General features: G+C 57.2%; 5 protein-coding genes, 1 long non-coding RNA gene and 1 other non-coding gene across 9 annotated transcripts; 5 read left to right on the plus strand and 2 right to left on the minus strand.

Moving 5' to 3' along the window:
- The first annotated feature begins 6,504 nt into the window (after window positions 1-6,504).
- Window positions 6,505-16,993, plus strand: LOC138101566 (small ribosomal subunit protein uS4-like). Its single transcript, XM_068999341.1, is given in 7 exon segments — window positions 6,505-6,575; window positions 7,137-7,238; window positions 7,342-7,464; window positions 12,902-13,088; window positions 14,799-14,937; window positions 14,939-15,018; window positions 16,933-16,993. Coding segments are annotated over 5 exon segments (588 nt in total). The 5' UTR covers window positions 6,505-6,575; window positions 7,137-7,141; the 3' UTR covers window positions 14,981-15,018; window positions 16,933-16,993.
- On the plus strand, window positions 16,768-16,855 carry LOC138101572 (small nucleolar RNA SNORD88). The gene has a single exon (XR_011147197.1). It is a non-coding gene; the product is annotated as a small nucleolar RNA SNORD88 (small nucleolar RNA).
- A 360-nt stretch (window positions 16,994-17,353) lies between the features above and the next one.
- LOC138101570 (DNA polymerase delta catalytic subunit-like) lies at window positions 17,354-63,630 on the plus strand. The gene is made up of 27 exons (XM_068999347.1): window positions 17,354-17,394; window positions 17,890-18,095; window positions 19,013-19,120; window positions 20,039-20,176; window positions 21,710-21,841; window positions 23,112-23,280; window positions 24,425-24,490; window positions 24,579-24,724; window positions 28,121-28,287; window positions 31,040-31,144; window positions 32,494-32,634; window positions 33,870-33,980; window positions 38,318-38,509; window positions 41,015-41,103; window positions 43,042-43,158; window positions 44,775-44,888; window positions 46,025-46,172; window positions 46,873-46,947; window positions 48,221-48,358; window positions 49,464-49,639; window positions 52,024-52,176; window positions 55,587-55,689; window positions 57,357-57,489; window positions 59,398-59,511; window positions 60,571-60,623; window positions 61,520-61,617; window positions 63,366-63,630. The coding sequence occupies exons 2-27, from the start codon at window positions 17,894-17,896 to the stop codon at window positions 63,460-63,462; spliced, it is 3,285 nt and encodes a 1,094-aa protein (XP_068855448.1). The 5' UTR covers window positions 17,354-17,394; window positions 17,890-17,893; the 3' UTR covers window positions 63,463-63,630.
- A 379-nt stretch (window positions 63,631-64,009) lies between these two features.
- On the plus strand, window positions 64,010-85,778 carry LOC138101567 (protein arginine N-methyltransferase 1-like). Of its 2 annotated transcripts, XM_068999343.1 has the most exons (11): window positions 64,010-64,054; window positions 66,115-66,168; window positions 68,071-68,190; window positions 70,817-70,972; window positions 71,414-71,477; window positions 71,960-72,102; window positions 72,777-72,864; window positions 73,874-73,989; window positions 76,370-76,520; window positions 81,118-81,239; window positions 84,856-85,778. In XM_068999343.1, exons 1-11 carry the CDS (start codon window positions 64,025-64,027, stop codon window positions 84,937-84,939), a joined length of 1,128 nt encoding a protein of 375 aa, XP_068855444.1. In that variant the 5' UTR covers window positions 64,010-64,024; the 3' UTR covers window positions 84,940-85,778. The 2 variants fall into 2 exon arrangements, with proteins under 2 accessions (XP_068855444.1, XP_068855443.1); XM_068999342.1 differs by lacking the exon at window positions 64,010-64,054 and having other exon boundaries at window positions 66,143-66,168; window positions 68,058-68,190.
- A 1,330-nt stretch (window positions 85,779-87,108) lies between these two features.
- Window positions 87,109-98,434, plus strand: LOC138101568 (sulfotransferase 2B1-like). Its single transcript, XM_068999345.1, has 8 exons — window positions 87,109-87,129; window positions 88,497-88,659; window positions 89,967-90,175; window positions 91,929-92,055; window positions 93,194-93,288; window positions 94,937-95,117; window positions 96,672-96,791; window positions 98,334-98,434. The coding sequence occupies exons 2-8, from the start codon at window positions 88,527-88,529 to the stop codon at window positions 98,432-98,434; spliced, it is 966 nt and encodes a 321-aa protein (XP_068855446.1). The 5' UTR covers window positions 87,109-87,129; window positions 88,497-88,526.
- Window positions 98,435-102,616: 4,182 nt separating this feature from the next.
- On the minus strand, window positions 102,617-113,762 carry LOC138101569 (mediator of RNA polymerase II transcription subunit 25-like; the record flags this gene model as incomplete). The annotated part of the gene is given in 9 exon segments (XM_068999346.1): window positions 102,617-102,855; window positions 103,874-103,931; window positions 103,933-104,071; window positions 105,325-105,530; window positions 109,381-109,569; window positions 111,056-111,163; window positions 112,095-112,152; window positions 112,485-112,570; window positions 113,745-113,762. Coding segments are annotated over 9 exon segments (972 nt in total), but the record flags the coding sequence as incomplete, so codon positions are not given.
- On the minus strand, window positions 106,730-108,526 carry LOC138101571 (uncharacterized). Of its 2 annotated transcripts, none has more exons than XR_011147195.1 (3): window positions 108,319-108,526; window positions 107,622-107,712; window positions 106,730-106,792 (listed from the first exon to the last, which is right to left on the minus strand). It is a non-coding gene; the product is annotated as an uncharacterized lncRNA (long non-coding RNA). The 2 variants fall into 2 exon arrangements; XR_011147196.1 differs by lacking the exon at window positions 108,319-108,526 and adding an exon at window positions 107,982-108,042.
- Window positions 113,763-114,394: the final 632 nt, after the last annotated feature.

Consider the following 114,394-nt stretch of genomic DNA (forward strand, 5'->3'; position numbering starts at 1 on the left):
GGGGAATTTAGGGAATTTTTGGAGGATTGGGGGTGAAATTCCCGGAATCCTTGTCCCCCTCGGGGTTCCCGAACTCCTGCGGGCGAAATTCGGGAAGATCGGGAATTTTGGGGAATTTTTGGGAATTTTGGGAAATTTTTCGGATTTTTTCTGAATTTTTGGGGAATTTTTTGAGGCCTTTTTGGGGGGATTTTTGGAGGATTTGGGGTGAAATCCCCGGAATCCTCATCCCCCTCGGGGTTCTCGAATTCCTGCGGGAGAAATTCGGGAATTTTGGGGATTTTTCCAGAAGTTTTGGGAATTTTGGGGAATTTTGAGGAATTTTGGGGAGTTTTTGAGAGTTTTTTGGGAGTTTTTTGGAATTTTTTGTGATTTTTTTTTTTTGGATTTTTGGGGAGGATTTTGGGGTGGATTTGGGGTTTTTTGGGTGATTTCTGCAGGGTTTTTTTGGGGTGGATCTGGGGGTTTTTGGGGGATTTTGGTTTTTTTTTGGGGGGGGATCCGAGGTTTTTTGGGGGTTTTTTTGGGGTGAATCCGGGGTTTTTTGGGGTGGTTTTTGGGGTGGATCCAGGGTTGTTTTTGGGGTTTTTGGGGTTGTTTTTTGGGTGAATCCGGGGTTTTGGGGGTGGTGTTTGGGGTGGATCCGGGGATTTTCTGGGGCTGTTTTTGGGGTGGATCCAGGGTTTTTTGGGGGTGGTTTTTGGGGTGGATCCGGGGCTGTTTTTGGGTTGTTTTGGGGGTTGTTTTCGGGGTGGTTTTGGGGGTGTTTTTGGGGTGGTTTTTGGGGTGAATCCGGGGTTGGTTTTGGGGTGGGTTTTGGGGTTGTTTTTGGGGTGAGTCCAGGGTTTTTGGGGTGAATCCAGGGGGTTTTGGGGGTTGTTTTTGGGGGTGGTTTTAGGGGTGGTTTTTGGGGTGAATCCAGGGTTTTTGGGGGTTGTTTATGGGGAGGATCTGGCGTTTTTTGGGGGGGATTTTTGGGGTGGTTTTTGGGGTGAATCCAGGGGTTTTGGGGTTGTTTTTGGGGTTGTTTTTGGGGTGAATCCAGGGGTTTTGGGGTAGTTTTTGGGGTGTTTTTTGGGGGTGGTTTTCGGGGTTGTTTTTGGGGTGAATCCAGGGGTTTTGGGGTAGTTTTGGGGGTGGTTTTTGGGGGGGATTTTTGGGGTGAATCCAGGGGTTTTTGGCGTGGTTTTTGGGGTTGTTTTTGGGGGTTGTTTTTGGGGTGAATCCAGGGGTTTTGGGGGTTGTTTTTGGGGTGAATCCAGGGGTTTTGGGGGTGGTTTTTGGGGGGATTTTTGGGGTTGTTTTTGGGGTGAGTCTGGGGGTTTTTGGGGTGGTTTTTGGGGTTGTTTTTGGGGTGAATCCAGGGGTTTCGGGGTGGTTTTCGGGGTTGTTTTTGGGGTGAATCCAGGGGTTTTGGGGGTGGTTTTTGGGGGGGATTTTTGGGGTTGTTTTTGGGGTGAATCCAGGGGTTTTTGGCGTGGTTTTTGGGGTTGTTTTTGGGGTGAATCCAGGGGTTTTGGGGTGGTTTCGGGGTGGTTTTTGGGGTTGTTTTTGGGGTGAATCCAGGGGTTTTGGGGGTTGTTTTTGGGGTGAATCCAGGGGGTTTGGGGGTGGTTTTTGGGGGGATTTTTGGGGTTGTTTTTGGGGTGAGTCCGGGGGTTTTTGGGGTGGTTTTCGGGGTTGTTTTTGGGGTGAATCCAGGGGTTTTGGGGGTGGTTTTTGGGGGGATTTTTGGGGTTGTTTTTGGGGTGAGTCTGGGGGTTTTTGGGGTGGTTTTTGGGGTTGTTTTTGGGGTGAATCCAGGGGTTTTGGGGGTTGTTTTTGGGGTGAATCCAGGGGTTTTGGGGGTGGTTTTTGGGGGGATTTTTGGGGTTGTTTTTGGGGTGAGTCTGGGGGTTTTTGGGGTGGTTTTTGGGGTTGTTTTTGGGGTGAATCCAGGGGTTTCGGGGTGGTTTTCGGGGTTGTTTTTGGGGTGAATCCAGGGGTTTTGGGGGTGGTTTTTGGGGGGATTTTTTGGGTTGTTTTTGGGGTGAGTCTGGGGGTTTTTGGGGTGGTTTTCGGGGTTGTTTTTGGGGTGAATCCAGGGGTTTTTGGGGTGGTTTTGGGGGGGATTTTTGGGGTTGTTTTTGGGGTGAATTCAGGGGTTTTCGGGGTGGTTTCGGGGTGTTTTTGGGGCCGCACCTTGAAGCCCAGGTGGCCGCGCTTGCAGCACAGGCAGGTGAGGAGGAGGAGGACGAAGGCCACGAGCCCCGAGCACGAGAGCAGCAGCGCGGCCCAGGGCGGGGGCGGCCCCCGGCCCGCGGGAGCGGCGCCTGCGGAAACGGGCGGGGAAAACGGCGATTTTGGGCAAAAACGGGGCCGGAACGGGGCCGGAACGGGGGGGGGGGGGGGAAATGGGGGGATGGACACGGGGGTGGACACGGGGGGGATGGACACGGGGATGGACGGACGGACGGACATGGGGATGGACAGACGGACATGGGGATGGACACGGGGGTGGACACGGGGATGGACGGACGGACGGACACGGGGTGGATGGACAGACACGGGGATGGACAGACGGACATGGGGATGGACAGACGGACATGGGGATGGACACGGGGGTGGACACGGGGGTGGACGGACGGGCATGGGGATCGATGGACGGACATGGGGGATGGACAGACGGACACGGGGCTGGATGGACAGATGGACACGGGGATGGACACAGGTGGACACGGGGGTGGACACAGGGATGGATGGACGGACGGACGTGGGGATGGATGGACGGACACGGGGATGGACACAGGGATGGATGGACAGATGGACACGGGGATAAAGGGACAGCTGGACAGACGGACACGGGCTGGACACGGGGCTGGACGGACAGATGGACACGGGGCTGGACATGGGGATGGACACGGGGATGGACGGATGGACATGGGGATGGATGGACGGACGGACACGGGGCTGGAGACGGGGGTGGACAGACGGACACGGGGATGGACGGACGGACACGGGGATAAAGGGACAGCCGGACAGACGGACACGGGCTGGACACGGGGCTGGACGGACAGACGGACACGGGGATGGACGGACGGACACGGGGATAAAGGGACAGCCGGACAGACGGACACGGGCTGGACACGGGGCTGGACGGACAGACGGACACGGGGATGGACAGACAGACACAGGGATGGACACGGGGCTGGACACGGGGCTGGATGGACAGACGGACACGGGGATGGATGGATGGACGGAAGGACAGACACGGGGCTGGCTGGATAAAGGGACGGACACAGGGACGGACAGACGGACAGAGGGCTGGAGGGACGGACGGACACGGGGATGGACACGGGGATGGACACGGGGCTGGACGGACAGACGGACACGGGGATGGACGCTGGGATGGACACGGGGATGGAGGGACAGACGGACATGGGGATGGACATGGAGATGGATGGACGGACGGACACGGGGAGGGACAGACGGACACGGGGATGGACACGGGGATGGATGGACAGACGGACACGGGGACAGACAGACGGACAGAGGAATAAAATGACCAATGGCCTGAATGATCAATAACCGATAACTGATAACTGATAATCAATAACTGATAACTGATACCCGATAAATGATAACTGATAACCGGTAACTGATAATTGATAATCAATAATTGATAACCGATAACTGATAACCAATAATCAAAAACCCATAACTGATAATCAATAACCGATAACTGATCATTGATAATCAATAACTGATAACTGATAACAGATAACCGATGTCTGATAACTAATAATCAATAGCTGATAAATGATAACAAATAACTGATAACTGATAACTGATAACCAATAAATGATAACTGGTAACCAATAATGGATAACCAATAAATGTTAACTGATAGCTGATAACTGATAACCGATAACTAATAACTGATAACTGATAACCGATAATTGATAACCGATAACGGATAACCAATAAATGATAACCGATAACCGATAATGGATAACCAATAAATGATAACTGATAACAGCAGATAACTGATAACTGATACCAGATAACTGATAATCGGTAACCAATAACTGATAACAGATAACTGATAACTGATAGCTGATAACTGATAGCAGATCACTAACAACCAATAACTGATAACTGATGCCTTAATGCCGGTAACTGATAACCAATAACTGATAACCAATACCACTAACCAGTAACAGATAACCAGGAACCGATAACCGATAACAGACAAGTGATAAGCGACAGCTGATAATTGATAACAGATAACCGATAACAGACGAGTGATAACTGACAACTGATAATCGATAACAGATAACTGATAACCAGTGACAGACAGCCAATGACCGATAAGAGATAACCGAGAGCAGATAACGAAAAACCGATAACAGATAACCAATAGGAGATAACCGATAACCAATACCCGATAACTGATAACCAATAGGAGACACCCGATAACCGATAACAGATAACTGATAGGAGATAACCGATAGGAGATAACCGATAACTGATAACAGCTACCGATACTCGATGCCAGACAGCCAATACCCGATAACCGATAACAGATAACCGATAACCAATAGGAGATAACCGATAACCAATAACCGATAACAGATAACTGATAACCGATAGGAGATAACCGATAACAGATAATCGATAACCGATAGGAGATAACTGATAACAGATAACAGATAACAGATAACAGATAACCGATAACAGATAACCGATAACCGATAGGAGATAACCGATAACAGATAACCGATAACCGATAGGAGATAACCGATACCCGATAACAGATAACTGATAACCGATAACCGATAGGAGATAACTGATAACCGATAACCGATAACAGATAACCGAAAACAGATAACTGATAACCGATAGGAGATAACCGAAAACAGATAACCGATAACCGATAGGAGATACCCGATAAGCGATAACCGATAACCGATAGGAGATAACCGATACCCGATAAGCGATAACCGATAGGAGATAACGCCCGGACATCCGGACCCCCGTCCGTCCGTCCGTCCGTCCGCACTCACCGCGGGCCGGGGGCGCCCCCAGCGCTCCGGGGGGTCCCAGCGAGGCCATGGCCGCCAGCAGCAGCGGGGGGAGGGGCGGCAGCGGGGGGAGGGGCAGCGGGGGGAGGGGCAGCGGGGGGAGGGGCGGCCCCGCCCTCCTCATCCCCACCCCGGACCCCTCCTCGGGTTATTTTTTTGGGAGGGGGGGGGGAGGGGTCAGTGAGGACCCCCCGGGGGGGGAGGGGAGGGTGGGGAGGGGGGGGGGAGGGGAGGGATGGGGCATGGTGGGGGGAGGGGGGGAAAGGGGGGGGAAAATGGGGAGAAAAAGGAGGAAAAATGGAGAAAAAAGGGGGGGGATTGAAGGGGGGGAAGGAGGAAAAAATAGGGAGAAAAGGGAAATTTAAGAGGGGGAAATGAGGAGAAAAAAGGGAATTTGAGGGAGAAAGAGGAGGGGAAAGGGAGAATTTAAGGAGGGGAAAAGGAGGAAAAATGGGGGAAAAAAGGAGGAAAAAAGGGGAATTTAAGGAGGGGAAAATGGGGAAAGAAGGGAATTTACGGGGGGATTTCGGGGGGGGGCGAAGGGGAATTTAAAGGAGGGGAAATGGGGGAAAAAAAGGGGAAAACGAAGAAAAAAGAGAGGAAACCCGGGGATTTCGGGGGGGGGGATTTAAGGGGGGGACAAAGAGGGGGGGTTGAAAAAAGGGGCGGGGGTCGCGCGGGGGGGGCGACAAAAGGTGGGGGGGGGGGTCCCGGGGGGGTCCCCGGGTGCGGAGGCGGCCGAGGCGCCGCTGTCGCGACCGATCGGGACCGACGGCGACCCCCCCCCACCCTCCCGGACCCCCCCCGAGCCCCTCCAAATGGTCCCGCCCAGCCCGGAGCCGGCGCTGATTGGCGGAGGCGGCTGTCAATCAACGGGAGAAGGGGCGGGGCGGGGCGATGCAGGAGGTTGTCATGGCAACGGGGGACGGGGATGGGGATGGGGGATTTTGGGGGGATTTTGGGGGAGTTCGAGGTGGATTTTGGGGGGATTAGGGGGGATTCTTGGGGGTATTGGGGACATTGGGGACACTGAGGGGACAATGGGGAGATTGACGGAATTTCGAGGGACATGGGGGGATTTTGGGGGAATTTGGAGGGATTTGGGGGAGTTTTGGGGGGTATTGGGGACACTGGGGGACATGGTGGGGGGTACACGGAGCCGACCCCTCCGCGCGCCTCCGCCACACGCGGGACACTTGGGGACACCCCTGGACAGGTGCGCGACGCTGCAGGGTCCCCCAATGTCCCCGAAATGTCCCCAAAGTCCCCAAAAAGTCCCCAAAAGCCCCCCCAATGTCCCCCCGCTCTGGTCGGAGGACCCCGCGCTGCCCCCCTCCCTCAGGGAAAGATGGCGGCGCCCTGCGCGGCCGCTCCTCATCTCTATGGTTCCCCCGCCGCGCGTTCCCATTGGCTGGCGGGGCGCGAGTGGGCGTGGCCTCCCCTTCTGGTATATATAAACCCGCGCTGGCTGCTGCCGCCCTTTTCCGCGCTCGCGACCGCGGCGGAGCTGAGGTGAGGCCGCACCCGCCGGTACCGGGGGGTCCTTCCGGGCGTCCCCTCCCAGGTCCCGGAGCCCTCCCGGAGCCCTCCGGGGCCTCCCCGGGCCGGGCCGGGAGCTGCGGCAGCGCCTTCGGGCTGGTCCGAGGCCTTGGCGAGGCTGCGGGGCCTGCGCGGGGCCCTGAGGGCGCAGGCGCGGCGCGGGCACCCCCTGGCGGGCGGCGAGGACGCGCATGCGCGGAGCGCGGCGGGCGCCACACGTGGTGGGGGAGCGCCGCATTTTTGGGGAAATTTGGGATTCCGGAAGCGCCTCTGGCGGCATTTGGGGTCTCTGAGGTATCGGGGGCTCGCTGGTGGCATGGGGGTGGCGCTCCGGTCGAGCCTGAGGGCGGCCCGTGTCGCGACATGACCCGCGGGGGTGACAGGCGACAGCTCGGGGAGGGGGCAGGGCTGATTTAGGGCTGATTTTGGGGCGATTTTGGAGGGATTTGGGGGGTCCCAGCCGCTCTGGGTGGGGGCGGGTGCGTGTCAAACAACTCCGAGCGGGACCTCATATCGCGATACGCCCCGTTCTAGTCGCGATGCCGGTCGCCCGGAGCTGGGTGTGCCGCAAGACCTACGTGACCCCTCGGCGCCCCTTCGAGAAGTCGCGACTCGACCAGGAGCTGAAACTGATCGGTAAAATTGGACAGAACAACCCCAAATCGCTCGCTGTCGGGGTGGGGGGGGGTTGGAGGCTGCGGAATTCCCGGTTTTTTCCCGAATTCCCGGTTTTTTTTAGGGGAATACGGGCTCCGGAACAAGCGCGAGGTGTGGAGGGTGAAGTTCACGCTGGCCAAGATCCGCAAGGCCGCCCGGGAGCTGCTCACGCTCGACGAGAAGGACCCGCGGCGCCTCTTCGAGGGTGCGTTTTGGGGCGGAAAATCCCCTTTTCCGTCCCGCTTTCCCTTCCCGGCTTCGTTCCCGAGTTGTCCTTTTATTCCCTTTTTTTTTTGGGGTGTTTTTTTCTGGATTTTTAAAAGATTTTTTCTGTGATTTATTCCGGGTTTTTTTTCGTGGTTTTTGGGGCTTTTTTGTGCTGCTTTTGTTTTGCCTTTTCTCGTTTTCCTTCCACCTTTTATTCCCGAGTTTTCTGGTTCTTTTCCACATTTTTTCCCCGTTTTTCCCCCTTTTTTTTCCTCCTTCCCCCCTTCTTTTTCCCCCCTTCTTTTTCCCCCCTTCTTTTTCCCCCCTTCTTTTTCCCCCCTTCTTTTTCCCCCCTTCTTCTTCCCCCCTTCTTCCCCCCCTTTTTCCCCCCTTTTTCCCCCCTTTTTTCCCCCTTTTTTCCCCTTTTCCCCCCTTTTTCCCCATCTCCCCCTGCCCAGGATGCTCCCACTCTCCCTGATCCACCCCGTTCCCATTCCCTGATCCATCCCAATTCCCGCTGCTCCATCCCCGTTCCCTTTCCCAGTTCCTGCTGATCCATCCCGTTTTTCCTGTTCCCTTTCCCAATTCCTGTTGTTCCATCCCCGTTCCTGCTCCATCCCAGTTCCCACTGCTCCATCCCCATCCCCGTTCCCTTTCCCAATTCCTGCTGATCCCATTCCCTGATCCATCCCAATTCCTTCTGACCCGTCCCCATTCCCTGCTCCATCCCACACTCAGGATCCATCCCAATTCCCGCTGCTCCATCCCCATCCCCGTTCCCTTTCCCCATCCCCTGATCCATCCCAATTCCTGCTGATCCCATTCCCTGATCCATCCCAATTCCTGCTGATCCCATTCCCATTCCCTGATCCATCCCAATTCCTGCTGATCCCATCCCCTGATCCATCCCAATTCCTGCTGATCCCATTCCCTGATCCATCCCAATTCCTGCTGATCCCATTCCCATTCCCTGATCCATCCCAATTCCTGCTGACCCATCCCCTTTTTCCAGTTCCCTTTCCCAATTCCCTCTGACCGATCCCATTCCCTGATCCATCCCAATTCCTGCTGATCCCATTCCCATTCCCTGATCCATCCCAATTCCTGCTGATCCCATCCCCTTTTTCCCGTTCCCTTTCCCAATTCCTGCTGATCCCATTCCCTGCTCCATCCCAGTTCCCGCTGCTCCCTCCCCATCCCCTTTCCCAGTTCCCGCTGACCCCGTTCTCATTCCCTTTCCCAGGCTTATCCTGATTCCCGCTGATCCGTTCCTGTTCCTAATTCCCACTGATCCCAATCCCTTTCCTAATTCTCACTGGTCCCATTCCCTCTGACCCCGTTTCCAGTGACCGATCCCATCCCACTCCCATTCCCTCTGACCCCGTTTCCAGTGACCGATCCCATCCCACTCCCATTCCCTCTGACCCCGTTCCCATTCCCTGTGACTGATCCCAATCCCATTCCCTCTGACCCCGTTCCCATTCCCTGTGACTGATCCCAGTCCCATTCCCTCTGACCCCGTTCCCATTCCCGCTGCCCTCTGATCCCATTCCCAGTGACCGATCCCATCCCATTCCTGATTCCCCCCGACCCCGTTCCCAGTGACCAATCCCATTCCCATTCCCTCTGACCCCATTCCCATTCCCTCTGATCCCAATCCCATTTCTTCTGACCCCGTTCCCATTCCCAGTGACCCATCCCATTCCCAGTGACCCCTCCCACCCCATTCCCATTCCCAGTGACGATCCCAATCCCATTCCGGGCGCAGGGAACGCTCTCCTGCGGCGCCTGGTGCGCATCGGGGTCCTGGACGAGGGCGTTCCCAGTGACCCATCCCAGCCCATTCCCAGTGACCCATCCCACCCCATTCCCAGTGACCGTTCTCATTCCCAGTGACCCATCCCATCCCCAGTGACCCATTCCCAGTGACCCCATTCCCATTCCCAGTGACCCATCCCACCCCATTCCCAGTGACCCATCCCCCCCCATTCCCATTCCCAGTGACCCCATTCCCATTCCCAGTGACCGTTCCCATTCCCAGTGACCGTTCCCATTCCCAGTGACCCCATTCCCATTCCCAGTGACCATTCCCATTCCCAGTGACGATCCCAATCCCATTCCGGGCACAGGGAACGCTCTCCTGCGGCGCCTGGTGCGCATCGGGGTCCTGGACGAGGGCGTTCCCAGTGACCCATCCCAGCCCATTCCCAGTGACCCATCCCATTCCCAGTGACCCCATTCCCATTCCCAGTGACGATCCCAATCCCATTCTGGGCACAGGGAACGCTCTCCTGCGGCGCCTGGTGCGCATCGGGGTCCTGGACGAGGGCGTTCCCAGTGACCCATCCCACCCCATTCCCAGTGACCCATCCCATTCCCAGTGACCCATCCCACCCCATTCCCATTCCCAGTGCCCGTTCCCATTCCCAGTGACCGTTCCCAATCCCATTCCCGGCGCAGGGAACGCTCTCCTGCGGCGCCTGGTGCGCATCGGGGTCCTGGACGAGGGCGTTCCCAGTGACCCCATTCCCATTCCCAGTGACCGTTCCCATTCCCAGTGACCATTCCCATTCCCAGTGACCGTTCCCAATCCCATTCCCGGCGCAGGGAACGCTCTCCTGCGGCGCCTGGTGCGCATCGGGGTCCTGGACGAGGGCGTTCCCAGTGACCCACCCCATTCCCAGTGACCCATCCCCCCCCATTCCCATTCCCAGTGACCCCATTCCCATTCCCAGTGACCATTCCCATTCCCAGTGACCCATCCCAATCCCATTCCGGGCGCAGGGAACGCTCTCCTGCGGCGCCTGGTGCGCATCGGGGTCCTGGACGAGGGCGTTCCCAGTGACCCATCCCACCCCATTCCCAGTGACCCACCCCATTCCCAGTGACCCATCCCACCCCATTCCCATTCCCAGTGACCCATCCCATTCCCAGTGACCCCTCCCACCCCATTCCCATTCCCAGTGACCGTTCCCAATCCCATTCCGGGCGCAGGGAACGCTCTCCTGCGGCGCCTGGTGCGCATCGGGGTCCTGGATGAGGGCGTTCCCAGTGACCCACCCCATTCCCAGTGACCCATCCCTTCCCATTCCCAGTGACCCCATTCCCATTCCCAGTGACCGTTCCCATTCCCAGTGACCATTCCCATTCCCAGTGACCGTTCCCAATCCCATTCTGGGCACAGGGAACGCTCTCCTGCGGCGCCTGGTGCGCATCGGGGTCCTGGACGAGGGCGTTCCCAGTGACCCATCCCATTCCCAGTGACCCACCCCATTCCCAGTGACCCATCCCATTCCCAGTGCCCGTTCCCATTCCCAGTGACGATCCCAATCCCATTCCCGGCACAGGGAACGCTCTCCTGCGGCGCCTGGTGCGCATCGGGGTCCTGGACGAGGGCGTTCCCAGTGACCCACCCCATTCCCAGTGACCCACCCCATTCCCAGTGACCCACCCCATTCCCAGTGACCGTTCCCATTCCCAGTGACCCATCCCATTCCCAGTGACCCATCCCATTCCCAGTGACCCCATTCCCATTCCCAGTGACCCCATTCCCATTCCCAGTGACCCATCCCAATCCCATTCCCGGCGCAGGGAACGCTCTCCTGCGGTGCCTGGTGCGCATCGGGGTCCTGGACGAGGGCGTTCCCAGTGACCCCATTCCCATTCCCAGTGACCGTTCCCATTCCCAGTGACCATTCCCATTCCCAGTGACCGTTCCCAATCCCATTCCCGGCGCAGGGAACGCTCTCCTGCGGCGCCTGGTGCGCATCGGGGTCCTGGACGAGGGCGTTCCCAGTGACCCACCCCATTCCCAGTGACCTCATTCCCATTCCCAGTGACCGTTCCCATTCCCAGTGACCGTTCCCATTCCCAGTGACGATCCCAATCCCATTCCCGGCGCAGGGAACGCTCTCCTGCGGCGCCTGGTGCGCATCGGGGTCCTGGACGAGGGCGTTCCCAGTGACCCATCCCATTCCCAGTGACCCACCCCATTCCCAGTGACCCCATTCCCATTCCCAGTGACCCCATTCCCATTCCCAGTGACCGTTCCCATTCCCAGTGACGATCCCAATCCCATTCCCGGCGCAGGGAACGCTCTCCTGCGGCGCCTGGTGCGCATCGGGGTCCTGGACGAGGGCGTTCCCAGTGACCCATCCCACCCCATTCCCAGTGACCCATCCCATTCCCAGTGACCCATCCCACCCCATTCCCAGTGACCCACCCCATTCCCAGTGACCCCATTCCCATTCCCAGTGACCGTTCCCATTCCCAGTGACGATCCCAATCCCATTCCCGGCGCAGGGAACGCTCTCCTGCGGCGCCTGGTGCGCATCGGGGTCCTGGACGAGGGCGTTCCCAGTGACCCATCCCATCCCCAGTGACCCCATTCCCATCCCCAGTGACCGTTCCCATTCCCAGTGACCCCATTCCCATTCCCAGTGACCATTCCCATTCCCAGTGACCCATCCCAATCCCATTCCCGGCGCAGGGAACGCTCTCCTGCGGCGCCTGGTGCGCATCGGGGTCCTGGACGAGGGCGTTCCCAGTGACCCACCCCATTCCCAGTGACCCATCCCATTCCCAGTGACCCCATTCCCATCCCCAGTGACCGTTCCCATTCCCAGTGACCCCATTCCCATTCCCAGTGACCGTTCCCATTCCCAGTGACCGTTCCCAATCCCATTCCCGGCGCAGGGAACGCTCTCCTGCGGCGCCTGGTGCGCATCGGGGTCCTGGACGAGGGCGTTCCCAGTGACCCACCCCATTCCCAGTGACCCATCCCACCCCATTCCCAGTGACCCATCCCCCCCCATTCCCATTCCCAGTGACCCCATTCCCATTCCCAGTGACCGTTCCCATTCCCAGTGACGATCCCAATCCCATTCCGGGCACAGGGAACGCTCTCCTGCGGCGCCTGGTGCGCATCGGGGTCCTGGACGAGGGCGTTCCCAGTGACCCATCCCAGCCCATTCCCAGTGACCCACCCCATTCCCAGTGACCCATCCCACCCCATTCCCAGTGACCGTTCTCATTCCCAGTGACCCATCCCATCCCCAGTGACCCATTCCCAGTGACCCCATTCCCATTCCCAGTGACCCATCCCACCCCATTCCCAGTGACCCATCCCCCCCCATTCCCAGTGACCCCATTCCCATTCCCAGTGACCGTTCCCATTCCCAGTGACCGTTCCCATTCCCAGTGACCGTTCCCATTCCCAGTGACCCATTCCCATTCCCAGTGACCGTTCCCAATCCCATTCCTGGCACAGGGAACGCTCTCCTGCGGCGCCTGGTGCGCATCGGGGTCCTGGACGAGGGCGTTCCCAGTGACCCACCCCATTCCCAGTGACCCACCCCATTCCCAGTGACCCCATTCCCATTCCCAGTGACCATTCCCATTCCCAGTGACCCATCCCAATCCCATTCCCGGCGCAGGGAACGCTCTCCTGCGGCGCCTGGTGCGCATCGGGGTCCTGGACGAGGGCAAGATGAAGCTCGATTACATCCTGGGGCTGAAGATCGAGGATTTCCTCGAGCGCCGCCTGCAGACCCAGGTCTTCAAGCTGGGCCTGGCCAAGTCCATCCACCACGCCCGGGTGCTCATCCGGCAGCGCCACATCCGGTGGGTGCCCCCCCAAATCCCGGGAATTCCGGCCGGGAATGCCCCGAAAGCGCCCGGCCCGGCCGCGCCCCCCCCCCCCCCCGCGGCGGCAGCCGCACCCCGACGCCGGGCGGTGCTGCGGGGCGAAAACCCCAAATTTCAGGGCATTTCGGGGCATTTCGGGGCATTTCAGAGGGGTTGGGGTGTTTGCATCCCTGAATGCTGAGGGTGATTCCCAGGTTTTGGGGGGTTTTCCCAAATTTTTTGCTGTTTTCTCAGGAATTTTCGCTGGGGTTTTTTCAAAACTCAGGAGGTGAGTTTTCGGTGTTTTATCCCAAATTTTGGGCTTCTTTTCCCAAATTTTTATGGGGAATCAGCAAGGGAGACTCCCCCTGGATAAATGTGGGATTGTTTGTTTTGGGAGTGTTTGCCTCCCAAAATTCCAGGGCTGATTCCCAAATTTTGGGGGTTTTCCCACGGATTTTCGCTGGGGTTTTTCAGAGCTCGGGAGCTAAATTTTTGGAGGTTTTTCCCAATATCTGGGGTTTTTTCCCAAATTTTTATGGGGAATCGACAAGGGAGACCCTTCTGGATGAATTTGGGGTGGGTTGGGGCGTTTGCATCCCCAAATTCCAGGGCTGATTCCCAAATTTTGGGATTTTTCCCACGGTTTTAGCCTTTTTCTCATGGATTTTTACTGGGGTTTTTCAGAGCTCAAGAAATGAATTTTTGGTGTTTTATCCCAAATTTTGGGGGTTTTGCCTCAAGTTTTTATGGGGAATCAGAGGGGGAGACTCCCCTGGATGAATTTGGGGTGGTTTGGGGTGTTTGCATCCCAAAATTCCGGACCTGATTCCCCAATTTTGGGGTTTTTCTCAGAAATGTTCACTGGGTTTTTTCAAAACTCAGGAGGTGAATTTTTGGAGGTTTTTATCCCAAATTTTGGGCTTCTTTTCCCAAGTTTTTATGAGGAATCAGCAGGAGAGACTTTTAGGGTGAGTTGGGGCGTTTGCATCCCCAAATTCCAGGGCTGGTTCCCAAATTTTGGGGTTTTTCCCACAGTTTTTGCTGTTTTCTCATAAATTTTTGCAGGGGTTTTTCAGAGCTCGGGAGCTGAATTTTTGGAGGTTTTTATCCCAAATTTTGGGGGTTTTGCCCCAAGTTTTTATGGGGAATCAGAGGGGGAGACTCCCCTGGATGAATTTGGGGTGGTTTGGGGGATTTGCATCCCCAAATTTTGGTCCTAATCCATCAAATTTTGCTGTTTCCCCCATAATTCCTGTCGAGATTCTCCAAGGCCCTGCTCCAGTTTTGGGGGTTTTATCCCAAATTTGGGGTTTTTCCCAAATTGTTTTGGGGAATCGCTTGGGGAGACCCTGTGGGAATTTGGGATGGTTTGGGGCACTTGAATCCCAAAGTTTTACCCCAAAAATGGGATTTGGGGTCCCCCAAAAACGCCACATTTGGGGATTTTTGCACCTAAAAAACCCAAATTTTGGGATTCTGACTCGGGAATTTTTTTGGGATGCCCCAAAATTTTGGGATCCTCCTTTCACAGACCATTCCCAGACCTTTTTCCCCAAATAAATCCCCGTTTTCCCCGCCCCCAAACCCCCCAAAACCCAGGAATTTCCAGCCCCGAAAGCGCCGATTTGGGGATTTTTGCCCCTAAAACCCCCAAATTTTGGAGTTTTAACCCCGGATTTTTTTTTGGGAATCCCCAAATTCCAGGGTGAGGAAGCAGGTGGTGAACATCCCGTCGTTCATCGTGCGCCTGGACTCGCAGAAACACATCGACTTCTCGCTGCGCTCCCCCTACGGCGGGGGCAGGCCCGGCCGGGTCAAGAGGAAAAACGCCAAGAAGGGGCAGGGGGGGGGCGGGGGCGGGAGGGGAGGACGAGGAGGAGGATTGAGCCCAAAAAACCCCAAATCCCGGATTTGCCCGAATTTGGTGAGTTTTGGCAGGAAATCCGGGGCTTTCGGGGAGAAACTGCGGGGTTTTGGTTGGCGTTGAAGGGGTTAAAAGTGGGGTTGGTGGTGGTTTTGAGGGGATTTTGGGGGGTTTAGAGGGGATTTTGGGGGGGTTTAGAGGGTTAAAATGGGATTTTAGGGGGTTTAAAGGGGATTTGGGGGGTTTCGAGGGGATTTTGGGGGGTTTAGAGGGGATTTTGGGGGTTTTAAGGGTTAAAATGGGATTTTGGGGGGTTTAAAGGGGATTTTGGGGGGTTTCAAGGGTTAAAATGGGATTTTGGGGGGGTTTAAAGGGTTCAAATGGGAATTTGGGGGGTTTTAAAGGGGATTTTGGGGGGTTTCAAGGGGATTTTCAGTGGTTTCAAGGGGGTTTTGGGGGGGTTTAAAGGAGATTTTCGGGGGTTTAAAGGGTTAAAATGGGATTTTTGGGAGGTTTCAAGGGTTAGAATGGGATTGGGGGGGCTTTAAAGGTGATTTTTGGGGGCTTTAGAGGGGATATTGGGGGGTTTAAGGGCGATTTTTGGGGTTTTCCAGGAGATTTTGGGGGGTTTCAGGGGTTAAAATGCATTTTGGGGGGGGTTTAAAGGGGATTTTGGGATGTTTCAAGGGTTAATATGGGATTTGGGGGGGATAAAGGGTTAAAATGGGATTTGGGGGGGTTTCAAGGGGATTTTGGGGGGTTTCATGGGTTAAAATGGGATTTTGGGGGGTTGAAAGGATTTAGGGAAGATTTTGGGGGAGTTCTAGGAGAATTTGGGGGGATTTTGGGACTTCTAGGGGAGGTAAAGGGGTTAAATTGGGGGTTTGAGGGGTTAAAATGGGATTGGGGGGGGTTAAAGGGGATTTAGGGGAGGTTTTGGGGGATTTCAGGAGTTTTAGGAGATTTGGGGGGGATTTTGGGACTTCTAGAGGAGTTAAAGGGTTTAAGTTGGGGTTTTGGGGGGTTTAAAGGGGATTTTCGAGGGGTTTCAAGGGGATTTTGGGGGGCTTAAAGGATTTAGGGAAGATTTTGGGGAAGGTTTAGGAGAATTTGGGGGGATTTTGGGAAGGTTTTGGGGGAGTTAAAGGGGTTAAGTTGGGGCTTTGGGGGGGTTTAAGGGGGTTAAAAGTGGGATTTTGGGGGTTTAAAGGGGATTTGGGGGGGTGTTGGGCGGTTTTGGGGGAGTTCAGGAAGATTTTTTGGGAAATTCGGGGATTTTGGTTGGGGTTGAAGGGGTTAAAAGGGGATTTGGGGGATTTTGGGGGGGTTAAAGGGTTAAAATGGGGTTTTAAAGGATTTTGGGAGGTTTGAAGGGAATTTGAGGGGATTCAGGAAGATTTTGGGGTAAATTGAAGGGGTTTTTTGGGGGTTAAAGTGGGAATTTGGGGGTTGAAGTGGGAATTTGGGGGAGTTTTAGGAGAATTTTGGGGGAGTTAAAGGGGTTAAAATTTGATTTTGGGAAGATTTGGGGGGATTTGGGGGAGTTTTAGGAGAATTTGGGGTGAATTGAGAGGATTTTGGGGGAGTTTGAGGAGAACTTTGGGGGCAGTTCGAGGGAATTTTGGGGCACTTTAAGGGGATTTTAGGGGGATTTTGAAGGGATTTGGGACAATTTTGGGGGCTTTGATATCCCAGAACCCCCCCAAAAATTAAACCCCGTCCCCCAAGGTGATTTTTGGGGCGATTCAGAGGCGCTTTGGGGTATCCAGGAATGGGATTTGGGGAAATTTTGGGAATTTTTTTGGGGGGGGCCCCCCATGATGGCAGCACTGGGCTCTGACCCCCCCTGAGGATTCCTGTGCCCCTCCCCCCGCCTGGGGGGGGGTCTGAGGGGGCCCCCGAGGGAAAATTTCGGAATTTTTGGCTGGAATTTGGGGGGTTCCCTTTAACCCCTCCCCGTTTTTCTCTCTCCAGGTGACGCCGCCCGAATTTGGGGTCGGGGGGGTCCCGGCAATAAAAATTTGGCTTCAAAAAAGTCTCGGGGGTTTTTTTTTGGGGGGGGGGATTTTGGGATATTCAGGGATTTTTATCCTGGATTTTGGATGGGTTTGTTATGGGATGGGGGAGGTCACGCTCAATATGGCGGCGCCCATACGATAGCACTTCCGGTTGGATCAAAGATGGCCGCTCCCGCTCGCCGGGACTTCCGTTCTGCCCTTCTCAATATGGCCGCGGCCATAACTTCCCCTCTGCCCTTTCAATATGGCGGCGGCAGTAACTTCCGGTTTTCCCTTCTCAATATGGCGGCGGCCGCTGGGAGGCGGGATCGGAGCCGGAAGCGCAGTGTCACGTGGCTCCAGATCAACCAATCGCCGCGCACTTCCGGGGTGTGTCCGCCATTGGCGGGAGATCCTCCGCGGGGTACGGGCGGCTGGGGTGAGTTCGTGAGGGGAAATTTGGGCAATATTGGGGTTTTTTTGGGAGTTTGGGGTTTTTTCGGGCTCTTGGCGAGCTTTAGAAGCGTCTCGGGGGGTCTCCGCGGAGTTTTGGGGGGATTTGGGGGGTCCTGAGGCCGGGGGCGGCGGCGCGGGAGCCGTGAGGGGACGAGAGGGGGAGGGGCGGGCTCTGAGGGGTCTTTGGGGTCCCTGAGGGAACTTTGGGGTCTCCGCGGATTTTGGGGCTCCCAGAGGGTTGGGGGGGGGGTGGCCCTGAGGGGTTTTGGGGGTCCCTGGGGGTCTTTAGGGGTCCCCATGCTTGGGGGGGGTTCCCTGGGGAGGCTCCCCGGTGTTTCGGGGGTTCTGGGGGGGGTCTTTGAGGGGTCCCTGAGGGGATTTGGGGCTCCCCAGGATTTGGGGTGCCCCCGGTGTGGGGGAGGGGTCCCAGCATTGCGACCCCCGCACCCCAAAATTCCCAACTTTCATCCCCCTTCAGTCCCATGGAGGCTCCGAAGCGCCCGGGGACCCCCGGGGGTCCCTCTGGGGGCCCCAAAAAATTCCGGGGGGGCCCTGGAGGGGGTCCCAGAGCCCCGTCCCAGTTCGAGGAGGAGCTGGCGCAACTGGGAGAACTGGAGGAGCTGGAGGAGGAGCTGGAGATGGGGGGGGAGGGGCCCCCCCCGGACCCCGAGAGCCAACCCAGCGGTGAGGGGGGGGTTGGGGGGGGTTTGAGGGGGTTTGGGGGGGATGAAGGGGGTTTGGGGGATTTTTGGGGGAGATTAAGGGGGTTTGAGGGGATTTTGGGGGGGATTAAGGGGGTTTGGGGGAATTTTGGGGGAGATTAAGGGGGTTTGAGGAGGACTTGGGGGGTGTTGAGGGGTTTGGGGGGAGATTAAGTGGCTTTGGGGGGTTTGGGGGGGATTTGAGGGATTCTGGGGGGATTAAGAGGGTTTGGGGGGGTTTGGGGAGGATTTGGGGGGGATGAAGGGGATTTGAGGCGATTTGGGGGGGATTGAGGGGGTTTAGGGAGGATTTGGGGGAGTTTTGGGGGAAGTTGAGGGGTTTGGGGGAGGATTAAGGGATTTTGGGGGGTTTAAGGGGGTTTGGGGAGGGTTTGCAGAGAATTTCGGGGGGGGTTGGGGGGATTTTGGGAGCATTAAATGAGTTTGGGGGAATTTGGGGGGGATTGAGGGGGTTTGGGGGGTTTGAGGAGGATTTGGGGGTGTTTGAGGGGTTTTTGGGGGGTTTTAGGGCAGTTTTGGGGCTCTTTGGGGTGATTTTGGGTAACCTGGGGGTGTTTTGGGGTATCTGGGATGGTTTTTGGGGATGCTTTGGGGTAACTTTGGGGTACCTGGGGTGATTTTAGGGATATTTTGGGGTACCTGGGGTGATTTGGGGGTACCTGGGGTGGTTCTGGGGACATTTTGGGGCACCTGGGGTGATTTTGGAGACGTTTTGGGGTACCTGGGGTGACTTTGGGGACATTTTGGGGCACCTGGGGTGATTTTGGGGTACCTGGGGATATTTTGGGGTACTTGGGTTGACTTTGGGGACATTGTGGGGTACTAGGGGTGATTTTGGGGATACTTTGGGGTCACTTTTTGGGTGCTCTCGCCCCCCAGGAAGTTTCTTTGTGGGAGAGGTGCCCCCCAAGTGGCGCCGGCCGGCCCCTCCCCCACAGCCCCCCGAGACCCTGCAGTTCCTGCAGCTGGACATCGACCACTACGTGGGTCAGGCACCCCAAAAACCCCCCAGAACCACCCCAAAAACCCCCCTGGCACCCCCCAAAACCCCCCCAAAAAACCCCAAAATCCTGGGAGGCAAAAAAACCCCCAGAAACCCCAAAAATTCCCCCCTCCCGGATCCCAAAAATCCCTCCCAAAACCCCCCTGGAACCCCAAAAATTGCCCCAAAATCCCCCCAACTCCCCCCAAATCCCCCCAAAATCTCCCAAAATCCCCCCAAAATCCCCCCAAATCCTTCCCAGGATTCCCCAAATCCCCCTAAATCTCCCAAATCCCCCCAACATCCCCCCCAAACCCCCCTAACTCCCCCCAAATCCCCCCAAAATCCCCCCAAATCCCCTCTAAATCTCCCAAATCCCCGCAAACCCCCCAAAATTCCCCCAATCCCCCCCAAATTCCCCCTAAATCTCCCAAATCCCCCCAAACTTCCCAAAATCCCCCCAAATCCCTCCTAAGTCTCCCAAAATCCCCCCAACCCCCCCCCCTAAATCTCCCAAATCCCCCCTAAATCTCCCCAAATCCCCCCCAAACCCCCCCAAATCCCCCAAACCCCCCCTTAAATCTCCCAAAATCCCCCCAGAACCCCCCCAAACCCCCCAGGATTCCCCAAATCCCCCCTAAATCTCCCAAAATTCCCCCAAAATCCCCCCAAACCCTCCAGGATTCCCCAAATCCCCCCTAAATCTCCCCAAATCCTCCCCAAATCCCCCCAAATCTCCCCTAAATCTCCCAAAATCCTCCCCAAATCCCCCCCAAACCCCCCCAGGATTCCCCAAATCCCCCCAAATCTCCCCTAAATCTCCCAAAATTCCCCCCAAATCCCCCCCAAACCCTCCCAGGATTCCCCAAACCCTCCCAGGATTCCCCAAATCCCCCCAACCCCCCCCAATCCCTGTTTTTTAGGGCTCCCTCCCGAGGGGTTCCCGGGGTGGCCCCACCCCTCCCCCATCCTGCGGATGTTCGGGGTGACCCGCGAGGGGCTCAGCGTCTGCGTCCACCTGCACGGCTTCAGCCCCTACTTCTACGTGCTGGCACCGCCAGGTGGGACCCCAAAACCCCCCAGAATCACCCCAAAAGCACCCCAAAAACCCCGGCCCCAAAAACCCCCAAATTCCCCAAAAAAAACCCCGAAATCCTGCTCGAAACGGCTCAAAAATCCCCAAAATTGCCCTCAAAATGCCTTCAAAACGCCTCTGAGATCCCAAAATTTCCCCCCTTGGAAACCCCAAATCCCCCCAAAATCACCCTAAAATCACCCCAAAATCCCTGACCCCAAAAACCCCCAAATTCCCCCCAAAAAAAACCCCAAAATCCTGCTCGAAACGGCTCAAAAATCCCCAAAATCGTTCTCAAACTGCCTTCAAAACGCCTCTGAGATCCCAAAATTTCCCCCCCTGGAAACCCCAAATCCCCCCAAAATCACCCCAAAAACCCCGGCCCCAAAAACCCCCAAATTCCCCAAAAAAACCCCCGAAATCCTGCTCGAAACGGCTCAAAAATCCCCAAAATCGTTCTCAAACTGCCTTCAAGACATCTCTGGCATCCCAAAATTCCCTCCCCTGGAAACCCCAAATCCCCCCAAAATCACCCTAAAATCACCCCAAAATCCCCAACCCCCAAAAAAAACCCCGAAATCCTGCTTGAAACGGCTCAAAAATCCCCAAAATCGTTCTCAAACTGCCTTCAAGGCGTCTCTGACATCCCAAAATTCCCTCCCCTGGAAACCCCAAATCCCCCCAAAATCACCCTAAAATCACCCCAAAATCCCTGACCCCAAAAAGCCCCAAATTCCCCAAAAAACCCCAAAATCCCACTTGAAACGGCTCAAAAATCCCCAAAATCGCTCTCAAAGCGTCCCCAAAATTCCTCTGAGATCTCAAAATTCCCCCCCTGGAAACACCAAATCCTCCCAAAATCACCCTAAAATCACCCCAAAATCCCTGACCCCAAAAACCCCCAAATTCCCCAAAAAACCCCAAAATCCTGCTCGAAACGGCTCAAAAATCCCCAAAATCGCTCTTAAAATGCCTTCAAAACCCCCCAAAAATGGGAAAATCCCACCCCAAATTCCCCCTGAAATCCCCCCAAAAACCCCAAGCTTCCCCCAAAAAACCCCAAACTTCCCCCCAAAAACCCCAGCCCCCTCCCCCCATCCCGACCCCCCGAATTTGGGGGATTTTGGGGGAATTTGGGATTTCAGGGGGGAATTTTTGGGATTTTGGGCCATTTTAAGGGATTTGGGAGGGATTTTGGGGTGGATTTTGAGGTGGATTTGTTGGGATTTTTGGGGTGGATTTTGGAGTGGATTTGTTGGGATTTTTGGGGTGGATTTGATTTTGGGGTGGATTTTGGGGTGGATTTGTTGGGATTTGGGGTGGATTTGGGACATTTTGGGGTGGATTTGTTGGGATTTTTGGGGTGGATTTGTTGGCATTTTGGGGTAGATTTGGGGGATTTTGAGGGATTTGTTGGGATTTTGGGCTCTGGGCTGGGGGGGAATCCCCCCCAAACCCCACAGCCCCCTCCCCCCATCCCGACCCCCCGAATTTGGGGCGTTTTTGGGGTTTTTGGCAGGAGCGGCCCCGGAGCACCTGGAGGCGCTGGAGCGGGAGCTGGAGGCGGCGCTCAGGAGGGAGCCCCGGGCGGGCAACCCCAAATCCGGGCCCCCCAAAAACGTCCTGGGGCTGCAGCTGGTGCAGAAGCAGAGTGAGGAACCCCCCACCCCCCCAAAAAAATTTGGGATCCCAAAATTATCCCAGGAATTTGTCCCGGGATAGCGAAAAAAGCGGCGAAAATTGGTCCAAAATGGCCCCAAAACGGCTCGAAAATGGGCTCGAAAATGGGCTCGAAAATGGCCCCAAAATGGCCTCAAAAATGGCTCAAAAAAGGCCCCAAAATGGCTCAAAATTGGCCCTAAAAATGGGTCAAAAATGGCCCCAAAAATGGCTCAAAAATGGCCCAAAAAATGCCCCCAAAGTGGCTCAAAAATGGCCCCAAAATGGTTCAAAAATGGCTCAAAAATGACCCAAAAATGGCCCCAAAACCGCTCAAAATTGGCCCCCAAAATGGCCCCAAAATGGCTCAAAAATGGCCCAAAAAATGGCCCCGATGTGGCTCAAAAATGGCCTTGAAAATGGCCCCAAAATGGTTCAAAAAAGGCCCAAAAATGGCTCAAAAATGACCCAAAAATGGCTCAAAAAGAGCCCCAAAATGGCCTTAAAAATGGCTCAGAAATGGCCCCAAAATGGCTCAAAAAAGCCCCAAAGATGGCTCAAAAATGGCCCCAAAATCTCCAATTTTGAGGTCAAAACTCCTTTTGGGATCCCAAAAATCGTGGATTTTGGGGGGATTTTTTGGGAATTGTTTGGGGTGATTTTGGTGGATTTTTTGGGGCATTTCTGGAGGGTTTTTGGGGTAATTTTTGGGGTGATTTTGGTTGATTTTTAGGAGGTTTTGGGGCTGCTTTGGGGGTGATTTTTGGATGATTTTTGCGGTGATTTTGGTGGATTTTTGGGGCATTTCTGGAGGATTTTGGGGTAATTTTGGGACGATTTTTGGGGTGGCTTTGGGGCCATTTTTGGGGCATTTTTAGAGGGTTTTGGGGTCGGTTTTGAGTTGGTTTTTTGGGGCATTTTGGGGGCATTTTGGGGGCATTTTTAGAGGATTTTGGGGGTGGTTTTGAGTTGCTTTTTTGGGGCATTTCTGGTGGATTTTGGAGGCATTTTTGGGTTGGTTCTGGGGTATTTTTAGGGGCTTTTGGGGCTGCCTTTGGGATATTTTTGGGGGATTTTTTGGTGCATTTTGTGCTGGTTTGGGGGATATTTTTGGGGTCTTTCCGGGCAGTTTTGGAGCGTTTTCAACACCGTTTTTGGGGTGGTTTTGGTGCATTTTCGCCGGGTTTTTTTAGGGAATTTCACTTTTTTGGGGTTTTTTTTTTTGGGGTGACCTTCTCCCCCTTTCCCCTCTCCCCCCCCAGGTATTTTGGGGTTCCACGGGGGTGCCCAGGTGCCCTTTGTGCGGGTTGGGGTCTCCCTGCCCCGCCTGGTGCCCCCCGCCCGGCGCCTCCTGGAGCGGGGGCTGCGCTGGGGGGGGCTGGGGGTGCACCCGGCCCCCCCCTTCGAGGCCAACATCGACTTCGAGATCAGGTAACCTCCCCAAAAAACCCAAAATCCCCAAATCTGACCCCCCCCCAAAAAAACCCCAAAAAATTCCGCCCCAGAACACCCAAAATCGGAGTTTTTCACAGCGAACCTGACCCAAAAATCGGAGTTTTTCGCAGCAAACTTGACCCCAAAAGCCCCAAAATCGGAGTTTTTTTGTGGCAAACCTGACCCCAAAAACCCCAAAATCGGAGTTTTTTGGTGGCAAACCTGGCCCCAAACCCCAAATCCGACCCCCCACCCCAAAAAAATCTGGTCCTCCCCAAAAATTCCACCCCAAAACTTCCTAATTCCGCCCAAAAGTCCCCAAATTCTGCCCCAAAAACCTCCAAATTCTGCCCCGAAAACCTCCAAATTCCACCCAAAACCCCCCAATTTCCACCCCAAAACCCCCAAATTTTGCCCCAAAAACCCCGAAATTGGAGTTTTCCACCTCAAATCTGACCCGAAATACCCCAAATCTGACCCCAAACACCCCAAATTTTACCCCCAGCCCCTTTTTGCCCTTTCCAAGGCCTCCAAAATCCCCCCAAATCCCCCAAATTTCCCCCTCCCAGCCCCATTTTACCCCCCCAAAACCCCCAAGTTTTTCTCCTGCCCCCCACAAACTTCACCCCCCACCCCAAATTTCCCCCCCAAATCCCCCAAAATTCCCCAAAGCCCCTAAATTCCTCCCCAAACCCCCATATTTCCCCCTCCCAGCCCCACTTGACCCCCCAAAATTCCCCCAAAATCCCCCCTAAACCCCCAAGTTCCCCCCCTAAACCCCCAAATTTCCCCCTCCCAGCCCCATTTTACCCCCCCAAAACCCCCAAATTTTTCTCCTGCCCCCCCAAACTTCACCCCCACCCCAAATTTTCCCCCCAAACCCCCAAAATTCCCTGAATTCTTCCCCAAACCCCCAAATTCCCCCCTCCCAGCCCCATTTGACCCCCAAAATTTCCCCCAAAACCCCCTAATTTCCCCCCTTAAACCCCCGAATTTCCCCCTCCCAGCCCCATTTTACCCCCCCAGAACCCCCAAATTTTTCTCCTGACCCCCCAAACTTCACCCCCCACCCCGAATTTCCCCCCCAAATCCCCCAAAATTCCCCAAATCCCCCCCAAATCCCCCCAAATTCCCCCCACAGGTTCATGGCCGACTCGGGCCTGGTCGGCTGCTGCTGGGTGGAGCTGCCCCCGGGGGGGTTCCGCTGGCGGGGGGACCCCAAAACCCCCCCGGGGACCCCCCAACCCCCCCCCCGGGGACCCCCAAATCCCCCCCGGGGACCCCCAAAAGCCCCCCCGGGACCCCCCCAAGGCCACCCTGTGCCAGCTGGAGGCCGACGCCGACTGGGGGGGGCTGCGGGGCCACCCCCCCGAGGGGCCCTGGCTGGGGCTGCCCCCCCTGAGGGTGCTGAGCTTCGACATCGAGTGCGCCGGCAGGAAGGGTACTGGGAGCACTGGGAGCCACTGGGAGGGACTGGGAGGGGACTGGGAGCGAGTTTGGGGGGGGTTTGGGTGGGATTTGGGGGCACTGGGAGCACTGGGGGGCACTGGGAGCTGGGGCTGCCCCCCCTGAGGGTGCTGAGCTTCGACATCGAGTGCGCCGGCAGGAAGGGTACTGGGAGCACTGGGAGGGACTGGGAGCGAGTTTGGGAGGGAGTTTGGGGGCACTGGGAGGGCACTGGGAGCACTGGGGGACACTGGGAGCACTGGGAGGGACTGGGAGGGGACTGGGAGAGAGTTTGGGGGCACTGGGAGGGACTGGGAGCACTGGGGGACACTGGGAGCACTGGGGGGCACTGGGAGCTGGGGCTGCCCCCCCTGAGGGTGCTGAGCTTCGACATCGAGTGCGCCGGCAGGAAGGGTACTGGGAGCACTGGGAGCCACTGGGAGGGACTGGGAGGGCACTGGGAGCGAGTTTGGGGGGGGTTTGGGTGGGATTTGGGGGCACTGGGAGCACTGGGGGACACTGGGAGCTGGGGCTGCCCCCCCTGAGGGTGCTGAGCTTCGACATCGAGTGCGCCGGCAGGAAGGGTACTGGGAGCACTGGGAGCACTGGGAGGGACTGGGAGGGGACTGGGAGCGAGTTTGGGGGCACTGGGAGGGACTGGGAGCACTGGGGGACACTGGGAGCACTGGGGGGCACTGGGAGCTGGGGCTGCCCCCCCTGAGGGTGCTGAGCTTCGACATCGAGTGCGCCGGCAGGAAGGGTACTGGGAGCCACTGGGAGGGACTGGGAGCAGGATTGGGGGTACTGAGAGGGAGTTTGGGGGCACTGGGAGGGCACTGGGAGCACTGGGGGGCACTGGGAGCTGGGGCTGCCCCCCCTGAGGGTGCTGAGCTTCGACATCGAGTGCACCGGCAGGAAGGGTACTGGGAGCCACTGGGAGGGACTGGGAGCAGGATTGGGGGTACTGAGAGGGAGTTTGGGGGCACTGGGAGGGCACTGGGAGCACTGGGGGGCACTGGGAGCTGGGGCTGCCCCCCCTGAGGGTGCTGAGCTTCGACATCGAGTGCGCCGGCAGGAAGGGTACTGGGAGCACTGGGAGGGACTGGGAGGGGACTGGGAGGGAACTGGGAGGGAGTTTGGGGGGGGTTTGGGTGGGATTTGGGGGCACTGGGAGCACTGGGGGACACTGGGAGCTGGGGCTGCCCCCCCTGAGGGTGCTGAGCTTCGACATCGAGTGCGCCGGCAGGAAGGGTACTGGGAGCACTGGGAGCCACTGGGAGGGACTGGGAGGGAGTTTGGGGGCACTGGGAGGGACTGGGGGCACTGGGAGCTGGGGCTGCCCCCCCCTGAGGGTGCTGAGCTTCGACATCGAGTGTGCCGGCAGGAAGGGTACTGGGAGCACTGGGAGGGACTGGGAGGGGACTGGGAGCACTGGGAGGGAGTTTGGGGGGGATTTGGAGGCACTGGGAGGGGACTGGGAGCACTGGGAGGGACTGGGAGGGAACTCTGGGAGGGAACTGGGAGCACTGGGAGTGGACTGGGAGCACTGGGAGGGACTGGGAGGGAGTTTGGGGGGGAATTGGGGGCGCTGGGAGCCGCTGGGGGCGTCTCAGGGGCGGAATTTGGGCGGATTTGGGGCACTTTTGGGGCAGTTTTGGGACATTTCGGGGCAGTTTTGGGGTTTTTTGGGGGTGCATTTGTTCGGTTTTTGGGGTCCTGGGCTCGATTTTGGGTGTCTTTGGCTCAATTTTGGGTTTTTTAACCCAATAGCGCAAGTCTCAGTGGGGTCTCTTGAGCTGCAGTTGCACTTTTGGGTCACCAGGAGGCGCCGCAGGGGCGGAATTTGGGTGGATTTGGGGGCTTTTGGGGCATTTCGGGGGGGTTTTGGGGGTTTTCGGGGTGGATTTTGGGGTTTTTTGGGGTGATTTTTCCGATTCTGGGACCCCCAGGGGTGTTCCCGGAGCCGCAGCAGGACCCGGTGATCGCCATCGCGGCCGTGGCGCTGCACCGGGGGCGCCGCAGGGGCGGAATTTGGGCAGTTTTGGGGCATTTCAGGGCGGTTTTGGGGCATTTCGGGGCGGTTTTGGGGCATTTCGGGGTGGTTTTGGGGTTATTTTGTGGGGGCATTTTTCGGTTTTTGGGGTCCTGGGCTCAATTTTGGGTTTTTTAACCCAGTAGTGCAGATCTCAGTGGGGTCTCTTGAGCTGCAGTTGCACTTTTGGGTCACCAGGAGGCGCCGCAGGGGCGGAATTTGGGCGGATTTGGGGCATTTCGGGGTGGATTTGGGGCATTTCGGGGCGGTTTTGGGGCATTTCGGGGTGGATTTGGGGGTTTTCGGGGTGGATTTTGGGGTTTTTTGGGGTGATTTTTCCGATTCTGGGGCTCCCAGGGGTGTTCCCGGAGCCGCAGCAGGACCCGGTGATCGCCATCGCGGCCGTGGCGCTGCACCGGGGGCACCGCAGGGGCGGAATTTGGGCGGATTTGGGGCATTTCGGGGTGGATTTTGGGGTTTTCGGGGTGGATTTTGGGGTTTTTTGGGGTGATTTTTCCGATTCTGGGGCCCCCAGGGGTGTTCCCGGAGCCGCAGCAGGACCCGGTGATCGCCATCGCGGCCGTGGCGCTGCACCGGGGGCGCCGCAGGGGCGGAATTTGGGCGGATTTGGGGCATTTCAGGGCGGTTTTGGGGCATTTCGGGGCGGTTTTGGGGCATTTCAGGGCGGTTTTGGGGCATTTCGGGGCGGTTTTGGGGTTATTTTGTGGGGGCATTTTTCGGTTTTTGGGGTCCTGGGCTCAATTTTGGGTTTTTTAACCCAGTAGTGCAGATCTCAGTGGGGTCTCTTGAGCTGCAGTTGCACTTTTGGGTCACCAGGGGGCGCCGCAGGGGCGGAATTTGGGCGGTTTTGGGGCATTTCGGGGGGGTTTTGGGGCATTTCGGGGTGGTTTTGGGGGTTTTCGGGGTGGATTTTGGGGTTTTTTGGGGTGATTTTTCCGATTCTGGGGCCCCCAGGGGTGTTCCCGGAGCCGCAGCAGGACCCGGTGATCGCCATCGCGGCCGTGGCGCTGCGCCAGGGGGCGCCGCAGGGGCGGAATTTGGGCGGATTTGGGGCATTTCGGGGTGGATTTGGGGCATTTCGGGGCGGTTTTGGGGGTTTTTGGGGGGGCATTTGTTTGGATTTTGGGGTCCTGGGCTCGATTTTGGGTGTCTTTGGCTCAATTTTGGGTTTTTTAACTCAGAGGGGTCTCTTGAGCTGCAGTTGCACTTTTGGGTCACCAGGAGGCGCCGCAGGGGCGGAATTTGGGCGGATTTGGGGCATTTCGGGGTGGATTTGGGGGTTTTCGGGGTGGATTTTGGGGTTTTTTGGGGTGATTTTTCCGATTCTGGGGCTCCCAGGGGTGTTCCCGGAGCCGCAGCAGGACCCGGTGATCGCCATCGCGGCCGTGGCGCTGCGCCAGGGCGCCCGGGAGCCCTTCCTGCGCGTGGTGTTCTCGCTGCTGCCCTGCGCCCCCCTGAGAGGAGCCACGGTCAGGAGCTTCGACACCGAGAGGGAGCTGCTGCAGGTGCGCTTTGGGGCCAAAAACAGGGATTTTGGGGCTTTGAGAGGGCTGGGGAGGGGTTTGGGGAGGTTTTGGGGGGATTTTGCGGCGGTTTGGGGCAGTTTTTGAGGGGTTTTGGGGCGGTTTTTGGGGTCTCGGGGGAGGCAGCATCAGGGGTTTTGACACCGAGAGGGAGCTGCTGCAGGTGGGGTTTTGGGGCCAAAAACGGGGATTTTGGGGGTTTGAGAGGGCTGGGGAGGGGTTTGAGGGGTTTTGGGGAGGTTTTGGGGTGGTTTGGGGGGTTTTGGGGAGGTTTTGGGGCAGTTTTTGAGGGGGTTTGGGGTGGTTTTTGGGGTCTCGGGGGAGGCAGCGTCAGGAGCTTCGACACTGAGAGGGAGCTGCTGTAGGTGGGGGTTTGGGGCCAAAAACGGGGATTTTGGGGGTTTTGGGGGGTCTGAGAGCGCTGGGGTGGGGTTTTGGGGGGGTTTTGGGGCAGTTTTTGAGGGGTTTTGGGGCAGTTTTTGGGGTCTCGGGGGAGGCAGCGTCAGCAGCTTCGACACCGAGAGGGAGCTGCTGCAGGTGCGGTTTGGGGCCAAAAACGGGGATTTTGGGGTTTTTTGGGGCTGGGGAGGGGTTTGGGGAGGTTTTGGGGGGATTTTGCGGCGGTTTGGGGCAGTTTTTGAGGGGTTTTGGGACAGTTTTTGGGGTCTCGGGGGAGGCAGCATCAGGGGTTTTGACACCGAGAGGGAGCTGCTGCAGGTGGGGGTTTGGGGCCAAAAACGGGGATTTTGGGGGTTTGAGATGGCTGGGGAGGGGTTTGGGGGGTTTTGGGGAGGTTTGGGGCAGTTTTTGAAGGGTTTGGGGCAGTTTTTGGGGTCTCGGGGGAGGCACCATCAGGGGCTTCGACACTGAGAGGGAGCTGCTGTAGGTGGGGTTTTGGGGCCAAAAATTGGGATTTTGGGGGTTTTTTGGGGCTGGGGAGGGGGTTGGGGGGTTTTGGGGGGTTTTGGGGCCGTTTGGGGCGGTTTTTGAGGGGGTTTGGGGCAGTTTTTGGGGGGATTTTGGGGCAGCTTTTGGGGTCTCGGGGGAGGCACCGTCAGCAGCTTCGACACCGAGAGGGAGCTGCTGCAGGTGGGGGTTTGGGACCAAAAACGGGGATTTTGGGGAATTCTGGGGGTTTTGGGTATTGGGGAGGGGTCCTAGTGGGGTTTTGGGGGATTTGGGGAAGTTTGGGTGTGGTTTGGGGGGAGCGAGCGAGGCCGGCAGCAGCTGAGGGGCAAAACTTGAGGAAAAATCTTGGGAATTTGGGAAATTTGGGGAATTTGGGGTATCCGGGGTATGGGGGAGGGGTCCCAGAGGAGGTTTGAGGCTCCCAGGTGAATTTTGGGGGGCTCCCCAGGTGAATTTTGGAGGGGTCCAGGTGAGTTTTGGGGTGAGTTTTTGAGGCTCCCAGGTGTTTTTAGGGCTCCCTGGGTGAATTTTGGGGCTCCCTGTGTGAATTTGGGGCTCCCTGGATGAATTTTGGGGCTCTCCAGGTGAATTTTGGGGCTCCCTGGGTGAGTTTTGGGACCTCCAGGTGAATTTTGGGGCTCTCCAGGTGAATTTTGGGGCTCCCTGGGTGAATTTGGGGCTCCCTGGATGAATTTTGGGGCTCCCAGGTGAATTTTGGGGCTCCCTGTGTGAATTTTGGGGCTCCCTGTGTGAATTTGGGGCTCCCTGGATGAATTTTGGGGCTCTCCAGGTGAATTTTGGGGCTCCCTGGGTGAGTTTTGGGACCTCCAGGTGAATTTTGGGGCTCCCTGGGTGAATTTTGGGGCTCCCTGTGTGAATTTGGGGCTCCCTGGATGAATTTTGGGGCTCTCCAGGTGAATTTTGGGGCTCCCTGGGTGAGTTTTGGGACCTCCAGGTGAATTTTGGGGCTCTCCAGGCGAATTTTGGGGCTCCCTGTGTGAATTTGGGGCTCCCTGGATGAATTTTGGGGCTCTCCAGGTGAATTTTGGGGCTCCCTGGGTGAGTTTTGGGACCTCCAGGTGAATTTTGGGGCTCTCCAGGTGAATTTTGGGGCTCCCTGGGTGAATTTGGGGCTCCCTGGGTGAATTTTGGGGCTCTCCAGGTGAATTTTGGGGCTCCCTGGGTGAATTTGGGGCTCCCTGGATGAATTTTGGGACCCCCAGGTGAATTTTGGGGCTCCCTGTGTGAATTTGGGGCTCCCTGGATGAATTTTGGGGCTCTCCAGGTGAATTTTGGGGCTCCCTGGGTGAGTTTTGGGACCTCCAGGTGAATTTTGGGGCTCTCCAGGTGAATTTTGGGGCTCCCTGGGTGAATTTGGGGCTCCCTGGGTGAATTTTGGGGCTCTCCAGGTGAATTTTGGGGCTCCCTGGGTGAATTTTGGGGCTCCCAGGTGAATTTTGGGGCTCCCTGGGTGAATTTGGGGCCTCCCAGGTGAATTTTGGGCCTCCCCAGGTGAATTTTGGAGGGGTCCAGGTGAGTTTTGGGGTGAGTTTTTGAGGCTCCCAGGTGTTTTTAGGGCTCCTTGGGTGAATTTTGGGGCTCCCTGGGTGAGTTTTGGGACCCCCAGGTGAATTTTGGGGCTCCCAGGTGAATTTTAGGACCCCCAGGTGAATTTTGGGGCTCCCAGGTGAATTTTAGGGCTCCCTGTGTGAATTTTGGGGCTCCCCAGGTGTTTTTGGGGCTCCCGGGTTAGTTTTGGGACCCCCAGGTGAGTTTTGGGACCCCCAGGTGAATTTTGGGACCCCTGACCCCCCTTTTTTCCCAGTCCTGGGCGGAGTTCGTGCGGATCGTGGACCCCGACGTGGTCACGGGCTACAACATCCACAACTTCGACCTTCCCTACCTGCTCCAGAGGGCCCAGGTGCTCCAGGTGAGACCCCAAAACTCCCCCGAGCCCCCCCAAAAAACCCCGGGCTCACAGGGACCCCCAAAAACCCCCCAAATCCCCCAAAATCCTCATAAAATTGCCCAAAATCCCCCCCAAAATCCTCACAAAAATCCCCCAAAAAGCCTCACAAAAATCCCCCAAAAATCCTCATAAAATCCCCCAAAAATCTTCACAAAAATCCCCAAATCCCGCCCGCCCTCCCTGCTCCAGGTGAGACCCCAAAACCCCCCTGAGCCCCCCAAAAAACACCTGGGACATTCCTGGGACCCCCCCAGGTGCCCCCAAACCCCCCCCAGGTGCCCCCAATTCCTCCCAGGTGCCCCCAGTTCCCCTCCCGGTGCCCCCCAGGTGCCCCCAGTTCCCTTCCAGGTGCCCCCAAACCCCTCCAGGTGCCCCCAGGTGCCCCCAATTCCTCCCAGGTGCCCCCAATTCCCCCCCAGATGCCCCCAATCCCCCCCAGGTGCCCCCAATTCTGCCCCAGGTGCCCCCAAACCCTCCCAGGTGCCCCCAATTCCCCTACAGGTGCCCCCAAACCCCTCCAGGTGCCCCCCAGGTGCCCCCAATTCCTCCCAGGTGCCCCCAATTCCCCCCCAGATGCCCCCAATCCCCCCCAGGTGCCCCCAATTCCCCCCCAGGTGCCCCCAATTTCCCCCCAGTTCCTCCCAGGTGCCCCCAACCTCACCCCAGGTGCCCCCAGTTCTGCTCCAGGTGCCCCCAAACCCCCCCCCAAGTGCCCCCAAACTCTCCCAGGTGCCCCCAGTTCCCATCCAGGTGCCCCCCCAGGTGCCCCCAAACCCTCCCAGGTGCCCCCAGGTGCCCCCAATTCCCCCCCAGTTCCTCCCAGATGCCCCCAACCTCCCCCCAGGTGCCCCCAAACTCTCCCAGGTGCCCCCAGTTCCCATCCAGGTGCCCCCCAGGTGCCCCCAATTCCCCCCAGATGCCCCCAGTTCCCCACCAGGTGCCCCCAATTCCCCCCCAGTTCCTCCCAGGTGCCCCCAACCTCACCCCAGGTGCCCCCAGTTCTGCTCCAGGTGCCCCCAAACCCCCCCCCAAGTGCCCCCAAACTCTCCCAGGTGCCCCCAGTTCCCATCCAGGTGCCCCCCCAGGTGCCCCCAACCCCCCCCCAGGTGCCCCCAAACCCTCCCAGGTGCCCCCAGGTGCCCCCAATTCCCCCCCAGGTGCCCCCCGAAGCCCCCCCAGGTGCCCCCAACCCCCCCCCAGGTGCCCCCCAAACCCTCCCAGGTGCCCCCAGGTGCCCCCAATTCCCCCCCAGGTGCCCCCCGGAGCCCCCCCAGGTGCCCCCAGGTGAGTGCGGTGCCCGGTGCCCGCAGGTGCCGTCGTTCCCGTACCTGGGCCGCGTGCGGGGGGTGCCCTCGCAGGTGCGGGAGGCGGCGTTCCAGTCGCGCCAGCTCGGCCGCCGGGAGGGCAAGGCCGTCACCACCCCGGGCAGGGTGACGCTGGACATGCTGCAGGTGAGCGGGCACACCTGGGCACACCTGGGCACGGCTGGGAGGGGCTGGGGGCACAGCTGGGCACAGCTGGGCACGGCTGGGAGGGGCTGGGGGCACAGCTGGGCATGGCTGGGAGGGGCTGGGGGCACGGCTGGGCATGGCTGGGCACGGCTGGGAGAGGTTTGGGAGCACCTGGGAGGGGTTTGGGCACTGCTGGGAGGGGCTGGGGCACACCTGGGCACGGCTGGGAGGGGTTTGGGAACACCTGGGAGGGGTTTGGGAACACCTGGGAGGGGTTTGGGCACAGCTGGGCACAGCTGGGAGAAGTTTGGGAGCACCTGGGAGGGGTTTGGGCACAGGTGGGAGGGGCTGGGGGCACACCTGGGCACGGCTGGGCACAGCTGGGCACAGCTGGGAGGGGTTTGGGAGCACCTGGGAGGGGTTTGGGCACTGCTGGGAGGGGCTGGGGCACACCTGGGCACGGCTGGGAGGGGTTTGGGAGCACCTGGGAGGGGTTTGGGCACACCTGGGAGGGGTTTGGGCACAGCTAGGCACACCTGGGAGGGGTTTGGGAGCACCTGGGAGGGGTTTGGGCACACCTGGGATGGGTTTGGGCACACCTGGGCACAGATGGGAGGGGCTGGGGCACACCTGGGAGAGGTTTGGGAACATCTGGGCACACCTGGGCACAGCTGGGAGGGGTTTGGGCACCGCTGGGCACACCGGGGAGGGGTTTGAGAACATCTGGGCACACCTGGGCACAGCTGGGCAGGATATGGGCACACCTGGGTACAGCTGGGCACACCTGTAAGGGGTTTGCGAACACCTGGGAGGGGTTTGGGCACACCTGGGGCACACCTGGGCACAGCTGGGAGAGGATTGGGAACATCTGGGCACACCTGGGCACAGCTGGGAGGGGTTTGGGCACAGCTGGGCACACCTGGGGCACACCTGGGCACACCTGGGCACACCTGGGGCACACCTGGGCACACCTGGGGCACACCTGGGCACACCTGGGCACACCTGGGCACACCTGGGGCACACCTGGGCACACCTGGGTGCAGCTGGGCGGGGTTTGGGCACAGCTGGGCACAGCTGGAGGAGGGCACGGTCCCCCTGGCCGGGCTGCAGGTGAGCCGGGGGTTCCCCAGGTGGGGTTTGGGGGGGTTTTTCCAGGGCATTTTGGGGGTTTTTTTTTTGGGGGGGGTCCCGGGAGGGATTTTGGGGCGATTCCGGGCGGTTTTGGCTCCCGCCAGGTGCTGCTGAGGGAGCACAAACTCCGCTCGTACTCCCTGAACGCCGTCAGCGCCCACTTCCTGCACGAGCAGAAGGAGGACGTCCCCTACGGCATCATCACCGAGCTCCAGGTGCCCCAAAAACCCCAAAACGGCCCCAAAACGGCCCCAAAATCACCTGTGTCCCCTAGGGCATCATCACCGAGCTCCAGGTGCCCCAAAAACCCCAAAAACGGCCCCAAAACGGCCCCAAAATCACCTGTGTCCCCTAGGGCATCATCACCGAGCTCCAGGTGCCCCAAAAACCCCAAAAACGGCCCCAAAACGGCCCCAAAATCACCTGTGTCCTCTATGACATCATCACCGAGCTCCAGGTGCCCCAAAAACCCCAAAAACGGCCCCAAAAACGGCCCCAAAATCACCTGTGTCCTCTATGACATCATCACCGAGCTCCAGGTGCCCCAAAAACCCCAAAAACGGCCCCAAAACGGCCCCAAAATCACCTGTGTCCTCTATGACATCATCACCGAGCTCCAGGTGCCCCAAAAACCCCCAAAACGGCCCCAAAACGGCCCCAAAATCACCTGTGTCCCCTACGGCATCATCACCGAGCTCCAGGTGCCCCAAAAACCCCCAAAACGGCCCCAAAACGGCCCCAAAATCACCTGTGTCCCCCAGGGCATCATCACCGAGCTCCAGGTGCCCCAAAAACCCCAAAAATGGCCCCAAAATGGCCCCAAAATCACCTGTGTCCTCTATGACATCATCACTGAGCTCCAGGTGCCCCAAAAACCCCAAAAACGGCCCCAAAACGGCCCCAAAATCACCTGTGTCCTCTATGACATCATCACTGAGCTCCAGGTGCCCCAAAAACCCCAAAAATGGCCCCAAAATGGCCCCAAAATCACCTGTGTCCCCTACGGCGTCATCACCGAGCTCCAGGTGCCCCAAAAACCCCCAAAACGGCCCCAAAACGGCCCCAAAATCACCTGTGTCCCCCAGGGCATCATCACCGAGCTCCAGGTGCCCCAAAAACCCCCAAAACGGCCCCAAAACGGCCCCAAAATCACCTGTGTCCCCCAGGGCATCATCACCGAGCTCCAGGTGCCCCAAAACCCCCCAAAACGGCCCCAAAACGGCCCCAAAATCACCTGTGTCTCCTATGACATCATCACCGAGCTCCAGGTGCCCCAAAAACCCCAAAAACGGCCCCAAAACGGCCCCAAAATCACCTGTGTCCTCTATGACATCATCACTGAGCTCCAGGTGCCCCAAAAACCCCAAAAATGGCCCCAAAATGGCCCCAAAATCACCTGTGTCCCCTACGGCGTCATCACCGAGCTCCAGGTGCCCCAAAAACCCCCAAAACGGCCCCAAAACGGCCCCAAAATCACCTGTGTCCCCCAGGGCATCATCACCGAGCTCCAGGTGCCCCAAAAACCCCCAAAACGGCCCCAAAACGGCCCCAAAATCACCTGTGTCCCCCAGGGCATCATCACCGAGCTCCAGGTGCCCCAAAACCCCCCAAAACGGCCCCAAAACGGCCCCAAAATCACCTGTGTCTCCTATGACATCATCACCGAGCTCCAGGTGCCCCAAAAACCCCAAAAACGGCCCCAAAACGGCCCCAAAATCACCTGTGTCCTCTATGACATCATCACTGAGCTCCAGGTGCCCCAAAAACCCCAAAAATGGCCCCAAAATGGCCCCAAAATCACCTGTGTCCCCTACGGCGTCATCACCGAGCTCCAGGTGCCCCAAAAACCCCCAAAACGGCCCCAAAACGGCCCCAAAATCACCTGTGTCCCCCAGGGCATCATCACCGAGCTCCAGGTGCCCCAAAAACCCCCAAAACGGCCCCAAAAACGGCCCCAAAATCACCTGTGTCCTCTATGACATCATCACCGAGCTCCAGGTGCCCCAAAAACCCCAAAAACGGCCCCAAAACGGCCCCAAAATCACCTGTGTCCTCTATGACATCATCACTGAGCTCCAGGTGCCCCAAAAACCCCAAAAACGGCCCCAAAACGGCCCCAAAATCACCTGTGTCCTCTATGACATCATCACTGAGCTCCAGGTGCCCCAAAAACCCCAAAAACGGCCCCAAAACGGCCCCAAAATCACCTGTGTCCTCTATGACATCATCACCGAGCTCCAGGTGCCCCAAAAACCCCCAAAACGGCCCCAAAAACGGCCCCAAAATCACCTGTGTCCTCTATGACATCATCACCGAGCTCCAGGTGCCCCAAAAACCCCCAAAACGGCCCCAAAACGGCCCCAAAATCACCTGTGTCCCCTACGGCATCATCACCGAGCTCCAGGTGCCCCAAAAACCCCCAAAACGGCCCCAAAACGGCCCCAAAATCACCTGTGTCCTCTATGACATCATCACCGAGCTCCAGGTGCCCCAAAAACCCCAAAAACAGCCCCAAAACGGCCCCAAAATCACCTGTGTCCTCTATGACATCATCACTGAGCTCCAGGTGCCCCAAAAACCCCAAAAACGGCCCCAAAACGGCCCCAAAATCACCTGTGTCCTCTATGACATCATCACTGAGCTCCAGGTGCCCCAAAAACCCCAAAAACGGCCCCAAAACGGCCCCAAAATCACCTGTGTCCCCTAGGGCATCATCACCGAGCTCCAGGTGCCCCAAAAACCCAAAAACGGCCCCAAAACGGCCCCAAAATCACCTGTGTCCTCTATGACATCATCACTGAGCTCCAGGTGCCCCAAAAACCCCAAAAACGGCCCCAAAACGGCCCCAAAATCACCTGTGTCCTCTATGACATCATCACTGAGCTCCAGGTGCCCCAAAAACCCCAAAAACGGCCCCAAAACGGCCCCAAAATCACCTGTGTCCTCTATGACATCATCACTGAGCTCCAGGTGCCCCAAAAACGGCCCCAAAACGGCCCCAAAACGGCCCCAAATGTCACCTGGGGGTCACCTGGGGTCATGACCAAGCTCCAGGAGCCCCAAAAACGGCCCCAAAACGGCCCCAAAATCACCTGTGTCCCACAGGGCGTCATCACCGAGCTCCAGGTGCCCCAAAAACCCCCAAAACGGCCCCGAACGGCCCCAAATGTCACCTTGGGGTCACCCGGGGTCGTTGCTCAGTTCCAGGAGCCCCAAAAACGGCCCCAGGGGCGGCCCCTGTGCTCAGCGGTGTCACGGTGACGTCACGGTGACGTCACTGATGCCCCCAATGCCGTCATGGTGTCACGGTGATGATGTCACAGCGACGACGTCACTGATGACGTCACGGCTGTCCCCAGAACGGTGACGCGCAGTCCCGCCGCCGCCTGGCGCTGTGATGGCATCACACTGATTATGTCACAGTGATGACGTCACACAGATGACGTCACTGATGACATCATTGGTGTCCCCTCAAGGTCCCCAGAACGGCGACGCTCAGTCCCGCCGCCGCCTGGCGCTGTTACGGTGTCACACCGATGGTGTCACAGTGATGATGTCACACTGATGATGTCACCGATTACGTCACTGATGACATCATTGCTGACATCATTTCCGTCCCCAGAACGGTGACGCTCAGTCCCGCCGCCGCCTGGCGCTGTGCTGCCTCAAGGACGTGCTGCTGCCGCTGTCCCTGTGGTGGTGATGGTGTCACAGTGATGATGTCACACTGATGATGTCACTGATGACATCACTGATGACGTCACTGCTGTCCCCAGAACGGTGATGCTCAGTCCCGCCGCCGCCTGGCGCTGTGCTGCCTCAAGGACGCGCTGCTGCCGCTGTCCCTGTGGTGGTGTCACAGTGATGCTGTCACAGTGATGCTGTCACACTGATGATGTCACAGTGATGATGTCACACTGATGATGTCACACTGTTATCACACTGATGACGTCACTGATGACGTCATTTGCCCCCCCCAGAATGGTGACGCGCAGTCCCGCCGCCGCCTGGCGCTGTGCTGCCTCAAGGACGCGCTGCTGCCGCTGTCCCTGTGGTGGTGTCACACCGATGGTGTCACACTGATGGTGTCACAGTGATGCTGTCACACTGTTATCACACCGATGACATCACTGATGACGTCACCGATGGCGTCATTTGCCCCCCCAGAACGGTGATGCTCAGTCCCGCCGCCGCCTGGCGCTGTGCTGCCTCAAGGACGCGCTGCTGCCGCTGTCCCTGTGGTGGTGTCACAGTGATGCTGTCACACTGATGATGTCACCGATGACATCACTGATGACGTCACTGATGACGTCATTTGCCCCCCCAGAACGGTGACGCGCAGTCCCGCCGCCGCCTGGCGCTGTACTGCCTCAAGGACGCGCTGCTGCCGCTGTCCCTGTGATGGTGTCACAGTGATGCTGTCACACTGATGGTGTCACAGTGATGATGTCACACTGTTATCACACTGATGATGTCACACTGTTATCACACTGATGATGTCACACTGTTATCACATCGATGACGTCACTGATGACGTCATTTTCCCCCCCAGAACGGTGACGCTCAGTCCCGCCGCCGCCTGGCGCTGTACTGCCTCAAGGACGCGCTGCTGCCGCTGCGGCTGCTCGAGCGCCTGATGACGCTGGTGACGCTGGTGGAGATGGCGCGGGTGACGGCCGTGCCCCTCAGCTACCTGCTGAGCCGCGGGCAGCAGGTCAAGGTGGTGGCACAGCTCCTGCGCCAGGTGACAGTGGGCACACTCGGGGGGCACTTGGGGCCATTTGGGGTGATTTGGGGCCATTTGGGGCCATTTGGGGCCATGGGGTGACGGCCGTGCCCCTCAGCTACCTGCTCACCCGCGGGCAGCAGGTCAAGGTGGTGGCACAGCTCCTGCGCCAGGTCAGGGCACTTTTGGGGTGATTTGGGGTCATTTGGGGCCATTTGGGGCCATGGGGTGACGGCCGTGCCCCTCAGCTACCTGCTCACACGTGGGCAGCAGGTCAAGGTGGTGGCACAGCTCCTGCGCCAGGTGATGCTGGGGGGAATTTGGGGCCATTTCGGGACATTTGGGGAGGATTTGGGGACATTTCAGGGGGTTTGGGGCCATTTGGGGCCATGGGGTGACGGCCGTGCCCCTCAGCTACCTGCTCACCCGGGGCCAGCAGGTCAAGGTGGTGGCACAGCTCCTGCGCCAGGTCAGGGCACTTTTGGGGTGATTTGGGGTCATTTGGGGCCATTTGGGGCCATGGGGTGACGGCCGTGCCCCTCAGCTCCCTGCTCACACGTGGGCAGCAGGTCAAGGTGGTGGCACAGCTCCTGCGCCAGGTCAGGGCACATCTGGGGGGATTTGGGCACATTTGGGGCCATTTGGGGGGGATTTGGGGCCATTTGGGGCCATGGGGTGACGGCCGTGCCCCTCAGCTACCTGCTCACACGGGGCCAGCAGGTCAAGGTGGTGGCACAGCTCCTGCACCAGGTGACAGTGGGCACACTCAGGGGGCACATCTGGGGGGATTTGGGCACATTTGGGGACATTTGGGGCCATTTGGGGCCATGGGGTGACAGCGGTGCCCCTGAGCTCCCTGCTGAGCCACGGGCAGCAGGTCAAGGTGGTGGCACAGCTCCTGCGCCAGGTCAGGGCACTTTTGGGGGGATTTGGGGTGATTTGGGGCCATTTCAGGGGGTTTGGGGCCATTTGGGGCCATTTGGGGCCATGGGGTGACGGCCGTGCCCCTGAGCTCCCTGCTCAGCCGCGGGCAGCAGGTCAAGGTGGTGGCACAGCTCCTGCGCCAGGTGACAGTGGGCACACTCAGGGGGCACTTGGGGGGATTTGGGGTGATTTGGGGCCATTCCAGGGGGTTTGGGGCACATTTGGGGCCATGGGGTGACAGCGGTGCCCCTGAGCTCCCTGCTGAGCCGTGGCCAGCAGGTCAAGGTGGTGGCACAGCTCCTGCGCCAGGTCAGGGCACTTTTGGGGGGATTTGGGGTGATTTGGGTACATTTGGGAGGATTTGGGGCCATTTGGGGGCATTTGGGGGCATTTGGGGACGATTTGGGGGCATTTGGGGATATTCAGGGGGTTTGGGGGCCATTTGAAGGGATTTGGGGGACATTTGGGGAGGATTTGAGGACATTTGGGGAGGATTTGCGAGAATTTGGGGTACATATGGGGGGGATTTGGGGATATTTGGGGGCCATTTGGGGACATTTGGGGGGGTTTGGGGGGATTTGAGGACATTTGGGGAGGATTTGGGAGCATTTGGGGATATTTGGGGGGGGATTTGGGGATATTTGGGGGGATTTGGGGACATTTGGGGCACATTTGGGGGGGATTTGGGGACATTTGAGGGGTATTGGGGACATTTGGGGGATTTGGGGACATCTGGGAAGGATTTGGGGGGGATTTGGGGACATTTGGGGCACATTTGGGGGGATTTGGGGAGGATTTGGGGGAATTTGGGGGGCATTGGGGACATTTGGGGGGATTTGAGAACATTTGGGGAGGATTTGGGGGAGATTTGGGGATATTTGGGGGAATTTGAGGACCCTTGGGGAGGATTTGGGGGCATTGGGGGGGGATTTGGGGGGATTTGGGGACATTTGGGGACATTTGGGGGGATTTGAGGACTTTGGGGGGGATATTTGGGGCACATTTGGGGGGATTTGGTGAGGATTTGGGGCACATTTGGGACATTTTGGGAGATTTGGGGACATTTTGGGGGATTTGGAGGCATTTGGGAAGGATTTGGGGGGGATTTGGGGCCATCGGGGTCACGTGGGGCTGTTCTGGGCTGGTTTCTGGGAGGGATTTTTGGGGGGATTTTGGGGCGTTTGGGGGATTTTTTTTGGCGGTTTTGTGGGGGATTTTGGGATTTTTTTGGGGGGAGGTTTTGGGGGATTTCATGGAGAGTTTGGGGTCTCTTTTTGGGGATTTTTGTGGGATTTGGGGAGGGGTTTTGGGGTGAATTTGGGCGTTTTTCGGGGATTTTTGGGGCTTTTTTGGGGGCTGGTTTTCGGGGTGATTTTTGCGGGATTTTGGGCTGCTTTTGGGGTGAATTTGCAGGATTTTGGGGTGATTTTTTTCCCCTTCCAGGCCACGCAGGAGGATTTGGGGGAGGTTTTGGGGTCGTTTTTTGGGGTTTTTTAAAGGGAATTTTGGGGTGGTTTTGGGGTGGTTTTTTTAATGGGGTTTTGGGGATATTTTTGGGGTGAATTTGGGGGATTTGGGGTGACTTTTCCCCTCCCCCAGGCCATGCAGGAGGATTTGCTGCTGCCGGTGGTGAAGCCGGAGGGGGGCGAGGATTTCGAGGGGGCCACGGTGATCGAGCCCCTCAAGGGGTGAGTGGGGGGCACAAAAAACCCCCAAAATCCCCCAAAAGCTCCCCAAAAAAATCAAAAAAACCCTGAAAAAAAACCCCAAAAAATCCCTCCAACCCCCCCTCAAAAAAAGCCAAAAAAACCCCCAAAAATCCCTCAAAACCCCCTGAAAAGATCCCCAAAAATCCCTTTAAAAACCTCAAAAAAACCCCTAAAAGCTCCTCTAATAAAACCCAAAAAAACTCCTAAGTCCCCCCCTTCAAAAAAACCCCAAAAAATCCTTCAAAAACACCCTCAAAAACCCCCCAAAATCCTTCATAAAACCCCCCCAAAAAACCCCAAAAATCCCTCAAAAAGCCTTTTAACAAAAACCCAAGAAACTGGAGAAAAAACCCAAAAGCCCCCAAAAAATCCCCTCAAAAACCCCAAAAAAACGCAAAAAATTCCTCAAAAAAAACTTCAAGAAGCCCTTCAAAAGTATTTTAAAAACCCCAAAACCCCACAAAAAATCCTTCAAAAGACAAAAAAAAAATTCCTCAAAAAATCTCCTCAAAAACTCCCAAAAATCCCAAAAGATCCCTTGAAAAATGATAAAAAAATGTAAAAAACCTGAAGAAAATCCCCCAAACCTCCAGAAAATTCCAAAATCCCAAAATCTCCCAAAAGCCCCAAAAAACCCAAGAACCCCAAAACCCTGAAATCCCCAAAAACCCCAAAAATCTCCAAAAAAACCCCCAAACTCCCCCAAAAAACCTAAATCCCCAAAACCCCAAAAATCTCCAAAAAACCCCAAAATCCCCCAAATGCCCGAAAACCCCCAAAAACACCAAAACCCCCAAAATCTTGCAAAACCCTAAAATCTCCCTAAAAAACCCCAAATCCCCAAAAAACCCCAAAACCTCAAAAAACCCCAAAACCCCCAAAAAACACCAAAATCCCCAAAATCTCTCAAAAATCCCCAAAAAAATCCCCAAAACCCCCCAAATCCCAACCACCCAAAAACCCCAAAACTCCAAAAAACCCCAAAATCTCCAAAAAACCTCCAAACCCCCCAAAACCCCTAAAACCCAAAAAACCCCAAAATCCCCCCAAACCCCCCCCAAATCTGAACCGCCCAAAACCCAAAAAACCCCCAATTCCCCCAAATTTCCGAAAAGCCCCAAAAAACCCCAAAACCCTCAAAATCCCCAAAAATCCCCCCAAAACCCCCCCAAATCCCAACCCCACCAGAATCCCGAAAAGCCAAAAAATCCCAAAATACCCCAAAAGCCCCCCAAAACCCCCCCCAAGTCCCAACCACCCAAAAACCCCCAAAACCCCAAAAATCCCCAAAAATCTCTCAAAAATCCCCTAAAAATCCACAAAAACCCCCCCAAATCCCAACTCCCCAAAAACCCCAAAACCCCAAAAATCCCCAAAAATCTCTCAAAAATCCCCTAAAAATCCGCAAAACCCCCCCAAATCCCAACTCCCCAAAAACCCCAAAACTCCAAAAAACCCCAAAAAACCCCAAAATCCCCAAAAAACCCCAAAACCCTCAAAACTCTCAAAACCCCAAAAATCCCCAAATGTCTCTCAAAAATCCCCTAAAAATCCACAAAACCCCCCCCAAATCCCAACTCCCCAAAAACCCCAAAAAACCCCAAAAACCCCAAAAGCCCCAAAACCCCAAAAATCTCTCAAAAATCCCCTAAAAATCCACAAAAGCCCCCCAAATCCCAAGTCCCCAAAAACCCCAAAACTCCAAAAAACCCCAAAAAACCCCAAAATCCCCAAAAAACCCCAAAACCCTCAAAACTCTCAAAACCCCAAAAATCCCCAAATATCTCTCAAAAATCCCCTAAAAATCCACAAAACCCCCCCCAAATCCCAACTCCCCAAAAACCCCAAAACTCCAAAAAACCCCAAAAACCCCAAAATGCCCCAAAATCCCCTAAAATCCCCCCAAAATCCGCGCAGGTTCTACGACGTCCCCATCGCCACCTTGGACTTCTCCTCGCTGTACCCGTCCATCATGATCGCCCACAACCTGTGCTACACCACCCTGCTGGGCCCGGGGGGCGCCCAGAGACACGGGTCTGTACTGGTTTGTACTGGTTTGTACTGGTTATACTGGTCTGTACTGGTCTGGACTGGTCTGTACTGGTCTGGGCTCCAGGGCGGCACTGGGAGCACTGGGATCGCCCACAACCTGTGCTACACCACCCTGCTGGGCCCGGGGGGCGCCCAGAGACACGGGTCTGTACTGGTTTGTACTGGTTTGTACTGGTCTGTACTGGTTATACTGGTCTGGACTGGTCTGGACTGGTCTGGACTGGTCTGTACTGGTTTGGGCTCCAGGGCGGCACTGGGAGCACTGGGATCGCCCACAACCTGTGCTACACCACCCTGCTGGGCCCGGGGGGCGCCCAGAGACACGGGTCTGTACTGGTTTGTACTGGTTTGTACTGGTCTGGACTGGTTATACTGGTCTGGACTGGTCTGGACTGGTCTGGACTGGTCTGTACTGGTTTGGGCTCCAGGGCGGCACTGGGAGCACTGGGATCGCCCACAACCTGTGCTACACCACCCTGCTGGGCCCGGGGGGCGCCCAGAGACACGGGTCTGTACTGGTTTGTACTGGTTTGTACTGGTCTGTACTGGTTATACTGGTCTGGACTGGTCTGGACTGGTCTGGACTGGTTTGGGCTCCAGGGCGGCACTGGGAGCACTGGGATCGCCCACAACCTGTGCTACACCACCCTGCTGGGCCCGGGGGGCGCCCAGAGACACGGGTCTGTACTGGTTTGTACTGGTTTGTACTGGTTTGTACTGGTCTGGACTGGTCTGGACTGGTCTGGACTGGTCTGGACTGGTCTGGGCTCCAGGGCGGCACTGGGAGCACTGGGATCGCCCACAACCTGTGCTACACCACCCTGCTGGGCCCGGGGGGCGCCCAGAGACACGGGTCTGTACTGGTGATACTGGTCTGGACTGGTTATACTGGTCTGTACTGGTCTGGACTGGTTATACTGGTCTGGGCTGGTTTGTTCTGGTTTGTACTGGTCTGTACTGGTCCTACTGGTTCTGTACTGCTCCATACCGGTCCATACTGGTCCGTACTGGTCTATATCAGTCTATACTGGTCCATACCAGTCTGTACTGGTCCATACTGGTCCGTACCGGCCTATACTGGTCTGTACTGGTCTGTACTGGTCCGTAGTGCTCCATACCGGTCCGTACCGGTCCGTACCGGTCCATACTGCTCCGTACTGGTCCATACTGGTCCGTACTGGTCCGTACAGGTCCATACTGGTCTGTACTGGTCCATACCGGTCCGTACCGGTCCGTACCGGTCCGTACTGGTCCGTACTGGTCCGTACCGGTCCGTACTGGTCCATACTGGTCCGTACCGGTCTGTACTGGTCCATACCGGTCCATACCGGTCCATACCGGTCCGTACCGGTCCGTACCGGTCCGTACTGGTCCATACCGGTCCATACCGGTCCGTATCGGTCCGTACTGGTCCATACTGGTCTGTACTGGTCCATACCGGTCCATACCGGTCCGTACTGGTCCGTATCGGTCCGTACTGGTCCGTACTGGTCTGTACTGGTCCATACTGGTCCATACCGGTCCATACCGGTCCATACCGGTCCGTACCGGTCCATACTGGTCCGTACTGGGCTCTCTGACCGCTGTGTCCCCCCCAGGCTGGGCCCCGGCGATTTCATCCGGACCCCGACGGGGCAGCTCTTCGTGGGCCCGGGCGTGCGCAGGGGGCTCCTGCCCCGCGTGCTGCAGGGGCTGCTGGCGGCGCGGGCGAGGTGGGCACACCTGGGCACACCTGGGGGCACCTGGGCACACCTGGGGCACCTGGGGGGCACCTGGGGGGCACCTGGGCACTCACCTGGGGCACCTGGGCACTCACCTGGGCACACCTGGGGGCTCCTGCCCCGCGTGCTGCAGGGGCTGCTGGCGGCACGGGCAAGGTGGGCACACCTGGGCACACCTGGGAACTCACCTGGGCACACCTGGGGCACCTGGGCACACCTGGGAACTCACCTGGGCACACCTGGGGCACCTGGGAACTCACCTGGGCACACCTGGGGGCTCCTGCCCCGCGTGCTGCAGGGGCTGCTGGCGGCACGGGCAAGGTGGGCACACCTGGGGGCACCTGGGGGCACCTGGGGGGATTTGGGGTGATTTTGGGGTGGGTTTGGGGTTTTTGGGGCCCAGGTGGGCACCGCCGGGTCCTGGCAGGGTGAAGGTGAATTCAGGGTGAATTCGGGGTGAATTTGGGGCTTTTTGGGGTCCTTTTGGGGGCACTTTTGTTGGGAGCGGTGCCCAGGTACCCTCAGGTGAGCGCTGCCGGGTCCTGGCAGGGTGAGAGCGGATTTGGGGTGAATTTGGGGCATTTGGGGCTCCCTTTGGTGGGAGCGGTGCCCAGGTGAGCGCGGCCAGGTCCTGGCAGGGTGAAGGTGAATTTGGGGTGGATTTGGGGTGAATTTGGGGTGAATTTGGGGCATTTGGGGCTCCCTTTGGTGGGAGCGGTGCCCAGGTGAGCACGGCCGGGTCCTGGCAGGGTGAGAGCGGATTTGGGGCGGATTTGGGGTGAATTTGGGGCGTTTCGGGGTCCCTTTGGTGGGAGCGGTGCCCAGGTGAGCGCGGCCGGGTCCTGGCAGGGTGAGGGCGGATTTGGGGTGGATTTGGGGCATTTCGGGGTCCCTTTGGTGGGAGCGGTGCCCAGGTGAGCGCGGCCGGGTCCTGGCAGGGTGAGGGCGGATTTGGGGTGGATTTGGGGCGTTTCGGGGTCCCTTTGGTGGGAGCGGTGCCCAGGTGAGCGCGGCCGGGTCCTGGCAGGGTGAAGGTGAATTTGGGGTGAATTTGGGGTGGATTTGGGGCGTTTCGGGGTCCCTTTGGTGGGAGCGGTGCCCAGGTGAGCGCGGCCGGGTCCTGGCAGGGTGAAGGCGGCGCTGGCCGAGGAGCAGGACCCCGAGCGGCGCCAGGTCCTGGACGGGCGGCAGCTGGCACTGAAGGTCAGCGCCAACTCCGTGTACGGCTTCACCGGCGCCCAGGCCGGGCGGCTGCCCTGCCTCGAGATCTCGCAGGTACCCGCGCACCTGGGGGCACCTGGGCACACCTGGGGGCACCTGGGCACACCTGGGGGCATCTGGGCACACCTGGGCACACCTGGGGGCATCTGGGCACACCTGGGTACACACAAACACACCTAGGGCACAGCTGGGGGCACCTGGGGCACACCTGGGGGCACCTGGGCACGGCTGGGCATGGCTGGGGCACACCTGGGGGTACCTGGGGCTCACTTGGGGGCACACAGACACACCTGGGCACAGCTGGGCACGGCTGGGGGTACCTGGGCACGACTGGGGGCACCTGTGGGCATCTGGGCACACCTGGGGGCACCTGGGCACATCTGGGTACCCCTGGGTACACACAGACACACCTGGGGCACACCTGGGGGCACCTGGGCATGGCTGGGGGTAACTGGGGGTACAGCTGGGGGCACCTGGACATGGCTGAGGGCACCTGGGCACACCTGGGTTCACCTGGGCACGGCTGGGGCCCACCTGGACACACCTGGGGGCACCTGGGACACACCTGGGCACAGCTGGGGGCACAGCTGGGGCACAGCTGGGGGCACATGAGCACAGCTGGGCGCCGGGAAAGTGCACCTGGGCACACGTGAGAGGGTCTTGGACACACGTGTGCCCACCTGGTCCCACCTGTGCCCACCTGGTCCCACCTGTGCCCACCTGTGCCCACCTGTGCCCACCTGTGCCCCGGCAGAGCGTGACGGGCTTCGGGCGCCAGATGATCGAGAGGACGAAGCAGCTGGTGGAGAGCCAATACCCGGGGGTGCAGGTGAGGGCACCTGGGGGGCACCTGGGGGGCACCTGGGCACAGGTAACGGCCTGGGGGGGGCACCTGGGGGGCACCTGGGCGCAGGTAACGGCCTGAGAGGGGCACCTGGGGGGCACCTGGGCACAGGTAACGGCCTGGGGGGGGCACCTGGGGGGCACCTGGGCGCAGGTAACAGCCTGAGAGGGGCACCTGGGGGGCACCTGGGCACAGGTAACGGCCTAAGAGCGGCACCTGGGGGGGCAGGTGAGGGCACCTGGGGGGCACCTGGGCACAGGTAATGGCCCGGGGGGCACCTGGGGGGCACCTGGGCACAGGTAACGGCCTGGGGAGCACCTGGGGGGGCAGGTGAGGGCACCTGGGGGGCACCTGGGCACAGGTAACGGCCCGGGGGGCACCTGGGCACACCTGGGGGCATTTGGGGGGATTTTAGTGGCGTTTGGGGGTCTCTGGGGCGGATTTTGGGGTTTCTGGGCGGTTTTTGGGGCGGTTTTTGGGGTTTCTGGGGTGGTTTTTGGGGTTTCTGGGGTGGATTTTGGGGTCTCTGGGGTGGATTTTGGGGTTTCTGGGGCGGTTTTTGGGGTTTCTGGGGTGGTTTCTGGGGTTTTTCGGGGCGCTGACCCCGTTTTTGGGGTCCCTGACGCGGATTTCGGGGGTGCCAGGTGGTGTACGGGGACACGGACTTGGTGACGTCACCTGGGGCAGTTTTGGGGTGGTTTTGGGGGTTTCTGGGGTGGTTTTTGGGGGTTTTGGGGCGGATTTTGGGGTTTTTGGGGTGGATTTTGGGGATTTTTGGGGCACTGACCCCGTTTTTGGGGTCCCTGACGCGGATTTCGGGGTGCCAGGTGGTGTACGGGGACACGGACTCGGTGATGTCACCTGGGGCGGTTTGGGGGGCGGTTTTGGGGTGGATTTTGGGGTTTCTGGGGCGGTTTCTGGGGCAGTTTTTGGGGTTTTTGGGGCGGTTTTTGGGGTTTTTCGGGGCGCTGACCCCGTTTTTGGGGTCCCTGACGCAGATTTCGGGGCGCCAGGTGGTGTACGGGGACACGGACTCGGTGACGTCACCTGGGGCAGTTTTGGGGCGGTTTTGGGGGTTTTTGGGGTGGTTTTTGTGGTTTTGGGGCGGTTTTGGGGGTTTTTGGGGCAGTTTTTGGGGTTTTTGGGGCGGTTTTTGGGGTTTTTGGGGCGGTTTTTGGGGTTTTTGGGGCGGTTTTTGGGGTTTTTCGGGGCGCTGACCCCGTTTTTGGGGTCCCTGACGCGGATTTCGGGGCGCCAGGTGGTGTACGGGGACACGGACTCGGTGATGTGCCGCCTGAGCGTGCCCACGGTGGCCGAGGCGGCGGCGCTCGGACGCGAGGTGGCCTCGTGGGTGTCCGGCCACTTCCCCTCCCCCATCCGCCTCGAGTTCGAGAAGGTGCGGCCCCGAAATGGGGGGAAAACAACCCAAAAATGGGGGGGGGAGGGGCGGAAATGGGGGAGGGAAAGAGCAAAAAAAAAAAGGGGGGGAAAAACGGCTGGAAAATGGGGGAAAATCACACAAAAATGGGAAAAGACAGCCGGGAGGAGGGGAGAAAAAATAGGTGAAAAATAGGGAAAAAACAGGCAGAGAAATGGGGAAAAACAGTGAAAGAAGGAGGGGAAAATGGGGTAAAAATGAGGGGAAAAGGGCCAAAAAGGGAGGGGGAAATAGCCCAGAAATGGGGGGGGGGGGGGGAATGAGTAAAATGGGTCCAGAAATGGTGAAAAAATGGGATAAAAATGAGGAAAAATTGCAAAAAAAGGAGGAAAAAAAAAAGGGGAAAAAGTAGCTGAAAAATGGGGAAAGAAAGAGCAAAAATGTGAGGGGAAATTGCTGGAAAATGGGGGGAAAATAGCAAAGAAAAGGGACAAAGGAGCCGAAAAATGGGGGGGAAATGGCTGAAAAATGGGAAAAAAAAATAACAAGAAAAACAGGGAAAAAAAGGGAAAAAATAGCAAAAAAAAAGGGGGGGAAATACCAAAAAATAGAAAAAAAATGGGGGGAAAATTGCTGGCAAATGGGAAAAAGCAGCTACAAAAACACTTTAAAAATGGGAAAAAATAGGTAAAAAATCGGGGGAAATTGCTGAAAAATGGGGGGAAAATAGGAAAAAAATTGCCAAAGAATATGGAGGAAATGGAAGGAAAAATGGGAAAAAATAGGTTAAAGAATGGTGAGAAATTGCTAAAAATGGGGGAAAAATGGGAAAAAAATGGGAAAAAATAGCAAAAAAAAATGGGGGGAAATTGCTGAAAAATGGGGAAAAATAGCAAAAAAATCACCAAAGGCTATGGAGGAAATAGCGGGGAAAATGGGAAAAAATAGGTTAAAGAATGGCGAGAAATTGCTAAAAATGGGGGGAAAAATGGGAAAAAAATGGAAAAAAATGGCTGAAAGACGGGAAAAAATAGGTCAAAAAATGGGGAAAAATTGGGGAAAAATGGGGGAAACCTGGTGGGAATGGGGAAAAAGGCGTTGTGGGGGTTTTGGGGTCCCTCAGGTGTACCTGCCCTACCTGCTGATCAGCAAGAAGCGCTACGCCGGCCTCTGCTTCCCGGGGGGCTCCTGCGACAGCCCCAGGCTGGACTGCAAAGGGCTGGAGGCCGTGAGGAGGGACAACTGTCCCCTGGCTGCCAACCTGGTGACAGCCTGCCTGAGGAGGATCCTGCTGCACCGGTGAGAAACGGGGCAAAAACGGGCAAAAACGGGGAAAAACGGCCCAAAAATGGGGGAGTTGTCCCCTGGCTGCCAACCTGGTGACCGCCTGCCTGAGGAGGATCCTGCTGCACCGGTGAGAAACGGGGCAAAAACGGGCAAAAACGGGCAAAAACGGCCCAAAAATGGGGAAAAACGGCGAAAAAATGGGGGAAAACGGGGGAAAAATGGGGGAAAACGGGGGAAAAATGGTCCAAAAAAGGGGAAAAACAGCCCAAAAATGGGGGAATTGTCCCCTGGCTGCCAACCTGGTGACAGCCTGCCTGAGGAGGATCCTGCTGCACCGGTGAGAAATGGGGCAAAAACGGGCAAAAACGGGGAAAAACGGCCCAAAAATGGGGAAAAACGGTGAAAAAATGGTGAAAAACGGGGGAAAATGGCCCAAAAAAGGGGAAAAACGGCCCAAAAATGGGGGAGTTGTCCCCTGGCTGCCAACCTGGTGACAGCCTGCCTGAGGAGGATCCTGCTGCACCGGTGAGAAACGGGGCAAAAACGGGCAAAAACGGGCAAAAACGGCCCAAAAATGGGGAAAAACGGTGAAAAAATGGTGAAAAACGGGGGAAAAATGGCTAAAAATGGGGGAATTGTCCCCTGGCTGCCAACCTGGTGCTGCCTGCCTGAGGAGGATCCTGCTGCACCGGTGAGAAACGGGGCAAAAACGGGGAAAAACGGCCCAAAAATGGGGAAAAACGGCGAAAAAATGGTGAAAAACGGGGGAAAAATGGCTAAAAATGGGGGAATTGTCCCCTGGCTGCCAACCTGGTGACCGCCTGCCTGAGGAGGATCCTGCTGCACCGGTGAGAAACGGGGCAAAAATGGGCAAAAACGGGGAAAAACGGGGAGAAACGGTGAAAAAATGGGGAAAAACGGCCCAAAAATGGGGGAAAATGGCCCAAAAATGGGGGAATTGTCCCCTGGCTGCCAACCTGGTGACAGCCTGCCTGAGGAGGATCCAGCTGCACCGGTGAGAAACGGGGGGAAATGGTGAAAAACGGTGAAAAAACGGGGAGAAACGGTGAAAAAATGGGGAAAAACAGCCCAAAAATGGGGAAAAACGGCCCAAAAATGGGGGGAAATGGCCCAAAAATGGGGGAATTGTCCCCTGGCTGCCAACCTGGTGACAGCCTGCCTGAGGAGGATCCTGCTGCACCGGTGAGAAACGGGGCAAAAACGGGGAAAAACGGCCCAAAAATGGGGGAGAAATAGCTAAAATTGAGGAAAAAATAGCTAAGAATGGAGGAAAAGTAGCCAAAAAATGGGGGAAAAATGGCCAAAAATGAGGAAAAAGTAGCTCAAAAATGGGGAAAATGGGGAAAAAATAGCCAAAAAATGGGGGGAAAAGCACCAAAAAATGTACAAAAATGGGGGGAAAATCGTTAAAAATGGGGAAAAGTAGCCAAAAAATGGGGAAAAAATTGCCAAAAAATGGCCAAAAATGGGGAAAAAGTAGCTCAAAAATGGGGAAAAAATAGCCAGAAAATGGGGGGGGGAAATGGTCAAAAACGAGGAAAAAATAGCTAAAAATGGCCAAAAAATGGGAAAAAATAGCCAAAAAATGGCCAAAAAATGAGGAAAAAATGGCCAAAAAATGAGGAAAAAATGGGGAAAAAATGGCCAAAAAATGGGGAAAAAATGACTTAAAAAATAGTAAAAAATGGCCAAAAAATGGGAAAAAATAGCCCAAAAATGGGGAAAAAGTAGCCCAAAAATGGGGAAAAAGTAGCTCAAAAATGGGGAAAAAATAGCCAAAAAATGGGGGGGAAATAGCCAAAAAATGGGGGGGAAATAGCCAAAAAATGAGGGAAAATAGCCAAAAAATGGGGGGAAAAGTGCCACAAAATGGGGAAAAAATAGCTAAAAAATGGGGAAAAAATAGCCAAAAAATGGGGAGAAAATAGCCAAAAAATGGGGGAAAAATAGCCAAAAATGGGGAAAAAGCAGCCAAAAAATGGGGAAAAAGCAGCCAAAAAATGGGGGAAAAGTAGCTAAAAATGGGGGGAAAATAGCCCAAAAATGGCCAAAAAATGGGGGGAAAATAGCCCAAAAATGGGGAAAAAACCGCCAAAAAATGGGGAAAAAAATAGCCAAAAAATGGGGGGAAAAGTGCCAAAAAATGGGGAAAAAATAGCTAAAAAATGGGGGAAAAAGTGCCAAAAAATGGGGAAAAAATGGGGAAAAAATAGCTAAAAAATGGGGAAAAAATAGCCAAAAAATGGGGAAAAATGCACAAAAAAATGGGAAAAACCGGGGGAAAAAGCTGGGAAAAGGGGGAGGAAAATGGCCCAAAGGTGGGAGGGTTTTTGGGGCTGGGGCGGGGGTCCCTGAGCGAGCCCCCCGCCCCGCAGGGACCCGCAGGGCGCCGTGGCCCACGCGCAGGAGGTGATCTCGGACCTGCTCTGCAACCGCATCGACATCTCGCAGCTCGTCATCACCAAGGAGCTGACGCGGGCGGCCAGCGCCTACAGCGCCCCGCAGGCCCACGTGGCCCTGGCCGAGAGGTGCGAGCCCCGAAACGGCCCGAAAAGGGGGAAAATGGCTCGGAAAGCCCAAAAAAACAGCCCGGAAAACCCAAAAAACCGCCCCGGAAAACCCAAAAACTGCCCCGGAAACGCCCCAGAAACCACCCCGGAAAGCCCAAAAACAGCCCCAAAAAACCCTGGAAACAGCCCCAAAAATGGGGAAAATGGCCCGGAAAGCGCAAAAAACCAGCCCGGAAAACCCAAAAACTGCCCTGGAAAGCCCAGAAACCACCCCGGAAAGCCCAAAAACAGCCCCAAAAAACCCTGGAAACGGCCCCAAAAATGGGGGGAAATGGCCCGGAAATCCCAAAAAAAACACCCCAGAAAACCCAAAAACTGCCCCGGAAACGTCCCAGAAAGCACCGCGGAAAGCCCAAAAAAACCACCCCAGAAAGCCCAAAAACTGCCCCAAAAAACTCCAGAAACAGCCCCAAAAATGGGGGAAAATGGCCCGGAAAGCCCAAAAAAACAGCCCGGAAAACCCAAAAACCGCCCCGGAAATACCCCAGAAACCACTGCGGAAAGCCCAAAAAAACCACCCCGGAAAGCCCAAAAACAGCCCCAAAAAACCCTGGAAACAGCCCCAAAAATGGGGAAAATGGGCCCAGAAAGCCCCAAAACAGCCCCAAAAAACCCTGGAAACAGCCCCAAAAATGGGGAAAAATGGCCCGGAAAGCCCAAAAACAGCCCCAAAAAACCCTGGAAACGGCCCCAAAAATGGGGGGAAATGGCCCAGAAATCCCCAAAAAAACACCCCAGAAAACCCAAAAACTGCCCCGGAAACGTCCCAGAAAGCACCGCGGAAAGCCCAAAAAAACCACCCCAGAAAGCCCAAAAACTGCCCCAAAAAACTCCAGAAACAGCCCCAAAAATGGGGGAAAATGGCCCGGAAAGCCCAAAAAAACAGCCCGGAAAACCCAAAAACCGCCCCGGAAATACCCCAGAAACCACTGCGGAAAGCCCAAAAAAACCACCCCGGAAAGCCCAAAAACAGCCCCAAAAAACCCTGGAAACAGCCCCAAAAATGGGGGGGAAAATGGCCCAGAAAGCCCAAAAACAGCCCCAAAAAACCCTGGAAACGGCCCCAAAAATGGGGAAAAATGGCCGGGAAAGCCCAAAAACCACCCCGGAAATACCCCAGAAACCACCCTGGAAAGCCCAAAAACAGCCCCAAAAACCCCTGGAAACGGCCCCAAAAATGGGGGGAAATGGCCCGGAAATCCCAAAAAAACCACCCCAGAAAACCCAAAAACTGCCCCAAAAAACTCCAGAAACAGCCCCAAAAATGGGGGAAAATGGCCCGGAAAGCCCAAAAAACCACCCCGGAAAACCCAAAAACTGCCCCGGAAATGCCCCAGAAACCACCACGGAAAGCCCAAAAAAACCACCCCCGAAAACCCAAAAACAGCCCCAAAAAACCCTGGAAACAGCCCCAAAAATGGGGGGAAAAATGGCCCAGAAAGCCCAAAAACAGCCCCGGAAATACCCCAGAAACAGCCCCAAAAATGGGGAAAAATGGCCCGGAAAGCCCAAAAAAACAGCCCGGAAAACCCAAAAACTGCCCCAGAAATACCCCAGAAACCACCATGGAAAGCCCGAAAACCACCCCGGAAAGCCCAAAAACAGCCCCAAAAATCCCCAAAACCACCGTGGAAACACCCCAGAAATGGGGGAAAATGGCCCGGAAACCCCAAAAAACACCATGGAAAACCCCAAAAACAGCCCCGGAAATACCCCAGAAACAGGGAAAATGGGCCCGGAAAGCCCAAAAACAGCCCCAAAAAACCCTGGAAACGGCCCCAAAAATGGGGAAAAATGGCCTGGAAATCCCAAAAAAACCACCTGGAAAGCCCAAAAACAGCCCCAAAAATACCCCAGAAACCACCGCGGAAAGCCCAAAAACAGCCCCAAAAACCCCTGGAAACGGCCCCAAAAATGGGGGAAATGGCCCGGAAAGCCCAAAAAACCACCCCGGAAAACCCAAAAACTGCCCCAGAAATACCCCAGAAACCACCGCAGAAAGCCCAAAAATAGCCCCAAAAAACCCTGGAAACGGCCCCAAAAATGGGGGGAAATGGCCCGGAAAGCCCAAAATCCGCCCCGGAAATATCCCAGAAACGCCCCTGAAAAGCCCCAAAAACCACCCCGAAAACCCCAAAAAGTGCCCCAAAAATACCCCAGAAACGGGGAAAACGGGCCCAGAAACCCCAAAAACAGCCCTGAAAAACCCCAAAAACCGCCCCCAAAATGCCCCAGAAATGGGGAAAACAGCCCTGGAATCCCCAAAAACCACTCTGAGAAACCCAAAAACTGCCCCGAAAACCCCAAAACCGCCCCCAGTTTTTGGGGATTTTCCCTCCCCCAAATTCCACATTTTCCCGAATTGTTTTGAGATTCCTCCCAAATTTTTGGAGGGGGATTTTCTCAAATTTGGGGGGATTTCTCCCAAATTCAGGGGGATTTTTTCCCAAATCCGGGGTCATTTTCCCCAAATCCGGGTCCTTTTCCCCAAATTCGGGCTCGTTTTCCCAAATCCGGGCTCCCTTTCCCCAAATCTGGGTCGTTTTTCCCAAATTCCAGGTCCTTTTCCCCAAATCCGGGGCTGATTTCCCCAAATCTGGGCTGATTTTCCCCAATTTCGGGCTCCTTTTCCTCAAATTCCCGCTCCTTTTCCCCTAATCCAGGGCTGATTTTCCCAAATTCCTGCTCCTTCTCCCGAAATTCCCGCTCCTTTTCCCAAATTCCCGCTCCTTTTCCCAGTTTCGGGATCCTTTTCCCCAAATCCGGGTCCTTTTCCCCAAATCCGGGGCTGATTTTCCCAAATCCGGGCTCCTTCTCCCCAAATCCGGGGCCAATTTCCCCAAATCCGGGCTCCTTTTCCCCTAATCCAGGGCTGATTTTCCCAAATTCCCGCTCCTTCTCCCCAAATCCGGGCTCCTTCTCCCCAAATTCCCGCTCCTTTTCCCCAAATCCGGGCTCCTTCTCCCCAAATTCCCGCTGCTTTTCCCCAAATCCGGGGCTGATTTCCCCAAATCTGTGCTCCTTTTTCCCAATTTCGGCCTCTTTTTCCCCAAATTCCTGCTCCTTCTCCCCAAACCCGGGGCTGATTTCCCCAAATTCCCGCTCCTTTTCCCCAAATCCGGGGCTGATTTCCCCAAATCTGTGCTCCTTTTTCCCAATTTCGGCCTCTTTTTCCCCAAATTCTCGCTCCTTCTCCCCAAATCCGGGCTCCTTTTCCCCAAATTCCCGCTCCTTTTCCCCAAATCCGGGGCTGATTTCCCCAAATTCCCGCTCCTTTTCCCCAAATCCGGGGCTGATTTCCCCAAATCTGTGCTCCTTTTTCCCAATTTCGGGCTCTTTTTCCCCAAAATCCCCCCTTTTCCCGCCAGGCTGCGCCGGCGCGACCCCGGCAGCGCCCCCTCGCTGGGGGACAGGGTCCCGTACGTCATCGTCACCGGCGCCCGCGGCCAGGCCGCCTACACCCGCTCCGAGGTACCCAGGGGGTCAGGGGGTCACCCGGGGGTCACCCCGGGGTCACCCAGGGGTCACTCGGGGGTCAGGGGACCCCAAAACCGGGGGGAATTTGGGGGAGTTTTGGGGCAATCCGGGGACTCGGGGAGGTCACCTGAGCACGGCCGGAGGGCAGCCAGGGGTCACCCAGGGGTCAAAGGGTCACTCAGAGGTCACCCAGGGGTCACCCAGGGGTCACTCAGGGGTCAAAGGGTCACTCGGGGGTCAGGGGGACCCCAAAACCGGGGGGAATTTGGGGGAGTTTTGGGAAAATCCGGGGACTCGGGGAGGTCACCTGAGCACGGCTGGAGGGCAGCCAGGGGTCACCCAGGGGTCAAAGGGTCACTCAGAGGTCACTCAGGGGTCACCCAGGGGTCACTCAGGGGTCAAAGGGTCACTCAGGGGTCACCCAGGGGTCAGGGGGTCACTCGGGGGTCAGGGGGACCCCAAAACCGGGGGGGAATTTGGGGGAGTTTTGGGGAAATCCGGGGACTCGGGGAGGTCACCTGAGCACGGCCAGAGGGCACCCAGGGGTCACCCAGGGGTCAAAGGGTCACTCAGAGGTCACTCAGGGGTCACCCAGGGGTCACTCACGGGTCAAAGGGTCACTCGGGGGTCAGGGGGACCCCAAAACTGGGGGGAATTTGGGGGAGTTTTGGGAAAATCCGGGGACTTGGGGAGGTCACCTGAGCACGGCCGGAGGGCAGCCAGGGGTCACCCAGGGGTCAAAGGGTCACTCAGAGGTCACTCAGGGGTCACCCAGGGGTCACTCAGGGGTCAAAGGGTCACTCAGGGGTCACCCAGGGGTCAGGGGGTCACTCGGGGGTCAGGGGGACCCCAAAACCGGGGGGAATTTGGGGGAGTTTTGGGGGAGTTTTGGGGCAATCTGGGGACTCGGGGAGGTCACCTGAGCACGGCCGGAGGGCAGCCAGGGGTCACCCAGGGGTCACTCAGGGGTCAAAGGGTCACTCAGGGGTCACCCAGGGGTCACTCAGGGTCAGGGAGACCCCAAAACCAGAGGGAATTTGGGGGAGTTTTGGGGAAATCCGGGGACTCGGGGAGGTCACCTGAGCACGGCCGGGGTCACTCGGGGTCACCCAGGGGTCACTTGGGGTCACTCAGGGGTCAAGGGGTCACCCAGGGGTCACCCAGGGGTCAGGGGGACCCCAAAACCAGGGGGAATTTGGGGGAGTTTTGGGGCTTTCGGGACAATCCGGGGACTCGGGGAAGTCACCTGAGCACGGCCGGGGTCACTTGGGGTCACCCAGGGGTCAGGGGGTCACTCGGGGGTCACTCAGGGGTTTGGGAACCCCAAAATTGGGGGGAATTTGGGAGCTTGGGGTCACTCAGGGGTCACCCAGGGGTCAAAGGGTCACCCAGGGGTCACTCAGGGGTCAAAGGGTCACTCAGGGGTCACCCAGGGGTCACTCAGGGGTCAGGGGGACCCCAAAACCGGGGGGAATTTGGAGGATTTTGGGGGGAATTTGGGGGATTTTGGGGGCTTGGGGTGGAATTTTGGCCTCCTGCTGGGGATTCCGGGCTGGGAAACGCCCCAAAAAATCTCGAAAAAATCCCAAAAAATTCCCAAGCCATCCCCAAGAGCCCCAGAATCCCGAAAAGCCCCGATTTCCCCCCAAATCTGCCGCCAGGACCCGGTGTACGCCCTGGAGCAGAACCTGCCCATCGACACCCGCTACTACCTGGAGCAGCAGCTGAGCCGGCCCCTGCTCCGCATCTTCGAGCCCATCCTGGGCGAGGGGAGGGCCCAGGGGGTCCTGCTCCGTGAGTCACCCCCGGAATTCCCAAAATTCCCCGGAATTCCCAAAAAAACGCGGCAAAATCGGGCCAAAAACGGCGAAAACGGAGCGAAAATGGCCCCAAAATCGAGTGAAATTCACCCAAAATGGTCCCTCCCGAGCAGCTCTGAGCCCATCCTGGGCGAGGGGAGGGCCCAGGGGGTCCTGCTCCGTGAGTCACCCCCGGAATTCCCAAAATTCCCCGGAATTCCCAAAAAAAACGCAGCAAAATTGGGCCGGAAACGGCGAAAATGAAGCGAAAACCGCCCCAAATTCATCCAAAATCGAGTGAAATTCACCCAAAATTGAGCAAAATTCACCCAAAATGGTCCCTTCCAAGCAGCTCCGGACCCATTCTGGGTGACCTGAGCAGGGAGTGATCCCGAAATCCCAAAAATTCCCCAAAATTTCCATGGAAATAGAGCAGAAATTGAGCAAAAATGAGCGAAATTCACCCAAAATTGAGCGAAATTCACCCAAAATCGAGCGAAATTCACCCAAAATCGAGCGGAATTTGCCCAAAATGGTCCCTCCCAAGCAGCTCTGAGCCCATCCTGGGTGACCTGAGCAGGGAGTGATCCCGAAATCCCGAAAATTCCCCAAAAATTCCTGGAAATTTCCACGGAAATGGGGCTAAAATCAGCAAAAATGGAGCAAAACTCCCCCGAAATGGCTCCGAGCTCCCCTGAAACCGCCCCAAAATCACCCAAAAATCACCCCAAAACCTCCCAAATTCACCCCAAAAATCACCCCAAAACTGCCCCAAAACCGCCCCAAAATCGCCCCCAAATCACCCCAAAACCGCCCCAAAATCACCCCCAAAAACCCAAAACCGCCCCAAAGTGCCCCCAAATCCGCCCCAAATCCGGTCTGGGGGAATTTTGGGGAATTTTGGGATCCTCAGGGGAAGTTTGGGGGGATTTGGGGGGAATTTTGGGGATTTTGGGGCTTTGGGGAGTGCAGAGATTTTGGGGTTTTTTGGGGGGGTCCCAGGTGGGTTTTGGGGGGTCTCTGACCCCAATTCGGACCCAAATCTGGGGGGTTTTGGGGGGATTTGGGGATGGATTTTTGGGGTTTTTGGGGAGGATTTTGGGGGATTTGAGGGAGGATTTTGGGAGGGGTTTGGGGGGATTTTTGGGGTTTTTGGGGGGATTTTTGGGGATGATTTTGAGGGGGATTTGGGGGGGGGATTTTTGGGGTTTTGGGGGGATTTTTGGAGTTCTGGGGGTGGTTTTGGGGGGGGGGATTTTTGGGGAGGATTTTGGGGGGGATTTTTGGGGTTTTGGGGGGGATTTTTGGGATTTTGGGGGAGGATTTGGGGGCGGATTTTTGGGGGGGATTTTTGTGGTTTTGGGGGGATTTTGGGGGAGGATTTGAGGGGGATTTTTGGGGACGATTTGGGGGGGGGATTTTTGGGATTTTGGGGGGCATTTTTGGGGGGGATTTTTGGGGTTTTCGGGGAGGATTTGGGGGGATTTTTGGGGTTTTGGGGGGGATTTTCAGGGAGGATTTGGGGGGATTTTTTGGGGTTTTGGGGGGGGATTTTTAGGGATGATTTTGGGGGGATTTTTGGGGTTTTGGGGGGGATTTTTGGGGAGGATTTGGGGGGATTTTTGGGGTTTTGGAGGGGATTTTCGGGGAGGATTTGGGGGGGATTTTTGGGGACGATTTTGGGGACGATTTTCGGGGAGGATTTCTGGGGGATTTTTGGGGTTTTTGGGGGGATTTTTGGGGTTTTGGGGGGGATTTTTGGGGACGATTTTGTGGGGGATTTTTGGGGTTTTGGGGGGGATTTTCGGGGAGGATTTCTGGGGGTGTCCCCAGGGGTTTTGGGGGGTCCCGGGTGGTTTTTCGGGGGTCCCTGGGCCCCACTGAGGCCCCCCGGGCCCCGCAGAGGGGGAGCACACGCGCTGCAAGACGCTGCTGACGGCCAAGGCCGGGGGGCTCTCGGCCTTCACCTCCAAACGCAGCAGCTGCGTCGGCTGCCGGGCCCTGCTGCCCCACCACGGTGAGACCCCGCCCCAAATTCACCCCTTTCCCCCCAAAAAAACGGGGTCCGGGAACCCCGAAATGCCCCAAATTCATCCCTTTTTTCCCCCAAAAAAAACGGGGTCCGGGAACCCCGAAATGCCCCCAATTCATCCCTTTTTTCCCCCAAAAAAACGGGGTCCGGGAACCCCGAAATGCCCCAAATTCACCCCTTTCAGCCCCAGAAAAATGGGGAGAAAAGGGGGGGTCCTGGAACCCTGAAATGCCCCAAATTTACTCCCCCCCTCTGCCACGATGAGACCCCTCCCCAAATTCATCCCTTCCCCCCTAAAAAAACGGGGTCCGGGAACCCCAAAATGCCCCAAATTCACCCCTTTTTTCCCAAAAAAAAACGGGGTCCGGGAACCCCGAAATGCCCCTAATTCATCCCTTTCCCACCAAAAAAAAATGGGGAAAAAAATGGGGTCTGGGAACCCCAAAATGCCCCAGATTTACCCCCCCCCCCCGCCACGGTGAGACCCCTCCCCAAATTCACCCCTTTCCCCCCAAAAAAACGGGGTCCGGGAACCCTGAAATGCCCCAAATTCATCCCTTTCCCCCCCGAAAAAAGGGGGGTCCGGGAACCCCGAAATGCTCAAAATTCATCCCTTCCCCCCCAAAAAATGGGGAAAAAACAGGGTCTGGGAACCCCGAAATTCCCCAAATTAAAGCCCCCACCCCAAAATTAACCCCCCGTACCCAAATTAACTCCTGCCCCAAAATTTACACTCCCCCCCCCCAAAAAATGGGGGTTCGGGACGCCCAAAATGCCCCCAAATTCTCCCAAATCCTCCCTAAATACCCCCAAAAATCCCCCCAAATTCTCCCAAATCCCCCCAAATCCTCCCAAAAAATCCCCGAATCCCCCCCAACCCCCCCAAAATCCCCCCAAAATGCCCCCAAATCCTCCCAAAATATCCCCAGATACACCCCCAATCTCCCCAAAATGCCCCCAAATCCCCCAAAAGTCCCCTAAAAAGCCCCAAAGTCCTCCCAAACCTCCCCAAAATGCCCCAAAATGTCCCCAATGTTTCCCCAGGTGCAGTTTGCGATTTCTGCCGCCAGAGGGAGTCCGAGCTCTACCAGAAGGAGGTGGGGGGGCGGAATTGGGGGGGCCGGGGCTCCCAAATTTGGGGGTTTTGGGGTTTTTTGGGTCCCGAATCCGGGGTGTTTGGGGTTTTTTGGGTCCCGAATCGGGTGTTTGGGGTTTTAGTGTCCTGAATCTGGGTGTTCGAGGTTTTGGGGTCCCAAATCTGGGGGGTCTGGGCCCCAAATCCGGGTGTTTGGGGTTTTTTGGATCCCAAATCTGGGGGTTTTGGGTTCCAAATCCGGGTTTTTGGGGTTTTTGGGTCCCAAATCTGGGGGTTTTGGGGGTGTTTGGGATCCCAAATCTGGGTGTTTGGGGTTTTTTGGGATCCCAAATCTGGGGGTTTTGGGGTTTTTTGGATCCCAAATCTGGGGGTTTTGGGGTTTTTTGGATCCCAAATCTGGGTGTTTGGGGTTTTTGGGTCTCAAATCTCGGGGTTTAGGATTTTGGGATCCCGAATCCGTGTGTTCAGGGTTTTTTGGATCCCAAATCCGGGTGTTGGGGGTTTTTTCGGTCCCGAATCTGGGTTTTTGGGGTCCCAAATCTGGGGATTTTGGGTCCCGAATTGGGTGTTTGGGGTTTTTTGGGTCTCGAATCAGGTGTTTGGGTGTTTGGGATCCCAAATCCGGGTGTTTGGGGTTTTTTGGGTCCCAAATCAGGTGTTTGGGGATTTTTGGGTCCCAGCTCGGGGTTTTTGGGTGTTTGGGATCCCAAATCGGGGTGTTGGGGTTTTTTTGGGATCCCAAATCCGGGTGTTGGGGTTTTTTTGGGTCCCAAATCCGGGTGTTGGGGTTTTTTTGGGTCCCAGATCAGGTGTTTGGGGTTTTTTGGGATCCCAAATCAGGTGTTTGGGGATTTTTGGGTCCCAGCTCGGGGTTTTTGGGCCTTTGGGGTCCCGCAGGTGGCACAGCTGGGCTCCCTGGAGCGCAGCTTCTCGCGGCTCTGGAGCCAGTGCCAGCGGTGCCAGGGCTCGCTGCTGCAGGACGTGCTCTGCTCCAGGTGCGGCACACCGGCGGGCACCTGGGGGCACCTGGGGGCACCTGGGGGCACCTGGGGGGCACCTGGGGGCACCTGGGGGGCAGCTGGGTCACCTGGGGGCACCTGGGGGGCACCTGGGGGGCACCTGGGGGGGCACCTGGGGGGCACCTGGGGGGGCACCTGGGGGCACCGGCGGGCACCGGCGGGCACCTGGGGGGCACCTGGGGGCACCTGGGTCACCTGGGGGCACCTGGGGGGCACCTGGGGGCACCTGGGGTCATCTGTGTCACCTGGGGGCACCTGGGGGGCACCTGGGGGCACCTGGGGTCATCTGTGTCACCTGGGGGGCACCTGGGGGCACCTGGGGGCACCTGGGGGGCACCTGGGTCACCTGGGGGGGCACCTGGGGGGCACCTGGGGGCACCGGCGGGCACCTGGGGGCATCTGTGTCACCTGGGGGCACCTGGGGGTACCTGGGGGTCACCTGGGGGGCACCTGGGGGGCACCTGGGGTCATCTGTGTCACCTGGGGGCACCTGGGGGGCACCTGGGGGGCACCTGGGGGGCACCTGAGTCACCTATGGGGGTCACCTGGGGGCACCTGGGGGTACCTGGGGGGCACCTGGGGGGCACCTGGGGGGGCACCTGGGGGCACCTGGGGGGCACCTGGGGGCACCTGGGGGGCACCTGGGGGGGCACCTGGGGGCACCTGGGGGGCACCTGGGGGCACCTGGGGGGCACCTGGGGGGCACCTGGGGGGGCACCTGGGGGCACCTGGGGGGCACCTGGGGGCACCTGGGGGGCACCTGGGGGGCACCTGGGGGGGCACCTGGGGGCACCTGGGGGGCACCTGGGGGCACCTGGGGGGCACCTGGGGGGCACCTGGGGGCACCTGGGGGCACCTGGGGGTCAGCTGGGGGGCACCTGGGGGCACCTGGGGGCACCTGAGTCACCTATGGGGGTCACCTGGGGTCAGCTGTGTCACCCATGGGGTCACCTGGGGGCACCTGGGGGGGCACCTGGGGGGGCACCTGGGGTCAGCTGGGTCACCCATGGGTCACCTGGGTCACCTGGGGGTCACTTGGGGTCAGCTGTGTCACCTCTGTCACCCCGGGGTCACCCGGGGGTCACCTGTGTTACCTGTGTCACCCGTGGGTCACTTCTGTCACCCCCCAGTGTCACCCCAGGGTCACCCCCCAGGGTCACCCCCCAGTGTCACCCCTGTGCCACCTCACCCGGGACCCCCCCAAACGTCCCCAAACCATCCCCAAACGTCCCCAAAATGTCCCCAAATGTCCCCAAACGTCCCCAAACGTCCCCAAAACGTCCCCAAAACGTCCCCAAAACGTCCCCAAATGTCCCCCAATGTCCCCAAAATGTCCCCAAATGTCCCCAAACGTCCCCAAAATGTCCCCAAATGTCCCCAAACCATCCCCAAACGTCCCCAAACGTCCCCAAACGTCCCCAAAACGTCCCCAAATGTCCCCCAATGTCCCCAAAATGTCCCCAAATGTCCCCAAACGTCCCCAAAATGTCCCCAAATGTCCCCAAACCATCCCCAAACGTCCCCAAACGTCCCCAAAACGTCCCCAAAACGTCCCCAAAACGTCCCCAAATGTCCCCCAATGTCCCCAAAATGTCCCCAAATGTCCCCAAAACGTCCCCAAAATGTCCCCAAAGTCCCCAAAATGTCCCCAAACGTCCCCAAACGTCCCCAAAACGTCCCCAAACATCCCCAAATGTCCCAAAACGTCCCCAAATTCCCCCCAGCCGCGACTGCCCCATCTTCTACATGCGCCGCAAGGTGCAGAAGGACCTGGAGGCCCAGCAGCAGCTCCTGCAGCGCTTCGGGGACCCCGAGTGGTGACAACGGCCCCCAAAAATGGCCCCAAAACCCCAAAAATGGCCCCAAAACCCCCCAAAAATGGCCCCAAAACCCCCCAAAATTTGGGGGGTTTTGGGGCGGTTTTCATCGCCCGCCCCAGCTTGGGGTGGTTTTGTACGGAGCATTTAATAAAGAGCGGATTTTTGGTGACGTTGTGTTGATTGGGGGGGATTTGTTTGGAATTTGGGGGATTTTTTGGGGATGATTTGGGGGAATTTGGGATGGAGCGGGCAGCCGCTAGGCGGCGCCGTGCGGGGGGGGGGGCGGGGATTCGGTGATTGACGCGGCTCCCGACCAATGAGAGCGCGAGGAATCGGGTTGCGCCCGCCTTGTGGGGTGGCCTCGTTTCCGCTATTGATTGACAGTCGTCCCAGCCAATCAATGGTGGGGGTGGGGTTTCGACTTGATGGACGTCCGCGCCGTCTAATGGGAAGGCGGCGACCGGGAACCGGCGGCCAATGGAAAGGCGCGGGGGGCGCGCGCCGGCCCCGCCCCCGGTATAAATGGGGTGGGGGGGGCGGGGGCCGTTCCTCGCGCTCACAAGATGGCGGAGGCGGCCAATTGTATCATGGAGGTGAGCGGGGCCCCGCGAGAAGGGGCGAAAATGAGGGGAAAACGGGCGAAATCGGGCAAAAACCCGGCTGGCCTGAGGGGAAAACGGGCGCGAAGCGGCGGGAAATGGGGTTAAAAGCGGCTTGGCGGGAGCGGGGGGGGCTCTGAGGGCCCCTCAGGGAGGACGGGGGGGCGTCGCTGAGGGGCCGCTGAGGGCGCTGAGGGGCCCTGAGGGGGCCGGGCGGGATTTGGGGGCTCTGGGGGGGTTTTAGTGAGGTTTGGGGCGGTTTCGTGAGGTTGGGGGGGCTCTGAGGGGGTTTTAGTGAGGTTTTGGGGGGGTTTAGGGAGGTTTTGGGGGGGGTCTCTGAGGGGTACCTGAGGGGACTGGGGGGGAGTTTAGTGAAGCCTGAGGGGCCTGGGGGGCTTTAGTGGGGTCTGGGGGCGTTTAATGGGGTCGGGGGGAGTTTAACGAGGTCTGGGGGGAATTTTAGTGAGGTTTTGGGGGGGTCCTGAGGATCCTTGATGGGTCTGGGGGAACTTTAATGAGTCTGGGGGCGTCCTGGGGGGGCGAGTTGGGGGATGGGGAGGGTCCCAGGGGCTTTTTTGGGGTCTGGGGGCGCTTTTTTGGGTCTGGGGGCGTCCTGGGGGGGCTTTTCCGGGGCCCACGTGGCTCCGGAGTCACGTGGAGGGTCTGGACCCCCCCCACCCCAAAATCCCGAATTGGGGGGGAGGGTGCGATAGGGGCGGGGCCTGTCGCGATAGGGGGGGTGTCGTGATTGAGGAGGGCACACAGGAGCTGCTGGACCCCCCCAAAATCCTCAGAGACTCAAAACTTTGGGGTCTGGGACCCCCCAAATCCTCGGAGACCCCCAAAATTTGAGGTCTGGGACCCCCCAAATTCACAGGGACCCCCCCAAAATTTGGGACCTGAGACCCCCAAATCCTCAAAGCCACCCCAGATTTTGGTGCTGAACCCCCAGATTTGGGATCCTGAAGCCCCAAATCCCCTCTGCTCCCCCCAAATCGGGGTCCTGACCCCCTCAAACCCTCAAAGCCCCCCCAAATCTGGGATCTTGGCCCCCCAAAATCATCAGAGACCCCCAAAATTGGGGTCCTGAGACTCCAAAACCCCCTCAGCCCTCCCCCCAATTCAGGTCCTGAGCCCCCCAAAATCCTCGCAGTCCCCCCCAAGCCCCCCAAATTTGGGGTCTTGACCCCCCTAAATCCCTTCTGAGCCCCCCAAATTGGGGTCCTGAGCCCCCTAAACCTCCCCTGTCACCCCAGATTTTGGTCCTGAGCCCCCCAAAATCCTTAGGGACCCCCAAATGCGGGGTCTGGGACCCCCCAGATCCTCAAAGCCCCCCCAAATTTGGGGCCTTGACCCCCCCCCCCAACCCCTCCCAGTGCCCCCAACCCTACCTTGGGGACCCCAGCCCCATTTTGGGATCCCCCAACCCCATTTTGGGGTCACCCAGCCCCATTTTGGGATCCCCTAGCCCCATTTAGCATCTCCCAGCCCCATTTCGGGGTCCCCCAGCCCCATTTCAGGGTCCCCCAGCCCCATTTAGGATCCCCCAGCCCCATTTTAGGATCCCCCAGCCCCATTTAGGGTCCCCCAGCCCCATTTGGGGTCCCCCAACCCCGTTTAGGATCTCCCAGCCCCATTTTAGGATCCCCCAGCCCCATTTCGGGGTCCCCAGCCCCATTTCAGGGTCCCCCAGCCCCATTTCGGGGTCCCTCAGCCCCATTTAGGATCCCCCAGCCCCATTTCGGGGTCCCTCAGCCCCATTTAGGATCCCCCAGCCCCATTTTAGGATCCCCCAGCCCCATTTAGGATCCCCCAGCCCCATTTCGGGGTCCCCCAGCCCCATTTCGGGGTCCCCCAGCCCCATTTTAGGATCCCCCAGCCCCATTTAGGATCCCCCAGCCCCATTTCAGGGTCCCCCAGCCCCATTTCGGGGTCCCCCAGCCCCATTTAGGATCCCCCAGCCCCATTTAGGATCCCCCAGCCCCATTTCGGGGTCCCCCAGCCCCATTTCGGGGTCCCCCCGGGGTGACGTCTGTGCCTTCCTCTTTCCCCAGAGTTTTGTAGCCACCCTGGCTAACGGGATGAGCCTGCAGCCGCCACGGGAAGATGTAAATATCCTGCTAAACCCCCCCAAAATCCACCCCCGATCCCCAAAAATCCCAAATTCCGGGAAAAAATCCCGAATTCCGGGAAAAAACCCTGAAATTCTGAGGGGAAAAAGCAAAATTCCCAGAAAATGCCCCAAAAATCCAGCCCCAAGGGCGGCCAGGGAGGGGCTTTGGGGGTGATTGAGGTTAAAATTCCCCCCAAATCCCCAAAAAATCCCAAATCCCAAAAAAAGCCCCAAATCCCAAAAAGAAACCAGACCAAAAGTCCCAAAATTGTGGATAAAACCCCCCAAAATCCCCCAAAAATCAGCTCCAAAACGGTCCCAGGTGCAGCCAGGGAAGGAATTTGGGGGTTTTGGGGGGATTTTGGGGGGGCTTGAGGAGGAGTCTGAGGTCAAACCCTCCCAAAATCCCCCCCAAATCCCCGAAATCAACAAAATCCCAGGAAAAACCCCAAAAACCCTGGGGGAAAGAAATGAAACCCCCCCCTAAAAACCCCAAATCGTAGGAAAATAACCCAAAAAAGTCCCAGAACGGCCTTGAGGGAGGACAGAGAGGGGAGCTGAGGTCAAACAGCCCCAAAATCCCAAAAAATCCCTAAAAATCCCAAAATTCTGGGGAAAACCCCCAAAATCCTGAAAAAACCCCCACAAAATCTCAAAAAAAAACCCCAAAATCCTTTAAAAAAAGCCAAAATCCCAGAAAATTCCCCCAAAAACCAGCCCCAAGCACAGCCAAAAATGGGAATTTTGGGGGCTCCCCAAATTTTTTCCCCACTTAGGGCCCCCCTCCCAGGACCCCAAAAAACCCCAAAATCCCCCCCAAAAATTCAATTTATGCCAGAAAAAAATGGGAATTTTCAGGGTCTCCAGGAATTTTTGGGATTTCCGGGATTTTGGGGGGGGGGGGGTCCCCACTTTGTGCCCTCCCAGGACCCCAAAACCCTTCCAAATAATGGGATTTTGGGGGAATTTTGGTGGGGTTTTCGCAGGAATTCCGGGTTTTTGGGGGGCAATTTCGGGGATTTTTGGGATCTCTGGGATTTGGGGGGGTCCCCCCACTTTGTGCCCCCCCAAAAACCCTCTAACTTAGGGAATAATGGGATCTTTGTGGGATTTTTAGGGGATTTTGTGGGATTTTTAGGGGATTTTGTGGGATTTTTAAGGGATTTTTATGGAATTTTTAAGGGATTTTTAAGGTATTTCTGTGGGATTTTTGTGGTATTTTTGTGGGGGGTTTAAGGGATTTTTAGAGGATTTTTAATGGGATTTTTAGGGATATTTGTGGGATTTTTAGAGGATGTTTGTGGGATTTTTAGGGGATTTTTGTGGGATTTTTAGAGGATTTTTATGGAATTTTTAAGGGATTTTTCAGGATTTCTGTGGGATTTTTAGAGGATTTTTGTGGAATCTTTAAGGGATTTTTATGGGATTGTTGTGGGGTTTTTAGGAATTTTTATGGGATTTTTCAGGATTTTTGTGAGATTTTTATGGGATTTTTGTGGAATTTTTAAGGGTTTTTTTGGGGGATTTCTGTGGGATTTTTAGAGGATTTTTGTGGAATCTTTAAGGGATTTTTATGGGATTTTTGTGGGATTTTTAAGAATCTTTAAGAGATTTTTCAGGATTTTTATGGGATTTTAACGGGATTTTCATGGGATTTTTGTGAGATTTTTCAGGATTTCTGTGGGATTTTTAGAGGATTTTTGTGGAATCCTTAAGGGATTTTTCAGGATTTTTATGGGATTTTAACGGGATTTTTATGGGATTTTTGTGAGATTTTACGGGATTTTCGCAGGAATTCCGGGGTTTGTGGTGATTTTGGGGGGGGGGGGGGGGTTGGAATTTGGGGGATTTTGGGGATCTGAAGGATCTGGGGGGGGGTCCCAGGGGCCCCCCCAAGCCGTGCCCCCCCCGCAGGTGTCGTGCCCCCCCCGGGGAGGGCAGTGCCAAGCCCTCGGCCGAGGACATGACCTCCAAGGATTATTACTTCGACTCCTACGCCCACTTCGGCATCCACGAGGTACCAGAAACCCCAAAATACCCCCAAAATACCCCAGAAAACCCCAAAATCGCCCCGAGATCCATCCTGGGAGGGTTTGGGGGGGTTTAAAGGGGATTTGGGGTGGGTCTGAGGGAGGGGGGTTGAGTTTTACACCCACTGTGGCATCCATGAGGTACCAGAAACCCCAAAAAAACCCCAAAAATACCCCCAAAAATACCCCAAAATACCCCAAAATCGCCCCAAGATCCATCCTGAGGGGAGGTCAGGGTGGGTTTGGGGGCGTTTTAGGGGATTTGGGGTGGGTCTGGGGGAGGGGGGGTTGAGTTTTACACCCACTGTGGCATCCACGAGGTATCAAAAACCCCAAAAATACCCCAAAAATACCCCAGAATACCCCAAAAATACCCCAAAATCACCCCGAGATCCGTCCTGGGAGGGTTTGGGGGGGTTTTAGGGGATTTGGGGGGGGTTTTGGGGAGGGGAGTTGAGTTTTACAGCCACTGTGGCATCCACGAGGTACCAAAAACCCCAAAATACCCCCAAAATACCCCCAAAATACCCCAGAAAACCCCAAAATCGCCCTGAGATCCATCCTGGGGGGAGGTCAGGGTGGGTTTGGGGGGGTTTTAGGGGATTTGGGGTGGGTCTGGGGGAGGGGAGGTTGATTTTTACAGCCACTGTGGCATCCACGAGGTACCAGAAACCCCAAAATACCCCCAAAATACCCCCAAAATACCCCAAAAATTGCCCCAAAAAACCCCAAAATCGCCCCGAGATCCGTCCTGGGAGGGTTTGGGGGGGTTTTAGGGGATTTGGGGGGGGTTTTGGGGCAGGGAAATTGAGTTTTACACCCACTGTGGCATCCACGAGGTACCAAAAACCCCTAAAATACCCCAAAATCACCCCAAAAAACCCCAAAATCGCCCCGAGATCCGTCCTGGAAGGGTTTGGGGGGGTTTAAGGGGATTTGGGGGGGTTTTGGGGAGGGGGGTTGATTTTTACACTCATTCTGGCATCCATGAGGTATCAAAAACCCCAAAAATACCCCAAAATCACCCCGAGATCCGTCCTGGGAGGGTTTGGGGGGGTTTAAAGGGGATTTGGGGGGGTTGGGGGGGGAGGTTGAGTTTTACACTCATTCTGGCATCCGTGAGGTACCAAAAACCCCAAAAATACCCCAAAAATACCCCAGAAAACCCCCAAATCACCCCAAGATCCGTCCTGGGGGAGTCAGGGTGGGTTTGGGGGGATTTGGGGTGGTTTTGGGGGGGAGGTTGAGTTCTACACCCACTGTGGCATCCACGAGGTACCAGAAACCCCAAAAAACCCAAAAAATACCCCAAAAAATACCCCAAAAAACCCCAAAATTGCCCCGAGATCCATCCTAGGGGGAGGTCAGGGTGGATTTGGGGGGGTTTTAGGGGATTTGGGGTGGTTTTGGGGTGGAGGTTGATTTTTACACCCACTCTGGCATCCACGAGGTACCAAAACCCCTAAAAATACCTAAAAATACCCCAAAAAAAACCCCCAAAAAAACCCCAAATCACCCCAAGATCCGTCCTGGGGGGGTCAGGGTGGATTTGGGGGGATTTTAGGGGATTTGGGGTGGTTTTGGGGTGGAGGTTGAGTTTTACACCCACTGTGGCATCCAAGAGGTACCAAAATTGCCCCAAAAAAAGCCGAAAGTCGCCCAAAAATCACCCCAAAATCCGGCCCGGGGGGTTCCGAGGGGGTTTGGGGGATTTTGGGGGATTTTTTGGGGGAGAGGTTTGGCTCCTCCCCCCATTTCGGGATCCACGAGGCACCAAAATCACCCAAAAAAACCCCAAAATCCAGCCTGGGGGGGGTGTGCGGGGGTCCTGAGGGGATTTGGGGAATCCCGGGCGGATTTTGGGGTTCCCCGGGGGGATTTTGGGGTTCCCAAATTCCCGTTTTTTTCCCGGATTTTCACGGAAATTCAGCAGATTTTGGGGGAATTTCCTGGGATTTTGGTGTGGGGTTTTTTGAACTTTGCAAAACCCAGGGAACTTGGAGGGGGATTTTGGGGGTTCCCAGTGATTTTGGGGGTTCCCTGGGTGGATTTTCGGGGTTCCCCGGGTGATTTTGGGGGTTCCCAGAGTGGATTTTGGGGCTTCCCTGGGAGGTTTTTGGGGCTTCCCTGGGTGATTTTGGGGCTTCTCCCCGGGTGATTTTGGGGGTTCCCCGGGGTGATTTCTGGGCGCTTTCCCTGGTGAATTTTGGGGGTTCCCAGAGTGGATTTTGGGGGTTCCCCGGGGTGGATTTTGGGGGGGTTTCCTGGGGTGATTTCGGGTTTTCCTGGGGTGACTTTGGGGCGTTTCCCTGGAGTGATGTGGGGGCACATCCCTGGGGTGACTTTGGGGTTTCCTGGAGTGATTTCGGGACGCTTCCCTGGAGTGATTTTGGGGTTTCCTGGGGTGATTTGGGGGCGCATCCCTGGGGTGATTTTGGGGTTTCCTGGAGTGATTTGGGGGCGCATCCCTGGGGTGATTTTGGGGTTTCCTGGGGTGACTTTGGGGCGTTTCCCTGGGGTGATTTTGGGGTTTCCTGGAGTGATTTGGGGACGCATCCTTGGGGTGATTTTGGGGTTTCCTGGGGTGACTTTGGGGCGTTTCCCCGCCGCCAGGAGATGCTGAAGGACGAGGTGCGGACGCTGACCTACCGCAACTCCATGTTCCACAACCGGCACCTGTTCAAGGACAAGGTGGTGCTGGACGTGGGCAGCGGCACCGGCATCCTCTGCATGTTCGCTGCCAAGGCCGGGGCCCGCAGGGTCATCGGGGTAATTTCGGGGGCGTTTCGTGGGAATTTGGGCGTTTCACGGGAATCTGGGGGGGATTTGCGGCGCCCCGGAGGAAACCTGGGCGATTTGGGAGCGGTTTGGGGGAGACCGGGGGGGGTCCCAGGAGGAGTTTTGGGAGATCCCGGGTGGATTTTGGGGTGGCCTAGGGGAGATTGAGGGGATTTGGGGGGTCCTGGAGAGATTTTGGGAGAAATTTCAGGGAGGTTTGGGGGATCCTGGTGAAGTTTGAGCTTCTCCGGGGGAGGTTTGGGGGTGTTCTGGGGGCTCCTCTGGAGGTTTTGGGGGTGCCAGGGTGGATTTTGGGGGCTTTTTGGGGGTCCCAGGGTGGATTTTGGGGTCCCAGGGGGTTTTTGAGGGTCCCAGGGTGGATTTTGGGGGTCCAAGGTTGGTTTTTGGGGTCCCAAATCCCCCCTCCCGCAGATCGAGTGCTCGAGCATCTCCGATTACGCCGTCAAGATCGTCAAGGCCAACAAACTGGACCAAGGTGAGAGCCCCAAAATCACCCCAAAACCACCCCAAAATCACCCCTGGAGCCCCAAAATCCACCCAGAGCCCCAGATAAGCCCCAGGTGACCCCAAAATTCCTCCCAGAGCCCCCCAAATCCACCCCGGGAAACCCCAAAATCACCAGAGGGACCCGAAAAATCCCCCTCAGACCCCCCAAAATCATCCCCAGAACACCCAAAATCCTCCCTGAATCCCCCAAAATTCCCTCTGGACCCCCCCAAATTCACCCAGAAGCCCAAAAAATCATTCCAAAATAACCCCCAGCACCCCAAAATCCCTCAAAATCCACCCAAAATCCACCCAGACCCCCAAAACAACCCCCCCAGCCCTCCCTTTCCTCCCCCCAAAATCCCCCTTCAAAACCCCTTTAAAAATCCCCCAAAAAATCCCCCAAAAATCCCCAAACACTCCCAAGTCCTCTCCCAGTGTGGGATTTTCCCGATTTTGCCGTTTTTCCAGTGGTTTCCATCATCAAGGGCAAGGTGGAGGAGGTGGAGCTGCCGGTGGAGAAGGTCGACATCATCATCAGCGAGTGGATGGGCTACTGCCTGTTCTACGAGTCCATGCTGAACACAGTCATCTATGCCCGGGATAAATGGCTGGTGAGAGCCCCAAAATCCCCGGAATTCACCCCAAAAATCCCTGGAGTATTCCCAGAAATCCCCAAAACAAAACCCCCCCCCCCAAAATCCCCCAGTTTTTGGTTTTTCTTTCGCGAGTCCGGCTTCAAAAAGGTCATTTCTGGAGGGGGAAGGTCGCCCCAAAATGCACCCAGAGCACCTCAGAATCCACCCAAAATCCCAGGAATTCACCCCAGAAATCCCTGGATCCATCTCCCAAATTTTAGGGACCCCCCCAGAGCCCTTCCTAAATTTTGGGACCCCTCCTCAAATTTTGGGATTCTCCCCCCCAGGCCTTCCCTTTCCCTTCTTCATCCCAACTCCCGAGCCCTGGGGAGCCCCCAAAATTCCCCAAAAATTCCCAGAAAATCTTGGGGAATCCCCTGGACCCTCCCCCAAATTTTGGGGACCCCCAGAAATTTTGGGGACCCCCAGACCCCTCCCCAAAATTTTGGGACCCCCCCCCCCCAAAAATCTCCCTTTCCACCCTCCCTCATCCCAACTCCAGAGCCCTGGGGAGCCCCCAAAATCCCCAAAAAATTCCCAAAAAATTTCAGGAACTCCTTTGGACCCTCCCCCAAATTTTGGAGACCCCAGAAATTTTGGGGGCCCCCAAAAACTCCTCCTAAAAAAATGTTTGCCCCCCCCCCCCCCAGACGCCGGACGGGCTCATCTTCCCGGACCGGGCCACGCTCTACGTGACGGCCATCGAGGACAGGCAGTACAAGGACTACAAAATCCACTGTGAGGACCCCAGAATTTGGGGAGGGGGCTCCCAAAATTTAGGGGAGGGCTCTGGGGGATCCCCAAAATTTTTTTGGAATTTTTTGGAATTTTTTTGGGGCAATTTTTGGGTGGGATTTTAGGGGCTCCCCGGGGCTTGGGAGTTGGGATGAGGGGGGGTGGAAAGGGAGGTCTAGGGGGGGGATGGTGTCCCAAAATTTGGGGAGGGGTCTGGGGGAGTCCCAAAATTTGGGGCAGGGTCCAGGGGGTTCCCCAAAATTTTCTGGGAATTTTTTGGGAATTTTAGGAGGGATTTTGGGGGCTCCCCAAGGCTCGGGAGTTGGGATGAGGGGGGCTGGAAAGGGATGTCTGGGGGAGGGGGCCTCCCAAAATTTTGGGGAGGGGTCTGGGGGGGTCCCAAAATTTGGGGGAGGGTCCAGGGGGGTTCCCGAAATTTTTTGGGAATTTTTGGGTGGGATTTGGGGCCTCCCAGGAGTTCCAAAATTGGGATAAAAACAACGGAGAAAGGAATCCGAGGGCAGAAAAAACGGGAATTTTTGGGGGGAATCCCCAGATTTTTTTTGGGATGGGGTCTGAGGGATCCCAGATTTTGAGGGAGGGTCCAGGGGGGTTTTCCAGAATTTTTTGGGTATTTTTTTGGGGATTTTGGGAGGGGTTTGGGCGCTCCCAGAACCTCCAAAATCACTCTAAAAACCCCAGAGAAAGAAGAGAAAAACCGGGAATTTTGGGGTGTGGAACCTGGGAATTTTTTCGGGAAGATCCCAGATTTTTTGGGAGGATCCAGGTGGGAATTCCCACCAATTTCAGGGCTCTCCCAGGACCTCCAAAGTCGGGATGAAAACCTCAGAGAAGGCAACCCAAACGTGGGGGGGGGGGGGGGGGGGGCCAAAAAAATCCGGGACTTTTTTTTGGGGGGGTGCACGCGGAGCCCCCCCCCCGGATTTTTTGGGAAAGATGGCGAATTTCCCGGAATTCCGTTTTTCCTGGAATTCCCAACGCTTTCCCGCAGGGTGGGAGAACGTCTACGGCTTCGACATGTCCTGCATCAAGGACGTGGCCATCAAGGAGCCCCTGGTGGACGTGGTGGACCCCAAGCAGCTGGTGACCAACGCCTGCCTCATCAAGGTGCCCGGAGTGGGGCCGGAGTGGGGCCGGAGTGGGGCCGGAGTGGGGCCGGAGTGGGGCCGGAGTGGGGCTGGGAGTGGGGCCGGAGTGGGGCCGGAGTGGGGCCGGAGTGGGGCCGGAGTGGGGCCGGAGTGGGGCTGGGAGTGGGGCCGGAGTGGGGCCGGAGTGGGGCCGGAGTGGGGCCGGAGTGGGGCTGGGAGTGGGGCCGGAGTGGGGCCGGAGTGGGGCCGGGAGTGGGGCTGGAGTGGGGCCGGGAGTGGAGCTGGGAGTGGGGCCGGAGTGGGGCCGGGAGTGGGGCCGGAGTGGGGCCGGAGTGGGGCCGGAGTGGGGCCGGGAGTGGGGCCGGAGTGGGGCCGGAGTGGGGCTGGGAGTGGGGCCGGGAGTGGGGCCGGGAGTGGGGGCGGGAGTGGGGCCGGAGTGGGGCCGGGAGTGGGGCCGGGAGTGGGGGCGGGAGTGGGGCCGGAGTGGGGCCGGGAGTGGGGCCGGAGTGGGGCCAGGAGTGGGGCCGGAGTGGGGCCGGAGTGGGGCCGGAGTGGGGCCGGAGTGGGGCCGGGAGTGGGGCCGGAGTGGGGCCGGGAGTGGGGCCGGGAGTGGGGCCGGGAGTGGGGGCGGGAGTGGGGCCGGAGTGGGGCCGGAATGGGGCCGGAGTGGGGCGGGAGTGGGGCCGGGAGTGGGGGCGGGAGTGGGGCCGGAGTGGGGCCCGGAGTGGGGCCGGGAGTGGGGCCGGAGTGGGGCCGGAGTGGGGCCGGAGTGGGGCCGGGAATGGGTCCCGGAATGGGTCCGGGAATGCCGGGAAGGAATCCTGGGAACAGATCCTGGGAATGGATCCCGGGAGTGGGTCCCGGAATGGATCCCGGGAATGGATCCCAGAATGCCAGGAAGGAATCCTGGGAATGGATTGTGGGAACGGATCCTGGGAATGGGTCCCAGGAGTGGGTCTGGGAGTGGGTCCTGGGAGTGGATCCCGGAGTGGATCCCGGGAGTGGATCCGGGGAATGGGTCTGGGAATGGATCCCAGGAGTGGGTCCGGGAATGGGTCCCGGAATGGATCCGGGAATGCCGGGAAGGAATCCTGGGAATGGATCCGGGAACGGGTCCTGGAACGACGGGTCCTGGGAACGGATCCTGGAATGGGTCCTGGGAATGGGTCCTGGGAAGGAACCCTGGGAATGGATCCCGGGGGTGGATCCCAGGAATGGATCCGGGAATGGATCCCGGGAATGGATCCCGGAATGAATCCCGGAATGGATCCCGGAACGGATCCCGGGAACGCCGGGGCTGCGGGGGCCTCCCTGGGCTGACTCCGCCCTTTTCTCCCCGGTTTTGGGACGGTTTGGGGGCGTTTGTCTCCAATTTTTCCCTTTTTTTCCTCGATTTTTCCTGGTTTTGCGACATTTCCAACCAATTTTCCCCGTTTTTTCCCGTTTCTGCCGTTTTTCACCCCGGGAAGTCGCCACCTCCACGCTGCAGGGGGAGGAGCCGGGCTCAGGGTGGATTTTGGGTTGATTTTCAGTCGATTTGGGTTGATTTTCCCTCATTTTGGGCTATTCCTGACCCATTTTTATCGCGTTTTTCACCGTTTTTTCCCCATTTTTCCCCGTTTTTCGCCGTTTTTACCCGTTTTTCCCCGTTTTTCGCCGTTTTTACCCGTTTTTCGCCGTTTTTTCGCCGTTTTTCCCCGTTTTTTCCCCGTTTTTCACCGTTTTTTCCCGTTTCTGCCCTTTTTCGCCCCAGGAAGTCGACATCTACACGGTGAAGGTGGAGGAGCCGGGCTCGGGGTGGATTTTGGGTTGATTCCCCCTCATTTTGGGCTATTCCTGACCCGTTTTTCGCCGTTTTTTCTCTGTTCTTTTCTCCGTTTTTTCGCCGTTTTTTCCCATTTTTTCCCCGTTTTTTCCCCGTTTTTCACCGTTTTTTCCCGTTTCTGCCCTTTTTCGCCCCAGGAAGTCGACATCTACACGGTGAAGGTGGAGGAGCCGGGCTCAGGGTGGATTTTGGGTTGATTTCCCCTCATTTTGGGCTATTCCTGACCCATTTTTTTCCCCGTTTTTTGCTGTTTTTTCCCGTTTTTCCCCGTTTTTTCCCCGTTTTTCACCGTTTTTTCCCGTTTCTGCCCTTTTTCGCCCCAGGAAGTCGACATCTACACGGTGAAGGTGGAGGAGCCGGGCTCGGGGTGGATTTTGGGTTGATTTTCGGTTGATTTGGGGCTGGTTTTCCCTCATTTTGGGCTATTCCTGACCCGTTTTTCGCCGTTTTTACCCCGTTTTTCGCCGTTTTTTCCCCGTTTTTCACCGTTTTTTCCCCATTTTTCCCCGTTTTTCCCCGTTTTTTTTCCCCGTTTTTCACCGTTTTTTCCCGTTTCTGCCCTTTTTCGCCCCAGGAAGTCGACATCTACACGGTGAAGGTGGAGGAGCTGACGTTCACGGCGCCCTTCTGCCTGCAGGTGAAGCGCAACGATTACGTGCACGCCCTGGTCGCCTACTTCAACATCGAGTTCACGCGCTGCCACAAGCGCACCGGCTTCTCCACCAGTAATTCGGGGCGAAACCCCGCGATTTCGGGCAATTCCGGGCACTCCCGGTGGCTTGGGGCATTTTTGGGGGATTTTTCTGGGGTTTTTTTAGGATTTTTGGGGGATTTTCTGGGGATTTTTTGGGGATTTTCTCAGCGGTTTCGGGTGGGGTTTGAGGTTCTGCTTCGGCATCGAGTTCCCGCCCCCGGCTTCTCTGCCAGGGATTTGGGGTGAATTCCAGGGATTTTGGGCAATTTGAGGAATTTTGGGAATTTTTCTGGGATTTCTTGGGACTTTTGGGGGATTTTTGGGGGATTTTGGGGATTTTTTGGGGATTTTTTGGGGATTTTCTCAGGGGTTTCAGGTGGGGTTTGAGGTCCTACTTTGGTATCGAGTTCCCGCCCCCACCTTCTCCACCAGGAATTTGGGGTGAATTCCCTGGATTTTGGGCAATTTGGGGAGTTTCTGCTGTTTTTTGGGAATTTTTGGGGGATTTTGGGGGGATTTTTGGGGATTTCCTCAGCGGTTTCGGGTGGGGTTTGAGGTCCTACTTTGGCATGGAGTTCCCGCCCCCGGCTTCTCTGCCAGGGATTTGGGGTGAATTCCAGGGATTTTGGGCAATTTGAGGAATTTTGGGAATTTTTCTGGGATTTCTTGGGACTTTTGGGGGATTTTTGGGGGATTTTGGGGATTTTTTGGGGATTTTTTGGGGATTTTCTCAGGGGTTTCAGGTGGGGTTTGAGGTCCTACTTTGGTATCGAGTTCCCGCCCCCACCTTCTCCACCAGGAATTTGGGGTGAATTCCCTGGATTTTGGGCAATTTGGGGAGTTTCTGCTGTTTTTTGGGAATTTTTGGGGGATTTTGGGGGGATTTTTTGGGGATTTCCTCAGCGGTTTCAGGTGGGGTTTGAGGTTCTGCTTCGGCATCGAGTTCCCGCCCCCGGCTTCTCCGCCAGGGATTTGGGGTGAAATCCACGGATTTTGGGCAATTTTGGGAGTTTTTTGGGAATTTTTCTGGGATTTCTTGGGAATTTTGGGGGATTTTTCTGGGATTTTTGGGATTTTTTGGGGATTTTTTGGGGATTTTCTCAGGGGTTTCAGGTGGGGTTTGAGGTCCTACTTTGGCATCGAGTTCCCGCCCCCACCTTCTCCACCAGGAATTTGGGGTGAATTCCCTGGATTTTGGGCAATTTGGGGAGTTTCTGCTGGTTTTTGGGAATTTTTGGGGGATTTTGGGGGGATTTTTGGGGATTTCCTCAGCGGTTTCGGGTGGGGTTTGAGGTCCTACTTTGGCATCGAGTTCCCGCCCCCGGCTTCTCTGCCAGGAATTTGGGGTGAATTCCCAGGATTTTGGGCAATTTGGGGAATTTTGGGAATTTTTCTGGGATTTCTTGGGATTTTTGGGGGATTTTTGGGGATTTTTTGGGGATTTCCTTGGTGGTTTTGGGTGGGGTTTGAGGTCCTACTTTGGTATCGAGTTCCCGCCCCCGGCTTCTCCGCCAGGAATTTGGGGTGAATTCCAGGGATTTTGGGCAATTTGGGGAATTTCAGGAATTCTGGGGGATTTTTGGGGGGTTTTTTGCTGGGTTTTGGGGCTTTCTCGGTGGAATTTGGGTGGTTTTTGGGCACTTTTGGGGGCGGGATTTGGGGTGGGTTTGGAACAGATTTGGGGGGATTTTTGGGGTGGATTTTTGGGGTGATTTTGGGGTGGATTTGGGGGGATTTTTGGGGTATTTTTGGGGTGGATTTTGGGGTCATTTTGGGGCAGATTTTGGGGATTTTTGGGGTGGATTTTGGAGCAGATTTGAGGTGATTTTGGGGGATTTTTGGGGTGGATTTTGGGGGATTTTTGGGGTGGATTTTGGGGCAGGTTTGGGGTAATTTTAGGCGGTTTTGGGGGGCAGGTTTTGGGTGGTTTTAGCGTGCTTTTGGGGTATTTGGGGTATAGCTGAAAAAAATGGGAAAAAACAGCCCAAAAGTGGGGGTGAAAAACGGCTGAAAAATGGGGGGAAAATAGGAAAAAAAAATAGCTTAAAAAATAGGGAAAAAATGGGAAAAAATAGCTGGAAAATAAGGAAAAAATGGGGGGAAAAAGGCTAAAGAATGAGGAAAAAATAGCTAAAAAAATGGGGAAAAAATAGGAAAAAAATGGGGGGAAAATGGGAAAAAATCGCCAAAAAATTGCTAAAAAATGGGGAAAAATTAGGAAAAAAAATCACTAAAAAATGGGAAAAAATCACTAAAAAATGGGGGGAAAATAGGGAAAAATTGCTAAAAAATGGGGGGAAAATAGGAAAAAAATGGGGAAAATCGCGCTAAAAAATGGGAAAAAATCACTAAAAATGGGGAAAAAATGGGAAAAAATTGCTAAAAAATGCAGAAAAAATAGGGAGAAATTAGGGAAAAAATGGAGGGAAAATGGGGAAAAATGCTAAAAAATGGGGAAAAAATAGGGAAAAAATGGGGGAAAATTGCAAAAAAATGGGGAAAAATTAGGAAAAAAATGGGGAAAAAATTGCTAAAAATGGGGAAAAAATTGCTAAATAATGGGGAAAAAATTGCTAAAAAATGGGGAAAAAACAGGAAAAAATGGGGGAAAAAATGGAAGGAAAATGGGAAAAAAATGCTAAAAAATGGGGAAAAGATAGGGAAAAAATGGGGAAAAATTGCTAAAAAATGGGGAAAAAATACGAAAAAATTAGTGAAAAAATGGGGGAAAAATGGGAAAAAATTGCTAAAAAATGGGGAAAAATTAGGAAAAAAATGGGGAAAAAATTGCTAAAAAATGGGGAAAAAATGGGGAAAAATGGGGAAAAAATGGGGAAAAATGGGGCAAAAGGGCACGGCTGGCAGGGTGGGTGAGGCCGGTGGTTTTGGGCAGGCCCCGAGTCGCCGTACACGCACTGGAAGCAGAGCGGGTTCTACATGGAGGAGAGAACAGCTGGAAAGGGGGGAAACGTGGGGAAAAATGGGGAAAATGGGGGAAAAATGGGAAAGAGGTGCGAAAAATTGGGGAAAAAATGGGGGGAAATGGGGGTAAAATGGGAAAAAATTGCTAAAAATGGGGAAAAAATTAGGAAAAAATTAGTGAAAAAATGAGGTAAAATTAGGAAAAAAATGGGGGAAAAATTGCTAAAAATGGGGAAAAAATGGGAAAAAAATGGGGAAAAAATTGCTAAAAAGTGGGGAAAAAATTGCTAAAAAATGGGAAAAAATCAATAAAAAATGGGGAAAAAATGGGGAAAAATGGGGCAAAAGGGCACGGCTGGCAGGGTGGGTGAGGCCGGTGGTTTTGGGCAGGCCCCGAGTCGCCGTACACGCACTGGAAGCAGAGCGGGTTCTACATGGAGGAGAGAACAGCTGGAAAGGGGGGAAAAATGGGGGGAAAATGGGAAAGAGGTGCGAAAAAATGGGGAAAAAATAGGAAAAAATGGGGGAAAATGGGGGGAAAATGATGGGAAAGAGGTGCGAAAAAATGGGGAAAATATAGGAAAAAATGGGGGAAAAAATGGAAGGAAAACGGGAAAAAATGCTAAAAAATGGGGGAAAAATTAGGAAAAAATTAGGGGGAAAATGGGAAAAAATTAGGAAAAAATGGGGGAAAAATGGGAAAAAATTGCTAAAAAATGGGGAAAAATGGGAAAGATTTGCGAAAAAATGGGGAAAAAATGGGGAAAAAATTAGGGAAAAAATGGGGGGAAAATGGGAAAAAATTGCTAAAAATTGGGAAAAAATTAGGAAAAAATGGGGGAAAAATGGGAAAAAATTAGTGAAAAAATGAGGTAAAATTAGGAAAAAAATGGGGGAAAAATTGCTAAAAATGGGGGAAAAATGGGAAAAAAATGGGGAAAAAATTGCTAAAAAATGGGGAAAAAATTGCTAAAAAATGGGGAAAAATCACTAAAAAGTGGGGAAAAATGGGGCAAAAGGGCACGGCTGGCAGGGTGGGTGAGGCCGGTGGTTTTGGGCAGGCCCCGAGTCGCCGCACACGCACTGGAAGCAGAGCGGGTTCTACATGGAGGAGAGAACAGCTGGAAAGGGGGGAAACGTGGGGAAAAATGGGGGAAAATGGGGGAAAAATGGAAGGAAAACGGGAAAAAATGCTAAAAAATGGGGGAAAAATGGGAAAGATTTGCGAAAAATTGGGGGGAAAATGGGGAAAAAATTGCTAAAAATGGGGAAAAAATAGGAAAAAATTAGTGAAAAAATGGGGGAAAAATGGGAAAAAATTGCTAAAAAATGGGGAAAAAATTGCTAAAAAATGGGAAAAAATCACTAAAAATGGGGAAAAAATGGGAAAAAATTACTAAAAAATGGGGGGAAAATGGGGAAAAAATGGGGAAAGTAGCGCTAAAAAATGGGAAAAAAATCACTAAAAATGGGGAAAAAGTGGGAAAAAATGGGGGGAAAATAGGAAAAAAAAGGGGAAAAAATTGCTAAAAAATGGAGAAAAAATTGCTAAAAAATGGGGAAAAATTAGGAAAAAATCACTAAAAAATGGGGGAAAATCACTAAAAAATGGGGAAAAAATTACTAAAAAATGGGAAAAAAATAGGAAAAAAATGGGGCAAAAGGGCACGGCTGGCAGGGTGGGTGAGGCCGGTGGTTTTGGGCAGGCCCCGAGTCGCCGTACACGCACTGGAAGCAGACCGTGTTCTACATGGAGGAGTACCTGACGGTGAAGAGCGGCGAGGAGATCTTCGGCACCATCACCATGAAACCCAACGCCAAAAACAACGTGAGCCGCCCCAAAATCGGGGGTTTATCACCCAAAATCGGGCCTTTGCCACCCAAAATCGGGCCTTTGTCACCCAAAATCAGGGTTTTTCCACCCAAAATCGGGGTTTTGCCACCCAAAATCGCGGTTTTGCCACCCAAAATCGGGATTTTGTCACCCAAAATCGGGGGTTTGCCACCCAAAATCGGGATTTTGTCACCCAAAATCGGGCCTTTGTCACCCAAAATCGGGGTTTTGCCACCCAAAATCAGGGGTTTGCCACCCAAAATCGGGGGTTTGTCACCCAAAATCGGGCCTTTGCCACCCAAAATCGGGGGTTTGTCACCCAAAATCGGGGATTTGTCACCCAAAATCGGGGGTTTGTCACCCAAAATCGGGCCTTTGCCACCCAAAATCGGGGTTTTGTCACCCAAAATCGGGGGTTTGTCACCCAAAATCGGGGGTTTGTCACCCAAAATAGGGCCTTTGCCACCCAAAATCGGGGTTTTGCCACCCAAAATCGGGGTTTTGCCACCCAAAATCGGGGGTTTGTCACCCAAAATCGGGCCTTTGTCACCCAAAATCGGGGGTTTGTCACCCAAAATCGGGGTTTTTCCACCCAAAATCGGGGGTTTGTCACCCAAAATCGGGCCTTTGCCACCCAAAATCGGGGTTTTGTCACCCAAAATCGGGGGTTTGTCACCCAAAATCGGGGGTTTATCACCCAAAATCGGGCCTTTGCCACCCAAAATCGGGGGTTTATCACCCAAAATCGGGCCTTTGCCACCCAAAATCGGGGTTTTGCCACCCAAAATCGGGCCTTTGCCACCCAAAATCGGGGTTTTGTCACCCAAAATCGGGGGTTTGTCACCCAAAATCGCGGTTTTGCCACCCAAAATCGGGATTTTGTCACCCAAAATCGGGGATTTGTCACCCAAAATCGGGGTTTTGTCACCCAAAATCGGGGTTTTGCCACCCAAAATCAGGGTTTTTCCACCCAAAATCGGGGTTTTGCCACCCAAAATCGCGGTTTTGCCACCCAAAATCGGGGGTTTGTCACCCAAAATCGGGGTTTTTCCACCCAAAATCGGGGTTTTGCCACCCAAAATCGGGGTTTTTCCACCCAAAATCGGGATTTTGTCACCCAAAATCGGGGGTTTGTCACCCAAAATCGGGGGTTTGCCACCCAAAATCGGGCCTTTGCCACCCAAAATCGGGCCTTTGCCACCCAAAATCGGGGTTTTGCCACCCAAAATCGGGGTTTTGCCACCCAAAATCGGGCCTTTGCCACCCAAAATCGGGGTTTTGCCACCCAAAATCGGGCCTTTGCCACCCAAAATCAGGGTTTGTCACCCAAAATCGGGGTTTTGCCACCCAAAATCGGGGTTTTGCCACCCAAAATCGGGCCTTTGCCACCCAAAATCGGGGTTTTGTCACCCAAAATCGGGGGTTTGTCACCCAAAATCGCGGTTTTGCCACCCAAAATCGGGATTTTGTCACCCAAAATCGGGGATTTGTCACCCAAAATCGGGCCTTTGCCACCCAAAATCAGGGTTTTTCCACCCAAAATCGGGGTTTTGCCACCCAAAATCGCGGTTTTGCCACCCAAAATCGGGATTTTGTCACCCAAAATCGGGGGTTTGTCACCCAAAATCGGGATTTTGTCACCCAAAATCGGGCCTTTGTCACCCAAAATCGGGGTTTTGCCACCCAAAATCGGGGTTTTGCCACCCAAAATCGGGGTTTTGCCACCCAAAATCGGGGGTTTGTCGCCCAAAATCAGGGTTTTGTCACCCAAAATCGGGGGTTTGCCACCCAAAATCGGGGTTTTGCCACCCAAAATCGGGGTTTTGCCACCCAAAATCGGGGGTTTGTCACCCAAAATCGGGGGTTTGTCACCCAAAATCGGGGTTTTGCCACCCAAAATCGGGGGTTTGCCACCCAAAATCGGGGTTTTGCCACCCAAAATCGGGGTTTTGCCACCCAAAATCGGGGGTTTGTCACCCAAAATCGGGGTTTTGCCACCCAAAATCGGGGGTTTGCCACCCAAAATCGGGGTTTTGCCACCCAAAATCGGGGTTTTGCCACCCAAAATCGGGGGTTTGTCACCCAAAATCGGGGTTTTGCCACCCAAAATCGGGCCTTTGTCACCCAAAATCGGGGTTTTGCCACCCAAAATCGGGGGTTTGTCACCCAAAATCGGGGTTTTGTCACCCAAAATCGGGGTTTTGTCACCCAAAATCAGGGGTTTTCCACCCAAAATCGGGGTTTTGTCACCCAAAATCGGGGTTTTGCCACCCAAAATCGGGGGTTTGTCACCCAAAATTGTGCCTTTGCCACCCAAAATCGGGGTTTTGCCACCCAAAATCGGGCCTTTGTCACCCAAAATCGGGGTTTTGTCACCCAAAATCAGGGTTTTTCCACCCAAAATCGGGGTTTTGCCACCCAAACCGGGCCCCCAGGGCTGCTGGGCACGCAGGGGGAGGGCACCAGGGGGGATTTGGGGCCGTTTCAGCTTAAAATTGAGGATCAGAAACAATGGGAGAGACCCGAAATCGGGGGGTTGAGAGCCAAAATTGGGGTTTGAGAGCCAAAATTGGGGATTTGAGAGACAAAATTGGGGATTTGAGACCCAAAATCTGGGGTTTGAGACCCAAAATTGGGGGGTTGAGACCCAAAATCAGGGGTTTGTGATCCAAAATTGGGGGGTTGAGACCCAAAATTGGGGATTTTAGACCCAAAATTGGGGATTTGAGACCCAAAACTGGGGGGTTGAGACCCAAAATCGGGGTTTGAGACCCAAAATTGGGGTTTTGAGACCCAAAATTGGGGGTTTGAGACCCAAAATTGGGGGTTGAGACCCAAAACTGGGGGGTTGAGACCCAAAATCGGGGATTTGAGACCCAAAATTGGGGTTTTGAGACCCAAAATTGGGGGTTGAGACCCAAAGTCGGGGGGTTGAGACCCAAAATTGGGGATTTGAGACCCAAAATTGGGGATTTGAGACCCAAAATTGGGGATTTGAGACCCAAAGTCGGGGGTTTGAGACCCAAAATCCGAGGTTCAAGACCCAAAATCTGGAGTTGAGACCCAAAATCGGGGTTTGAGACCGAAAATCAGGAGTTTAAGACCCAAAATTGGGGGTTGAAACCCAAAATTGGGGATTTGAGACCCAAAATTGGGGGTTTGAGACCCAAAATCGGGGCTTGGGGGACACCTTGGGGACAATTTGGGGACATTTGGGGTTGGTTTGGGGATGTTTGAAGGAGATTTGGGCACATTTTAGGGAATTTGGGGTAAATTTGGACATTTCGGGGACATTTTGAAGGAATTTGGGGGTAAATTCGGTGATTTGGGGCAGTTTTGGGAGATTTTGGGGGGCTCTGGGGGGGCTCCCCTGAGATTTGGGCGATTTTGGGGTAGATTTGGGCGATTTTGGGGAGGGATTTTGGCTCAGGGTTAAAATTCGAACCTTTTGAGGACGTTCAGAGGCAATTTCGGCGTAAATTGGGAGGATTTCGGGGGAGGATTTTCAATTTTGGGGGGTCCCTGGGGGGGCTCCCGAGTCCCTGAGGGGTCTCGGGGGTTTTTTGGGAATTTCTGCCCGCCCCAAAATGCCGCTTTTTGCCCCCAAAAGCGCGACCTGGACTTCACCATCGACCTGGACTTCAAGGGGCAGCTCTGCGAACTCTCCTGCTCCACCGACTACCGCATGCGTTAGGGGGCCCCAAAATCCCCCGAAAACACCCCAAAAAAACCCCGAAAGCCGCCCCAAAACCCCCCCGAAATCCGCCCCCAAATCCCCCGGGAAACCCCCCCAAAAAAACCCCAAAAAAAACCCAAAAAAACCCGGAATTGGGGGCGCTGCAGTTCCCGATTTTCGCCACCCGGGGGCACCAAAAATCCCCCAAATCCCCCAAATTTTGGGGTTTTTTTTCCACCTTTTTTGGGAGTGGGGGAGGGGCGGGAACCCCAATTTGTGCCCTGACCCCACCCAAATATTTTGGGGGGTTTTTCGCGAATTTGGGGACCCCAAATGTTGGGGGTTTTCCCCCAAATTTTTGGGGATTTTTTTTCTTTTTTCGACCTCCCAATTTTGGGGTTTCTCCCCCAATTCGGGGACCCCAAATTTTGGGGTTTTTCCCCCCGTTTTGCTCCCCAAATATTTGGGGGGTTTTTCTTTTTTCCCCGTTCAGGACCCCAAATTTTTGGGTTTTCCCCCCCATTTTGTCCATGAAATTTTGGGGTTTTTTTGCCCCCAATTTTGGGACCCCCAAACTCCCCCCCCACCCCCCAAATTTGGGGTCCCTTTATCATTTGGGGGAGGGGGGGGATCCCCAAAATCCCCTCCCCCCCCTCTCCAAATCCTCACCTGGGGCCGCCCCCCCCTCAAATTCGGGGGTCCCAAATTCGTCCCTCCCCCTCCCCAAATTTTGGGGGGGTCCTCGATGGATTTTTGGGGGGTGGGGGAGGGGCCGCCCTGATTTTGGGGGGGTTTTGGGGTCGCCCCTCCCCCCCCTTTGTAAGTTATGTTTTTATATCGAATAAAGGCAAACGCGAGGGGGGGTCCGGCTGCTTCGGGGGGGCCCCAAAATCCGGGGGGGGCCCCAAAATCCCGGGGGGGGGCCCAAAATCCGGGGGGGAAATCCCAAAATCCCGGGGGGGTCCTAAAATTTGGGGGGGGTCCCAAAATCCAGGGGGGTCCCAAAATCCAGGGGGGGGTCCCAAAATCCAGGGGGGTCCCAAAATCCGGGGGGGGCTCCTAAAATCCAGGGGTGGGGATCCCAAAATCTGGAGGGAGCCCAAAATCTTGGGGAGGCCCCAAAATCCGGGGGGGAAATCCCAAAATCCGGGGGGGGGGTCCCAAACTTCGGGGGGGCCCCAAAATCTGGGGGGGGGTCCCAAAATCTGGGGGGGCCCAAAATCCAGGGGGGTCCCAAAATCCAGAGGGAAATCCCAAAATCTGGGGGGGGGGGGGTCCCAAAATCCAGGGGAGGCCCCAAAATCCGGGGGGGGTCCCAAAATCCGGGGTGGGGATCCCAAAATCTGGGGGGTCCCCAAAATCCGGGGGGGAAATCCCAAAATCCGGGGGGGGGTCCCAAACTTCGGGGGGGCCCCAAAATCTGGGGGGGGGTCCCAAAATCTGGGGGGGCCAAAATCCAGGGGGGTCCCAAAATCCAGAGGGAAATCCCAAAATCTGGGGGGGGGGGTCCCAAAATCCAGGGGAGGCCCCAAAATCCGGGGGGGCCCCAAAATCCGAGGGGGGGACCCCAAAATCCGGGGGGGAAATCCCAAAATCCGGGGGGGGGTCCCAAAATCCAGGGGAGGCCCCAAAATCCGGGAGGGGGGTCCCAAAATCCAGGGGAGGCCCCAAAATCCGGCGGGAGGGGGGGGCCCAAAAGTGGGGGGAGGGGTGGAAAATTGGGGACCGGGGGGGAGGGTCCCAAAATCTGGGGGGGAGGGGCCCGAATTTAGGCGGGGGGGTCCCGAAATTGGACGGGGGTGGGGGGGGAGGGACCCAAATTTTTGGGTGGGGAGGGTCCCAAATTCAACTTGGGGGAGGGGAGGGGGGGGGGTGGGTCCCCAAAATTTGGAGGGGGGGGGGGAGGGGAGGTCCAAAATAGGAGTGGGGGAGGGGGGGGGGGGCGAATTTTGGGGGTCGCCAAAATTTAAAGGGGGAGGAGCCCAAAAATTGAGGGGGGGGGGGGGGAGGGGGGGATCCCCAAAACTTTTTGGGGTGAGCCCCAAATTTGCCGTGAGCGGGGTGGGGGAGGGGAACCGGTCCGGGGGGTGTTGCGTAAAGCGGGGGTGGGGGAGGGGCGGGTGGGGTCACGCGTGGCCCCTCCCCCACCCCACCCCTCCCCCCCTCCTCCCCCCCCCCGCTCAGGTGCGGCCGCGGCTGCAGGTGAAGGTGGGGGAGGGGATTTTGGGGAGGTTTTTGGGGGGGTTTGGGGCTGGGGGAGGGGAGCGGGGGGGTCGGGGGAGGTTCCTCGCCCCTCCCCCACCCCCACCCCCCCATGGGGCCCACGCGGGTCCCGCCCCTCCCCCACCCGCGGCGTTGCCGTGGAACCGACAGCGGAGGGGGGGGGAGGGAGGGAGGGGCGGCTCCGGGACCCCCCCAAAAAACACCCCAAAATCGCCCCAAAAACTCCCCAAAAAACCTCACCGGGACCTGCCCCCCCCCGCGTGGGTCCGAAATCGCCCAAAAACCGCCCAAAATGCCCCAAAAACCTCCCCAAAATCCCCCCCCCCCCGCGTCCCTCTGTGCCCCGCCCCCCCCCGGCGGCTCCCGGGGCATTTTGGGGGGATTTGGGGCGGTTTTGGGGGGGATTTGGGGGGAACTTTGGGGAGATTTTGGAGGGAATTTGAGGCGGTTTTTTGGGGGAATTTTCGGGAGGTTTTGGGGGGATTTTGGGGATATTTTGGAGGGAATTTTGGGAGGTTTTGGGGGGATTTGGGGCGGTTTTGGGGGGAATTTTGGGGATATTTTGGAGGGAATTTCGGGAGGTTTTGGGGGATTTGAGGCGGTTTTGGGGGGATTTTGGAGGGAATTTGGGGCGGTTTTTGGGGGATTCTGGGACGGTTTTGGGGGGGATTTTGGAGGGAATTTCGGGAGGTTTGGGGGGGGATTTTGGAGGCAATTTTGCGTTGTTTTTGGGGGAACTTTGGGGAGATTTTGAAGGGAATTTGGGGCGGTTTTGGGGGATTCTGGGGCGGTTTTGGGAGGAATTTCGGGAGGTTTTGGGGGGAATTTTGGAGGGAATTTGGGGAGTTTCTGGGGCGATTCTGGAGCGGGTTTTGGGGAGATTTCGGGTGGTTTTTGGGGGATTCTGGGGCGTTTTTTGGGGAGATTCTGGGGCGGTTTTTGGGGAGATTTCGGGTGGTTTCGGGGGGATTCTGGGGCGTTTTTTGGGGAGATTTCAGGTGGTTTTTGGGGGATTCTGGGGCGTTTTTTGGGGGATTCTGGGGCGGTTTTTGGGAGATTTCAGGTGGTTTTTGGGGGATTCTGGGGCGGTTTTGGGGGAGATTTCGGGTGGTTTTGGGGGGATTCTGGGGCGTTTTTGGGGGGATTCTGGGGCGTTTTTGGGGGGAGATTTCGGGTGGTTTTTGGGGGATTCTGGGGCGTTTTTTGGGGAGATTTCGGGTGGTTTTGGGGGGATTCTGGAGCGCGTTTTGGGGAGATTTCGGGCGGTTTTTGGGGGATTCTGGGGCGGTTTTCGGGGGGATTTTTCGGGGTTTCGGGGACGAGGCCGCTCCCTCCCCCCAGGTGCCCCCCAGGTGCCCCCAGGTGCCCCCCAGGTGCCCCCGATGTCGCGCGGGTACTTCCAGCACGGGGGGGTGACGTTCCCGGGGCTCCTTTACTCCCCCCGCGGCCTCGAGGCCGCCCGCGACTTCCCCGTGGAGGACGACGACGTCTTCAACGTCACCTACCAGAAATCGGGTGCGGATTTGGGGCCAAAAACGGCGATTTCGGGAAAATCCCAAAAATCCAGGCCGAGATCGCGGGATTTTGGGGTGGGGGGGACGCGTGGGGGGCTCAGGGAGGGACCCCAAAGGGAGCCAAGGATGGGGAGGGGGACCCTGAAATCTGGGGGGGAATCCGGGGGTTTTGGGGAAATCCAGGAGATCCTGAGCCTGATCCCCCGGGCTCCCAAGGGACTCCCAAAAAAACCCGAAACGACCCCAAAATGGCCCCAGAGAGCCCAAAAAATCCCCAAAAGGACCCCAAAACAGGCCCAGAGACCTCATAGGGAGCCCCAGAATGACCCCAAAACGGCCCCAGAGACCCCAAAACGACCGCAAAAAAAAAAAAAACCAAACCCAAGATGACCCCCAAAAATTACCCAAAAACCCCAAATTCCCGATTTTTAGGGACGGTGTGGATGCTGGAGATCCTGAGCCTGATCCGCCAGGACGGGGACCCCAAAGGGACCCCAAAAAACCCCCAAAAAAACCTTAAAAAAACATAACAAAACCTTAAAAACCCATTAAAAAAATCAATAAAACGCCCAAAATTCCCCAAAACTCCCGTTTTTTGGGACGGTGTGGATGCTGGAGATCCTGAGCCTGATCCACCAGGACGGGGACCCCAAAGAGACCCCAAAAACCACCCGAAAACCCTTCAAACCCAGAAAAAACCCCCTTAAAAATCCAGAAAAAAACGTTTAAAAAACCCAATAAAACGCCCAAAATTGCCGAAAACTCCCATTTTTTAGGAACGGTGTGGATGCTGGAGATCCTGAGCCTGATCCGCCAGGATGAGGATCCCAAAGAGACCCCAAAAAACCCCCAAAAAACTGCAAAATCACCCTTAAAAATCCAGAAAAAAACCTTAAAAACCCCATTAAAAAACCCAATAAAACGCCCAAAATTGCCGCAAACTCCCGTTTTTTAGGGACGGTGTGGATGCTGGAGATCCTGAGCCTGATCCGCCAGGACAGGAACCCCAAAGGGACCCCAAAAACCCTTAAAAAAGCCCAGAAAAAACCTTAAAAAACCAGAAAATACCCTTAAAAAACCTTAAAAAAACCCAATAAAACGCCCAAAATTGCCGAAAACTCCCGTTTTTAGGGACGGTGTGGATGCTGGAGATCCTGAGCCTGATCCGCCAGGACGGGGACCCCAAAGAGACCCCAAAAACCACCCGAAAACCTTCAAACCCAGAAAAAAACCCCCTTAAAAATCCAGAAAAAACCCATTAAAAAACCCAATAAAACGCCCAAAATTGCCGAAAACTCCCGTTTTTAGGGACGGTGTGGATGCTGGAGATCCTGAGCCTGATCCGCCAGGACGGGGATCCCGGCTGGTGCCGCTCGGTGCCCAACTGGGACCGGGGCCCGTGGCTGGAGACGCTCCTGGGCTACCGGCGGGCTCGTGGCAACGCCCGGCCCCGCATCATCAGCTCGCACCTGCCCGTGCAGATGTTCCCCAGGGCCTTCTTCGGCTCCAAGGCCAAGGTTTCTGGGGGAAAAAACGGGGATTTTGGGCAAAAAACGGGGATTCGGGGGGAAAAACGGGGATTTGGGGGGGGGGAAATGGGGATTTTGGGGGAAAAAACGGGGGGGAAATGGGTTTTTTTGGGGGAAAATATGGGGGATTTCGGGGGGGAAAACGGGGGGGTTGTGGGAGGTTTGGTGTCAGGAACGGGGGATTTGGGGGGAAAAACGGGGATTTGGGGAAAAAATGAGGATTTGGGGGGTAAAAACGGGGATTTGGGGAAAAAACGGGGGGTTCGGGAAAGAAAACGGGGATTTTGGGGGGGGAAAAACGGGGATTGGGGGAAAAAATGGGCATGTGGGGGAAAACAATGGGGACTTGGGGAAAAATGGGGATTTGGGGTCAAAAATGGGGATTTGGGGTCAAAACCGGGGATTTGGGGGAAAAAATGGGGATTTTGGGGGAAAAAACGGGGGGGAAATGGGTTTTTTTGGGGAAAATATGGGGGATTTCGGGGGGGGAATGGGGGGGTTGTGGGAGGTTTGGTGTCAGGAACGGGGGATTTGGGGGAAAAAAAACCGGGGGGTTGGGGGAAAATGGAGATTTGGGGGAAAAACGGGGGTTCTGGAAAGAAAACGGGGATTTGGGGGGAAAAAACGGGGATTTGGGGAAAAAACGGGATTCGGGAAAGAAAACTGGGATTCTGGGGGGGAAAAACGGGAATTTGGGGAAAAAAACGGGGATTTTGGGGGGGGGGATGGGGATTTGGGGGAAAAAATGGGGATGTGCGGGAAAAAATGGGGATTTGGGGAAAAATGGGGATTGGGGGGAAAAAACGGGGATTTTGGGGGGAAAATGGGGATGTGGGGGAAAACAATGGGGATTTGGGGAAAAATGGGGATTTGGGGTCAAAAATAGGGATTTGGGGGAAAAAACCAGGGATTTTTGGGGGAAAAACGGGGATTTGGGGGGGGAAATGGGGATTTTGGGGGAAAAAACAGGGGGGAAATGGTTTTTTGGGGAAAAAATGGGGGATTTCGGGGGGGAAAAGGGGGCGTTGTGGGAGATTTGGTGTCAGGAACGGGGGATTTGGGGGAACAAATGGGGATTGGGGGGAAAAACGGGGATTTGGGGGGGAAAATGGGGATTTTGGGGGGAAAAAAACCCGGGGATTTGGGGGAAAATGGAGACTGGGGGAAAAACGGGGGTTCTGGAAAGAAAATGGGGATTTTGGGGGAAAAATGGGGATTTGGGGGGGAAAAACGGGGATTTGGGGGGGAAATGGGGATTTTGGGGGAAAAAACAGGGATTTGGGGGGGAAAATGGGGATTTTGGGGGGAAAAAAACAGGGATTTGGGGGGGAAAAATGGGAGTCTGGGGGAAAAACGGGGAGTTTGGGGGAAAAACCGGGGATTTGGGGGAAAAAATGAGGATTTTGGAGGAAAAGCCGGGGATTTGGGGTAAAAAACCCCGGGGATTTGGGGGAAAACGGAGATTTGGGGAAAAAACGGGGGGGTTGGGGAAAAAAAACGGGGATTTTGGGGGGAAAAATTAGGGATTTAGGGTTAGAAATGAGGGGTTTGGGGTCAGAAATGTCGGATTTGGGGGCGGGAGTGTCAGACTTGGATGGGATTTGAGCAGATTTTGGGTCAGAAACGTCGGATTTCGATGGGATTTGGGGTCAGGAAGGTGGGATTCGGGGGGGGGGTTCGGGATTTTTGGGGTTTGGGGGGATTTTTGGGGTCCCCCACGGCCGTGCCCCCCCCTCCCCAGGTGATTTACACCGTGCGGGACCCCAAGGACGTCCTGGTGTCCCTGTTCCACTTCGCGCGGATCTTCCGACCCTACAAAGACCCCGGGAGCCTCGAGGAGTTCATGGAGAAGTTCCTGGAGGGCGACGGTGCCGAATTCGGGGGGGTTTGGGGTTTTGGGGGGGTTTGAGGAGGATTTGGGGGGGTTTGGGGGGGGTTGAGGAGGATTTGGGGGGATTTAGGGGGATTTGAGGAGGATTTGGGGGGATTTAGGAGGGTTTGAGGAGGATTTGGGGGGATTTAGGGGGGTTTGGGAGGATTTGGGGGATTTGGGGGGATTTGAGGAGGATTTGGGGGGATTTAGGGGGGTTTGGGAGGGATTGGGGGAATTTTGGGAGGGATTGGGGGGATTTGGGGGGGTTGAGAGGGATTGGGAGGGGATTTGGGGGGATTTAGGGAGGATTTGGGGGGATTTTCGGGGGTTTGAGGAGGATTTGGGGGAATTTAGGGGGGTTTGGGAGGGATTGGGGGGATTTAGGGGGATTTGAGGAGGATTTGGGGGAATTTTGGGGGGTTTGGGAGGGATTGGGGGGGGGGATTTGGGGAGGTTTTATTGGGAATTTCCGCGATTTCGAAGGTTTTGCTGGATTTTGGGGGGGATTTTGGGGGATTTTGAGGGCGATTTGGGGGTCAGAAGTTCAGAGTTTGGGAAGCTGGGGTGGTTATTCGGCAGATTGAGGGGGATTTGGGGGATTTGGGGGGATTCAGGGGGATTTCGGGGTGGTCTCGGGTGGGTTTGGGGTGGGAAATTGGGGATTTGGGGGGATCTGAAGGGATTTTGGGGCAGATTTGGGGTGGGAAATTGGGGATTTGGGGGGATCTGAAGGGATTTTGGGGCCGGGAGGGATCTGAAGGGATTTTGGGGCAGATTTGGGGTCAGAACTTGGAGATTGGGAGGGATCCGAAGGGATTTTGGGGCGGATTTGGGGTCAGAAATTGGGGATTTGGGGGGATCTGAAGGGATTTTGGGGCGGATTTGGGGTGGGAAATAGGGGATCTGGGGGGATCTGAAGGAATTTTGGGGCCAGGAGGGATCTGAAGGGATTTTGGGGCGGATTTGGGGTGGGAAACTGGGGATTTGGGGGGATCCGAAGGGATTTTGGGGCGGATTTGAGGTCAGAAATTGGGGATTTGGGGGGATCCGAAGGGATTTTGGGGCGGATTTGGGGGTTTCGGGCCCCGCCGGCGCCCCCAGCGCTGTCCCCAGCGATGTCCCCGTGTCCCCAGTGCCCTTCGGCTCCTGGTTCCAGCACGTCCGGGGGTGGCTCCAGCTCCGGGGCCGCGAGAATTTCTTCTGGATCAGCTACGAGGAGCTGCAGCAGGTGGGGTCACCTGGGGGTCACCCGGGGGTCACCTGGGGTCACCTGAGGTCACCCTGGGGTCACCTCGGGGTCACCTGGGGGTCACCTGGGGTCACCTGGGGTCACCCGAGGTCACCTGGGGTCACCCTGGGGTCACCTGGGGTCACCTGGGGTCACCTGAGGTCACCTGGGGTCACCTGGGGTCACCCTGGGGTCACCTGGGGTCACCCGGGGGTCACCTGGGGTCACCCTGGGGTCACCCTGGGGTCACCCTGGGGTCACCTGGGGTCACCTGGGGGTCACCTGGGGGTCACCCGGGGGTCACCTGGGGTCACCTGGTGTCACCTGGGGTCACCTGGGGGTCACCTGGGGTCACCTGAGGTCACCTGGGGTCACCTGGGGGTCACCTGGGGGTCACCCTGGGGTCACCTGTGCCACCCTCGGCTCACCCCCGGTGTCCCCTCGGTGTCCCCAGGGCCACCCCAGCCTCATCTCAGCGTCCCCAGGGTCACCTCAGGGTCACCCCCATGTCCCCAAATCTCCTGAGTGTCCCCCCAGTGTCCTCTCAGTGTCCCCTCAGTGTCCCCTCAGTGTCCCCTCATGCCCCTGAGTGTCCCCTGAGTGTCCCCAAGTGTCCCCGCGTGTCCCTGAGTGTCCCGAGTGTCCCTTGAGTGTCCCCTCAGTGTCCCCTTGTGCCCCTCGGTGTCCCCCGGGTGTCCCTGATGTCCCCTCATGTCCCTCATGTCCCCTTGGTGTCCCCTGGGTGTCCCCTGATGTCCCCTGGGTGTCCTCTGGGTGTCCCTGATGTCCCCTGATGTCCCCTGGCTGTCCCCTGGGTGTTCCCTGGCTGTCCCTGATGTCCCCTGAGTGTCCCTGATGTCCCCTGATGTCCCTGGGTGTCCCCCGGGTGTCCCCCGGGTGTCCCTGATGTCCCCTGATGTCCCCTGGGTGTCCCCTGGCTGTCCCTGATGTCCCCTCATGTCCCCCGGGTGTCCCTGATGTCCCCTGATGTCCCCTGATGTCCCCTGGGTGTCCTCTGGGTGTCCCTGATGTCCCCTCATGTCCCCTGGCTGTCCCTGATGTCCCCTGGCTGTCCCCTGATGTCCCCTGGCTGTCCCCTGGCTGTCCCTGATGTCCCCTGGGTGTCCCTGATGTCCCCTGGGTGTCCCCTGATGTCCCTGGGTGTCCCCTGGGTGTCCCCCGGCTGTCCCTGGCTGTCCCTGATGTCCCCTGGGTGTCCCCTGGGTGTCCCCTCATGTCCCCTGGGTGTCCCTGATGTCCCCTCATGTCCCCTCATGTCCCTGGCTGTCCCCCGGCTGTCCCTGCTGTCCCCGATGTCCCCGGCTGTCCCTGATGTCCCTGGGTGTCCCCTGCTGTCCCCGATGTCCCCGGCTGTCCCTGATGTCCCCTGGGTGTCCCCTGATGTCCCTGGGTGTCCCCTGGGTGTCCCCCGGCTGTCCCTGGCTGTCCCTGATGTCCCCTGGGTGTCCCTGATGTCCCCTGGGTGTCCCTGATGTCCCTGGGTGTCCCCTGCTGTCCCCGATGTCCCCGGCTGTCCCTGATGTCCCTGGGTGTCCCCCGATGTCCCCGGCTGTCCCCGATGTCCCTGGGTGTCCCCTGATGTCCCCCGGCTGTCCCTGCTGTCCCCGATGTCCCCGGCTGTCCCCAGGACCTGCGTGGCAGCGTCCAGCGCCTCTGCGCCTTCCTGGGGCGCCGCCTGAGCGCGGCCGCGCTGGACGCCGTGGTGGCCAACGCCTCCTTCGCCGCCATGAGCCACAACCCCATGAGCAACTTCAGCCGCAGCCCCCAGTTCATCCTGGACCGGCGGCGCGGGCCCTTCCTGCGCAAGGGTGGGCACCGGGGTGGCACTGGGGTGGCACTGGGGTGGGCACTGGGGTGGGCACCGGGGTGGGCACTGGGGTGGGCACTGGGGTGGCACTGGGATGGGCACTGGGGTGGGCACTGGGATGGGCACTGGGGTGGCACTGGGGTGGGCACTGGGGTGGGCACTGGGGTGGCACTGGGGTGGGCACTGGGGTGGGCACTGGGGTGGCACTGGGATGGGCACTGGGGTGGGCACTGGGATGGGCACTGGGGTGGGCACTGGGGTGGCACTGGGATGGGCACTGGGGTGGCACTGGGGTGGCACCGGGGTGGCACCGGGGTGGGCACTGGGGTGGGCACCGGGGTGGGCACCGGGGTGGGCACCGGGGTGGCACTGGGGTGGCACTGGGGTGGCACCGGGGTGGGCACTGGGGTGGGCACCGGGGTGGGCACTGGGGTGGGCACTGGGGTGGCACCGGGGTGGGCACTGGGGTGGCACTGGGGTGGGCACTGGGGTGGGCACTGGGGTGGCACTGGGATGGGCACTGGGGTGGCACTGGGGTGGCACCGGGGTGGCACCGGGGTGGGCACTGGGGTGGGCACCGGGGTGGCACTGGGGTGGCACTGGGGTGGCACCGGGGTGGGCACTGGGGTGGGCACCGGGGTGGGCACTGGGGTGGCACTGGGGTGGGCACCGGGGTGGGCACCGGGGTGGGCACTGGGGTGGCACTGGGGTGGCACCGGGGTGGGCACTGGGGTGGCACTGGGGTGGCACCGGGGTGGGCACTGGGGTGGCACTGGGGTGGGCACCGGGGTGGCACTGGGGTGGCACTGGGGTGGGCACCGGGGTGGGCACTGGGGTGGCACCGGGGTGGGCACTGGGGTGGGCACTGGGGTGGGCACCGGGGTGGGCACCGGGGTGGGCACTGGGGTGGGCACCGGGGTGGCACTGGGGTGGCACCGGGGTGGGCACTGGGGTGGCACTGGGATGGGCACTGGGGTGGGCACTGGGTGGGCACTGGGGTGGGCACCGGGGTGGGCACTGGGGTGGGCACCGGGGTGGGCACTGGGGTGGCACCGGGGTGGCACCGGGGTGGGCACCGGGATGGGCACCGGGGTGGCACCGCGGCGGGGGTGGCAGCGGGGACATCTGGGGGGTGTTGGGGACAGTGGGGACATCTGGGACACTGAGGGTGTTGGGGACATCTGGGGGTGTTGGGGGATTTGGGGACAATTGGGGACAATTGGGGTGTTGGGGAGATTTGGGAGATTCGGGGACATTTTGGGGATTTGGGACATTTGGGGACATCGGGGCCGTATTTGGGGGAATTCAGGGGGTCCCTCCTGGTTTTGGGGGCAGTTCCAGGGGTGGAATTTGGGGATTTTTTGTGGGATTTTGGCACTTCCTGAAAGGTTTTGTTTTGGGGTTTTTTTGGGGGCGGGGGGTTTGTGGCTCCTTCCCAGCTCTGGGGGTGGGAATTTTTTTTTGGGGGGGGGGGGGGGGTGGGTGGGAGTTTTTGGGGAGTGGGATTTTAGAGGGGTCCGAGCCCCGATTTCCCCGTTTTGCGCCGTTCCCGCAGGGATTTCGGGGGACTGGCGGAACCACCTGAGCCCGGAGCAGAGCCGGCGCTTCGACCTCGTGTACCGGGAGCGAATGGCGGGGCTGGGGGTCTCCTTCCCCTGGGACCCCCCCCCCGAGGGCGAGACCCCCCCAAAATCCCCTCGGGACCCCCCCCCGGAGGGCAGCACGGGCGGGGAGCCCCCAGAAGAAGGGGAGACCCCCCCCGAAATGGCTCCAGATGCCCCAAAAACCCCTCAGGACCTCCCAAAAACCCCTCAGGACCCCCCAGAAATGGCTCAGGACCCCCCCAAAACCTCCCAAGACCCCCCCAAAATGGCTCAGGATGCCCCCAAAACCCCCCAGGACCCACCCAAAATGGCTCAGGACCTCCCAGAAATGGCTCAGGATGCCCCAAAAACCCCCCAGAACCCCCCAAAAACCCCTCAGGACCCCCCAAAAATGGCTCAGGACACCCCCAAAACCCCCCAGGATCTCCCAAAAATGGCTCAGGACCCCCCAGAAATGGCTCAGGACCCCCCAAAAACCCCCCAGGACCCCCCCGGAGCCCCCTCCCCATGACCCCCCCAGCTTGGATGTCCCCCCAGGACCCCCCCAAGGAACCCTGGGATCCCCCAAAAGGGGAGGAGACCCCCAGAGACCCCCCCAGGAACCCCCAAATTTGCCCAGGACCTCTCTGAGACCCCCTAAAGCCCCCCAAGACCCCCTCCCCAGTTTGGGCGTCCCCACATCTGCCCCCCAGTGCCTTCGGGGGCCTCCCAAAGGCAGGACCCCTCCCCAAATTGGGCTAATTAATAAAGACCAATCAATGGTGCCGTTAATTGATGCCAAAGGGGGGGTTTATTTGGGGAGGGGGTTTATCTGGGGAGGGGTCGTGCCGGTGCTGCTGGTGATGATGAAGGGGGGGCTCCAGGGGGGCTCTTCCTGTGAGAAATTTGGGGAATTTGGGGAGGGGTCCATGGGGATTTTTGGGGGGAAAATACCGAGATTTTTTAGGAGGAATCCCAGGGGTTTCTGGGGGGAAATCCCAGGGTTTTTTTTGGGGAGGAGTCCCAGAGGTTTTTTGGGGAGGGGTTTCGGGGATTTTTGGGAGGAATCCCAGGGGTTTTTTTGGGGGAGGCGTGCTGGGGATTTTGGGGGCAATCACAGGGGTTTTTTGGGGAGGGGTCTTGGGGATTTTGGGGAGGGGTCCCGAGGCGGGAAAGGTGAGGGGAGAAAAGGGAGGGAAAGGTGAGGGGGGAAAAGGGTGGGAAACGTGAGGGGAGAAAGGAGAGGGAAATGTGAGGGGGGAAAAGGGAGGGAAATGTGAGGGGGGAAAAGGAGGGAAAGGTGAGGGGGAAAAGGGAGGGAAAGGTGAGGGGAGAAAGGGAGAAAAGAGCGGGAAACGTGAGGGGGGAAAGGGAAACATGAGGGAGGAAAGGGAGGGAAAGGTGAGGGGGGAAAAGGGAGAAAAGAGCGGGAAATGTGAGGGGGGAAAAGGGCGGGAAACGTGAGGGGAGAAAAGAGAGGGAAATGTGAGGGGGGAAAAGGGAGGGAAAGGTGAGGTGGGTGGGGAGGCGAGGGGGGAGTTGGGGCACCCCAAAAGAGGGGCTGGGACGCCCCAACCCCGCCGTGTCCGTGACGTTCTCGGGGGTGTCCAGAAGGTCCCGGTGGTTTCTCCAAGGTTCTCCCGGTGCCCGAGAGGTTCTGCTGAAGGATCTCCTGGTCTCTGCGAAGGGTTCTAGAAGGGTCTGCGGGGCTCTAGAGGCTCCCACAAGGTTCTAGAGGGGTCTCCAGGGCTCCAGAGGCATCGGGGGGGGGGGGGGTTGGGTGGGTTTCTAGATGCTTCTGCAGGGCTCTGGAAAGTTTCTCTGGGTTTCTAGATCTGTCTGTGGGTTCTAGAACTCTCTGTGGGGTTCTGGGGGTGTCTGCGGGGTTTCTAGAGCTGCCCACGGGGTTCTGGAGGTGCCTGAGGGGTTCTGGGGGTGTCTGTGGGGTTCTGGGGGGTCGCTGTGGGATTCTGGGGGTCTCTGTGGGGTTCTGGGGGTGTCTGCGGGGTTCTGGAGGTGTTTGAGGGGTTCTGGAGGTGTCTGTGGGGTTCTTGGGGTGTTTGAGGGGTTCCGGGGGTCTCTGTGGGGTTCTGGGGGGTTCCGGGGGTCTCTGTGGGGTTCCAGGGGTCTCTGTGGGGTTCCGGGGGTCTCTGCGGGGTTCCAGGGGTCTCTGTGGGGTTCTGGGGGTTCCGGGGGTCTCTGTGGGGTTCCAGGGGTCTCTGTGGGGTTCTGGGGGGTTCCGGGGGTCTCTGCGGGGTTCCGGGGGTCTCTGCGGGGTTCTGGGGATGTCTGTGGGGTTCTGGAGGTGTCTGTGGGATTCTGGGGGTCTCTATGGGGTTCTGGGGGTCTCTGCGGGGTTCCAGGGGTGTTTGAGGGATTCCAGGGGTCTCTGCGGGGTTCCGGGGGTCTCTGCGGGGTTCCGGGGGTCTCTGCGGGGTTCTGGGGGGTTCCGGGGGTCTCTGCGGGGTTCCAGGGGTCTCTGCGGGGTTCTGGGGGTTCCGGGGGTCTCTGCGGGGTTCCAGGACCGTCTCTGTGGGGTTCCGGGGGTCTCTGTGGGGTTCCGGGGGTCTCTGTGGGGTTCTGGGGGGTTCCGGGGGTCTCTGCGGGGTTCCGGGAGTCTCTGCGGGGTTCTGGGGGGTTCCGGGGGTCTCTGCGGGGTTCCGGGGGTCTCTGCGGGGTTCTGGGGGGTTCCGGGGGTCTCTGCGGGGTTCCGGGGGTCTCTGTGGGGTTCTGCGGGGTTCCGGGGGTCTCTGCGGGGTTCCAGGACCGTCTCTGTGGGGTTCCGGGGGTCTCTGTGGGGTTCCGGGAGTCTCTGCGGGGTTCTGGGGGGTTCCGGGGGTCTCTGCGGGGTTCCAGGGCCGTCTCTGCGGGGCTCTGGGGGGTTCCGGGGGTCTCTGTGGGGTTCCAGGGCCGTCTCTGTGGGGTTCTGGGGGGTTCCGGGGGTCTCTGTGGGGTTCCAGGGGTCTCTGCGGGGTTCTGGGGGGTTCCGGGGGTCTCTGCGGGGTTCCGGGGGTCTCTGTGGGGTTCTCAGGGCTCCCGTGCGGTTCCAGGGCTGCCCACGAGGTTCCCCTGGAGGTCCCGCAGGTGCTCTCACTTCTCCTGGACGTGTTTCCCCGGGCTGGCCGTCTCTGCCCTGGCTTCCTCCTCCGCCTGCCCGTGTTCCCGCACCGTCACCCTGATGACCGCGCTCCGGCCCCTGGACACGGTGGCCGTCACCTCGACGGGGCCGGCGCTGAGCCGCGCTTCCTCCTGGTTCTCCTTGAGGATGGCGAAGGGGAACATGGCGTTCCTCCCGGGAGGATGGTGGGAGATCTTGACCAGGCGGTCGTAGACCGCCTGCAGGTTGCTCGTGTGAACCTTGTCCCGGGACAGCTCCAGGCCCATCTCCACGGAAAACCTGTTGTAGTCGATGGGGTTGGAGAAGTAGATGGCCAAGGTGAAGGACTCGGCCTCGAAGGCCAGGACCCCGTTGGCGCCCCAGAACAAGGAGTTGTTGGTGAACTTGCAGCTTCTGGAGGAGCCGGGGGCCACGTCCTGCGGGGGGTTGAGGGCGTGGCCGCTGAAGAAGTAGGTCCTGGAGAGAGGAATTGGAAGGGGGGGATCAACGGAGGGGCGGCGGGAGCGCGGGGAAATCGTCCCAGCGGCACTGGGAGGTGCTGGGAGCCGGGAGATGGCCCCGAGCCCTGGAGAGGATCCCAGCCCGGCACCAAGATCCCACCCGGAGCTGCCCCCCCCGCACCCCCGAGGGTCCTCCCCGATGGCCCCCTGGACTCACCCGGCGTTCCTCAGGGTGAAGTTTCGGGTCTTGTTGGAGATCTGGATCTCCACAAAGCGGCTGACGTTCAACCCCATCCTGGCTCGGGATCTCCTCAGCTCTGGGATCTCCTCCTCAGCTCTGGGATCTCCTCAGCTCCAGAATCTCCTCAGCTCCAGGATCTCCTCAGCTCCAGGATCTCCTCAGCTCCGGGATCTCCTCCTCAGCTCTGGGATCTCCTCAGCTCCGGGATCTCCTCCTCAGCTCTGGGATCTCCTCCTTAGCTCTGGGCTCTCCTCAGCTCTGGGATCTCCTCAGCTCTGGGATCTCCTCAGATCCAGAATCTCCTCCTCAGCTCTGGGCTCTCCTCAGCTCTGGGATCTCAGCTCTGGAATCTCTTCCTCAGCTCCGGAATCTCCTCCTCAGCTCCGGAAGCTCCTCAGCTCCAGAATCTCTTCCTCAGCTCCGGGATCTCCTCCTCAGCTCTGGAATCTCAGCTCCAGAATCTCAGCTCCAGAATCTCAGCTCCGGAATCTCTTCCTCAGCTCCGGAATCTCTTCCTCAGCTCCAGAATCTCCTCCTCAGCTCCGGGATCTCAGCTCCAGAATCTCAGCTCCAGAATCTCAGCTCCGGAATCTCTTCCTCAGCTCCGGAATCTCTTCCTCAGCTCCGGAATCTCTTCCTCAGCTCCAGAATCTCTTCCTCAGCTCCGGGATCTCCTCAGCTTTGGGATCTCCTCAGCTCCGGAATCTCTTCCTCAGCTCCGGAATCTCAGCTCCGGAATCTCCTCAGCTCCAGAATCTCTTCCTCAGCTCCGGGATCTCCTCAGCTCCAGAATCTCAGCTCCGGAATCTCAGCTCCGGAATCTCCTCCTCAGCTCCAGAATCTCCTCCTCAGCTCCGGAATCTCCTCCTCAGCTCCGGAATCTCCTCCTCAGCTCCGGAATCTCAGCTCCGGAATCTCAGCTCCAGAATCTCCTCCTCAGCTCTGGGATCTCCTCCTCAGCTCTGGAATCTCCTCCTCAGCTCCGGGATCTCCTCCTCAGCTCCAGAATCTCCTCCTCAGCTCTGGAATCTCCTCCTCAGCTCCGGAATCTCCTCCTCAGCTCCGGAATCTCCTCCTCAGCTCCGGGCTCTCCCCGGCTCCAGCCCCTTCTCCCCCCACTCCGGGGTCTCCTCCCGGTGCTCTGGGCTCAGCCGGGCCCCTTCCCCTCCTCCCTGGGCTCCAGCAGCCCCTGGTTTCTGGGAACGAGAGCTTTCGCTTTCACCGGAGACTCCCCAGGCTCCACCCCTTCCTTCCCGTTCGATTTTCAGACAAAACTGCCCCAGAATTCCCGACCGCTTCCCTTCCCTTTGACTCCACGAATTTTTGGGATGGAACCACTCGAGAACAGACCCAAGACCCGCCCGGATTCGGCTCATCCCGGGATGACCCCGGGTGCCGCCGGGCGTTGCCTGCCCGGGCACCTGCGCCAGGTGTGTCCCTCCGAACCCGGCTGGGGTTTGGGTCTGTTCTCCAGCGGTTCCATCCCAAAAATTCGTGGAGTCAAAGGGAAGGGAAGCGGTCGGGAATTCTGGAGGTCGGTTTCTGGGTGAAACCGGGAATTTTGGGGGGGTTTCTGTGGAATCCAAGGAGTTCCTGGGTGTCCCTGGGAGCACCGGGAGGAGATGCCGGAGCTCAGGAGAAGGTTCTGGATCTGAGAAGATCCCAGAACCCAGGAAAACCATCCCCACCCCCCCCCCCCCCCCCACCCCGATCCCAAATTCCACCCCCCGATCCCAAATTCCACCCTCCGATCCCAAATTCCACCCCCCGATCCCAAATTCCACCCTCCGATCCCAAATTCCACCCCCCGATCCCAGATTCCACCCCCCGATCCCAGATTCTTTCCTGGATCCTGGGATAACCCCCTCCCTCCCCATCCCAAATTTCCCCCTCCTCCCAGACCTTCCCGGATCCCAAAATTCCCAGTTTTTCACCGGATCAAGTGCAAAAATTCTTCTTTAATTCAGCAAAGCAAGGAAAAAAAAAAGGGGAAAATGGGAGGGGGGGGTCCCCAGGGGGTGGTTTGGGGGTCCCAGGGGGGGATCTCCCCAAATTTTGGGGACTCCCCCCCAGTGGGGTCCATCCATGTCTCGCTCTGGGGATCCCTGATTTGGGGGGGGGGGGGGGGTCGGGTCCTTTTGGGGGTATTTGGGGTTTTTTTTTTTGAGGGATATTTTGGGGTCTCTGGGGGTATTTTGGGGGTCTCACCCCCCCAAATTTTGGGGGTTCCCCCCCCCCGTGTCCCCCCTAGATGAGGTCCATCAGGATGTCCTCCTCCATCACGCTGGGGGTCTGCACGGGCTGGAGCCCCCCCGGGGGGACGGGGCCCCGCGGGCCGGGGGGCAGCAGCATCTGCCCTGGGGGGGCACAGCGGGGTCAGGGGGGACCCCAAAACTGACCCTGGGGTCCCAAAGGTGGGTTTGGGGGGGGTCTCAGGGGCATTTTGGGGGTCTCAGGGGTATTTTGGGGGGGTGCCAGGAGTAATTTGGGGGTACCTGGGGATGGTTTTGGGGTTCCCAAGGTAAATTGGGGGGGGTCCCAGAGATATTTTGGGGGTACTTGGGGGTGGTTTGGGGGATCCCAGGGGTGGTTTGGGGGGTCCTGATGTGGTTTTGGGGTTCCCAGGGTAAATTGGGGGATCCCAGGGACATTTGGGGGGTACCAGGGGGTCATTTTGGGGATCCCAAGAGAGGTTTGGGGATCCCAAAGGTGGTTGGGGGGTCTCAGGGGCATTTTGGGGGTCTCAGGGGCATTTTGGAGGGTACCAGGAGCAATTTGGGGGTACCTGGGGGTGGTTTGGGGGGTCCTGGTGTGGTTTTGGGGTTCCCAGGGTAAATTGGGGGATCCCAGGGACATTCTGGGGGTACCTGGGGGTGGTTTTGGGGGTCCCAGGGGCAGTTTGGATGGTCCCTGGGGTGGTTTTGGGGTTCCCAGAAGGATTTGGGGGTTCTGGAGGGGTTTATTTTGGGGTTCCCGGGTGTGTTTTGGGGGGGTGCCAGGAGGGTTTTGGGGGGTCCCTGGGGTGGTTTTGGGGGTCCCAGAAGGATTTGGGGGTTCTGGGGGGATTTATTTTGGGGTTACCAAATGTGTTTGGGGGGGGGTCCCAGGAGGATTTTGGGGTTCCCAGAAGGATTTGGGGGTTCTGGGGGGGGTTTTTTGGGGTTCCCAGGAGGATTTGGGGTTCCCAGAAGGATTTGGGGGTTCTAGGGGGATTTATTTTGGGGTTCCTGGGTGTGTTTTGGGGGGGTCCCAGGTGTGTTTTGGGGGTTCCCAGGAGGATTTTGGGGTTCCCAGAAGGATTTGGGGGTTCCCAGGAGGATTTGGGGTTCCCAGAAGGATTTGGGGGTTCTGGGGGGGGTTTTTGGGGTCACTCACCTGGGATCGGGGCGCGGGGCCCCCCCAGCTGCCCCGGCCAGGGCTGCCCCGGGGGGGGGGTGCAGGAGGGGCAGCTGCCCCCCCCCCGCCCCCAAGGCCTGGTGGGGAGGGGGCAGCAGGGGCTGCGCCGGGGGGGGCCCCCGGGGGGGGCTGCAGGTGGTGCAGGGGCTGCGCCGGGGGCGGGACCCCCCCTTGGGGCTGGGGGACACCAGAGAGTCAGGGGGGCACCCCAAAAACGACCCCTCCCTTACCAGGAACCCCCCCCACCCCCCAGCCCCAAAAATCTTCAGTTCCTTCCTCTCCCCCTCCCCATTTTTAGATCCCCCCCCCCCAAACCTTCCCAAGAAGCCCCCTCCCCCCAAAAAATTCCCCTCCCAAATCCCCCCAAGAACCCCCTGGAAAGTCCCCCCGAAAATTTTAAGAGCCCTCCCCCCTCCAAAAATTCCCCCAAGAACCCCCCAGAAATTCCACCCCTCCCCCCATTTTTGGGGCCCCTCAGAGTTCTCCAACCCCCCCCCCCCCAAAAATTAACCTGAGGGGAAGCCCCGATCCTGAGTTTTGGGGGGGCTCCCTGTTTTGGGGGAGTCCCTTTTTTTTTGGGGGGAGGGCTCCCCGTTTTTTTGGGGAGTCTCTATTTTGGGGGCTCCCCGTTTTTTGGGAGTCTCTATTTTGGGGGCTCCCTGTTTTTTTGGGGAGTCTCTATTTTGAGAGCTCCCCGTTTTTTTGGGGAGTCTCTATTTTGGGGGCTCCCCGTTTTTTGGGAGTCTCTATTTTGGGGGCTCCCTGTTTTTTTGGGGAGTCTCTATTTTGGGGGCTCCCCGTTTTTTTGGGGAGTCTCTATTTTGAGAGCTCCCCGTTTTTTTGGGGAGTCTCTACTTTGGGGGCTCCCCGTTTTTTTGGGGAGTCTCTATTGTGGGAGGGCTCCCCGTTTTTTGGGAGTCTCTATTTTGGGGGCTCCCCGTTTTTTGGGAGTCTCTATTTTGGGAGGGCTCCCCGTTTTTTTGGGGAGTCTCTATTTTGGGGGCTCCCCGTTTTTTTGGGGAGTCTCTATTTTGAGAGCTCCCCGTTTTTTTGGGGAGTCTCTATTTTGGGAGGGCTCCCCGTTTTTTTGGGGAGTCTCTATTTTGGGAGGGCTCCCTGTTTTTTTGGGGAGTCTCTATTTTGGGGGCTCCCCGTTTTTTGGGGAGTCTCTATTGTGGGAGGGCTCCCTGTTTTTTGGGAGTCTCTATTTTGGGGGCTCCCCGTTTTTTTGGGGAGTCTCTATTTTGGGAGGGCTCCCCGTTTTTTGGGAGTCTCTATTTTGGGAGGGCTCCCCGTTTTTTTGGGGAGTCTCTATTTTGGGGGCTCCCCGTTTTTTGGGGAGTCTCTATTTTGGGAGGGCTCCCCGTTTTTTGGGAGTCTCTACTTTGGGGGCTCCCCGTTTTTTCGGGGGGGTTTTTGGGGTCGCTCACCGGCTGCTGGCTGAGCAGGAGGCTCCGCAGTTGGGGGTTGGCCCCGGGGTTTTGGGGGCGCAGCAGAGCCCCCCCCCCAGCTTGGGTGGGTTGGGGGGGCCCGGCCTGGGGGGGGTCCCGGGTTTTGGGGGGCCGGGGGGGGGCGCGGGGGCGGCCGAGGGGGCCGGGGGGGGCTGCGGCTGCTGCTGCTGCGCCCGGAGCTGTAACTGGGGGGGGGGGAGAGAGAGGGGGTGTGCAGGAAAAGGGGGTGTTGGGGACCCCCCCAAAATCCCACAGAGCAAAGGGAGCCTTCCCCCCAAAATGTTCTGTGACCCCCACTCCCCCCCCAAATCCAGCCAGGGTCCCCTCAAGACCATCCAGACCCATCCGAGACCCCCTAAAACACCCCCAAAAATCATCCAGGGTCCCCCCAACACCCCCCAGAGCCACCAAGGGACCCCCTCCGGAACCCACCCAGGACCCCCCAGACCCCCAAAGCCTCCAGGACCCCCCCCATGTCCCCCCAAAACCCATCCAGGACCCCTCAAAATCCCCCCCAGACCCCCCAAACCCCATCCAGGACCCCCCAAAATTGCACCCAGACTCCCCAGATCCATCCAGGACCCTCCAAAATCCCCCCCAGACCCCTCCAAACCCACCCAGGACCCCCCAAAATGCCCCCCAGACCCCTCCAAACCCATCCAGGACCCCCCCAAAATCCCCCCCCAGACCCCCCCAAACCCATCCAGGACCCCTCAAAATCCCCCCCAGACCCCTCCAAACCCATCCAGGACCCCCAAAATCCCCCCCAGACCCCCTCAAACCCATCCAGGATCCCCCAAATCCCCCCCAGACCCCCCCAAACCCATCCAGGACCCCCCAAAATGCCCCCCAGACCCCTCCAAACCCATCCAGGACCCCCCAAAATTCCCCCCAGACCCCCCCAAACCCATCCAGGACCCCCCAAAATTCCCCCCAGACCCCCCCAAACCCATCCAGGACCCCTCAAAATCCCCCCCAGACCCCTCCAAACCCATCCAGGACCCCCAAAATCCCCCCCAGACCCCCCCAAACCCATCCAGGATCCCCCAAATCCCCCCCAGACCCCCCCAAACCCATCCAGGACCCCCCAAAATGCCCCCCAGACCCCTCCAAACCCATCCAGGACCCCCCAAAATTCCCCCCAGACCCCCCCAAACCCATCCAGGACCCCCCAAAATTCCCCCCAGACCCCCCCCAACCCATCCAGGACCCCCCAAAATCCCCCCCAGACCCCCCCAAACCCATCCAGGACCCCCCAAAATGCCCCCCAGTCCCCTCCAAATCCATCCAGGACCCCCCAAAATCCCCCCCAGACCCCCCCAAACCCATCCAGGACCCCCCAAAATCCCCCCCAGACCCCCCAAAATCCCCCCAGACCCCCCCAGACCAGGCTCTGCTGTCGCTGCTGCTCCTCCATGATGCCGACCTGAGCCAGGCTTGGGCTCACCTTTGGCAGGGGAAGCACGATGTGAGGTCTGGGGGGCTTTAGGGACCCCCCAAAACCCCCAAATCCGCCCCAAATCCCACAAAAACCACCTCAAATCGAAACGTGAGGGGGGAAAAGGGAGGGAAAGGTGAGGGGGAAAAGAGCGGGAAAGGTGAGGGGAGAAGAAGGAGGGAAAAGTGAGGGGGGAAAAGGGAGGGAAAGGTGAGGGGAAAAGGGAGGGAAAGGTGAGGGGAGAAAAGGGAGGGAAAGGTGAGGGGAAAAGGGCGGGAAAGGTGAGGGGGAAAAGGGAGGGAAAGGTGAAGGAAAATAAAGTGGAAAACATGAGGGGAGAAAGGAGAGGGAAATGTGAGGGGAGAAAAGAGCGGCAAACGTGAGGGGAGAAAAAAAGGGAGGGAAACGTGAGGGGAGAAAGAGCGGGAAACGTGAGGGGAAAAGGGAGGGAAACGTGAGGGGAGAAAAAAGGGAGGGAAAGGTGAGGGGAGAAAAGGGAGAAAAGAGGGGGAAAGGTGAGGGAGAAAAGAGGGAGAAAGGTGAGGGGAGAAAAGGGCGGGAAAGGTGAGGGGGAAAATGGGAGGGAAACGTGAGGGGAGAAAAGGGAGGGAAAAGCGAGAGGGGAAAAGGGAGGGAAAGGTGAGGGGAGAAAAGAGCGGGAAACGTGAGGGGGGAAAAGGGAGGGAAACGTGAGGGGAAAGGGAGGGAAACACGAGGGGAGAAAAGAGCGGGAAACGAGAAGAAAGAAGAGAGGAAACACGCGAAGACAAAAAGGTGAGAGCTGTGAAAACCCCGTCCAGGGGTTTTTCCCACAAAACCACCCCAAATTCCCCCTTACCTGTGGCTGCACCCCCGAGGTCACGGGGAGGGTCCCCGGCTGCTTGGGCAGGAATGGGGGGGGCCCCGGGGACGGGGGCTGAGCCCCCCAACTGTGGAGAGAGAGAAATTGGGGAGCTGGGGGGGCAGCAGAGACCCCAAAACCCCCCCCCAGAAATGGGCTGGGGGGCACCAAAGATACCCCAAAAAAGGTTAGGGGTGTTTTGGGGGGCAAAAAAGACACCCTAAGATCCCCCAGAAAGGGATCTGGAAGGGATGTATGGATTCTGTAGGGACTCTGTGGAGTCCATAAGGGATTTATGGGATCTGTAGGATTTTGGGATGTTTTTGAGGTGGTTTTGGGGTGTTTTTGGGGTCTCACCCCTCGCTGCTGGTCCACCTTGTGCTGCTGCACCTGCTTGTGGTTGGTGATGACCTGGAGGGTTTCTATGGGGTCTGTAGGGACTCTGTGGGGTCTGTAGGGGATTTATGGGGTCTCTAGGATTTTGGGTGTTTTTTGGGATGTTTTTGGGGTCTCACCCCTCGCTGCTGGTCCACCTTGTGCTGCTGCACCTGCTTGTGGTTGGTGATGACCTGGAGAGTTTCTATGGGGTCTGTAGGGACTCTATGGGGTCTATAGGGGATTTATGGGGTCTGTAGGGGATTTATGGGGTTTGCAAGATTTTGGGGTGTTTTTGGGATATTTTTGGGGGTCTCACCCCTCGCTGCTGGTCCATCTTGTGCTGCTGCACCTGCTTGTGGTTGGTGATGACCTGGAGGGTTTCTATGGGGTCTGTAGGGACTCTATGGGGTCTGTAGGGGATTTATGGGGTTTGCAGGATTTTGGGGTGTTTCTGGGATGTTTTTGGGGTCTCACCCCTCGCTGCTGGTCCACCTTGTGCTGCTGCACCTGCTTGTGGTTGGTGATGACCTGGAGAGTTTCTATGGGGTCTGTAGGGACTCTATGGGGTCTGTAGGGATTCTATGGGGTCTGTAGGGACTCTATGGGGTCTGTAGGGGATTTATGGGGTTTGCAGGATTTTGGGGTGCTTTTGGGGTGTTTTTGGGGTCTCACCCCTCGCTGCTGGTCCATCTTGTGCTGCTGCACCTGCTTGTGGTTGGTGATGACCTGGAGAATTTCTATGGGGTCTGTAGGGACTCTATGGGGTCTATAGGGGATTTACTGGGTCTGTAGGATTTTGGGGTGTTTTTGGGGTGTTTTTGGGGTGTTTTTGGGGTCTCACCCCTCACTGCTGGTCCACCTTGTGCTGCTGCACCTGTGTGCAGTTGGTGATGACCTGGAGGGTTTCTATGGGGTCTGTAGGGACTCTGTGGGGTCTGTAGGGGATTTACGGGGTCTGTAGGATTTTGGGATGTTTCTGGAGTGTTTTTGGGATGTTTTCAGGGTATTCTGAGGTGTTTTTGGGGTCTCACCCCTCGCTGCTCGTCCATCCTGTGCTGCTGCACCTGTGTGCAGTTGGCGATGACCTGGAGGATTTCTATGGGGTCTGTAGGGACTCTATGGGGTCTATAGGGGATTTATGGGGTCTGTAGGGGATTTATGGGGTTTGCAGGATTTTGGGATGTTTTTGGGGTGTTTTTGGGGTCTCACCCCTCGCTGCTGGTCCATCTTGTGATGCTGCACCTGCTTGTGGTTGGTGATGACCTGGAGGGTTTCTATGGGGTCTGTAGGGACTCTATGGGGTCTGTAGGGGATTTACGGGGTCTGTAGGATTTTGGGGTGTTTTTGGGGTGTTTTTGGGGTGTTTTTGGGGTCTCACCCCTCGCTGCTGGTCCATCTTGTGCTGCTGCACCTGCTTGTGGTTGGTGATGACCTGGCGGATGCCGTTGACGAAGCCGCTCTGGTCGTTGGGGATCAGCCCCATGAAGATTTTCTTCTTGGACGAGTAGAGCAGCATCAGCACCCGCACCTCGCACGGGGCCGTGTGCGGGAAGTGCACGCAGCCCGCCTGGGAAGGACACGGCCACGGCGCCGGGTTTTTGGGGGGTCCTGGATGGGGTTTGGGGGGGTCTGGGGGGGGATTTTGGGGGGGTCCTGGTGGGTTTGGGGGGGTCCTGGATGGGTTTGGGAGGGCCGGGGGGGGGATTTTGGGGGGGTCCTGGGTGGGTTTGGGGGGGCCTGGGGGGGATTTTGGGGGGGTCCTGAATGGGTTTGGGGGGGCCTGGGGGGGATTTTGGGGGGTCCTGAATGAGTTTGGGGGGATTTTAGGGGGTCCTGCATGGGTTTGGGGGGTTGTGGATGGGTTTGGGGGGGGCCTGGGGGGGGATTTTGGGGGTCCTGAATGGGTTTGGGGGGATTTTAGGGGGTCCTGCATGGGTTTTGGGGGGTCTGGAGGGGATTTTGGGGGGTCCTGAATGGGTTTGGGGGGATTTTAGGGGGTCCTGCATGGGTTTGGGGGGGCCTGGGGGGGATTTTGGGGGGTCCTGAATGGGTTTGGGGGGATTTTAGGGGGTCCTGCATGGGTTTGGGGGGTTGTGGATGGGTTTGGGGGGGGCCCTGGGGGGGATTTTGGGGGTCCTGAATGGGTTTGGGGGGATTTTAGGGGTCCTGCATGGGTTTTGGGGGGTCTGGAGGGGATTTTGGGGGGTCCTGGATGGGTTTGGGGGGTCCTGGATGGGGTTTGGGGGGCTCTGCGGGGGATTTTGGGGGTCCTGGATGGGTATGGGGGGCTTTTAGGGGGTCTTAGATGGGTTTCAGGGGATTTTGGGGGGTCCTGGATGGGTTTGGGGGAGTCTGGGGGGGATTTCGGGGCATCCTGGATGGGTTTGGGGGGGTCTGGGGGGGATTTTGGGGGGTCCTGGATGGGTTTGAGGGGATTTTGGGGGGTCCTGGATGTGTTTGGGGGGTCTGGGGGGGGCTTTGGGGGGTCCTGGGTGGGTCTGGAGGGTCCTGGCTGAATTTGGGGGGGGTCTGGGGGGGATTTTGGGGGGTCCTGGATGGGTTTGGGGTCCCTGGGTGCAATTTTGGGGGTCTCTGAGGGTGTTTTTGGGGTCCCAGGGGTGTTTTTGGGATCCCTGAGGATGATTCTGGGGTCTCTGACAATGATTTTGGGGTCCCTGGGTACAATTTTGGGGTCCCTGGGGATGATTTTGGGGTCTCTGGGGATGATTTTGGGGTCTCTGAGGATGATTTTGGGGTCCCTGGGTACAATTTTGGGGTCCCTGGGGATGATTTTGGGGTCTCTGGGGATGATTTTGGGGTCTCTGAGGATGATTTTGGGGTCCCTGGGTACAATTTTGGGGTCTCTGAGGATGATTTAGGGTCCCTGGGGATGATTTTGGGGTCTCTGGGGATGATTTTGGGGTTCCTGAGGATGATTTGGGGTCTCTGAGGATGATTTTGGGGTCCCTGGGGATGATTTTGGGGTCTCTGAGGACGATTTGGGGTCCCTGGGGATGATTTTGGGGTCCCCAAGATGATTTTGGGGTCCTTACGAAGCCGTTGCCCATGATCCTGTAGAGCCCCTTGAGCGACTCCAGATCCTTGTTGGTGAAATGGAACTGAACCATCCGGGAATTCCGGAAAAGGGGGCCCAGGGTGGTCTGGGGGGGTCAAAACAGGGGGTCAGGACCCCCCAAATCCCCCAAATCCACCCCAAATCCCACAAATCCATCCCAAATCCCACCAAAAAACCCCTCCAAATCCCACAAAATTCCCTCGAATTCCACAAATCTCTGTTCCAAATCCCACAAATCCACCCCAAAATCCCACAAATCCACCCTAAAATCCCACAAAAGCTCCCAAAATCCCACAAAAATCCCCCTCAAATCCCACAAAACCACCCCAAATCCCACAAAACCACCCCAAAACCCCACAAAACCACCCCAAAACCCCACAAAACCACCCCAAATCCCAAAAAAACCACCCCAAAATCCCAGAAAACCACCCCAAAATCCCCCTCAAATCCCACAGAAACCACCCCAAATCCCACCAAACCCCCTCAAATCCCACAAATCCACCCCAAAATCCCACCAAACCCCTCTCAAATCCCATAAATCTACCCCAAATCCCACAAATCCACCCCAAAATCCCACAGAAACCCTCTCAAACCCCACAAAACCACCCCAAAATCCCACAAAACCACCCCAAAACCCCACAGAAACCCCCTCAAATCCCACCAATCCACCCCAAATCCCACAAAACCACCCCAAAATCCCACAAAACCCCCCTCAAATCCCACAAATCCACCCTAAAATCCCACCAAACCCCTCTCAAATCCCACAAATCCGCCCCAAATCCCACAAAACCACCCCAAAATCCCACAAAACTCCCCTCAAGTCCACCCCAAAACCACCCCAAATCCCACAGAAACCCTCTCAAACCCCACAAATCCACCCCAAATCCCACAAAACCACCCCAAAATCCCACAGAAACCCTCTCAAATCCCACAAAACCACCCCAAATCCCACAAAACCACCCCAAAATCCCCCCAAATCCCCCCCAAAACCCCCCAAATCCCCCCCAAAGCCGCACCAGGAGCTGCTGTGGGATGAGCTGCATGATCAGCTTTTGGGGCCACTGATCCGTTTTCCTGGGAAAAGAGAGCAAAAAAAAAAGGGGGTGACCTAAAGCTCCCCCCCCCCCATTCCAGGACCCCCCCTCCCTGCGCCCCAAAATTCCCACACCACCCCAAAAAACCAACCGGGACCCCCCCAAAACCCCCCAAAACCCCCCAAAAACCTCCTCCCACTCCCCCCACCCTGCTCCACACCCCCTTTTTTACCCCTTTTCCACCACCCCCAAAACGGCCCTAAAAGCCGCCCAGGATGGCCCAAATTCATCCCGAACACCCCCAAAATCCCCCCAAAAACCCCCCAAATCCCCCAAAATCCCCCAAAATCCCCCAAAATGCCCCAAACTCACAGGTTCTCGCCGGCGTTGACGTAGACCTGGCAGGGCAGGGACCGCGTCAGCTTCGTGCTCGAGTCCACCAGGGCCGGTTTGGGTTTCTGGGGGGGACATTTGGGGGGTCCCCAGAGGATTTAGGGGGTCCCAAAGAGGGTTTAGGGGGTCCCCCGAGAGGATTTGGGGAGTCCCAAAGAGGATTTAGGGTCCTCAAAGGGTTTAGGGGGTCCCAAAGAGGATTTGGGGGATCCCCGAGAGGATTTGGGGATCCCCGAGATGATTTAGAGGATCCCAAAGAGGATTTAGGGGGTCCCCCGGAGGATTTGGGGGATCCCCCAGAGGATTTAGGGGGTCCCCCGGAGGATTTGGGGGGTCCCCGAGAGGATTTGGGGGGTCCCCCAGAGGATTTAGGGGGTCCCAAAGAGGATTTGGGGGATCCCAAGAGGATTTGGGGGGTCCCCGAGAGGATTTAGGGGGTCCCCGAGAGGATTTGGGGGGGTCCCCGAGAGGATTTAGGGTCCCTGAGAGGATTTGGGGGGTCCCCCAGAGGATTTAGGGGGTCCCAAAGAGGATTTGGGGGATCCCAAGAGGATTTAGGGTCCCCAAGAGGATTTAGGGGGTCCCCGAGAGGATTTGGGGGGTCCCAGAGAGGATTTAGGGGGTCCCAGAGAGGATTTAGGGGGGTCCCCCGGAGGATTTGGGGGATCCCCCAGAGGATTTAGGGTCCCCCAAGAAATTTTGGGGGGGGTTAAAGAGAAGTTTTGATCCCCAAGTTGTTCCTTTTATTCCACCCCAAACCAACACCAGGGACCCCAAAAGTTCTCCCAGGACCCCAAAATCGCCCTAAACCCCCCCCCAGGACCCCTCCCCCTTAATTCATCCCCCAAACCCCCCAGCACCCCAAAATCCCTCAAAACCTCCCCCAGATCCCCCCAAAACTTCCCCAGCATCCCCCCGATTCATCCCAAAGAACCCCCAGACCCCCCCAATGCACCCCAAAATCCCCCCAGATCCCCCTAAAACCCACCCAGAGCACCCCAAAAACTCCCCCAGACCCCCCAAATTCCCCCAGGACCCCCCTAGTTCACCCTAAAATCCCCCCCAATCCCCCTAAAACTCCTTCAATTCACCCCCAAATCCCCCTAAAACCCCTCAATTCACCCCAAAATCCCCCTAAAACCCCCCCAGTTCACCCCAAAATCCCCCCAAATCCCCCTAAAACCCCTCAATTCACCCCAAAATCTCCCCAATCCCCCCCAGGATCCCCCCCCAATTCGCCTCCTGCCACTCCAGGACCCCCCCCAATTCACCCCAAACCCCCCCCAGGACCCCCCCGGACCCCCCAATTCACCTCCTGCCACTCCAGGACCCCCCCAATTCACCCCAAACCCCCCCAGGACCCCCCCAGGACCCCCCCGGACCCCCCCAATCACCTCCTGCCACTCCAGGACCCTCCCAATTCACCCCAAACCCCCCAAATCCCCCCCAGGACCCCCCCAGGACCCCCCCAGACCCCCCAATTCACCTCCTGCCACTCCAGGACCCCCCCAATTCACCCCAAACCCCCCCAGGACCCCCCCAGGACCTCCCCAATTCACCCCAAACCCCCCCAGGACCCCCCCAGGACCTCCCCAATTCACCCCAAACCCCCCAGGACCCCCCCAGGACCCCCCCCGGACCCCCCCAATTCACCTCCTGCCACTCCAGGACCCCCCCAATTCACCCCAAACCCCCCCAGGACCCCCCCAGGACCCCCCCAATTCACCTCCTGCTACTCCAGGACCCCCCCAATTCACCCCAAACCCCCCAGGACCCCCCAGGACCCCCCCGGACCCCCCCAATTCACCCCAAACCCCCCCAGGACCCCCCCAATTCACCCCAAACCCCCCCAGGACCCCCCCAGGACCCCCCCAATTCACCCCAAACCC

The sequence above is a fragment of the Aphelocoma coerulescens genome, unplaced genomic scaffold (assembly GCF_041296385.1).
Source record: "Aphelocoma coerulescens isolate FSJ_1873_10779 unplaced genomic scaffold, UR_Acoe_1.0 HiC_scaffold_340, whole genome shotgun sequence".
Classification (NCBI taxonomy): domain Eukaryota; kingdom Metazoa; phylum Chordata; class Aves; order Passeriformes; family Corvidae; genus Aphelocoma; species Aphelocoma coerulescens.

What these genes read in the sequence shown, in the direction of transcription:
- LOC138101568 (XM_068999345.1), top strand. Translation starts at nt 88,527, where the DNA reads ATGTCGCGCGGGTACTTCCAGCACGGGGGGGTGACGTTCCCGGGGCTC. An exon ending in CGTCACCTACCAGAAATCGG is followed by an intron (nt 88,660 to 89,966) that starts GTGCGGATTTGG and finishes TCCCGTTTTTAG; the next exon opens with GGACGGTGTGGATGCTGGAG. An exon ending in CTGGGACCCCCCCCCCGAGG is followed by an intron (nt 96,792 to 98,333) that starts GCGAGACCCCCC and finishes GGTTTCTCCAAG; the next exon opens with GTTCTCCCGGTGCCCGAGAG.
- LOC138101570 (XM_068999347.1), top strand. Translation starts at nt 17,894, where the DNA reads ATGGAGGCTCCGAAGCGCCCGGGGACCCCCGGGGGTCCCTCTGGGGGC. An exon ending in CTACGTGCTGGCACCGCCAG is followed by an intron (nt 20,177 to 21,709) that starts GTGGGACCCCAA and finishes GGTTTTTGGCAG; the next exon opens with GAGCGGCCCCGGAGCACCTG. An exon ending in CAGGACGTGCTCTGCTCCAG is followed by an intron (nt 61,618 to 63,365) that starts GTGCGGCACACC and finishes AATTCCCCCCAG; the next exon opens with CCGCGACTGCCCCATCTTCT.
- LOC138101567 (XM_068999343.1), top strand. Translation starts at nt 64,025, where the DNA reads ATGGCGGAGGCGGCCAATTGTATCATGGAG. An exon ending in TGCAGCCGCCACGGGAAGAT is followed by an intron (nt 66,169 to 68,070) that starts GTAAATATCCTG and finishes GGCCCCCCCAAG; the next exon opens with CCGTGCCCCCCCCGCAGGTG. An exon ending in CAAGGACTACAAAATCCACT is followed by an intron (nt 72,865 to 73,873) that starts GTGAGGACCCCA and finishes GCTTTCCCGCAG; the next exon opens with GGTGGGAGAACGTCTACGGC.